The following is a 139,789-nucleotide window of genomic DNA, read 5'->3' on the forward strand; positions in this document are numbered from 1 at the left end:
ATGGCACTGGGTTTTAGGTAAAAACCTAGGAAGCAAATCAGGAACTTTGGTGTCTTTCACAGCCTATACTGATAAATGAATTATATATTCAAATCAATACCAGTATTCAAAAAACCCACCCAGAAATAAGTTTCTAAATTCTCTGAAAGTAGTGATTTTTTTCTTCTCCTGTCAAAACGAGAGCACTAAATGATTTAAAAAAAAAAAACACTGCCGTCAATTCCCGCTCATAGCGGCCCTACAGGACGGGGCAGAACAGCCCCGTAGGGATTCCAAGGCTATAATCTTTATGGGAGCCGGCTGCCACATATTTCTCCCACAGGGCAGCAGTTGGGTTCGAACCGCTGACTTTTCAGTTAGCAGCCGACTGCCTTAACCACTGCGCGGCCTGGGCTCCTTAATGATTTAAAAGCAAACCAAAAGTCTGAATGCCTAAAAGGCAAGGTACAGTTTTTATATGAGAAAGTAAGTTAGTTTTGTTGATAACAGTGGTTCTCAGTGGAGGGGGGTGCCCCCGCAGGGGACATTCAGCAAGGTCTAGAGACATTTGTGGTTGTCACAACTAGGGGAGCTGAGGGGAAGTGGGGGGGGTCGCTATTACTACTGGAATCAAGTGGGTGGAGGCCAGGGATGCTGCTCAGCCCCCTGCAGCGCACAGGACAGCCCCATCCCAGAGAAGAATTCAGCCCCCACGTCAGCAGTGCCCAGCAGTGCCGAGGGGGAGAGACCCTGGTCTACCTTCGGAACTCGAGCTGTAAACATCATACATTTAAAGAGGACACAATTTTGACCAGGAGACCTTGGGCAGTGCAGACGGTTAAGGGCTCAACTACCAGAGGAAAGGCTGGCAGTTCAAAACAACCCCGAGATGCCGTGGAAGAGAGTCCTGGCAACCTGCTTCTAAAAGGTCACAGCCTTGAACACCCTCTGGGGCAGTTCTACCGTGCACCCATGGGGTCGCCATGAGCCGGAACGGACTTGACGGCAACAATAACAAGCACGGTCTAATGGTTCCTTCTGAGGTGTAACATCAGAACAGTTCCTTACGGGGTATGCTCAGTTCAGAACAACCCGGCAGCCCTTTTTCAAGTAGGTACACTTGTTCCTTGACATCCCTTCAAATCAGAATCTCCTGAGGCCAGGGCCAGGGTATTCTTTTTTCCTCCCCCACCTCACTTTTAATAATACAGAAATTTTTTTTTTTCCAGATTGTTTTTTAAAGGTTCCAGGATGATTCTTAAGGTCCCCTGGTGGCACAGTTTGTGCTCGACTTCTAACCTAAAGGTTGGCAGTTTGAACCCACCCAGAGGCACTGAGGGAGAAGAGCCTGGCAATCTGCTTCTGTAAAGATAACACCCAAGAAAACCCTAGGAAGCAGTCTTACTCTGTCACAGGGGTCACTATGAGTCAAAACCAACTTGACGGCACCTAACAACAACAACGACCACATAGGGCAGGTCCCAGGTGGCGTAAACCGTTTGCTCTTGACCACTAAAGGAAAGGTGAGTGGTTTGAACCCACCCAGTGGAGACGCAGGAAAAAGAGCTGGTGATCTGCTTCTGTAAAGACAAAGGTCAAGAAAACCCTACCGGCAGGTCTACTGGGTAACAAACACATGGGGACATGGGGTTGCCACGCGTTGTAATCCACTCTATGGCAATGGGTTTGGTTTTTTTTTTTAGGGTGACTCTTATGTGCACCCCAAGGTTGCAAGGCTGGAGTCAAGTTCGAATTGCTTCCCTCCCTCCTGTCTGTGATAACCCAGTAATTCTGCCCACCACCTCCCTCGAAAAAACTTAATTTAGAACGTTATTATCAACGCTTCGCGTCTCCTCATGGTGTGCCAGGGATCATGCTATAGGGACACGCTTCACCTCATTTGACCCTCGCAGTTACCTCTGAAGTGCATGCTTTACAGAGGGTCAACCAAAGCTCCAAGAGACCACACCACAAGTAAGTAGCTAGAGCCAAGATGTGAACGCAAGCCCACCTGACCCCAGAGCCAACTACACAATCTCTACAAGACCTCACCATCCAAACAGAACCTCGGTGGCACCGTGTGCACTCGGCACTGGCTCCGCTGACAACTAGCAACAGTCTGTAAGGCTCTAGCTGGGATTCTCTCCTTCTGCTTATCATGCCTGTCTTCCAACGCCCACCCTGCAGCCCCGAGCAACCCCCGCTACCCAGGAAAAAGAAAGTGCCACCACCCACACCCCTCAAAGCCATCATCCCTAAAACTCCCACTTAAGTGCCTCAGTCCTGAGCCCAAAAATTCATGAAAAATTGTCACCAACAGGAGACTTTCTGCTTCCAAGACATTCTCCTTTGCACCCTCAAGCCTAGAAATAGACATCGCAAAGTATCTTGAACTTCCATTCCCTCCAGGCCACAGATGCCAAGGGGTTTCTGCCCCGTGCCCCCTTTTCTGCCAAACGTTGGCCCCTCAAAAGTAGGGGAGTAATGCCCCTCCAAAATTCTTATGACTAAATCCTACCTGAGACCCCCCACTTTCTCTTCCTTCCAAAACACCTGCCCCCAGGTCTTCCTAGCCCTCTGCCCTCCAATCCACCACCACTCAGCCCCCCACTTCCTTCTTTGGTCTCTCCACCCAAACTTCCTCCTCCCCCAGCCCCCATCTACTTCTAACTTGCAAATAACCCACTTCTCCCAACACCCCTTGACCCCTTCTGGGACAAGCCTGACCCTAACTCCTGGCTCACTCAATCACCTTCCTGGCCAACTTGACCCCCCAACTACATTCCTCAGCCCCCTCCCCAGGTAAAGCCCCCCCCAGCTTCTACATCCAGCACCCTCCCCGGCTAACCTGACCCCCAACTCCGTTTGCAGCCCCTGCCCAGCTAAACTCCATCCTCCACTCCATCTCTAGCTGTCTCCCTAGCTAACCTCAACCTCCATCAATGGCCCCCTCCTCAAATAGCCTCCACCTTCAACTCCATCACTAGCCCCCTCCTCAAATAACCTCCACCCTCAACTCCATCACCAGCCCCCTCCTCAAATAACATCGCCAGCCTCCTCCTAAAATAAGCTCCACCCTCAACTCAAGCCCAAGCCCTCTTCTCATCTAACCCCACCCCCAACTTCGTCTGCAGCCCCCTACCCAGATAATCCCAACCCCAAAATTCCATCTCCAGCCCCTCCCCATCTATCCTGACCCCCAGCTCAACCCCCAGTCCCCTCCACACATAACCCCGACCTCCCACTCGGTCTGCAGCCCTGTCGCCAATAATCCCGACCCCCAAATTGCATCCCCAGGCCCCGCCCTATCTACCCTGACCCCCCACTCTGCCCGCAGCTCATTTCCTAGATCACCCCACTCCGTTCACAGCCTCCTCCCCAAATCACCCCGATCCGCCACTTCGCCCGCAGCCCCCTCCCCATCTACCCCGGTCCCCCACTTCGCTCGCAGCCCCCTCCCTAAATGACCCCAATCCCCCACTTTGCCCGCAGCCCCTTCCCCAGATCACCCCGACCCCCCACTCCATCCGCAGCCCCCTCCCTAGATCACCCGGGTCCCCCGCTTCGCCTGCAGCCCCCTCCCATCCACCTCGACCCCCCCACTCTCCAGCAGCCCCCTCCCTAGATCACCCCGATCCCCCACTTCGCCCGCAGCCCCCTCCCTAGATCTCCTGGGTCCCCCACTTCACCTGCAGCCCCCTCCCCATCCACCTCGACCCCCCCACTCACCAGCACCCCCCTCCCTAGATCACCTGGGTCCCCCACTCCGTCCGCAGCCCCCTCCCTAGATCACCCGGGTCCCCCACTCCGTCCGCAGCCCCCTCCCCATCTATCCCGATCCCCCACTTCGCCCGCACCCCCCTCCTTAGATCACCCGGGTCCCCCACTTCGCCCGCAGCCCCCTCCCTAGATCACCCGGGTCCCCCACTCCGCCCACAAGCCCCGGCCCCGAGGCCGAATCAGGCCGCCGCGGGTTCCCTACCTGCGCTCGGGCCGCCCCGGCCGCCTCAGCCCGCACCGCGCAGCCCAACCCGACGCGGGGCCTTGAGCGAGGCTCCCCGGCGGAGGCGGGGCCTGCGCGGGGGGCGGGCACAGCAGCCTGGCGGGGCCAATCGCGAGCCCCGGTGGCTGGAGGCCCGAGCGGGGGGCGGGATGGGCGCAGGCAGCGGGGTAGGCTGCGCCCAAGCGGCCGGGGCGGGGCTCGGAGCGCCGGGGGGGCTAGAAGGCCGCACTCTGATTGGCCCCGAGGCCGGGTCCCCGGCGCGTGGGGGGCGGAGCTATCCTAATATGCAAATTAACACGCTGTTTCGGACTCCTCGGCCGGCCCGGGAACGGCCTGACTCCTTGACGTGGGGGCGGAGCGAGGAGGGGGGCTAGGCTCTGCCCGGGTTCGAATCCCGTCCCCTAGCTCTGAGCTCTCACTTGTGGGGGCAGAATGTCACCTCCTAATCGGTAGCTTGGCGTGCAAGACAATAATAATATCTGCACCATTTTCTGAACCCCTCACCAAGCCCTGTATTAGATGAGTATCTGGCTCATTACATTGAACCCTCTGCTGAAGGCTAGGAGGTGAAATTCCTACAATTCTCACTTTTACCTAGGAGTCAGAGTCTCCGAAAGGTTAAAACCAAGGTCGCTCAGCTGGGAAGAACCCAGGATGCTAAGCCTGGGTTATCATTTCCAGAGTTTCTCAGTTTCTTAAATCCTGGGGTTTTGATCTTAAAATGCAGATTTCAGGGCCCTGCCCAGATTTAAGAAACCAGAATCCTGCGGGGAATTGGACCCTGGAATTCACATTTTTGGCAAGCTGCCCCGGTGATGTTGGTAAACGTTTCTTATGTCCCAAAAGCATCAGAGAGGTTGTGGAGGGGAGGCTTTTTTATATATGGGAATGGAGGCTGTATTTGTTCCTTGAGGCTGCCATAAAAAATTACCACCAACTGGGTGGCTTAAGGAGCCTGGTGGCGCAATGATTAAGACCTCAGCTGCTAATCAAAAAGGTCGGCAGTTCAAACCCACCAGGCACTCTTTGGAAACTATATGGGGCAGTTCTACTCTGTCCTACAGGGTGGCTGTGAGTCAGAATCGACTGTATGGCAACGGGTTTCTCATGTGGGTGGCTTAAAGCAACAGATATTTATTCTGTCACAGTGCTGGAGGCCAGAAGTATAAAATCAAAGTGTCAGCAAGACCATACTCCCTCTGAAGGCTCCAGTGGAGGATGCTTCCTGGCCTCTTCCAGTTTCTGGTGTGGCTAGCAATCCTTGGCGTTCCTTGACTTGTGGACACATCGATCCCTGCCTCAGTCTTCACATGCAGTGGCGTCCTCTAGGGCTGGTGTCACCCCGTTCCGTAACTCATGGCATCACCTCTCCCATGGACCTCCTCCCGTACCAAAGCATACAGAATCTTTAGTAATGTTTTTTGTGCTAACATTACTTGTAAATCATAATTCCCGTATATCACTCCTTCTTTTCCTTAATTACTACTTAATTCTTTAAAAAGTTATTGATATAGGTTTACAGATACTAATGACCACAATATTGTAGCTAAAACACCAGAAAATTTGACAAAACCCTCAACTATAAAAACACCGCCAACAACGAAAACAACAGCGCGTGCTTGGAGCTCGTGGAGACGAAACTAGGAGATTCACAACGTCATTGGAATTGGGTAATAACAACAGCTCTGACCAGAGTGTATTAGAAGGTTCAAAAAGTAAATTAGCATAGAGTTTTAGCCTTGTAGGTATATTGATGCATGTAAGCTGGGCTTAGGAAAAATGTTTGTATTGTTATAACTAACAAAGGGATATTTTTATTAAAAAATAATAAATTTTGTTGAAATACTGCACAAAAATTTTACAGTAACTCTGGTGTCACCCCTTCTAACCAGGTGACTCAGTGTGGTCTACACCCCCGCACTGCCTAGTGATGCCACCGTTCACATGGACTTCTCCTGTGCCTCAGTGCCCATATTTCCCTCTTATAAGAATACTTGGAAACCCTGGTGGCATAGTGGGTAAGGGCTACAGCTGCTAACCAAAAGGTTGGCAGTTCAAATCCACCAGGGGCTCCTTGGAAACTTTATGGCCAGTTCTATTCTGTCATAGAGGGTTGCTATGAGTCAGAATCGACTCAACAGCAGTGGGTTTGGTGGGTTTGTATAAGAATACTTACAGTAGCTCCCCCCCAATCCACGGTTTCGCTTTCCAGTGTTTCAGTTACCTGTCGTCAACTGCCCTCCAAAAATGTTAAATGAGTAACCTGATGAAATCTCTTGCCATCCTGCCTGGTCCCACCCAGGGACCACATTCACATAACATTTATTACAGTATATTGTTACAATTGTTCTATTTTATTATTAGTTATTGCTGTTAATCTCTTACTGTACCTCATTTGTAATTAAACTTTATCATAGGTATGTATGTATAGGACAAAACAGTATATAAAGGGTTCGGTACATTTCACGCATCCACTGAGGGTCTTGGAATGTATCCCCTGCAGATGGAACCCTGGTGGCCTAGCGGTTAAGAGCTCGGCTGCTAACCAAAAGGTTAGCAGTTCGAATCCACCAGCCACTCCTTGGAAACCCTATGGGGCAGTTCTACTCTGCCCTCTGTAGGGTCGCTGTTAGTCCAAATTGACTCAACGGCAATGGGTTTGGGGTTACAGGGTGTACTACTGTTCTGCCTTCAGAAAGACAGTAGGGGCAGGAAAGCTGGGTGAATGGACGCGGGAAATCCAGGGAGGAAGGGGGGAGGGTGCTGACACATTCAGGGGTTTGCAACCAATGTCATGAAACAAGTGTATAAATTGTTGAATGGGAATCTAATTTGGTCTGTAAACTTTCACCTAAACAACAAGAAAATGTTCAAAAACAGAAGGAAAGAAATCCCTCCATCCTTTGTGTTCTGGAAGATGGCTGACTGCAAAGAACCACCTTTCCCAGCATTTAAAAAAAAATACTACCACTACCAGTTGCCTGTCAAGTTGATTCTGACTCTCCCGACGACCCCAAGCTTGTCAGAGTAGAACTGCGCTCCATAGGGTTTTCAAAGGCTGTGATCTCTCAGAAGTAGATTGCCAGGCCTTTATTCTGAGGTGCCTTTGGGTGGATTTGAACTGCCAACCTTCTGGTTAGTAGCCAAGCACTTAACCATTTGCACCACCCAGGGACCAACCAGGCATAAGAATACCAGGATTTAGGGTCCACCCTAATTCAGTATGACCTCGTCTTAATTTGATTACCTGAGCAAAGACCCTATTTTCAAATAAATTCACATCCACAGATAGAGGGGTTCGAACTTGAACATATCTTTTCAGGAGGCATAATTCAACCCACAACAGAACCTGTATTTTGTGACCTCAGGAGCTTTGTCCAACACTGGCATTCTAGAAGTTCAGTAATTACTTAATTTTGCAAGTATTTTTATTGTTATTTAGACACTAATGTGAATGTGAGAAGCCCTGGTGATTAAAGGTCAGCAATTCAAGCCCACCAGCCCCCCGGGGCGGGGGACGAAGATGTAGCAGTCTGCTTCCCTACAGATTACAGCTTTGGGAACCCCATGGGAGAGTTCTACTCTGTCCTGTAGGGTCACTACAGTCAGAGTGGACTCCCTGGCAACAGGATTCTTAATTTCTTCGGAATCAGATCACCAAGTCTTTGCTGAGTGGGTTCGAACTTCCAACCTTTTGTTAGCAGCTGAGCTCTTAACCATTGCACTACCAGGGGCCCTTCCAACCCTGATGTGCCTCCCCCACCGGGCCCTGTGATCTGCAGCCGCAGGTCTCCCAGCTCTGTGCCTCCAGGCTGTTTTTCATGCCTGAGGGAACCTCCCTGCTGCTCCCTGAGTTCCACCAGCTCCCCTGAGCGCCACCCCCGCAGCGAACAGACAGAACTAGGCTCCCGAGGGCGTTGGCGTCTCACTCCGCCTGCCTGTCCCACCTGGGCTGCCACTCCCGAGCCACATCCCCCAAGAGGAATCACTGTCGAAATGGAGGTCTCAAACTGGCGGCCCCTCAGGCAAAATGTGGTCCAAAAGTCCTTGAAATTGTTAAAAATTTTGTTGCCAACATTTTCAAATCAAGTAGGTTCCAGGTGCTCTGGAAGAATCAGGGCTGGAGACTCCTGCAGTAACTGGATGCGTCACTACTTGGATCCTATCAGGGCTGGGATTAGGGCCAAGCAGTGAGGCCTCCTCTCCAACTCCAAATTTAAAGGGGTATCAAAAACACTTGCAATCAAGATTTTTAATGCAACATTTCAAAAATGCAAAATTGACGTGGAAATAATCCACGATGACCAAAATACGAACATTTTAGATGAAGACAAGATCCGACCTGGCCTTTGTAGTACCCACCTAACCTGCCTCCCCCTATGCCGGACCCGGTCCAAGCCTATCTTTATTTAAAATTTTGGTTTTGTTTTTTTTTTTTTTGCTCATCAGGCATTCTTTTGCGTTAAATATAGCATGAGGCCCCCCTGTGACATTTCTTTGCACCATCCCATAAATTTAGAGTTATTTTAAAATAAAAAGTTTAAAAAAAATGTTGTGCTAAGATATTCTCTATCTTGATTACTGAGATTTGGGGTTTTTTTTGGGAAGCTTTTATTTTTGGATTTTATTTGATTATACGTTGTCGTTAGCTGCCATTGAGTCAGCCTGCGACGCATGGTGACCTCAAGCACAACTGAAAAGAATGCTGCCCAGTCTTGCTCCACCCCCATGACCAATTTCTAATCAGAACTTTGTGATGCATAGGGTTTTCATTGGCTGGTTTTTGGGCGTTAATCGCCAGGTCTTTCTTCCTAGTCTGTCGTAGTCTGGAAGCTCCGCTGAAACCTGTTCAGCACCCTAGCAACATGTAAGCCTCCGCTGATTGAAGGGTGGTGGCTGCGTGCGAGATGCATTGACTGGGAACCCAGTCTACTGAGTGGAAGGCAAGAATTCTGCCACTGAAACACCGCTGCCCCTGGTGCCTGAGGCAAGTGCCTCACTCGCTTCACCCTAATCCTGATCCTGCTAATAATTAACATACATTGTTAGCCCACCAGGTGCCTGTCCCCACAGAGCACCCGGCAGAAAGCCTGGCTGCCACACAGGAGGTGCCCTCATGAAAAGGTGTCCCAAAGGCCATTGGCACCCAGCTAAAGAAATGGTGTGATCCCAGCCAGGTGCCGTGCTGGGGGTTTTTCACGTGTGACTCCCTAGCTGGAGCTGGGATCCCACCATCTTTCCACCTGAGCTTGAGGACGTGCTCCTAGCCACTACCCTACCCTGCCTCCAGGGACCCTGGCATGTTAGACTCCAAATCATGCACTCACGGTTGTGCAGATATGGGTTCCTCTCCTTGTAAAATGGGCCTCTTAGTGCCCACCTGATCCCCTCAATTGGCCACAATAAGTACAGGGTCGAGCATCACCCCATGAGTTCTTCTGTGAGGGCCACAGGGCTTCTGGGAATATTTCCATGATGTTCCGTTACCCTCATTATTAAAGTCCAAATGCTTTGCACCATCCACCAGGCCCTGTTTGACCCCTGCTGACCTCTCTGATCCCATCGGTTACCATCTACCCCTCTCTCACTCAACTCCTGCAGCTCTGGCCTTAAATGGCACCTGCCCCAGGACCTTTGCACCTGCTGTTTCACCCTGCCTGGTGCTCCCATCCCAGACCATCTTGGGGCTGGCGCCCATGCCACTTCCTGGGTCAGATGGGTTTCCCTGGCTGCCTGGACTCTCACCCATGTCACTTCAAGGGGCACATGTCTGAAATGATGATTCAGTTCTTTGTGGAGGGATTATCTCCCCCAGTGAGATGTGTGAAAGCAAAGGCACTGGCCTTTGTGTCGGTCATCGCTGTGTCCCCAGCTTCCGGAGGGGCCAGATGCACACCTGGTGCCTATTACATGCTGGATGAATGAATAACAAATGAATGAACAAGTGAATAACCCAAACCCAAGAATAGATGGTGAAAAATGAGCTAGTGAACTAATGAACAAATGATAAGCGAATGAAGGAAAATTGAGTAAATAAATGAACAAATGAATGAAACTGAATAAATAAATGAACAAATGAATGGGTAAATGAAAAATGAATGAACTAATGAATGCATGAGAAATGAATGAGATTAATGAAAATGAATGAATGAATGTTGTTTTAGGTTTTCTTCCTCAGTCTGTCCCCCAATTAGGTCTTTAGGCCTTATCCCTAACTCTGAGACCTCTGCCCTGGCCCTCCTGGTCTGGGTGGGTGGGGTGGAGGCTGGGGTGGCAGATGAGACCCCCCCCCCAAGTACACTGGGTCAGGTACCCAGGGCACGGGAGGGGTGGAGACAAGGAGGAAGCTGCACCCCCTACACACACTCCCTCCTGGCCCCTCTGCTGGGCCCTGCAGGGAGACTGCCCAAGTTCACAATAAGTCCAGCTGGGAGGGCGCCCCCAAGTAACATGTGTGGAGTGAACAGGGACACTGAGGCTCAGAAGAGGAGCCTTGGCCAAAGCCATGGGAGCTAATGCCAAACAGAGACCAGTTTGAAGCCTCAGAGCCCAGACTGCTACAGTCTTACCTCAGGTCCCTGCTGCTCCCCTTCTCTTCTCTCCCTTCTCCTCCTCTTACCCTCTCATTCCTCACCTCCTCCTCTCTCACCTTTCCACCTCTCACTTCCCATCCTTCACCTCCTCCATCCTCACCCTCATCCCTCACTTCCTGCATCACCTCCTCCATCCTCACCCTCATCCCTCACTTCCTGCATCACCTCCTCCATCCTCACCCCCCTTCACTTCCTGCATCATCACCTCCTCCATCCTCACCCCATCCCTCACTTCCGGTATCATCAGCTCCTTCATCCTCACTTCCTGCACCCCTCACTTCCTCATCTCTCCTCTCCTCCTCACTCTCCCTCCGTCCCTCATCTCCCCCTCCTCCCACCCCTCATTCTTTGCAGGTGGCATTGTGGTCCCCATCCCCCACTCCAAAGAAAGGGCACTGGGCTGGCCAGGCTGCAGGATCCATTTCTTTATTGCAGGAAGACTACTTCTACAGCGAATGCTACACGGACCCCACGGCAGGGGCAGGGGCACCCACATGCGGGGGAAGAGGGTGGGGGCGGGGGCACAGCAAGCAGGCCTGGAGCAGACCCAGCACCAGGTGTGCCCAGGTGAAAGGGCTGCAGCTGGATGGGCCCTGCCCCTCCTGTTGTGAAACCCCCCCTCCCAGGGGCAGGCCAGGGCCTGGGACTGGAGAGACCTGGAGGCAGATGGGCCCCAGGGAGATTGTGCTATCAGGGTGTGTCCCTGAGAAAGGGCTGCAGACCCCTGCCCAGCCCCACCCTCTCCAGCACCTTCAAGGCCCAGGAACCTCTCTCAGGGTGGGGAGGGGGCAGCCCCAGCTGCTGGAGAGCTGTGGACCAGCCAAAGGTTAGGGGGCTCAGTTATGCACAGACAGGACGCTCCTGTTTCCTCAGTGGGCTCCGCCATGACTGGGCAGTCACACTCACACACGCACACACACTCCCTCTCTCTCTTACAGTAAACATCTGCTGAATCAACAGTCACACAAACACCGAGAAAAGGAAACATACCGTTCCCCAGACACACAGTTCCTCTTACGTATATATAGTGTCGGGGGTCACATGACTACACAGCCACGCGGTCACACACACCATCACAGTCCCCTGTGTGCGACCGAGCACACACACACAGCTTTCTCACATACGCTGTCACACCCAAGAAGATTACAACCTCATCCTGCTAGGAGACTCTGTCCCTTGCTGGCTTGGAAGAAGCCGGCTGCCATGTTATGAGCTGCCACATGGAGGGGGCTACATGGCAGGGAACTGAGGTCGGACTCCAGCCAACAGCCAGCGAGGAACTGGGGTCCTCAGACTTGCAACCGCAAGGAACTAAATGCCGCCAACAACCACTTGAGCTTGGAGGTGGATTCCACCCGAGTCAGCCCTTCAGATGAGAAGTCAGCTCGGCAAATATTTTGATTGTAGCTTTGTGAGGCCCCGTGTGGGTGACCCAGCTCAGCCATGCCCAGACTCCTGACCCACAAAAACTGTAAGATCTTGGCCCACGTGACTAAGTTGGCAGCAATTTGTTACACAGCAAGAGCTGACTGATACAGGTTTCCAGCCAAGAGCCACCACACCAGAGTCAGACGGCCACATTGTTCCTCAGGCACTCAGAACAAACAGATGCTCTCAAAAGAAGCATGTCATCCGCTCTCAAAAGCAAACACAGCCATGTACTGTCACTCACACAGGCACAAAGATTCACACCGACACATCACACACGTGCAGTCCCATGGACAATCACACACATGCACTCACACTACCCCCCACATATCTCTGACAGCCATTGTTACCTGCACAGACTGTCACCAATATGTACCACACCAAAGGCAGTCTCTCACACAGATACACAGACGGACACAAGTATACGGACAGACACACAGACATATACATAACAGACACACGTATGCACACAGAGATATGAGCACACACGCATACACAGACACACACATACGCTGCTCATGCTGACATGCATATACACACAGACACAGGTATGAAAACAGACACATGCATATACACAGATATCCACAGAGACACAAGTACACACACGCATAAACTACACACACGTACACAGACACACACACACACAAGGACACAATTCCACACATGTGCACACAGACATAAGCACACACACACAGGCACACACAGACACATACGTATGCTACATACACAGACACACAGGCACACACACAGACATATACAAGCACAGGGACACCAAACCCAAAAAAACCCAAACCCACTGCCGTCACATCGATCCAACTCAAAAGCGGCCCTATAGGACAGAGCAGAACTGCCCCACGGGGTTTCTAAAGCTGCAATCTTTACAGAAGCAGACTGCCACATCTTTCTTCTATGGAGCGGCTGGTGGATTCGAACCACCGACCTTTCAGTTAGCAGTCGAGTGCTTAACCACTGCGCCACCAGGGCTCCTTACAGAGACGCAAGTGCGTGCAGACACACGGACACACACATACGCACAGAGCTGCAAGTACACACACACACACTTAAATACAAGTCACCCGCCCCTGAACAGACCAAGTCACACAAATTCACTGTCCTATATTCACTCCCCCGAGGCCTTCAAGTAGTCAGCCACAGTACACACACACGTGTGTGGTTATCCAGACATTCTCACAGAAGCACCTAGAACCTCCGGTGGCAGAAACACCGCAGTTCTAGGACACACCACACTGGCTCCCCAAAGGCACCTCAGGATGGAAGCACCCAGGGTGGGGGGAGCAGGCCAGGCAGACTTCTTCCTGGAGCCCCTTGGATGCCGCAGGTGCTGGTCCATCACCTGCCCTGATGGGGGCTTGGCTGGTGTCTCAGGCAGGGCCGTGGGCACCCCCTCCCCAGCACCCTAGAACTCTCAAGTGGGGTCAGCGATAATGCCTTGTGCCAACATCTGTCTCAGCCCAAGAGGTGTTCAAGGAGAGGGTTGGGCCCCCAGGGCGGGTGGCGGTGTCAGGGAGCCCCCTCTTGCTCACATGCCTGGGTCCTCCCATGCCTCCCTGAGAGTCCTCGGAGTTGCGCCATGACTGTCCACCAGCCCAGGGCCCTCTGCCTCCTCCCCGGGCTGGTGGGGCCCTGCTGCCCGCCCTGTTGTTATTGCCTGGTGGCCTGCAGACCGCTCCCCAGCTGTGAGGACAGGAGCAAGAGGGCGGCCTGGGACCTGAGGCGGGGGGGCACAGGCCAGAGGTCACAAGGGACAGGGAACAGAGGTGGGGGGGTGTGAAACACCATATAGGAGAGAGAAAAAAATCTGAGGTTGCTGTGCCTTTCAGCTCCGCGACCCCCCAAAAGTCACAGTGATCAGATGTGGGGGCGGGGTACAGGTCTGGCTGGAGGGACACCAAAGGGGAGGAGACAGAGATGGCGAGCATGAGGCCTGCTCCGGTCCCTACAGGGCCACACTCCGAGTCACGTTCTGATTTGCTGGGTGCCGGCTGAGTCCATTCTTAGCTCACAACGCCATAGGGTTTCCTAGGCCGTGATCTTTAGGGAAGCAGATTGCCAGGTCTTTCTCCCTCAGAGCTGCTAGGTGGGTTCGAACCTGCAGACTTTTCGGTTGGCAGCCGAGTGCTTAACCACCACGCCAACCAGGGCTCCTCTGAGTCACATCCTGACTCCCCGTTTTCCCATCTGCAGAACAAGGGGGGGCCGCCTCCAGCACTTCGCTTTTGGGGGGTACAGACAGAACACAGGGAAAGGCAAGAGGGGGAGGAAGAAGGAGCCTCGGTTTCCCCGGCTGCCTGCAAAGCTGGCCGAGGCTGGGAGGAAGGGAAAGAGGGGTGAGAAGTGAGGGGCGCGTCGGGGCCGGCGGTGGGCAGGCGACGGCGGTCACATGAGGACGCATTTGCCCTTGATGCGATCTGTCCTCTTCTGCTTACTGGAACGCTTGCCGTCGATGCTGAGGCTCACGTTGCGCCGCGTCTCCAGGGTGAGCAGCTCCTGGAAGAGCTCCTTGACGTTGTAGTTCATCTTGGCAGAGGTCTCCATGAAGGCACACTTCCACTCCTGCGCCACGGCCTGTGCCTCCCGCGTCTCCACCTCCCGCTGCGTCTCATCACACTTGTTGCCCACCAGCATGACGGGGATGTCCTCCACGCTGCCCTTGATCTGCAGGATGAGCTTGTAGATGGGGCCCAGCTCCTCCAACGACTGCTTGCTGGTCACTGAGAACACCAGGATGAAGGCGTGGCCCTTGGAGATGGACAGGCGCTGCATGGCTGGGAACTGGTGGCTGCCCGTGGTGTCGGTGATCTGCAGGGTGCACACGCTCTTGTCACAGCTGATCACCTGCCGGTATGTGTCCTCGATGGTGGGGATGTAGGTGTCCCGGAAGGTGCCCTTCACGAAGCGCAGCACCAGTGAGCTCTTCCCCACGCCGCCCGCCCCAAACACCACCACACGGTAGTCGTTGCTTTGCTCCGGCATCTTCCACGGGTCCCAGGGGGCGCAGGGCTGGGGCCAGCTGCTAGAACCCCAGACCGACCCTGCACAGAGAGGAATGTCAGAGCAAAAGGCCACACAGCCAGGGGCGGGGACAGATAGGGGCCTAGGAGGTAGCAGGGAGGGCTTCTCGGAGGAGGTGGTATTTACAGGGAGGACGGAAAAGCCCTTTCAGCAGGCATTGCTGACTTGGCAAATCTGCCCTGCCCGGCATGCGGGTAGACTCAGAGCCAGCCCCTTTTCTTGCTCTCCCCTAAAAAGCTGGTGCCTTGGCTTGAATACTCCTGAAGGACTCGGGGCTGGAGGAGGCGTGAGAGATGCCAACAGAGCAAATAACCTCTTAACTTGCCTTAACTCCTTCCCCACCCAGGCTGTGCCCCCTCTTCCACCCTTTCTGAGGGCGGCTATAGGCTTCTGGGAGCCAGCGGGCCTGGCTCTGGTCCCCATCTGACTGGCTCTGTGACCTGGGCAAGCTGCCTGGCTGCCCGAGCCTAGGTTTCCTCGTCTGTACAATGGAATCCTGCACCCATCTTCCAAGGAGTGTCAGAAGGGTGGATGAAATGTAGTGAAGTCTCCAGCCACCCCCAGCTCCTTGCTCCTCCTGCAGCCAAAACCAAAACCAAACCCCATGTGAGAAAGTAGAACAGCTCCATAGGGTTTTCTTGGCTGTCATCTTACAGAGGCAGATAGCCAGGTATTTTCTGCGACCCCACTGGGTGGGTTCAAACTGCCAGCCTTTCAGTTAGAAGTCAAGTGCACGCTGCGCCACCGAGGGACCTGTCCTATGAGGTTGTTGTTAGGTGCCGTCAAGTCGATTCCGACTCATAGAGACCCCACGTGATAGAGTAAAATCTGCCCCATAGGATTGTCTTGGCTGTAATGTTTGCAACAATGTGCTCAAGCATAGAAAGGACTGTGAGGAGGGCAGGCCCAGGCAGTATTTCGTTCTGTTGTTCATAGGGTCTACATGAGTTGGAACGAACTCAACGGCACCTAACAACAACAAAAACGACAACCTCTATGGCAGCAGATCAGTAGGACCTTCTTCTGTGGCACTGGTGGTCGGGTTCGAACCACCGACTTTTTGGTTAGTAGCCAAGGGCAAACCGTTTGTGCTACTCAGAGACCTCAGCCAGAGGGTCTTAAGCCTTGCTATAGCAATGCAGAGGGGGCTCACTGAAAATGCAATTCCAGGGCCTCGGCCCCACGCAGAAGGGGGCAGGTGTCTTGCGGTGTTAGGTCTAGAAATTTGCATTTTAAAGTCACGCTGCCCTTCCTCCAAATATGACTCTGATGCTGGGGCCCAAGAAACACAATTTGGAGACATGTGATGCCTGGAATCAGGAAATTGCCACCCCTACCGAGGAGGAGAAAACAAAAATGAAAAATAAATAGAAATCCTGGTTCTCTAAGCTCTGCCCCAGTGCCTGGTCTGGCAAGTCCTGGGTCCCCTGCCCCCCTCTTCAGGTCTAGTGCACCTGTAGGAACAGAACTCCCTGGGGGCGGGGCCCTCCTCTTATCATCTCTCCTCTCTCCTGGGCTCAGAAAGGGCTAGTGGCCGAGGCAGGTCACACAGCACAGAGGTTCCTGAAAGGATGAACGCTGGGGAAGAGCTTTGGGCGGCAGGAGGGTTAAGACATGGTGGTCTCCAGAGGGAGACAGGAGACTCAAGTCTGTACCTGCCTTGGCCTCCACCTTTGTCTACACACCTTGGACAAGTTATTTCCCTCAGGCATGTGTGTGAACCTGAAGGTGGGGGGAAAGGGTTGCGCCGGAGTTGGCCAAAGCCCGATGGTGTGAACCTGGTGGCGTGAGCCAGAACAAGGAAAATTCGTGTCCCTAGGCCTCAGTTTTCTCATCCATGAATCGGGAGCAATGGTAGCACCTACTTCACAGGGTTGCTGGGACAAAGCCCTCAGGACAGTGCCCAGCACTCAGGAATTCCTTGGTGAAGACCAAACCCGTCGCCGTTGAGTCACCCCCAACCCACCGTGACCTCACGTGTGTCAGAGTAGAACTGTGCTCCAGAGGGTTTTCAATGGCGATTTTTCAGAAGTAGCTCCCCAGGCCTTTCTTCTGGAGGTGACTCTGGGCAGACTCGAACCTCCAACCTTCCAGTTAGCAGCTGAGCGCGTTTACCACGTGCACCACCCAAGGACTCCTCAGTAAAGATGGACAAAAAATTATCATCACAGTGACAAGGGCCCAGGGTGCCAAGCGCTGGGCTGGTACTTGGATGTGAAGGCACGGGTTTGAGCTGTCAAAGTTCCAGGTGTTCGGAAAAGAAATCTAACAAGGCCCCAGCCCGCATCTCCCCGCCTTCTGACATGCCTGGAGGAGTCCTCAGAGCTATTACAAACACTAACGCACTGAACTGGCTGTAAAGCAAGGCAGCTGCATGAAGAGCAATGGTTAGCATTGCAGGGAGGCTGGGGAGGAGTCCAGGGTCCTAGCTCTGCAGTCCTAGGCCTTCTCTGGGTGCCCAGCCAGACCCTGCCATGTCTGGACTGGGGACCTCCTGTGGCCTTGCCTAGCTCTGGCTGGTTCCTGTTGCCTACCCGACCCATGGCAGGGCTCTGGCCCCTGTCAGCACCGGTGTCCTCCTGGGGGTCCCCCGCTGGGGCCTGGGAGGCTGGGATCCCTGACTAGGAGCACCCCTCAGGAAACCCCAAATTGAAGGCAGGCCCCAATACTGAAACCCCAGCCCAACTTCATGAGAGGCCGGGTGGGGGAGGGGGTCCTGGGCACTGAGGGGGAGGGACTGGCTCAAGGTCAAGGAGTGGGAGGGGACAGAGCCTGCAGGATACGAACCTGGCTCTGGTGGCCTGGGGTCTTTTCCTGTGGCTGGCGCCCCACCCCCGCAGACTTCCAGGCCCCTCCCCTGGGTCACCAGAGTCCAGCCTCGGCTGGGCACAGGGATGTTGGAGCAAGCTCAGGTGCCAGACAGCTGGACAGCTCTGACCCGGGGAACAGCCTAGGGTTACTGACCTCCCTGCCTAACAACGAGAGAGGGGCAGGCATGGGAGGACTTAAGCCTGTGTGCAGAGGGGGGATGCCACCCAGAGCCCCCCGACTAGGGGGTTGCTGGTGGAAGGGGCCCTGACCCAGGGGACCAGCCCCGAGAAGGGCAGCTCACAGTGGACAGAAAGGCTGTCCAGGGTCCAACTCCCACTGAGGGGGGGGGGGTTTCAGATGGAGGGGGGCGGAGCAGGGGGTCCTGACGGAGGAGGGGGTGGTCAGGCCCAGGCCTGGCTTGGCAGAGGGGCGATACTAACTCCCATGGGGGGTGGGTAAGCGGGTGTGTGGAGGGGGGAGGCCGCTCAGGGCTCCCCGACTGGGGGGGGGGTTCCAGATGGAGGGGCCCTGAACCGGAGAGGGGTGGCTAGGGGGCCAGAGAGGGGCGGAACAGGAGTCCTGATGGAGGAGGGGGTGGTCTGGCCCAGGCCCTGGCTTGGCAGAGGGGGCCACGCTAACACGTGGGGGCGGTAGGGTGAAGTGGGCGTGCAGAGGGGGCCCACTCAGGGGGTCCCGATGGATGGGAGAAGGAGGACCCGGCCCCGGGGCCCGGCGAGGGTAGGACTGGGACAAAGGAAGGTCCGCGGAGACGAGGAAGGGGCGCTGCGGGCCTCGCCGGGTGGGTGGGGTGCCCGGGACCCCCCGCCCCCCAATCCCCGGCCTCGGCCCGCGTCCTACCTGGGCCGCGTCCCTGCGGCGCCGCCGCGGCTGCTGGTCTCCCGTCCGGTCCTCTGGGCGCCGCCGCCCCCCGCCTCCGTCGCCCGAGCCGAGACCGAGCCGCCGCAGTCGTGCCCGCGCCGTCCCCGCCCGCCGGGCGCCGCGCTCCGCCCCTCCCCGGGGACCCGCGCCCACGGGGCCAGACGCGCGCGGGGAGGGGGGACGCCGCGGCCAAGGTCACCCTCGGTCCCTCCCGCCCCCGGCCCGGACCCAGGCCCCGCCCCCGCCCCCCGCCCGGACCCCGCCCCGCGCCCCTCGCCCGTGTCCCGGCCCAGGCCCGGACCCGCGCCCCACCTAGCGCCACCACCCGGACCCTGCGGGGAGGGAAGGGGGTCGCAAGGCAAGAGGCCCCTCACGTGGCCGGGTGCGCGGCGCGCGTGGACCCCAGGGGGTGGCATGTGGGAGCCCTGCTTCCTGGGAGCCCAGAGTGGGTACTGACTTGTTCCAGGATCACCTTGCAAACCAGTCTGGAGTGGGTCACCCAGCGAACCAGGGCTGGCAAGAGAGGGGTTCGGCGACTAGGGGGAAGGGGTGGCTGGCAGAATTGCAGATTAAGGGATTGGGGGGGAAGGATAGGTTAGGGGGCTGGGGTGTGGTCCGGTGCAGGGTGGGCCCCAGAGGGGATCCATCAACCAACCAATCATTCAATCAATCAATGAGCCCGCGAAGGCAGAGGGTGCCTGGGGGGTTCAGGTCAGCGGAGTGTAACTGGAAGCCTACCCAGTGCAGGGTGCGGCCCTGTGCAGGGGGCCGGCGGACGAGGAGAGAGAACAGCAGAGATGAGGTCCCCAGGGTCGGCTGATGGCCCTAAGGGTCGGCCCATGGCGCGGCAGATGGCAGCTGGGTGCTTGGTGGGGGGGTTGTTTGAAGGTGAAGAGAGGACAGGGGCAGCGCAGCGGGGTGGGGTTTGCTTTCTGTTCAGAAAATATTTCTCTTCTCCCAGCTAAGGAGATTTCAGAATAAATGCTTGTCTTTAGGAAGTAGGAGCTCTGCTGGTTCAGGGGCTAAGGGTTCAGCTGCTAAATGAAAGGTCAGCAGTTCGAATCCACCAGGCGCTCCTAGGAAGCCGTATGGGGCAGTTCTACTCTGTCCTATACAGTGGCTATGAGTCAGAATCGAGTCAACAGCAACTGGACTTTAGGAAGTGTGTGCACGTATGTGCATTTGTGTGCGTGTGTGTGCCATCACCCTGTCCCTCCTGAAGTGGGGAGGTTGGTGGTACAACTTGACCCCATGGGGACAGAGCTCAGAGGACACTGGACTGGGGTCCGGTGACCAGATGGGCCATTTGAGATGGCTGTGAGACAGTCTCAGGTCCCCAGGCCTGTTAGGGGAAGGTGCCCTTGAGGGTGAGGGTGAAATGGGATACCACGAGGAGGAGGAACAGGTAAGGGCTCAATTGGGAGGGGGCGAACGCCCCATCAGGAGATTTCCACACACAGCCCAGGGGTCTCTGCTTCTCAGCTCCTTAGTTCTCAGGGCCCTTTCTGTTTCCTTGTGGGCCTGCCACTGGGACCACTGAGCTCCTCTGCTCTCCGCTGAGGCTGGGGTGCTGGGGTACGCCCTCCCACTCACCCCCAGTGAGTCCTGCTGGTGGAATATTCTCCCACATCCAGCTCCTCTGCCTTCACCTCCCCTGCCTGCACCATTCTCCCCTGTCCCCTCCAGGCCTCCTCTCCCGCCTGGACCGTTCTCCCCTGTCCCCTCCAGGCCTCCTCCCCCTCTGGCCTTCGAAGCCCTAACCCTGTCCCTCCTCTGCTCTAGTGCTGCCCATGGCTCCTTTCGGCTTCAGGGTTGAGGTATAGCTTCATTAGCCTGGCATTCAAGTGCCTCCGTGACCTGGCCCGAGCTCTCCTCCTTGGTCCCCACTGCCTGGAGCTGTCTCCGGACACACCTCCCTGTTTCCCTGTCCTCAGCCACCACCCCTCGTCTGAGTTACTGAGTTACTGCACCCTGGCGAGGCACCCCCTGAGCCTCAGTTTCCTTGTCTGTTAGTGAGGATGGCTGTGGTCTTAGCTTCCAGGGATGATAGGTCCGCTCCCTCCCATTCTGTCGGCCCTCACTGCAGGCCTGCATCTCCCTAGTGACTAGTGGCACCGTGTGGCCCTCTGGCCGCTCCTGGGCTCTCCGGGCACCAGCCCAGGCTGGCGGGCTGACTCATGCGTAGGCGCGTGGGCACAGCAGCAGCTTCGCTCTGAGGCTGCTATTTATAGCTCCCAGGCCAGCACTGGGCCTCTGAGCCAAGACGACAGGCCACAGTCCCCTCCCGCTCTCCCCCAGCCCCCCACCTGAGCACCCTAAACTAGGATGGCGGTCCCCCTTCCCCCATGGCTGGCAGAAGAGCAGTGGGGTGGTGAGCACCCTGCCTGGAGCTGGCACCATGGGAATCATCCACACTGCCCTCTTCTGCCCAAGTATCGGGATGCTGGGGGCCTGGGTCTCCTGGCCCACAAACCCTGCTGCCTTTCTGGAGGGTCCCTGGGCACCCACCCTGGCTAGCAAGGGGCGGCAGCCCCTGGGCAGGAAGAGTGGGACCCTCGGTTGCAACTGGCCCCTTGGTGATGGTGATGAGCTGTGTCCACGCTTGTCATAGTGAGCCCTGGCCAAGTGTCTGCAAGACAGCAGCAAATGCCAAGCACTGCCATTGTGGGTGCCTGAGGCCAAGGGCCTGCCATCGTGGGGAAACCAAAGCTAAGAGAAGGGGAACATGTGTCTTTTGAAGGGGCACAGCTGGCAAGAGAGCAGGCCTTGACTCAGGTCAACCGGGCTCTCAAGCCACCCTCCTGCAGCTCATCTCCTCTTCCTGGCCCGACCTGGCCTTCCACTCTTTCTGAGTCTTGTGGGTCTCCTCCCAACACAGCTTGAAGAGACAGCTGGACACCTGCCAATCCCTGCCCTTCCCCTGGCCATCCAGCCCCATAGGACTGCTCCCCACCCCACTGTTCTAGCCTGGGGTCACACCAGCCTCACATATGCCCCACCCAGCTGGACCAGCCCTGGGCCCAGTGCAGGCCAGCGCAGTGCCATGGGATAGGCAGGAGCTGGAAGGCAGGCAGCTCTGTACCTCTTCTGTACCCCCAGGGTTGATGGCTGCACACAAAGCTGCAAGCCTGGGGCCTGGGGTAGGGGGTCCAAATCACAAACACAGATCAGCCCACAGAGTTGTTTTGTTTTTTATTCTTTTTTAATGTCCAATTTTAAAAATAAGGAGATGGTTTGTCAAAACCCAGTTTGCCTTGAAGCATGGACAGGCTGGCTTCTCAGTGCTCACATTCTGCCTACTGATGCTCCCCTGGGCCCCACTGACGTGGACTCGCCTGCGGAGCCACCTGCTGGCTCTGGGGCTTCAGGGTGTCAGGCTGCTGTTATCACCGCCTCTGAGGAGGGGGCTTTCTGAGCCTTCCTTGTCAGCAGAACAAATCCAGGTAACACGGAGGTCTTCTTACCCAGAGCTGCTTTGGTCGGCAGGAAAAAATGCGAAGACGCAGAAAGGCCGCAGGACCTTTGCACGGGACCTTCCCACTTCCTCGCACTGCCCAGGTTCACCTCCTCAGAAAGTTTCCTCTGTCCACACCACTGAAAGTTTCCCTTCCTTGTCTTCCCTCCACCTTGCTGCGTTTTTCCTTCAGAGCGTTTATGGCCACCTGATACTGTACTGTGTTATATGTGGTTATAGGATTTGTCTCCCCTGCTAGAACGTGACCGTGACCTTTCTTATAGTCTAAGGCAGTGGGTCTCCACAGGGGGCATTTTGACCACCAGGAGACACTGGGCGATGTCTGGGGACATTTGTGGTTGTTACATCTCAGGTGTGCTGCTGGCATCGAGTGGGTGGAGGCCAGGGATGCTGCTCGGCACCCTACAGTGCACAGGATGGCCCCACCCCAGAGAAGGACCCAGCCCCCACGTCAGCAGCGCCGAGGGGGCTCCCTCGTCTGGTCTGAGCCTAACTTGGACCTGAACTAGCTCAGAGAGAGCCCGGCCAGTGCCCCTCTCACTGCCCAGGTGGACAGCATGGCAGCTGTTCCCAGGCTCCATGGGCACCCCCTCACCTGTATCTCCCACGTACCTGGAAGTTGAGCTGTGGGTGCTGCTGCCTAACCCCGTGACCCCTGCAAGGCCGGTGCACAGCCACCATTCCAGCCCCCAGTTAGAATGTCCTGGCCCACCGCCTGGCCAGCATTTCTTGGCTACATCCTACCCCAGGGCAGCAGGGATGGGGTCGGGGGCAGGACAGAGGGGACTATGTCGGGGGTGTCTTTTTGCTCCAGCCTAGCCCGGCATCACCACCCCCATTCTTCTCCGGAGGAGAGTTCTAGGGGGCCTCGCAATCTAACCCCCCACCTGCAGCAACCCTCACTCAAGGGGGAACCCCCCATCTGCCCTGGGAGTCAGCCCCCTCCCTGCCCCCACCTGCAGGCGGCTCTGGACAGGCAGGGACAGACACAGACGGTCAGGTGAAGCCAGGGGGTTTGTTGGTGACAGGCTGTCTTACCACTGCTTGCTTGAAGCTGACACCCAGCTCAGGGCCCGAACTGGTGAAGGAGGGTGCCCGGGGCAGGTGGGGACCCCTGAGGGTCCGGAGCTATGGCCAGTGGGCCTACAAGGCGCCACCCCCCTCACCTGCTTCCCCGGCCCCAGCAAGTCACAAGCAGGCCCAGACACCGGTGTCCCCATCCCGCCCTGCTGCTAATAACGTCTCTGCAGAAACACAAACAAGACAAAACAGAGGCCGACACGCTGTTATTACGCTGATTCCACCCAGAAGGCTCGGTGCCGCCTCACAATTCTCTCCTCCTTTGTCTCCAGGTTTGGGGTGGGCGGGGGGGTGGCGGGCAGGCGACTCCATCCGGGCGTGTGGGCTGTGAACTCCCGAACAGAGCAGTCTGTTGTAGGGGGGAAGCCGGTGGGGCCAGGGGCTTCCAAAGGCTGCGTTGCCATCTGCCCAGCCTGAGACACGGCCCCAAGTGCTAGAAGCCAAGTCCCAGGGGAACCCCCATCCCACCACACCCCCCCCGCCCCTCCCACCCCGTCCCAAGAGAAGAGCCGCCTGGGCCATACCCTCTGGAAGGCCCTGACCAGTCTGCAGGGAGCCCACAGCCCTGGCCTGCCTCAGCCCTGCCTGGCCACGGAGCCTGCCTGGCCACGGACGAGAGCAAAGCCAGGCCAGGTGTGGCCTTGAACCAGCCCGGCCCAGAGCATCCAAGGCACGTGGGTGTGGGTGGGAGTGCTCCTGGGCCTTTGGTGCTCTGGAATCTGTTTTTTAAGAACAAACGTCAGCTCCTTTTGTGCCATGTAGGAAAGCGTATGTGCAAACTACAGGGCTGTCTAGCCGTTGGGGTGCCCCTAACCGTCCGAGTGTCAGGAGTCTGTGTCTGTCTCTCTCTGGGTCACAGAATCTCCAAGGGAAACACGACCCACTACACGACCCGCCGTCACTCAGCCTGGGTCTTCCTATGAGTTAGTGCAGGGTCTACCCCTCAGCACTGCCGACGGGGACAGATCCTTCTCTGGGGTGGGGCGTCCTGTGCACTGTAGGGTGCTGAGCAGAATCCCTGGCCTCCACCCACTCGATGCCAGCAGCATCCCCCCCCCAGTTGTGACACCCACAAATGTCCCCAGACATTGCCCAGCATCCCCTGGGGGGCAGACTTGCCCAGGTGAGGACCCCTAGATTAGGGGATTCCACTGACCCCCAGGAGGCTCTGCATCCCATAATCATCTGACCTACTGACCTCCTAGGACGCTGCCCACGTTTAAATCCACACATTGAGTGGGGAGGAGAGAGGAGGGAAATCACAGGAGCTGGAGGGCCCCCTGGTTTACACCAGCTGACTCATCGGAATTTATTCTGCTGTACAGTGAGCAGGGACCAAGCCGACATGGGGGCTGAAGCCTTCTCTGGGGTGGGGTGTCCTGGGCACTGTAGGGTGTTGAGCAGCACCCCTGGCCTCCACCCACTCGATGCCAGTAGCACCCCCCCCAGTCGTGACAACCACAAATGTCCCCAGACAGTGCCCAGTGTACCCTGGGGGCAGAATCACCTGGGTGAGGACCCCTGAGTCAGGGAAAGCAGCCCCTGGAAAGAGAAACCCTGTTCGAAGCCCTGCAACGTCTCCGGGCCTCAGTGGACCGAAGTTTCCAGGCTGACTCAGGTCCACTCTGTGATGCCAGTGGTGCTGGTGACGTACAGTGTTGGGGCCGGCAGATTCAGGGCTCGAGGTGCACTCTGCTTCTCTGGAGGTCACCTGGATACAACGAGGATTCCGCTTCTTTTCATCCCACCACAGAGACGTTCCCATCTCAGCTACAGTGAGAAATGCCGACCAAGCAGCGAGAGTCCCCTGCGCCAAGCCTGGCCACCTCTGTGCTGTCCCTGGGTGGCTCTGAAGGCGGGATCTCGGGCTGACTCTGGACTTTCCACTTCCAACCTTGGCAGAAGAGGGGTGGGGGACGGAGGGCAGGTGAAGGCAGAGGGGGGCAGGCTGTCTCCCTGCTGCGACAGCCCATCTCCTCCCAAACCTTGCATGGCCCCAGGGTCCGTGGTAGAAGGGGTCTGGAGGCAGGTGTACGCGGCCTGTGGGACCCTGGGGAGGACAGCGGGGACACCTGAGGCCAGGTAGACCCTGGACATGGCAGTCTGGTGTCATGACAATCAGGAGTCATGACAGGGCTAGGGCTCGGCAGCAGGAACGCCAGGGTGTCTGAGGAGGCCCACACCGCCGAGCCAGAAAGGACACTGGGGACATGAGGATTGGGGTGGGGCACGGCTCAGAGACCCTGGCTGCAGAGTTCTCCACAGTCCACGGCTCCAGTTCAGCATGGTGGTGCCTTGGCTGGGCCGGCGGGCCTTGAAGCCGCCTCAGGGAAGGGCGGGGTTCCACCAGGACCTCTAGGCTGGCCTAGAGGCTCTGGCTCTGGTGTGACAGCCAGGCCATAGCGGGGTGGGCAGGCCTGCTAGTGATCCTGGGGAGCTGATAACCATCAGGAAAGTGGGGGCAGGGACCCCGCTGCAGCAATGGCTGGGAAGCCCTGGAACAGAGTGTGCTGGGCCCCGACGCCACGCCCTCTGCCCCACGTGGGGTTCTTGCCGGACAGGGAGAGGGACGGGAATGCTCCCCGGCCCTGCCCCAGGACCACACACCCCGCAGCTCAGTGCAGACTCCACACCGCCCAGGGTAGCAGCCCAGTAGCCCCACCGAGACCCGCTCACAGCCGGGGCAAAGGCCAGGCTGGTGGAAGCTGCTGGTACTTGGGCAGAGTGGAGGGGTGGCAGGGCGGAGGCATAAGCTTGGTGTTTGGGGTGCGAGTGGCATTCCCACACCCACAGGTCACTCTCAGGCACAGGGGTGGGGTTCAGAGGTGGGTTCCTTGACAAAGATTCAGATGTAAGTTTCCAGAAACCAGCCTGATCCTTCTCATGGTGACGGGGCTAGAGATATGGGGGCCCCTGGAAGTTTGGGTTTGAAGTCCAGTTTATTTACAACGGAGGCAGTGAAGGGAAGCAGTCGCGACCTCTCAGAAGGAACAACAAAGGAGGCCGCAAAGTTTCAAAGGTCTCTTCTTCTGGTGCCTAACAGGGCTGAGCGGGCGGAACAGGCAGGCCGAAAAGCACCCACCCAAGGAGCAGCAATTCCTAGCTGGCCCCGGAGCCACCAAAAGGGCCCTGGTAGCACCGTAGTTAAAGTACACAGCTGCTAACTGAAAGGTCGGCAGTTCAAACCCACCAGCCTCCCCACAGGAGAAAGACGTAGCAGTCGGCTTCCGTAAATATTACAGCCTTGGAAACCCTATGGGGCTGTTCTTCTGTGTCCTACAGGGTCACTATGAGTTGGAATCGACTCAGTGGCAACAGGAACCCTCAAGGAGTCCCCAGCTGACGCGAACGGTGAACACGCTCAGCTGCTAATCAAAAGGTTGAAAGTTTGAGTCCACTCAGCGGCGGAAGAAAGGCCTGGTGATCAACGTCCAAAAACCCAGCCACTGAAAACCCACAGAGCTCAAGTCTGCTGTGACACACGTGGGGTTGCGGTGAGCCAGGGTCTGGTCCTGGAACTCCCAACAGTGAGCCGGGAGGACGGGAACTACCAACAGCGACCCGGGAGGACGGGAGCCTCTGCTTGTTGAGAAGCATATGGGGTCCCACTTTGCTTGGCCCCGCTGGTGTGGGTAAGGTGTGTGGGGGCCAGGAGGGAACCCAGGATGCTAGAAAGGGGAGCAAGGGCCCTCCCACCCTCCAGCTGAGGAGGGTCGGTGAAGCAGGAGTGGTAGGCATGAGCAGGTCCTTGGGGCTGGGGAAACCTGCCCAGCCTGCTGCCCGCCCCCTTCCTGCTCCAGGGGTGGAGGGGGTGGCTCCGAGGCAGGCAGAGCAGGAGGTCTGAAGAGAAGCAGCTCCCCAGACACCAGGCAGGGTTACCTCGACACCAGCGGGGTTACCGCGACAACAGGCAGGTAATTAGAGTGGTTGCCATGAGGCAGCCAGAGCAGAGGGCCCCCAGTCTGGCCATCCCCTGCGTGGCTCCCACGATCTTGTACCTTTGGAGCAGGCGTCTGAGGTCTGTACTGGTTGGACAGTTGGTGGGGATCACACAGTGGGGCCCCGTCCCTCTGGGGTACCTGGGCGTGCAGAGCCTCAGAACCCACAGCTAAGCCTCTTCCAGCCTCACTCGGGCATCATCTAAGGGCCCGGGCCTCAATCTCTCGGGAAAAACCATGACACTAGACAGCCACTCCCAAGCCTAGTGGTCCTCGGGGACTGGCCGACCTCTGGCCCTGGTCCCACATCAAGAGAAGCTTCCCCGTTCCAGGGGGGCCCCACCAGAAGGGAGGAGGGGTGCTCCTGAGTAGCAGCAGGAGATAAGCAGGGGGAGAGGCCCTGGCCCTCCCCGCGCCCTGCAGGTACAGTCTGGGGTGGCAGGACGCATAAGGTCGGCCTATGGGATTGCAGAATGGACCTACAGGGTGGGTGAGGGGCTCCTTCTGGAAACCACCCAGAAGTCCCACAGCAGCTGACAGAAACTCAGATGAACCCCGCCACAGCACCCCAATGTTCTTTAGGACTGACAAGGCCTGGGGGTGAGCAGGGGGCAGAAAACAGGGACTCCCCCAGGCGGGGGGTCCAGCAGCTGACACAGCGCCACTCAGACTTGGGCACAGGCAGGATGGCTAGGGGTCCTTGTGCACAGGCAGGGGTGTGTGAGGATGAGGAGGGCAGTCCCCAGCGCTTACCTTGACTCCCACCCCAGCCCCCACCTCCCAGTACCCCCCACCCCTGTTAACGTGGTCACACAGGATGGGCTGACACTTTTGAGAGAAGTATTTTTAAACATAGTAGCAGTGCCCTGAGGCTCAGGATGAGGGGTCTGAGGAGCCCCCTGGTCCAGGGGGCCCCCCCGGGCGCAGGGGATGGCACCTGGGCCGAGTGTGCCCACCCCGTGGGAGGAGGGCAGCCTAGGGCCTAGGGTCCGACTGGGCGGCGGCGGCAGCAGTGGTGGCGACCGAGGACGCTCACCAGTTGAGGAAACCCATCACGGCCAGGACCGCATAGCCCAGCACCAGGAAGAGCACCTTGAGCAGCCGGTCGCTCTTCTCCTCCAGCTCCTTGGCCAAGATCTCGAAGAAGGTGACAAAAAGAAAAGTGCCGCCTGCCAGGCCCTGCAGCAGCACCGAGGCCACGCTGCTGGGCACGCCCTGAGCACTCTCGATGCCCAGGCCAGCGCCGATGCCCACCGGGATCATGGCGCTCACCGTGACTGCCAGCTTGGCGGCATCCCGCAGCGGCATGGCACTCCGGGCCATGCTGATGCCCAGGGCCACGGCCACCAGTGTCTCGTGGATGGCCACGCCCACGAAGAGGCTGACTACCTTCTCGCCTTCCTCCTGCAGGCCCAGCGCCAGGCCCTCGAAGATGGAGTGGGCCGAGAGTGCGAAGACCAGGCTGAGCAGGCGCAGTGGGCTGGACCGGGACAGCTCCTGGACGCTCAGGCCGTGGCTGTGGGCATGGGGGGCGGGCTCGGCGTACAGCGCGTGCCCCCGACCACTGCCCATGAAGGGGCTCTCGTACTCAGAGTCACTGCCTGCGTCTGAGCCGGCGTTGAAGGTCTCCAGGTCGATGAAAGATGGCTTCTCCTTGCGGAAGGTCAGGATGAGCTGCTCCAGGAAGACCGTCATGAAGAAGCCCAGCATCATGATGGTCTCGGCCAGTGGGTAGTTGGTGCTGATGTGGCCCAGGCTCAGAACCTTCTGGAGCTGGGGCAGGTGACACGTGGGAAAGAGGTTCAGAGGCAAAGACCACAATAGGATTTGTCAAACTTGAACGGTTCAGTTAGCAAAGCTCACAAGTACCCAGTTCACATCCATCCATCCATCCAACGGAATATTACCCAGCTTGGAGCCCTGGTGGCATAATGGTTAAGAGCTCGATGGCTAACCAAAAGGCTGGCAGTTCGAATCCACCAGCTGCTCCTTGGAAACCGTACGGGGCAGTTCTACTCTGTCCTACAGGGTTGCTATGAGTAGGAATAGACTCAACGGCAGCAGGTTTGGGATGCCCATATTCGTAGCAGCACTATTCACAATGGCCAAAAGATGGAAACGACACAAGAGTCCATCAGTGGACGACAGATAAGCACAACATGGTCCATCCGCACAAGGGAATACCACTCGGCTGTAAAGAGAAATGAAGTCCGGGTGCCTGCCATGACAGGGACAATCCCTGACAACATCAGGCTGGGCGAAGGAAGTCCGCCACAAAGGGACAAGCACTGTATGATCTCACTCATACACAACGAGCAAATACACAGAAACCGAAGATGATCAGTGGTTGCCGGGGCAAGAGGGAGGGGAAAGGTTCGGCTGAGGGGCGCAGAACTTATGCCCATGGCGGCGGAACAATCCGGAGAAGGACAGCGACAGTGGTCGTACAGCTTGAGGAATGGAATCAATGCCACTGACTTGTACATGCGGATATCGTGGGATTGGTAAAGGTTTCACTGTGCATATTTGTACCACAATAAAACAAAGAAAGAGAGAGAGAGAGAAATACTCAATTCACGTGAGAGGTTTGATGGATGACAAAAAAGCCAACGACGAAGGAGATCAGGAAGTCTCGTGTTACACGGACCACGTTAACCAAAGGAGTTTCCAATCCTGTCCTGGGCTGAACTGTGGCCTCCAAAACCTACGTCCGCCTGGAAGCTGGAATGTGGCCTTGGTCAGAATCGGGGTCTTTGCAGTGGTCAGGAAGTGAAGGTGCTCCTTCTGGATGGTTTTAAAAAACACCAAACCCGTTGCTGTCCAGTCAATTCCTACTTGTAGCGACCCTACAGGACAGAGTAGAACTGTCCCACAGGGTTTCCAAGGAGTGCTTGGTGGATTTGAACTGCCAACCTTTCGGTTCGGTTAGCAGCCAACCTCTTAACCACTGGGACCCCAGGGCTCCTGAATGATGGTGGGTCCTAAATCCAATGGTGAGTGTCCTTCTAAGAGACAGAACAGAAGACGAGACACAGAGACACAGGGGGCAGATGGCCACGTGAAGACAGAGGCAGAGATGGGGCCACCAGGAGCTGGAAGGGACGAGGAAGGATCCTCCCATACAGCCTTTGTGGGGAGTGCAGCCCTGCTGACACCTTGATCTCGAACTTATGGCCTCCAGAACCGTAAGAGAGTAAACTGATGTTGTTTGAAGGCACCTAGCTCATGGTACTCTCTTGTGGCAGCCCCGAGGGAACCAAAACAAAGACGAAGCTCAGGGGTTCTGAGTGTCAGGTGGTCCCAGACTGTCCAGGACAGTGGCTCCTGTGTGCGCAGCGCTGGGGTGGAAGTAGGGCCTGAAGGACAGTAGTGGGTGTCTCCCCTGTACCAACTGGAGAGCTTACAAACTGTGTGTGGTCTGGAGATAGTTCGTGGCTTCCAGGCCTAGAACTGGGGGCCGTACACCACGGCTCAGGTCTATGCCTCTGTTTCTGTCCCCTGTGTACCCAACACCCTTCCTGCTTATTCAGCCCTGTTGTCCCTGTGGGGAGTTCCTAGTTGGTGCAAAAGGTGGAAGCATTTCCATTTCCTGCTAACCGAAAGGTTGGAGGTTCGAGTCCACCCAGAGGTGCCTCGGAAGAAAGGCCTGGCAATCTACTTCTGAAAAATCAGCCACTGAAAACCCTGTGAAGCACAATTCTACTGACATATATGGGGTTGCCCTGAGTCAGGGTCAGCCTTATAGCAACTGGTTAATGGCTGTCTGGAGCTCCTCCCACTGCTCTGACCTCCTGGATGAACGGGTCCCACATTCGGCCACCCCCTCAGATCTCTTAGATCAGCGCCAACTAAGGGAACTTTCCGAATGACGACAACATGTTGTATCTCTGCCGACCGGTATGGAAACCATTAAGCCACCTGTGGCCAGTGAGCACTTGCAATGTGGCAATGCGGCTGAGGACGGGCTGCTTCACTTCATTTGGTTTGAATGGATTTGAACTTGAATAGCCCCACATGCACAGCGGCTACCGCAGTGGACGGCACAGCTCGGGCCGCTGTCCACGGGGTGGGAAGGTGGGCTCCTTCCTGGCCCGGGTCAATCTTCCCCCGCCTCGTGGACATGTCTGCACACACCAAGCTCGCTCCAGCCTCAGGGCCTGAGAACACACCGTCGGGAACGTTCCTTCTTCACTTTATCATGTATGGGTTACTCTCATCCTCCAGGTCTCGGCTTACACGTGATGTACAAAGACTCTGCCCAAACCAGGTGTCCCAGGGCTCACGGCACCCTCTTTCCCATCATCACAGCAGTCACTACAGCCTGCAAACACACACGGAGACAGACACACGGACAGACACAGACACAGCACACAGACACAGCACACAGAGACACACACAGACACAGCACACAGAGACACACACGGACAGACACAGCACACAGAGACACACACGGACAGACACACAGACACAGCACACAGAGACACACACGGACAGACACACAGACACAGCACACAGAGACAGACACACGGACAGACACACAGACACAGCACACAGAGACACACACGGACAGACACACAGACACAGCACACAGAGACAGACACACGGACAGACACACAGACACAGCACACAGAGACACACACGGACAGACACACAGACACAGCACACAGAGACAGACACACGGACAGACACACAGACACAGCACACAGAGACACACACGGACAGACACACAGACACAGCACACAGAGACAGACACACGGACAGACACACAGACACAGCACACAGAGACACACACGGACAGACACACAGACACAGCACACAGAGACAGACACACGGACAGACACACACACACAGCACACAGAGACACACACGGACAGACACAGAGACACAGCACAGAGACACAGCACACAGAGACACACACGGACAGACACAGAGACACAGCACACAGAGACAGCACACATACACACAGACAGTACACAGAGACATACACAGACACAGAGATACATGCACAGCACACAGAGACACAAAGACACAGAGACACTGCACAGAGACACACAGAGACAAAGATACAGAGGCACATACAGAACGACACAAACAGGCACACAGCAGCGCACACACACACACACAGACACAGGCACACAGAGACACATGCACAGATACACTGACACGCAGACACGCAGTTACGCTCACATAGACACACACAGACAGACACAGACACACACACGGTGGTTCTCAAGATGGAGGCCCCCTGCGCCCCGGGGCAGCCTCAAGGCTGTGGTTCTCAACGTGGCTGACCACCGAATCACCAGAGGAGCTTTGGGTCACTACTGACGCCTGGGTCCCATGCCCACGGATTCTGAGCTTATTCACCTGGGGCAGACTTCTCACCCGAGGTGAGGCGATTCTGCCCCCCAGGGGGCACCTGGCAATGACTGGGAACAGCTGTGGGTGTCACAACTGGGGGGTGCTATGGCATCGAGTGGGTAGAGGCCAGGGATGCTGCTCAGCACCTACAGGGCACAGGACGGCCCCTTCCTAGAGGAGGACCCACCTCGTGTCAGCAGACCCTAATGTGTGTGTGTGGTGTGGTATGGTGTGTGGTGTGTCTGTGTACACTTTATGGTTTCCTTCTCCCTCCCTCTAGACCTGCTGTCTACAACCTCTGTGGTTACTGGAGTCGCTACCCCAGGTGGCCATTCAAATTTAAATTAACTAAAGCGGAAGCAGAATTCCAGATTCGGATCTCCAGCCACACACACTCAACCACTTGGGACGAGGGGCTCTGTGGTGGACGACGCAGGCGCAGGCGTGCCCCTCTTCACAGGAAGGTCCCCTGGGAGGCACTGGTCTCGAACGTGTGCCGTGACCGCAGGTACCACGTTGGCTTTGATCACCACTGTACACCCAGCACTACACGGTATTGAGTGAGTGCTCAGCACCTATCTGTTCAGGAGCCCTGGGGGTGCAACAGTGAAGCGCTCGACTGCTAACTGAGAGGTCGGTGGTTGGAACCCGCCCAGCGGCTCCTCGGGAGAAAGACCTGGTGATCTGCTCCCGTAAATGTTACAGCCAAGAAAATCCCATGGGCCTGTTCCTCACTCTGTCACACGGGGTCGTCGCAAGTCCGAGCGGACCCAGCAGCACCCAACGACAACACGCATTTGCTGGAAGGATGCCTCACGAACTCTACTCCTGGAAATCACTGAAAAGAAGTGACAAGCCTCGTGCCCAAAGATGTCCCTGCTGTGCTATTTACAGTGGCCAAAGCAAAGAGCCACACACAATGAACAGGCCCCAAAATCCGGGATGTTTCAGTGACAACTGACGCATGGATTGGTGAAATATCACGGCTTTCGGGCGGCCACAAAAAGCCGTGCTTGTGAAGCCAAAGGAACGACATGGGGACGCGTTTCCGGTGTAACAGCGCACACCAAAGAGCAGCTCTGAAAACGGCCCCCACATTTAGACTGCCTCTGTGTTCAGAGACGGCTGCTCCCGCGTGGATGAGAAGGGGAGATGCGAGAGCAAATGCCACCAGTTAGGGACCGAGGTCGTGGGAGCACTCGTTTCTTCTTCAGTAACAGAAAGCCTGAAGTATCGGGAACTTGAGTTCCATCCCTGCTCACACCGTACACCGGAATAATTTCCTGCTGGGTCCGATGGTGTCAACCAGGGGGCCCCCCAGCTGCTGTGCCTTTCCCTCCTCTCTCCTCCCCACTCAGCATGTGGGTTGATGTGGGCAGCATCCTAGAACGCCGCTGTTGAGTCAGTCCTTGACTCATGGTGACCCCACACACAACGGAACAAAGTGCTGCCTGGTCCCACGCCATCCCCCTGGTCAGCTGTGAACTGGACCGGTGGAATCCGTAAGTTTTCAACGGCTGATTTTTAGAAGTCCCTCGCCAGGCCTTTCTTCCTAGTCCATCTTAGTCTGGAAGCACCGCTGAAGCCTGTTCAGCGTCAGAACAACGCACAAGCCTCCATGGACAGATGGGTGGTGGCTGCGCATGAGGCACACTGGCTGGGAATTGAACCCGGGTCTCTCGGGGCGAAGGTGAGAATTCCACCCCTGAACCACTGCTGCCTCCAGGACTTCAGTAGGTTGGCTAATTAATTATGAATCTTTTCTAAGCTCTCGCTCGTGGTCTATTCCCCAAGCAGCATTCAGACTGATTCCTGAAAACTCCATCATGTCACCGGGTGGCGAAATGGTTTGCACTCGGCTGTTAACTCAAGGGTTGGCAGTTCAAACCCACCCAGCGACGCTGTGGAAGAAAGGCCTGGCAATTGTTTCCATAACACTACAACCAGTGAAAACTCGGTGGAGCCCAGTTCTACTCTGACACACGTGGGGTCGCCAGGAGTCCGAGTCGACTCAATGGCAACAGGTTGTAGCCCCATCTGCTTGGGGAGATGGGTGGTAGCCTGTGCAGCCGCCGTCTCCCTGAGCTCACTCACCCTGGCCCCATGATGCTGCCTCTGGCCCTGGGGCCCTGCGTTATGTCAGTATGTTGGCTCAGTGGCCACTTCCACAGATCCCTGTGTCTTGTGCTCCCCAGACCTGCACTCTTGTCCTTCATGGCGCTGGTCATTACTGTGCGGTGTCTCCCGCCAGGCCGAGCACTCAAGAGACAGTGGGTGTCACATCGGCTCTTTCCCTGTGAAGCCCCCCCGTTACTCAGTAAACGGCAATGCCAGGAAATGACTCGTTTCCCCACGTCTGACATAATCACTACAGTACTGGGTTTCCCGACCTCAGCACTGTGGACACAGGGGCCGCATCCTTGCCTGGGGTAGGGCGTCCTGTGCACTGTAGGGTGCTGAGCAGCATCCTTGGCCTCCACCCACTCAATGCCAGTAGCACCCCCCTAGTTGTGACAACCACAAATGTCCCCTGGGGGCAGAATCACGCCTTGGTGAGTGCCCCTGGGTTAGGGGATTCTACTGACTCCCAGAAGACTCTGAGTCCCATAATCATCTGACCTACTGACGTCCCAGGGTGCTGCCCCCGTTTAAATCCACACAGTGTGGGGAGGAGAGCAGAGGGAAATTACAGGAGCTGGAGGGCCCCCTGGTTTACACCGTCTGACTCAGTGGGAGTTTATTCTGGTGGATGGTGTGAGCGGGGATCGAACTTAATTTTTTTTCCAAATAATTAACTCTTGGCCTTTGGGGCCAGGGAACAGGAAGCTTGAAAACATCATGCTGAGTGAAAGAAGCTGGGCATGAAAGGAGAAATACCGTGTGGCCCCACTTACATGAAATCACCTAGAACAGGCAAACGCACAGAGACAGGAAGTGGATTAGTGGTTACCAGGGGCTGGGGGAGGGGGATGGGCAGTTATACATAAAAAAAGAAAAAAACAACTTTGAGATAACAAATATGTGGTGTTTTTAGAATGACCTTGGAGGTCATACTCCCCAGACCTTCTGTTAGCCCAAGACAGGAACCATTCCTAAAGCCAACTCTTCAGGCAGGGATTGGACTGGACCATGGGATAGACAATGATACTGGTGAAAACTGAGCTTCTTGGATCAAGTAGACACAGGAGACTATGGTGGCAGCTCCTGTCTGAAGGGGAGATGAGAGGGTAGGGAGGGTCAGAAGCTGGCCGGATGGACTCGAACAGACATAGAGGAGGGAAGGAGGGGGCTGTCTCATTAGGCAGAGAGCAATTAGGAGTATATGGCGAGGTATTTATAAATTTTTGTATGAGAGTCTGACTTGATTTGTAAACTTTCACTTAAAGCACAATAAAAATTAAAAAAAGAATGTGGTGTTTTAAGATGCTTATTCTGATAGGACTTGTTACGCACTGACAGCTGACAACTACAGGCCTTGAAGGGAGGCCACTCCCGGCAGCCACCCAGGGACAAGTGTTTGTAGCCTAGGGTGGGGGTCTGGTCTGGACATCTATCAGGTAACAAGTGATGAGCCCACTAGCTGGGAACGCCAGGTCTGGTCTGAACCGCTTGCACCAGGTGTTACAGACTGAATTTGTTCCCCCAAAATATGTGTTGTAAATTCTAACCCCTCTACTGGCAGATGCAGTCACATCTGGGAACGGGGTTCCTTTGTTACCTTAATGAGACCATATCAGTGTAGGGTGTGTTTTAAACCCATCACCTTTGAGATATAAAAAGAGCAGACTAGGCCAGAGAAGGGAGCACAAATGGAGGAGGAAATACACCTGCCTGGAGATCACCAAGGAACCAAGGAACAGAAGCTGCAGAGAGACAAGAACCTCCCCCCTGAGCCCACAGAGAGGGAAAGCTTTCCTTAGAGCCAGTGACCTGAATTGGGACTTCTGTGAGAAAATAAGTTTCTATTCACTAAGTCACCCACTTAGGGTATTTCCGTCACAGGAGCGCTAGGAGACACCAGGTAAAGCCCAGAGAGGTGAGGTGACCGACTCAAGTCACAGCAAATTCGTTTCTACTGCTCAGCACCCTTCCATGCCAAGGCCCCCATGGAGCTCAGCGTGCCAACGCCTGCCGCCACGACCCACGACCCAGGGGCCCCTCACCTTTTCCCGCACGGCGGGCAGCAAAGCGTTGAAGCAGGTGGCCAGGAAGACCCCGCCTCCAAAGGTGTTACACAGCGACAGGACCTTCTTGGAGCGGTGGGCCTTCTCGAAGTCCGCCTCGATGATCCTCACAGGGAGCAGGGAGCCAAGCAGCATGAAGAAGAACACCCCCCCCATGCAGAGCACCTTGGCCACTAACAGCTTCATCATGGTGGCGGCCCAGGCTGCTCCGCTCACCGCGGTCGCCAACCATGGGTGGCAGCACACTCCAGGTCCGTGAGGCACTACCGGGTCCCGTCACGCCGCCTTGGGCTCATGCCTCAGTCCAGCAACTGTGAAGGCCGGGGGAAAGCACGTCAGCGGAGGCTGGGCTGGCCGCCCTAGTGACCGCATCTGTCACCCTGGGACGGTGACTGCTGCGTGTCACCTGGGCTCTGCCCAGCTGCCTGGTCAAACACTAGACCACATGCCACTGGGAAGCATGTCCATGTGATCGACATTTAGTCAGACGGCCTGAGGTAAAGCAGATCACCCTTCTGGGCGTGACTTAGGAGCAAAAACGGAGCTTTCCTGAGGGCCGACTCTGCCTTCTGACTGTAGGTATCTTGCCAGAATTCCTCTTTCCCCCACTGCTTGACCTACTGACCTGGGGGTACGAGACTGATGGCATTTCCAGCTCACGGCCTGACCTACAGATTTTAGACTTGCCAGCCCCCAAAATCGTGGGAGCCAATATCTCTAAATCAATCAATCTCTCTCTATATATACATATCCTTGATGAGGGGGATGTATAAGGAGCCCTTGTGGCACAGTGGTTAAGAGCTTGGCTGCTAACCAAAAGGTCGGCGGTTGGAACCTACCAGCTGCTCTTTGGAAACTCTATGTGGCAGTTCTACTCTGTCCTATAGGATCATTATGAGTTGGAATCAACTTGACAGCACCAGGCCTTGGCTATATACCTACATCACCGGCTATCACACACATACACACACACACACACGTACACATACAGAGAGAGAGAAAGAGTGGGAGGAGGCTACTAGAGGCGCCTAGAGGGAAGGCCTGGTGACTTGGCAGCCACTGGTTTTGGGTTCTGTATACATACACACATGCAAGTATACATATGTTTGGGTGCGGGTGTATACACGGATGTTACTGGTTCTGTTTCCCCAGAGAACCCTGAGACACATCCTCAGTACCTCACTCTGGTACTCCCAGGCTTGCTGCACATCACTGTCCACTACAGAACATTCTAAAGGGCTGCCCTGTCCACCAGCCACAGGGGTCTGTCTACTTTCATTAAAAGTAAATGACAAATTCAGAACCTTAGTCACATCAGCCACATTTCAAGTGTTTAGCAGCCACAGGAGGCTCGTGGCTGAGGAGCCTGGCGGCTGAGGAACGCGGTGGCTGAGGAGCGCGGTGGCTGAGGATCGTGGTGGCTGAGGAGCCTGGTGGCTGAGGAGCGCGGTGGCTGAGGAGCGCGGTGGCTGAGGAGCCTGGCGGCTGAGGAGCCTGGCGGCTGAGGAGCCTGGCGGCTGAGGAACGCGGCGGCTGAGGAGCACAGTGGCTGAGGAGCCTGGAGGCTGAGGAGCGCGGTGGCTGAGGAGCGTGGTGGCTGAGGAGCGTGGTGACTGAGGAGCGTGGTGGCTGAGGAGTGTGGTGACTGAGGAGTATGGTGGCTGAGGAGTGTGGTGGTTGAGGAGTGTGGTGGCTGAGGAACCTGGTGGCTGAGGAGACTGGTGGCTGAGGAACGTGATGGCTGAGGAGTGTGGTGGCTGAGGAAACTGGTGGCTGAGGAGCGTGGTGGCTGAGGAGACTGGTGGCTGAGGAGTGTGGTGGCTGAGGAGTGTGGTGGCTGAGGAACCTGGTGGCTGAGGAGACTGGTGGCTGAAGAGCGTGGTGGCTGAGGAACCTGGTGGCTGAGGAGACTGGTGGCTGAGGAACGTGATGGCTGAGGAGTGTGGTGGCTGAGGAACCTGGTGGCTGAAAAGCGTGGTGGCTGAGGAGCCTGGTGGCTGAGGAGCCCGGTGGCTGAGCAGCCCAGTGGCTGGTCAGCCTGGTGGCTGAGGAGTGTGGTGGCTGAGGAGCCTCGTGACCAAGGAGTGCAGTGGCTGCTGTATCAGGCAATGCAGGGAGGGCATTCCCACTGTTGCAGAACGTTCTATCAGACAGTGCCACTCCAGCGGCTTCCCACTGCCCTTAAATCAAGTCCAACCTCTAACCTGAGACTGTGTGATCCACTCCTGCTTCATTTCACCCCGCACCGGCTTCTCTGACCTGAGAGTGTACCCAGCTCCTTCCTGCCTTAGGGCCTTTGCACAAGCTGTTCTCTCTGCCTAGAACACTCCCTTCACAGGCATTTCCATGATGTCTCCTTGTCTTTCAGTTTCCTGCCTCTGGGGCCCCTCAGGAGGCCTCGTCTGGCCAACCTGGCTCTAAGCTGTATCCATTGCACCCACCCCAAGTTCTGACACAGAACAGATGTTCAGTAATGTCGGCTGAACAAACGAAGGAGCTGAAGTACATGGACCCTGCCTAGGGCCTCTTTAAAGGACTCAGTGGGCTCAAGTGGAGCAGGCTTTGTCCTGGACCCCTAAAAAGCCACCATTATTACTAGGGACCTCGGCTACTCCTCTGTCCTCCTCTCCCCCTGCCCCCAGGGCAGTCTTTCTCACGGCTTTTTCCATCACTTCATTCAGGTCTCAGTTCAGACATCGGGGCTCGGAGAGGGCTCCCCCACTCCCTTCCCTGGCATTGCTTTGCTGTGATTAGTTGCCTTTAAGTGGATTACGACTCACAGCGACCCCAGGTGAGAGAGGAGAGCTGCTCCATGGGGTTTTCAAAGCTGTCAACTTTGGGAAGGCGCCTCTGGGTGGGTTCGAAGCATTGATTTTTCGGGAGGGTTTAACCATCCGCGCCACCCAGGGACTTCTGCGCCACGGGGAACCACATGAAGTCGAAAGGCGTCACCCCTCCAGGCTGCGGGGCGCGCAGGGCAGGGAGTCTGTCCTGCTCAGGCCGATTCCCCAGCAGCGCCCAGCGCAGAGCCAGGTACACAGCAGGTGCCCACTACAGACCCGCCGGGTATGTGGCTCTGTAGGTGAGGGTGGTCAGGCCGCTCTCACGCGGGGGCTGAGCGGCTGGGCGCGGCGGGCACGGCCTCATTCATTCATTCCTTCAGCATTTATTGAGCGCCTGCTGTGTACCCGGCGCTGCACCGGGCGCCCCGCGGGGCACGGCCGGCCTGTTCCTGCCCCACAGCAGCCAGCTCCGCTCGGCCGAGCCGATGACATAAACCTCGCCAGCAAACGTCCACCCAGCGCGGGAGCCCGGGGCTCGGCTCGTGGCCGGGAGAGGCCGCCGGGCGCCCGGACCGCTCGACACCGCCCGGCCGCCCCGGCCCCCCGGCCGCCCCGGCCCCCCGGCCGCCCCGGCCCCCCGGCCGCCCCGGCCCCCCGGCCGCCCCGGCCCCCCGGCCGCCCCGGCCCCCGCCGCCACCTACCTCCGCGGCCCCCGCCCGCCAGCCAGCACCGCCCTCCGCTCAACCGCTGCGCGGACACGACCCTGCGGCTGAGACTCCCGGCCGAGCCCGCTCAGACAGCCGCTTCCGCCCGTCCCGCCCACGCCCTGCCGATTGACCGCCCCGAGCGCCGCGGGCTCAACGCCTTCACCCCATTGGTAGATGAAGCTGCCACTCATCCTGTCGGTGCACCTCCTTTGCCAGCACTGGAAAGTAGCTTCTGCCCTCTGAGCGGCGGGCGCGATAGCAAAGTGGCTCCGGCGGGAAACTGAGTCTCTAAAGGAACGGTTCCTGGAGGGTTGGCTTCCAGAGCTGTCCAAAGGATGCTGGTGCTGAATCCTGCTCGGATTGAGGTTTTCCCATCAGCTGGAAATGATTTCCTGGGGGGGCAGTGCTCCCCCGGGCGTCCTCGCTGCTGACGCCCTATGCGTCGGCTTAGGAAACAGATTAGTCGGTTCGACAAATCTCTGTTGAGTGCCTGTTATATCCCGGGACTTTTTCTGGGTGACCATCTGTGAACAAAGCAAAGATCCCTCTCCTTTTAGAAACCAATCAATAAAAAAAAAAAAATCAATAAAACATAATAAATAAGTGAATCATGTCCAAAGGTGACAAAAAGTGGGAAGGGGGATAAACATACCATTCACGACAGAACAAATACAAGGGGCCGATCACATACAGAAAGGTCTAGAGAGGATATAAGCCAAACTGGTTACAATGCCATTGGGGAGCAGGGTAAGGATTGACTTTTTATTGAATTTTAAATATTCTTCTAGTGCTTAAAGGTCTTCTAATGAGTATGTGTTATATTTCTCATTTAAAACCCAAGAAAACAGTATATGCTCTTGTAGAGTCACCCATGTTTTTTATTTTGGGGTTATCTATTCTCACTGCTGTGTAGTATTCAATTGTGTGAATATGTGACTGATTTTCCATTCTACAACTGACATTAATTTGGGTAGTGTCTTTGTCTCCACCGCAAAATGGGTGGCTTTAAAGAAGAGAAAGTAGTTGTCTCACACTTCTGGAGGCTAGAAGTCCAAATTCAGGGCATAGGCAGGGCTATGCTCTCTCTAGGGGAAGATCCTTCCTAGATTCTGTCAGTTACGGGTAGCTCTGGGTGTAGTTATGGGAGCCCTGGAAGTCCTCCAAGGGAATCACTGAACCTAGTGGTCTGTTATGGATTGATTGTGTTCCCAAAAAATGTGTGTGTCAACTTGGCTAGGCCATAATTCCCAGTATTGTGTGATTGTCCACCATTTTGTAATCTGATGCGATTATTCCCTGTGTTGTTGAGAGCTACAGCTGCTAACCAAAAGGTTGCCAGTTCAAATCCACCAGCACTCCTTGGAAACTCTATGGGGCAGTTCTACTCTGTCCTATAGGGTGGCTATGAGTCAGAATCGACTGGATGCTGATGGCTTTTTTTAATGATGTTGATGAGGCAGGATTAGTGGCAGTTATGTTAATGAGGCAGGACTCAATCTACGGGATTCAGTTGTAACTTGAGTCAATCTCTTTTGAAATATAAAAGAGAGAAGCAAGCACAGAGGGACCTCCTACCACCAAGAAAGCAGAGTCTGGAGTGGAGTGGGTACATTGGACCCAGAGTCCCTGCACTGAGACACTTGTAGACCAGGGAAAGGTTGATGACAAGGGCTTCCCCCAGAACCAACAAAGAAAGAAAGACTTCCTGTCATGGATTGAATGATATCCACCAAAATATGTGTGTATCAACTTGGTTAGCCCATGATTCCCAGTATTCTGTGGTTTTCCTTCATTTTGTGATTATAATTTCGTGATAAAGAGGATTAGGGTGGGATTGTAACACCCTTACCAGGTTACAACCCTGAGCCAATGTAAATGGAGTTTCCCTGGGGTGTGGCCCCAGGGAAAGGATAGAGATAAAAGGGAAGGGAGGCAAGCCGCAGGTTGAGGACCTCATACCACCAAGAAAGCAACGCCGGGAGCAGGGCGCATCCTTTGGACCTGGGGTCCCTGCGTAAAGAAGCTCCTAGTCTGGGGGAAGACTGATGAGAAGGCTGACAGAGAGAGAAACCCTTCCCCTGGAAATGGTGCCCTGAATTTGGACTTTTAGCCTACTTTACCATGAAAAAATAAATTTCTCTTTGTGAAAGCCATCTGCTTATAGTATTTCTGTTATACCAGCACTAGATGACGAAGACACTTCTCCTGAAGCTTGTGCCCTGAATTCAGACTTCTAGTCTCCTAAATTGTGAGAGAATAAGTTTCTCTTTGTTAAAGTCATACACTTGTGGTGTTTCTGTTAAGACATGTTCATCTTGGGGACTCCTGACACACCTTTGTATTGAAGAGAGCTTGTTTTTGTCTTTTTCATTTTTAGCCATTTTGGTGAATGTATACGAGATGGTTTTAATTTACGTTCGCCTGATGTCCAATGAAATTGAGCCCCTCTTCATTTACTTATTGGCTAATTGCAAATCCTGTTTTTTGAAACACCTTTTAATGTGTTTTGCCCATTTACAAAATTGGGTTACCAGTCTTTTCCTCATTGATTTGCAGGAGTACTTTACATATTATTTTGGTCGAGTATATATTGCAAACACTTTGGCCCACTAAATTGCTCACCTCTGCTCTTTCTTTTAATGGTGTTCTTATCTTAATACAGACCAATCTGTTGATTTTTAAAAACGTTTTGGTTAGGGCCTTTTGTATTCTGTTTAAGAAAATTTTGCCTACTCTAAGACATATTCATTCTACGTTTCCTTCTAAAAAAAAATTACGTTTTTTACCTTTCATTGATTTTATTTGTGTAAATTAAAAAAATGGGCAAACCCAATCCATGCCATTAAACGCCAGGATCGTGTTACCCTTTGGAGAGACAGTGAAGGAAGGGGGTACAAGGAGGAAATCGGGGGGCTAGTTGGGTGCTGGAGACATAGGTGTGTTCCCCTTGTAAAAATTCACTGGGTACACAGCTTGACAAAGGTAAACTATGTCACTAAAAAGAACACAAGAAAAAAGGACCTGTTGGTAATTGCTATGACATATATGATCTTGACCCAGAAACACTGATGGTGTAGTGGTTAAGAGCTACAGCTGCTAACCAAAACGTTGGCAGTTTGAATATACCAGGCACTCCTTGGCAACCATATGGGGCAGTTCTACCATGTCCTATAGGGTCGCTATGAGTTGGAATTGACTCCACGGCAATGGGTTTATATGATCTTGAAACAATACCAAAAACAAAGAAAAAATCTAAGTGTGGGTATATACACATTTATGTAGGCATATATGTGATTTTGTTGTTGATATTAGGTGCCATCAAGCTGATTCTGATTTATAGCAACCCTGTGTACAACAGAACAGAACACTGCCCAGTCCTGCGCCATCCTCCCAATCATTGCTATCTTTGAGCGCATTGTTGCAGCCGCTGTGTCAATCCATCTCATTGAGGGTCTTCCTCTTTTTCACTGATCCTCCACTTTACCAAGCATGATGTCCTTCTCCAGGGACTAGTCCCTCCTGATAACCTGTCCAAAGTACATGAGAGGAAGTCTCACCATCTTCTAAAGAGCATTCTAGTTGTACTTCTTCCAAGACAGACTTGTTCGTTTTTCTGGCACAAAATATAAGCCTATGGTATATTCAATATTCTTTGCCAACACCATAATTCAAAGGCATCAGTTCTTCTTGAGTCTTCCTTATGCATAGGTTTGTATATATGTATGTATATATAGGTGTACACATATGTATATGTATATGCATCTTTGTGACTGTGCACATACATTCATAGGTATAATAAAGCACACAAGGGGCACAGTTACGGATACTACTGAGATATAACCAAGCACCTCGTGGGACTGGATTTCTGGGTTTGAAGGATGAGGACTATAGTCTCATAGGGCAACTCAGTCAACTGGCATAATCTAATTCATAAAGTTATATTCTATATCCTAGCTTGGTGAGTAGTGTCTGGGTTCTGAAAAGCTTGTGAGTGGTGATCTAAGATAAAACTATTGGTCTCTACGTGTCTGGAGCAAAAGAGAAAGAAGGAAACCAAAGACTCAAGGAAAAACCTAATCTACAGGACAAATAGTCTACATGAACCACGGCCTCATCTACCCTGAGACAAGACGAACTAGATGGTGTCTGGCTACCACTACTGACCATTCTGATTAGGTTCACAATAGATGGACCCTGACAGAATGGGAGAGAGATGTGGAACAGAACCTCAAATTCCTAAAAAAAAAAGACCTACTGGACCGGCTGAGACTCAAGGACTCCCGAGACTATCACCCTGAGACACTCTTCAAACCTTGAACTGAAACCAACGCCTGAGGTCACCTTGTAGCTAAATAACAGATTGGCTCACAAAATAATACCACCCCTAAGAACTGTGCTCCTTTAAAAAATCACCTATATATAGGAGAGCAAACGGTTAACAATTACTTTAAAACAAAGATGAGAATGTGAGGAGGCAGGGAAACTAGATTAATGAAAACAGAACAATCAGAACAGAAATAATGAGAATGTTCACACACTGGGAAGAACATAACCAATGTCACTGAACAACTTGCGCAGAAATGGTTGAACAGGAACCTAAACTGCTGTGTAGAATTTTACCAAAAAAAAATAAATAAATAAAATATTATCTAAAAATAAATAACGTTTGTTATATGTCAAGAAAAAAAAATCACTGAGCCATCTGCTTATATTTTGTGCACTTTCATGTATGCATAGTTCACTTAAAAAGAGGTTTAAAAAGCACAATAATAAAAGAGAAAAAGGAAGAAATGGACACATTGAATCTACATGTGCTTACAAAGAAATCAAAACAGCTACAAGTTAATTAGAATTTGTGGATCTACTAGCACTTTGCATCCTCGAACCTCACCGCTGAAAACCTACATTGCCTTTGACTCTATAACCCATCTGGCTGGGTAAAGCCGCCTTAGTGGGTAAATCGGGGGTCTCGTGGGGTGCTGGAGACGTGGGTGTATTCCCCTTGAAAAAATCATTTAGTACACAGCTTGGCGAAGGTGAACTACGTCACTAAAAAGTACACAAGAATAAAGAACCTGTTGGTAACAGCTATAAACCCGTTGTGGTTGAGTCGATACCGACTCATACCGACCCTATAGGACAGAGTAGAACTGCCCCATAGGGCTTCCAAGGAGCAGCTGGTGGATTCGAACTGCCGACCTTTTGGTTAACAGCCCTAGCTCTTAACCACTATGCCACTGGGCATATATAAATTTGAAACAACCAAAAAATATATGTGCGGGGCATCCGATTAGGGCTTTTGCTCCTTAAAATTCACAAGAGAGCCAGTTCTAAAAGCACTACGCTCATCTCTGGACACACAGCAGACCCCAGGCTCCCCGTTAGAATCGTTCTGATTCCACCCCGGCGGCATCCTTTCCGGTCTTGATTCGGCACCGGAAATGGAGTTGGTCGCCATCAGGAAATGCCGCGGCTCTGGCGCACCACCTGGTGGCCCGACATGTAATCGCATCTGCTCCTCATCCAGCGGGGCGGAATCGAAGTCCTTGCTACTTCGCTCAACTTTTGAAATAAGAGAATTTTGCAGGACAGGACTGAGTTTTGAGTTTTCGAGTCACCCAGTTTGCGGTGCAACATTTTCTGCAAAGACACAGGGATATTCTGGGGCCAGTGAACAAATTATTTTTTGCTCTTGGCAAAATGATCTGGGATGTTCGTTTCTTTGTCACACTTATCGTGGCACTATTGTGTACTGGTAATACTGTTAGGAAGGGCTTCTCTGCCTCGACACTGTTGACATTTGGGGCGGTGGGGCCACTCATGTCTCCAGAGATCACCAAGTGTCCCCTGGGGGCAGAACCGCCCGCACTTGAGAACCACAGCTTCAGTGAAAAGAAACAGAAGTTATTTCCTCATGGTTGATTCCTGGGACTATATCTGGGTGGAGCTGGAATCTAACCCTGTAGGATCAGGCTGCCCAGGAAATATGTATCAGCTCCCACTCATGGCAGCCCCACGTGTGTCAGAGTAGAACTGGGCTCCACAGGGTTTTCAGTGGCAGATTTTTCTAAAGTAGATCGCGGGCCTTATTTGTGAGGTGTCTCTGTGTGGAATCTAACCCCCAACCTGTTGGTTAGCAGCTAAGTGCATTTGACGTTTGCACCATGCGGGGACTCCATGAAGAGAACAAAGCCCCGTAATTCCATCTGCCGTTGCAGCAGCTGCTTCAAGCTCCAAGGTTCGACCTCCCCTGGTAGCTTTTTCCAAGTCACGACTTATGCTAAATCCACGTTTAATTGCCAGTTTTTTGCTCAGTGCTTCTCTGACAGGAATGTTCAGAAATGCCCTATTTCTAACTCGTGTGGGATCGAGCAGTAATTATCTATGACACGCTTCTCCTACAAGTCACAGAGACAAGTCGCTGGCGTTAGGGATAAGATGTTGACAGCTACTTCTTTTTTTATGGCCCTCCTACCATCCCTGTGGTGGTTCTAAAACAAAGTTTCTGGTTCTCTCCTGAACGCTGAGGTTGGGTTTGGGGTAAATTTGGAGGAGATGGTGCAGTGCTTCCCAGGGATGGATGAGACAAGGTGGGAAGAAAGGAACCGAATATATTTCCCAGAGCTGCTGAAACGAAGTACCACAGTCTGGGTGATTTCAAATAACAGTTTATTCTCTCACAGTTCTGGAGTCCAAAAAAACAAACAAAAAGACCCAAACCCAGTGCCGTCAAGTCGATTCCGACTTATAGCGACAGGGTAGAACTGCCCCACAGAGTTTCCGAGGAGCACCTGCTGGATTTGAACTGCTGACCCTTTGGTTAGCAGCTGTAGCACTTAACCACTACGCCACCAGGGTTTCCTTCTAGAGGCCAGAAGGCTGAAATCAAGGTGATGGCAGGGCCGTGCTCCCTCTGAAGGCTGTACGGGAGGATCCTTCTTTGCTTCTCTCTTAGTTTCTGGGGGTCGTTGGCAATCCTTGGTGCTCCTTGGCTTATAGATGACATTACTCCAGTCACTGCCCCTGTTGTCACACGGCATTCTTCTCTGTGTCCAAAATGCCCTCTTGTAAGAAGACTGAAGAATTGACACCTTTGAATTGTGGTGTTGGAGAAGAATACTGAATAGACCACGGACTGCCAGAAGAATGAATGAATCTATCTTGAAAGAAGTACAGCCAGGACGCTCCCTAGAAGAGAGGATGGTGAGACTGCGTCTCTCATACTTCGGACACGTTATCAGGAGGGACTGGTCCCTGGAGGAGGATGTCATGCTTGCTAAAGTAGTTGTTGTTAGGAGTTGTCGAGTCAGTTCTGACTCACACCGACCCTGTGTACGACAGAATAATACACTACCTGGTCCTGCGCCACCCTCACAACTGTTGCTATGCTTGAGTCCATTGTTGCAACGACTGTGCCAATCCGTCTCGTTGAAGGTCTTTCTCTTTTTTGCTGACCTTCTACTTTAGCAAGCATGATGTCCTTCTCCAGGGACTGATCCCTCCTGATAATATGTCCAAAGTACGTGAGACATAGTCTTGCCATTTTTGCTTCTAAAGAGCATTGTGGCTCCACTTCTTCCAAGACAGACATGTTCGTTCTTTTGGCAGTCCACAGTATATTCAATATTCTTTGCCACACAATTTCAAAGGCACCAATTCTTCTTCGGTCTTCCTTATTCATTGTCCAGGTTTCACGTGCATGTGATGCGATTGAAAACACCATGGCTTGGGTCAGGGGCACCTTAGTCTTCAAGGTGACATCTTTGCTTTTCAGCAGTTTAAAGACATCTTTTGCAGCCCAGTGCAATGTGTCTTTTGATTTCTTGACTGCTGCTTCCGTGGCTGTTGATTGTGGATCCAAGTAAAATGAAATCCTTGACAACTTCAATCTTTTCTCCATTTATCATGATGTTGCTCATTGGTCCAGTTGTGAGGATTTTGTTTTCTTTATGTTGAGATGTAATCCATACTGAAGGCTGTGGTCTTCGATCTTCATTAGTAAGTGCTTCAAGTCCTCTTCACTTTCAGCAAGCAAGGTTGTGTCATCTGCATGATGCAGGTTGTTAACCAGTCTTCCTCCAATCCTGATGCCCCATTCTTCTTCACATAGTTCAGCTTCTCAGATTATTTGCTCAGCATACAGATTGAATAGGTATGGCGAAAGAATACAACCCTGACACACACCTTTCCTGACTTTAAACCAATCAGTATCTCCTTGTTCTGTTCGAAAGACTACCTCTTGATCCATGCAAAGGTTCCTCATGAGCACAATTAAGTGTTCTGGAATTCCCATTCTTCGCAATGTTATCCATAGTTTGTTATGATCCACACAGTCGAATGCCTTTGCATAGTCAATAAAACACAGGTAAACATCCTTGTGGTATTCTCTGCTTTCAGCCAGGATCCATCTGACATCAGCAGTGATATCTCTGGTTCCACGTCAGCTCAATATCATCAGTCAGAGCAAGGCGAGGGGCTGACTGCGGATCAGACCATCAATTGCTCATATGCAAGTTCAAGTTGAAAATGAGAGCAAGCCCACAAGAGCCAAAATACTACCTTGAGTATATTCCACCTGAATTTAGAGACCATCTCAAGAATAAATTTGATGCATTGAACACTGACTGAAGACCAGATGAGCTGTGGAATGACAAACATCAAGACCAGATGCGTTGTGGAATGACATCATATATGAAGAAAGCCAGAGGTCATTAGAAAGACAGGAGAGAAAGAAAAGACCTAAATGGATGTCAGAAGAGACTCTGGGACTTGCTTTTGAATGTTGATTAGTTAAAGCAAAAGGAAAAAATGATGACGTAAAAGAGCTGAACAAAAGACTTCAAAGGGTGGCTCAAGACAAAGTAAAGTATTATGATGAGATGTGCAAAGACCTGGAGATGGAAAACCAAAAAGGGGGAACACACTCAGCATTCCTCAAGCTGAAAGAACTGAAGAAAAAATTCAAGCCTCGAGTTGCAATACTGAAGGATTCTGTGGGGAAAATATTAAACGATGCAGGAAGCATCAAAAGAAGATGGAAGGAACACATAGAGTCATTATACCAAAAATAATTGGTTGATGTTCAACCATTTCAGGAGGTAGCATATGATCAGGAACCGATGGTACCGAAGGAAGAGGTCCAAGCTGCTCTGAAGGCATTGGCGAAAAACAAGGCTCCAGGAATTGATGGAATATCAACTGAGATGTTTCCACAAACAGATGCAGTGCTCACTCGTCTATGCCAAGAAATTTGGAAGACAGCTACCTGACCAACTGACCGGAAGAGATCCATATTTATGCCTATTCCCAAGAAAGGTGATCCAACCAAATGCGGAAATTACCAAACAACATCATTAAAGTCACACGCGAGCAAAATTTTGCCGAAGATCATTCAAAAGCGGCTGCAGCAGTATATCGACAGGGAACTGCTAAAGCAGAGGGTCAGCAGAATGGACGAAGTCCCTCAAGGAGATGGTTTGACACAGTGGCTGTAACAATGGGCTCAAGCATAACGATTGTGAGCACGGCACAAGACGGGGCAGTGTTTCTTTCTGTTGTACGTAAGGTCGCTATGAGTCAGAATCGACTCGACAGCACCTAGCAGCAACGAGGATCCCAGGGGGCAGATGTGGTTGGCTTAATGGTAGAATTCTCTCCTACCTTGTGGGAGACTCGGGTTTGATTTTCAGCCAGTGTACGTCATGTGCAGCCAGCACCCACCTGTCAATGGAGGCTTGTGTATTGCTGTGATGCTGAGCCCTGTGACGGAGCCCTGCGGTGCAATGGCTAAACGCTTGGCTGCTCAGCCACAGGTTGGCGGTTCAAACCCACCTAGTGGCTCTACAGGAGAAAGACCGGGAGATCTGATTCCATAAAGATTGCAACCTCGGAAACCCTACGGGGCAGTTCTGCTCTGTTGTCACACGGGGTCTTCGCTATGAGTCGGTGAGGACTTGACAGCACCCAACAACAGGATGCTGAACAGAGTTCAGCAGAGCCTGCAGACTAAGTAAGATGGGCTAGGGAGAAAGCCCTGGAGATCTGCTTTTCAGAAATCAACCAGTGAAAACCCTATGGATCACGACAGTCCAAACCCTATGTGCCTAGTGTCACCATGAGTCAGGCCAACTCGATGGCAGCCAATGACATAAGGACATCAGTCATGGGATTAGGGCCCACCCTACTCCAGTATGACCTCACGTTAACAAATTACATCTGCAACGAAACTATTTCCAAATAAAGCCTGGGGGTTAGGACTTCAGTGTCTAATTCAGAAGAAGAATTGACGCCTTTGAGTTAGAGTGTTGGCGAAGAATACCGAATATACCACGGACTGCCAAAAGAACGAACAAATCCGTCTGGAAGAAGTACGACCAGCATGCTCCTCCAGAAGCAGGGATGGCGAGACTGCATCTCACATACTTTGGACTTGTTATCAGGAGGGACCCGTCCCTGGAGGAGGACATCATGCTTGGTAGAGGGTCAGTGAAAAAGAGGAAGACCCTCAACGAGGTGGATTGACACAGTGGCTGCAACAATGGGCTCAAGCATAGCAGTGATTGTGAGGATGACGCGGGACCGGGCGGTATTTCATTCTGTTGTGCACATGGTCGCTATGAGTCAGAAATGGTTTGACAACACCTCACAACAATTTAACCTGTAACAGCCCCCTGTGGCCCCTGCCTCCTCCTGGTGTTCACACCTGTGTGATTCCCCTTCTCGAGTGTGGGTGGGGCTTGTGACTTGCTCTGATCAAGGGAATATGGCAAAATCATGGGATCTGACTGCCATGATTACCTTCCATCACATACGATTCTGTCCTGCTGGTCAACTCATTCCAGAGATTCTTTCTGGCTTTTCGTTGTTGTCAGCAGACAGACAGTAAAACCTGTGAAAGCCGGAAACCATGTAAGGCAGAAACCTGTCAAGAGAATGAAAACTCAAAAACTTCCTGCTAATAAAGGGTGATAAAAGAAGTGAGGACTGCACTCTGTCAAAGGCAGAAAACTTATGAGACCCAGAAAAACAAGGCAGTCCCAGCACGTTCAGGCTCTCACAGGTTTCACTGTATTTGCCAATTCAGCATTTCTTCGAGCGTACAATTTAGTGACATCGATTACGTGAATCATGTCGTGCAAACACTGCCCAGACTTGCTGACAGGTTTTCTCCTGCTGCTTTGATGTGGCCAGGCTGGGAGGTATGGTGGGTTCCATAACGGCCCCCACAATACACATGTCCTAATCTCTGGACCTTGTGGCTGTGACCTGCATGCAGAAAGGACTTTCAGGAAGCATCCTGAGATGGGAGGTGATCCTGGATTATCAGGTGGCCCCAAATGCACTTGTGTGTGTCTTTATAAACGGAAGCAGAGAGACTAGAGACAGGAGACGGCCAAAACGCAGAGATGGGAGCGATGCAGCCACAAGCCAAGGAATGGCAGCAGCCACCGGAAGCTGGAAGGGAAGGAAGGATCCTCCCTTGGAGCCTTCGGAGGGAGCACGGTCCTGCCGACACCTTGATTTTGGACCAGTGAGATGGATTCCAGACTCTTGGCCTCTAGAACTGTGAGAACTTCATGGTCATTGGTTACAGCTATGACAGAAAGCAATGCCCTCTCTTAGCCCTGCCCAAATCGTTCCTTCTGCTTGGGATGTCCTCAGACCAGGGTCTCTCCCCCTCGGCACTGCTGATATTTGGGGCTGGATCCTTCTCTGGGGTGGGGCGTCCTGTGCACTGTGGGGTGTTGAGCAGCATCCCTGCCTTCCACCCACTTGATGCCAGTATCACTTCCTCAGTCATGGTACTCACAAACGTACCCAGACATCACCCAGTGTCCCTTGGGGGCAGATTCACCCTGGGTGAGAACCCCTGGGTTAGGGGATTTTACTGACTCCCAAGAGACTCTCTGTCCTATTATCATCTGACCTACTGACATCCTAGGACGCTGCCCACCGAGTGGAGAGGAGAGAGGAGGGAAATCACAGCAGCTGCGGGGTCACCTGGCTTACACCGTCTGACTCATCAGGAATTTGTTCTGCTGTACAGTGTGAGCACGGGTGGAACTCAGTTTTTGTCCCAAATAATGAATGTAGGGTCTCCCCCATCAGCACTGCTGGCTCAGGGGCCAGGTCACTCTCTCAGGCCCTGTGCACTGAAGAGTGTTGAGCAGCCTCCCTGGCCTCAACCCACTTGATGCCAGCAGTACCCTCCTCCCCCATCATGACAACCACAAACATCCTGCCATTGCTGTGTCCCCTGGGACAGAATCGCCCAGGTGAGGCCTTCTGCCTTTAGACCTAGAGAACCCTCCCCTGTAAGCCAGCCCAGGCCCCGCCTCTAGACCCTCCCTACTTCCTCACTAGACTGAGTGCCCATGGGCAGCGTGGAGTGGTGGAGAAGGCAGGGCAATGGGGCAGACATGAGTGGGAAGCCGCTTCCTGCTCAGACCCCACAGTCAGGTGGCTGTGCTCAACTGGGCTTTGATGCTCAGTGGCTGAGAGACTAAGCCAGTGAAGCCTTGGTTCTTCTGCCTGTAAAATGGGGACAATGGAAGCCCCAGAAGCTTGTCATTAAGATGAAATGAGATAGTCCATGTACCACGTTTAGTAACATCTATCAGATGCCTTCTATGTCCGTTATGACACCCAATGTGGCACCCCAGGATTGGGCCAAGCTGAGTCCGCGAGGTTCTTGGACTCTCGCTTCATGGACCACATCTCTCACTCACAGTGTTTCCAGGCTGGAGGTTCAGCTCTTCCAGTTATAGAAGAGATAACTGTACAACCATTCGTTCACCATATTCTTTAACGCGTTAGCTAGCAAAGACGTCACTCTGCTGACGAAGGTGCACCTGACCCAAGCCATCGCATTTTCAGTCACCTCGCATGCATGAAAAAGTTGGAAAGTGAAAAACAAAGACTGAAGAAGAATTGAGGCATTCTAATTCCAGTGTTGGCAAAGAATTCTGAATCCACCGTGGACTGCCAGGAGAACGATCAGTCTCAGAACTACGACGATGCTAAGACTCTGGACCGCTTGCTTTGGACACATTATCAGGAAAGACCACTCCCTAGAAAAGGGTGTCATGTTTGGGAGAGTGCAGCGTCAGTGAAAACGACGGAGACCCTCCAGGAGATGGACTGACATAACGGCCACAACCACGGGCCCAACCTTACCGACGACCCCGAGGACCGGCCCAGGACCGGCCCAGGACCGGCAGTGTTCCGTTCTGTTGTGCGAGGTCGCTGTGAGTCGGAGCTGACGACAGCACCTAAGAAGCGCACACTGAGAGTAATCCTAGAAGTAACGCACAATCATCCCACCACCCGCCGCTGAACACCGGGGGATCCAGCTCCATCCTGGAGTAAGCTGTGACATGGGAGGTGACTGGGGACAGTTGGTGAGGGAAGGGATACGGAACGTGCTCAAACGCTCCATCACCTTCCCCATCACTGTTCTGCCACCCTGCTGCCCGCCGCCCACCCCAAGTGACCTCTGCCATGGAAGTGTTTGGGGCCGCGTCCTGTTTGAAGCACTGACATGACTGGTCCGTAACCTGTGTGTGCCTGGCTGACCCAGAGGCCCCGGGCTGGGGGTTCGTGGGATTCTGCAGTAAAAGGGGGTGTGGTGCCAGCGACAGGGCCACACGGAGACAGGTATCAAGGTCACAATGTCTATTTATTTCCACACGTCACGCTCCTCCCCAAGTCACTACTCAAGAGCTGAACACGTCCTTCCTGACGTGTGGACTACGGGGGCTGGCAGTGGCCTCCTTCCTACTTGTTGCCTAGAACACACACCTCGCGGACGGGCTCCCACCGAGCCTGCTGTTTCCAGCTGCTTTGTTCAGAGCAGGGCAGCATGACTTGCCCAAACTGTGGACGGCACAGTGGTCAGCAGCTCCCCCTCTGGTCCCCCACCACACGCAGAGGCCACTGGCACTGCTGAGCTGTCTGGGCGGCTGTTGTCAATCTCAGAGCTGAGGCGGGTGGCACCTGCCAGCCCTCCAAATAGACGGCGGAACTCACGGAGGTCCCTATGCGTTCAGACACAGGGTCCTAGGGCCCACTTGCTGCCTGTGGGCAGAAGAATGGTGAACCAGGACAGAGAGACACCAGGACACGCTTCCACTGCCCCAGAGCTAATGCAGAGCAGAGCCTGGGCTTGGGGCCATGACCCCGTCACCAGCAGTCTGTCGTGTGAACTGTAGAAAGAAGAGATCAAACGAGCATCTATCGAAATGCTCAGCTGGAAGAAAAGTCACAGAACGTGGTCCTGGGCACTCTGAGATGCTCGGGGGACAAATGCTGCCTCTCAAGCACTGACAACTAAAAAACGTCCTCGTTCATGCAAAAACGCAGTCCAGAGGCACGGGCAGAACGCCAGTGCCCGGACAGCGGCTGGCAGTGAGCTCTTCCCAACAGGGACTCGGGGCGGTTCGGAAGGCTGTTTCTAACCAAGGTGGGAAAGGTCTTAAAAAAAGACCGAGGGGGGCAGGGCGGTAGGAGGGCTACAAAAGACTCCTCGAAGCCACAGGTGTCCGTGATGTTTCGAACATAAAACTTGCCACTTGGTGGCCAGCGGCCGAGGACCAACCCCCCCAGCCCCACGATTCTAGAAAATACTTTAGCGACTAGGCTGTCTGGGGGCCGTGGGGGAGATGGTTGCTGGTTTGCGTGCACAGCTGGCTGGCTCTTTTCTTCCGAAAAGGATCTGGGGGCCGGGGGAGGGGGGTTACAAAAAGGAGGGGCGAGGAGGAACATAAAAATTCGCCGGAACATGCAAGTCCAATTTTTTTTTTCTCTCTCGGGCAGTCCAACTTGAGAAAATGGCAAAACACAAGGCGGCATCCAGTCTGTGGAGGGACAGACATGATTCTCGCTGGGGCGGCTGTAGACAGAAGACACAAACGCAGTTAGGACCGGGGCGGGGAGACACACTGGTAGGAAACAGAGGACAGATGTGAACCTTCCAGTAATGAATGAGAAGGAGCAAATGGTTAACACGCTCAGCTGCTAACCAAAAGGCTGGAGGTTTGAGTACATCCAAAGGTGCCTCGGAAGAAAGGCCTGGCCATCTATGTCCCAAAACTCACCTTTTGAAAACCCTACCGAGATGATAAGTAGGAGAAGGATGTGGAACGTGTGGCTACTAACTGCACCCATGAACAACTGTCTCCTTTACCATGAGGCCAGAGAACATGGACGATGCCCAGCTACCTTCACTGAACATTTTGATCAAAAATTCTATAGAAGAATCCTTATCAAAAGGGGGACAATGCAAAACAGAATTTCAAACCCTCATGGTCTCTAGACTTTCCGGAGCCATGGAGGCTAGATACATCCTGAAATCATCTTTTAACCAAATAATAGGTGAGCTTAACTAGTAAAGAATGTCTGCCTTCAGCATTATGCTCTTTTAGATCTATCCATGCGGGATCAGGAAACCCTGATGGCGTCGCGGCTAAGTGCTACAGCTGCTAACTAAGAGGTCAGCAGTTCAGATCCGCCAGGCACTCCTTGGAAACCCTATGGGGCAGTTCTACTCTGTCCTATAGGATCGCTATGAGTCGGAATCAACTCAATGGCAACGGATTGGGTTGGCTTTGGTTTTACATGGGATCAAACTGACAAGGGCAATGTGAAAGGTTAGACAGGAACACTTGGGGGCAGTGAGTTCATGTTAATGGGGGAGGAACAACTGGGAAAAGGAGGGTGAGAACGGTCACTGAATTGTACGTGCGGAAACCGCTGAATTGGCGTGTGTTCTGCTATGGATATTCTCAATGACAACAGAAAAGAGAAAAACCCCTCGGAGCACAGCCCTACTCTGACACCCGTGGGGGTGCTATGAGTCGGAGTCAACTCCACGCCAAGTGGCTTTTTTTTAGGCTGTCCGATCAGGGTGCTGGCAGCCTCATGTCCAGAGCGGCCTCAGTGCCTCAGTGCCACGGGCAGCGTTTCCGGTTCTCAGTGGCCACGCGTGGCTGTGCTGCTGATTGGATGGGGCAGACAGAGAACAGCTGCACCATTGCAGAACGTGCTGTCAGCAGCGCTGGTGCAGACGCTCAAACAGTGGTGAAGGTACTTGGGGTAGAAGGTCACAGGGGATACAAAACTGTTCTCAGGTGTGTGATGTTAAAACAGCTTAAAAACCAAAAAATGCTGCTCAAGGGAAAAATGAAAAATGCCCTAAGTGTTAACAGTAATTGCTCTGGTGGAAAGATTGAGGTTGATTTCGTCTTTTATGAATTTTCTGTACAAAGCAAAGGAAGTTAAAAAAGGGAGAGAGAAAGAGTGAGTGTGAGTGAGTGTGAGCGTGTGTGTGTGTGTGTGTGGAAGACGACAAAAGTAAAGACAGGAGACACCGGAGCAGAACGAACCACTGTTAGGGGAGGAAAGGCACCCCACCCCGAGACAGGGAGCTCACCCCCACAGAAGGAAAACACCGAGGTCGTGGAACCGCCAGGGAGACAGCTGATCACGTCAGCAGCCAGGGGCTGGACACCCCAGCATGTTGATAAGCTGCTGAGAACGTGAGGCCTGCTCACAGTCAAAACACCAAATTCAGGCCAAGGGGAGTCGTGAAAGGGAAGGTGGCTGGGCCCTGCCCCGGCCCAGGGGATGCTCTCCCACCCTCCTCGGTGGCTCCCCCCAGTTTTTTGCACGGCACTAGGGAGTGTTCTGCAACCCCCCTTCTGTGCGAATGTGGTTTCACCCCTGACTTATCCACAGCCCTGATTTGTACACAGCAGTGGCCCCGATCCGCCATGGGAACTGGGAGGTGGCTGGGGGGACAGGTACAGGTGACGCCTGGGGGGACACCAGGAAAGGTGTGTTCTGGCGGCCTGAGGCGCCATGGCCCGCTGGGTGGGTGATGTGGGGGGACCCCCCCAGCACACTGCCCTCCCCGCCACCCGCTCCCGGCCCTGCCACTCACTGGGCGGTCACTCCTGCTGGTCATCGTTGCTGGCACTGGGGGTCCGACTCCGGATCTGACTCCTGAGCTGCTCTATCAACTCTGGGTTCTGCTGCTGCATCTGCTGCGCAAACTGCTGGCCCCTGGAGCGTGCAGCGGGTCGGCACCAGGCGGCGGAGGGGGCTGCCTGCCTGCCGCTTGCTTCCTGCCTCCCTTCCCCCACTCAGCAAATGACCCCAAGCACACATTCTGTGCCCTGCACCTGACTCCCCAGCAGACAGCCCTGGCCCGCACCTGGCTCCCCAGCAGACAGCCCTGGCCCGCACCTGGCTCCCCAGCAGACAGCCCTGACCCCTCGCTGCAGGGCACTGGGTCAGAGACGGCCTCTGTGCACTGACCCAGGTTCTTCACCTCACAACAAGCCAAGGCTTATGAGCCTAAAAAGCCTGCGGCAGCAAACTCAAATTGTGCATGTCCAGTTGTTGTAAAAATCGCCCAGGTAAGCAGACTTTTAGCCACTCAGAGCCTACCTGCTCTGGACGCTCTGCAGAATCCATCCTCAGTAAAATACAGCCCTAAGTTACACGGACACTATGGTGCTGCTGGGAGCTTGGTGGCTCAACTACTAACTTGGCTCAGCTACTGACCCAGAGGTTCGCAGTCAGAACCCACCCAGCTGCTCCACAGAAGGACCTGACAATCTGCTTCCGTAAAGACTAAAGCCTGGAAGACCCTGTATACTCCGTCACATTGGGTCACGAAAACCAAAAATCAAACCCGCTGCCATCGAGTCAATTCCAACTCATAGTGACTCTATGGGACAGACCAGAGCTGCCCCATAGGGTTCCCAAGGGGTGCCTGGTAGATTTGAACTGCTGACCTTTTGGTTGGCAGCTGAGCTCTTAACCACTGTGCCACCAGGGCTCTGTGGGGTCACTAGGAGTTAGAATTGACTTGATGGCACACAACGATAACAAGGTGTTGTCTCTTTGGGGCTCTGGGACCCACAGCACCCCCCGACCACGCCGCAGGAGGAGCCCTCTAAAGTGACATAAGCACCCTCCCACTCTCCTCTTGCCCGGGGTTTCTGGGCCTCCTCCCCTTGCCTCTGGCAGACCTACTGCCACAGGGGACTACCCCCTACATGCAGCTGTCACTGTGGCCGCCCCCCAAAATAGCTGGTGCAACCCTGCTGTCTCCTAGTCATGTCTCTGTCCTCTAACAGCCCCAACTCCTGCGAACCCAGTACGGACGCACCTGGGAGGGGCTGTCTTGTCCACCATCCTTCCTCCCCTCCTCCCACAGGGCCTCCCCTCCTCCCTCCCGCACGGCCCTCCCCCACACCTGTCCGCCCCCCACAGGACAGGTCCACTCACGCCTGGATGAGGCTTGCCAGGTCGTTCTGAGAGGGGCTGGTGCCGGGGGTGCCTAGGGGGTTGTGGCCGCCTGAGATCATCCCGGACATGCTGTCAGGGAGGGAATCGCGTCAGGTCAGTAGGAGCCCCGTCACTGGGTGCTGGTTGGGGGGAATCGTGACAGGTCAGTGGGAGCCCCATCACTGGGTGCTGGTTGGGGGGAATTGCAACAGGTCAGTGGGAGCCCCATCACTGGGTGCTGGTTGGGGGGAATCGCGACAGGTCAGTGGGAGCCCCATCACTGGGTGCTGGTTGGGGGGAATCGTGACAGGTCAGTGGGGGCCCCATCACTGGGCGCTGTCTGGGGGCATCTGTGGGTGCCATGATTGGGGGGGTGCTACTGGCATCAAGTGGGTGGAGGCCAAGGGTGCTGCTCAACACCCCAAGTGCACAGGACGGCCCACCCCAGAGAACGATCTGGCCCCCGTGTCAGCAGTGCCGAGGGGGAGGAACCCTGAATTCGTTTTTTTGAGAGAAAATTGAGTTCAATCCCTACTCACACCATACATCAGAATTAACTCCCAATGGGTCAGACGGTGTAACCGAGGGGACCCCTCCAGCTCCTGTGATTCCCTCCTCTCTCCTCCCCACTCAGTGTGTGGATTTAAATGTGGGCAGTGTCCTAGGACGTCAGGAGGTCAGATGTTCATGGGACGCAGTCTCCTGGGGGTCAGTGGAATCCCCTAACACAGGGGTTCTCACTGGGGGTGATTCTGCCCCCAGGGGACACTGGGTGATGTCTGGGTACATTTGTGGGTGCCATGACTGGGGGGGTGCTATTGGCGAGGGGGTGAAGGCCAGGGATGCTGTTCAACGCCCCCGACCCAGTGCACAGGACGCCCCACCCCAGAGCAGTGCCGAGGGGGACAGACGCTGAGTAAAGAATGAATCCCGAGGGGAAGCAAAGGGGAAGAGACGGTCACTTACAGCTGTTGGACTTGGGGGTTGTTCATTAGGTTTGATGCCTGGGGGAAAGAAGTTTGTCAGAAAAAGAAAGCGTCCTGCCACACCACTTCTAACGGATAGTTTTTCATCTGAATCAACCCTGGGGTACTGCCGAGCACGTCACACGCCGACCCACAGCCACCTGGTCTGTCCTCTCACTGTCCTGCAGGCGATCTGTGGTCCTGGCATCTCGTTATGTTCAGTCCCATGTCTGACTTATATCTTAGGAAAGACTCCATGATGGCACACTGTGTTCTCACTGGCTGCCCAGGCTTCACCGTGTGTGCACGTTTTGGTTCTTTTTTTTAAGCCACGGTCTACTCTAGCATATTTAACGTTTCTCCAGTTTTGCCTCATCAGTAAGTACCACTGCGAGGAACATTTTGTATCAACTTTTCACATTGGAAATTATTTCTTTAGAATAGATTTCGACAAGTGGTAGAGTAAGGAACTTAGCCGGCATCTCCTACGCAGTTCTTTATAGAGGTTGGCAAATGCTTTTGGTCAAGGGCCAGGTGGTGACTATTTGCAGCTCTGTGAGGCAGAGAATCTCTGTCACGACTACTCAACTCTGCCTCCATAGAAAGTGGTCGTTGATAATGTGTACATGAGTAGGCACGGCTGTGTGCTAATAAAACTTATTTTCTCCAGCACAGAGCAGGCTGAGTAGTTTCCCCTCACTACACTCCAAGGCCACGTGTGTGTGTGGTACCCCTGAGGACACCTGACGTGAGAAATGAACATGCGTGTGCAGGGGAAGGCCCTCCAAGGTCACAACTAGGGGAACTGTGGCAGAAGGACATTCCTTTACAGAACAATCCACTCTCGTCATCAGAGGGGGACCTGCACTGGGCTACCCAGCACCTCGTGTTGTCCTGTTAGGGCCTCAGAACACAGGCGTGGCTGTTATCACGGTCTCCACGCCACAAGGCAGACACCGAGCTGGAGAAAGCAGGGTCTGTGCAGGGTTTTCCTAGGTTATTTCACCAGCATCCAATGGCTGGAGGCCAGGGATGTCGCTCAGCACCCTGGAGTGCACAGGACAGCTCCACCCCAGGGAGTGATTCAGCCCCAAATGTCAGCAGTGCCAAGGGGGAGAGAACGTGTGTTAATTATCTGGGGGAAAACTCAGTTCAATCCCGACCTTACACTATACACCAGAATAAACTCCCAGTGGGTCAGCTGGTGTAAACCAGGGTAACCCTCCAGCTTCTGTCACTTTCATCCTCTCTCCTCCCCACTCAGTGTGTGCATTTAAATGTGGGCAGTATCCTAGGACATTGGTGGGTTGGATGATCATGGGACACAGAGACTCTTGGGGGTCAGTGGAATCTCCTAACCCAGAGCCTTTCACCTGGGGTAATTCTGTACCAGGGAACACTTGGTGTTTCCCCAACAAGTTGAGACTTTTGTGGTTGTCACAACTGGAGAGCAAGGTGTTACGGCTTCAAGTGGCTGGAGGCCAAAGATGGTGCCCAACACCCTAAGTGCACAGGACGGCCCCGCCCCGGAGAAGGATCCAGCCCCAGATGTTAATGGTGCTGAGTAGCAGAGACAGTGCCAAGTGCCAGGCACAGCAGCCACATGACAGCACCGGCCTGCAGTGGTGGGCGTGGGTGGGAGTGGGGTCAGCGTGGGTGTGCGTGGCAGTGGGCGGTGGTGGGCAGCGGCCTTACCATGCTCATAAAGCTCGGGTTGTTCAGCAGGCCAGCAATGTCGAAGGTGCCGACGCCTCCTGTCTGTGAGGATCAGAAAGGCCAGCAGCACCATTAGTGGCACCCAGATGCTGGACCAGGCCCGTCCACCCTGAGCCATTCTAAAGGAACCAGACACTCTGTAAGCCCCCAGCAACTGGGCCCCATGGTGGTTCTCTAGGCATCAGGCCTCAGCGTAGGCTACTTTGAAAACACACGGACATTCAAAAAGTGAGGCTGAGCCTGGCCCCTGGCCTGTGTCCCATGAAAGTGCAGCCTGGCCCACCCTATGCTCCGGCGGGACTAAGATCCCTGGCAGCCAGACTCACTGGGCTTGGTGCCTCCCTCAACTTCAGCTCTGCGATCTTAAGGTTGGACTTGTAGGTCTCGTTGTCGGGGTCCAGCTCCAGGGCCTTCTTGTAGTAGGCCACGGCTTCTGAGTGTTTCTGCAGGCTGGAGAGCGCCAGGCTGGGGACCAGGGGTGGGCGTGCTAAGACACGGGCAGAGCCGGGGTGTCCCTCCCCACTGCCAGGGCCCCACCACGCCCTTTCTTTCCCTCTTGACAGAACCAGGCTGAAAAACAACCGTGAACGTTGGAAAACGACTGACAATCAGAAATCTCTGAGAGACGAGCTGGGAGTTGGGAACTGGCCATGGAGGAGCTAGGACTGGCACAGCCAGGTGGAGGGGTCAAGCGCCGCCCTGTGGACCGGTCCAGACCTGCTCTGCCACGCCCGAGGGCTCCACCTACAAGGGCCCTCCCCTCCCCTCACGCGCCAGTGGCTGGCTGCACACTCACCCCATGCGGCCATAGGCCTTGCTGTAGGATGGGTCTATGGCGATGGCGCGCTCGCAGTCCTGCACGGCCCCCGCGTAGTTGCCCAGCTTGCTGTAGGCAGCAGCCCTGGGGAAAAAGGCAATGGGGCTCCTCAGTGGGGCTCCATGCAGGGCAGGCTGCTCCCAGGGGAGCTGGGTTCCTTCCTAGCCACCTAGGAGGAGCTGCTGGGGGTGAGCCTCAGTTTCCCCATCTGTAAAATGGGGGGAGTTTGTTGTTCTGGGGTGGCTCGCGTATCGCTGTGACGCTGGAAGCTATGCCACTGGTATTTTGAATACCAGCAGAGTCTCCCACGGTGGACAGGCTTCAGTGGAGCTTCCAGACTAAGACTAGGAAGAAAGGCCTGGAGAGCTAATCTTGAAAAGTAGCCAACGAAAACGTTATGGAGCACAACAGAATGCTGTCTGCCTGGCTTGCTACGGACACGTCCTCGGGAAGGCTCAATCACTGGAGGACATGTGTCTGGTGAAGCAGAGCCAGTGAGGGAGACCTCTGGTGAGGCGACTGGCACAAGAGCTGCAAGGAGGGACTCAGACATGACGACCAGCGTGAAGATGACGCAGGACTGGGCAGCGTTTCGTCCCATTGTGTATAAGGTTGCTCTGAATTGAATCGACTCGACAGCGACTAACAACAACGAAGACGACAATGTGGGGCTGCCCAGAGGCCTGGGAGATGTGGTCAGGGTAGGTGGGTGCTGGCTTCAGCAATGGCTCCCACCGTTCCACCTTTGTCCTGGTGCTGCTGGGAGGATGCAATCAAATCCAGGCTGGAGGAGACGGAGGCAGGGGGCTGATGCTGCACAGCTGTGACCCCACCTAGTGCCAACGGACTCCGTGATGCAGGCTCACCACCTGACCGTGGCAAACAGTGTGGGCTGGAGGCGGCCAACTGCTCCAGGTTAAGAATCAAAGTGAAAGAACCCTAGGAATGCAGTCATAAAGCAAAGAGCAGAGCCCCAGACTCTGACGGGAATCTCGGCGAGTGTGGCTGGATAGACGCCAAGCCTGTGCCTCCCAAGTTAGGGTTCATGGGCTCCTCCTGTTTTGGGTCAGGCGCTGGCAAAGTACAGCCTGTGGGCCAATTCCAGCTCACTGCCTGTATCTGTAAATGAAGTTTTACTGGCACACAGCCACACCCATTCATTTACATTTGCCACATCTACGGATGTGTTGGTGCTATAATCCCACAAAGCTGGAAATATTGACTCTGGGGCCCTTTAGAGAAAAAGTCTGCTGAACCCTAAACTAGAGGGTCTTCAGGGTCTCTATGAAGTCTCTGAGGATTGTTGACTTCTACGTTTTAATTAAGAAGCCCTGGTGGCACAACAGTTAAATGCTCCACTGCTAACCGGAAGGCTGGTTGTTCAAACCCACCCAGCAGCTTCCTGGGAGGAAGACCTGGTGATCTGCTGCCATAAACATCACAGCCTGGGAAACCCTATGGGGTAGTTTTACTCTGTCACACGGGGTCACTAGGAGTCGGAAACGGACTTGACGGCACCCAGTAATGACAACTAAAAACTAGTCAATTTAGTCCCACGTTACTAGTTTTCAGAATAACTGATATTCTTAACTACTGAATTACTGCCTTAAAATAGTGCAAATACACTGCCAAAAAGCAAGCCCCGTGGAGTGCAGCTCTACTCTGACACACTGGGGTTGCCAGGACTCGGGTCGACCCGACAGCAACGTTACCATCACTCTTAACGAATTCATGAAATGTTATCCCAACTCTGGGTGATGTTCTCGGTCTGAAGGTCCATGTGGGGAGCTGGGCGGCGTTTTAACGTCCCTGCCCGCTCTGCTCATGGCTCCAGGTACCTGTCGGTCGGTCACTTGGAATCGCAGGAGTCATCGCTGAAGCAGTGTGACACGGTGCCCAACTCGGGTCCCGCGGAGCGCCCTGCGGTTCTGGTCTCACTCAGAGGAAATGAGACCACCATAGCCCAGCCATCCCACGCGCCCCGAGCCGCACCTGTTACAGAAATAGACGGCATTGGCTGGGTTGAGCTCGATGGCCTTTCCGTAGAAATGGACGGCTGCTTCAAAGTTCTCGACTTTCATCTGATCGTTTCCTATGAAGAAAGAAAAAAACTTTACGCCAGGCTGTTAACATCAGACCTAGCTAAGTGAACAGATGACCTCATTCGCAGACCCTCTAGGCTTATGTGTGCTTCTGTTTTACTCAAGTTATTCTAAGTACATATGGAACAGGCCCTGGGTAGCCTAAATGGTTAAGCACTCGGCTATGAGCTGAAAGGTTGGCAGTTCAAACCCACCCAGAGGCACCTCAGGAGACGAGCCCGGTGATCTGCCTCTGAAAGGTCCCAGCCTTAAAAACCCCATGGAGCAGTTCTGCTCTGCACATGTGGGGTCGCTGTGAGTCGGGAAAGACTCCACGGCAGCGAACGACAACGTACACGTGTTACTCGTTGTTTGCTTTTTAAACGTCCCTCACGCCTACAATCCAGCAACAGTCATTACGTCCACCTTGTGCGACCACATCACATCCGTTTCCAGATCATTCCGCCATCATTAACAAAAACTCAATATCCCTCCAATTAAAGAAGGAACAAAGGACGTAAACTGACACATCACCGAAGAAGACATTCAGGCAGCCAGCAGACACAGGAGGAAATTCTCACCATCGATCGCCATTTAAAAAAACCGCAAATCAAAACTATAGTGAAATACCGTCTCACCCTGACATTATCGGGACTAGTCAAAAAAACAGAAAACAACAAACGTTGGAGAGGCCGCGGGGAGACTGGAACCCTTATCCACTGCTGGTGGGAATGTAAAATGTACCACCACTATGGAAGACGGCGTGGTGCCTCTTTAAGAAGCTAGAAATAGAAATGCCATACGATCCAGCAATCCCACTCCTAGGAATATACCCTAAATAAGAACTGTCGCACGAGTAGACATATGCACACCCATGTTCACTGCAGCACTGTTCGCAAGAGCAAAAAGATGGAAACAACCTAGGAACCTAGTGGCCCAGCAGCAGACAAATGGATAAACAAATTATGGTACACACACACACAATGGAATACTATGTAAAAATAAAGACCAACAATGACTCTGGGAAACATCCCACAACATGGATGAATCTGGATGGTATCGTGCTGAGTGAAATAAGCCAATCACAAAAGGACGATGTTGTATGAGACCACTATTATAAAAACCCAAAATAAGGTTTACACTCAGAAAAAAACCATCTTTGATGGTTACGGGGGAGGGAAGGGTTAGGAGCGGAAGTCACTAACTAGATAGTAGACGAGTGGTAACTTTGGTGAACAGAAAGACGACATACAACACGGGAAGTCAGCGCAGCTTGACCAAGGCTGAGCCACAGTAGCTTCCTAGACACTCAAACACCTTGAGGGACCAAGTTACCGGGGCTGAGGGCTGGAGACCGTGGTTTCAGGGAACATATAGGTCAACTGGCATAACACAGTTCATGAAAAAATGTTCTACATCCTACTTTGGTGAGTACTGCCTGGAGTCTTAAAAGCTCTCGAGTGGTTACCTGAGATACCTCTATTGGTCCCATCCCATCTGGAGCAAAGGACAATGAAGAAAACCAGACACGAATAAAATATTAATCCAAAGGACTAATAGACCACATGAACCACAGCCTGAGCCCAGAAGAACTAGACGGTGCCTGGCTACCACCACTCCACCGCTCTGACAGGGATCACAACAGAAGGTCCCAGGCAGGGTGGGAGACAAATGGAGAACAAAATTCAAATTTGCAAAAAAAGACCAGACTTACTGGTCTGACACAGGCTGGAGGAACCCCCGAGACTATGGCCCCTGGACACCTCCTAACTCAGAACTGAAGCCACTCCAGAAGTCCACCTCTCAGCCAAAGATTAGACAGGTCTATAAAACAAACGATAACACACGTGCAGAAAGTGCTTCTTAGTTCAATCAAGTTTATGAGACCAAATGAGCAATATCTGCCCAAAAGCAAAGACAAGAAGGGACAGAAAACTGGACAAATGGACACGAGGAACCCAGAGTAGAAAGGGAAAGGGGGAGAGTGCTGGCACATTGCAGGGACTGCAATCAATGCCACAAAACAATTTGTGTATAAATTTTTCAATGAAAACTAATTTGCACTGTAAACATTTACCTAACACACAGTAAAATTAAAAAACAAAACAAAAGCAGGAACACCTCCGCATCCCCTAAGCCATGACCCACCGCCGCCTTCCCCCGCCCCTGGCAACCACTGATAAACTGGTCTCTGTATGCCTGCCTATCCCAGGCATCTCGTACAAGCGGAATCACACAATCAACGTTTTTCCTTTTGTGTCTGGTTTCTCTCACTGAGCACGGTACTTTCAAGGTTCACCCACGTTGTAGCATGGATCAGGACCTCACTTCTCTCTATGGTTGAACGATATTCCACTGTGTGCACGAACCACATTGTGTTTATCCACCAACTGTTGGTGGACACCTGAGCTGTTTTCACCTTCTGGCTACTGTGAACAGTGCTGCAATGAACAGTGACGCACACGTATCTGAGTCCCTGCTTTCAAGTCTCTTGGGTACATAGCTAGGAGTGGAGTCACTGGGTCTTATGACATTTCTGGGAGCCCTCGTGGTACAGACACTTAAGTGTTCGGCTACTAACTGAAAGGTCAGGGTTCAAACCCACCCAGTGGCTTCGCAGGAGAAAAGACCTGGCAATCTGCTCCCATAAAGATTACAGCCTAGAAAACCCTATGGGACAGTTCTACTCTGTCAAGGGGTGTCATTGTGAGTCCAATATTTCAACAACAAGATGGCACGTCTATGTTTAAAGTCTGAGGAACCACCACCCTGTTTCCCACAGCCCGCCCCCTCTCAGGGGCCCACTGGCAGCACACGAGAGTCCGAGCCCACTACATCCAAACATCTGTTTTCAAAGGCTCCCGGAGCCCCAATACTGAACTGCACTCAGGGACCAGCCTGTGTCCACTCTCCCTGCCACATAGAATGCCAGGCAAGGTGCGTTGGGTGGGGCACCCGAGAGAGGAAGGTGGTCTCTCGCTTACCTTCTGTCTTGAGGCGCTCTGCCTCTGCCAAGTCCTCCTCAGAGGGTGGGGTCCGCTCGGGGCTCCTCAGGTCCTGTGGCGTCTCCTGGCGCTGGAGGCAAAGGCAGGAGCTTTAAGGAGCAGTGGACGACCCCACCGTCCAAAGCCCCCAACCTGGTGGCTGTACAGCCACCCTTTCCCCCAAGGGATACTTCGAGTGGACAGCCCAGCTCTAAAAGGCTGGCGCCATGCCCAGCGGCTGGATTCCTGGGAGGGACCTGTGGTGGGTGAACCCGGTACCGCATCTGAATTTCCCATAGGCAAGGTGAGGCTGACAGCTCCTTTCCTGCTGCCGTGCGGCACACGACAATGAGCGAGGCGGGTGAAGCACTGACATGGTGCCTGGCGCGCAGCCTGGCACCCAACACATGTACCTACTGTTGGAGGAGGCTGGGGTGTGGGGCCCCAGAAGCTCACCTTGCCCACAGCGGCTGCTTCGAATATTTCTGGAAGAGTCTGAGGCAGCGCCAGGTCACGGTCTTCCACTGTCACTCCAAACGCAGTCTCCAGGCACTGGATCGCCACTGGAAAGGGAACAGGGTCACTGTCCCTGGAGGCACGGAGCCTGCCTTGGATGTGAGCCTGGCCCCACATCCTCAAGGGTCCCAGGCAGGGCTGCCACTTGTTCCGCTCAAGTTGACTCACAGAGGCGCTGGACACGTCATACACCAACACGTCCCTGAAGCTCCTGGTTCCAACTCCTCTCGTTCTCACCAGTGATGAACACCTGTGGCCTCGCTCCCTGACCCACCCACCCAGCAGACTCCACGGGGGTGGGGCTGCCCAGCCAAACAACATTCCTCCCACCCCAGCATTCCAGAAGCTTGGTTCTGCCCCACGCCGCCAGCCCCAGTCTCCTTCGAGCGTGGAGCCCTCTTGGTCCCGAGCACCCTGAGCCAGAGTCAGAAGTGAGAGTGCAGGGGGGCTGAGGCCGGGAGGACAGGGAGGCCGGTGGGGTGCACGCACCTTCCAGACTCTCCTGGGCGTCAGACGAGAGCCCGCCGTGCTGGAGCTGGTCATGCAGGAACTGGATGACAGCATAGGCCAGGCGCTTCTTATTGTCCATGGTGAGCAAGGACGGACAACGCCGGGGGTTCCAGGTCTGTGGGGCAGAGGCAAGAGCCTGAGTGTTGCTGTTGTTGGGTGCCGTTGAGTCGATTCTGACTCCCAGCGACCCCATGTGACGGAGTAGAACTGTACCATGGGGCTTCCTGGACTGTAATCTTCACAGAAGCAGATTGCCAGTCTTTCTCCCACAGAGCCTCTGGGTGGGTTTGAACTGCCAACCTTTCAGTTAGAGGTTGAGTATTTAACCGTTGTACCACCAGGACTCCTTAAGAACGTGAGGACCAGGGGACCAAGAAACACACACAGCACGAATGATGCTCACACGAGGCGTCCTTTCTGCTCGGTGCCCTGGGGCCCTCCTCGCGCCTGCTGCCCCTCCTTCTTTCACGTTGCAGATGCCCTGGACCGCCCGATCACCCCTCCTCAGTGGGAGCCGCTGCTCCCAGCGGTGCCCCACGAGGCCCGGCCCCTCCTCTGCGCCGCACTAGCCTGGCTCTGTGGGGAGGTCCTCTCGCCTCCTGTGGGCAGCACCTGTCACAGGCTCCCTGACAGGAAGGAGAGCCGCGCTGTGTGGGCAAGGTGAGCACAGAGCTTTGCAGCCCTGGCCCTCGTGTGGCCTCTCTGCATTTTGTTGTCATTTGTTAGCTGCCACCGAGTTGGCCCCGACTCATGGTGACCCCACGCACCTCCTAACAAACGCCGCCTGCTCCTGAGCCACCCCATGATTGGCTGGGGATCAGACCACTGGGATCCATGCACTTTTCACTGGCTGAGTTTTGGACATAGACTACCAGGCCTTTCTTCCTAGTCCCTCTTAGTCTGGAAGTTCCACTGAAACCCTCCACTGACAGCTGGGTGGCGGCTGCACGTGATGTGCACTTGCTGGGACCTGAACCTAGGTCTCCTGTAGGAAGGTGAGAATTCTACCCTGAGCCACCACTGCCTTTCTAAGTGTTAAAACCAGTTGCTGTTGACTCCAGCTCGTGGCAACCCCATATGAGTCACAGCAGAACTGTGCTCTGTAGGGTTTTCAATCCTGACTTTTTGAAAGCAGATCACCAGGCCTTTCTTCCGAGGCACCTCGGGGTGGACTTGACCCTCCAACATTTTGGTTGGCAGCTGAGCGTGTTCACCATTTGTGCCACCTGCCAAGGACTGCAGACTTAAACAGGGAGGGGTTTTATCCAATTGTTGCAAGGGGGGAAGGAACTGTGGCAGCAGGGAGTACACCTCAACCTTACGGCCCGCAAGTGTCTCGAGAACTAGGTGAGACGGGGTCTTCTCTCACAGAGGTGGGAGTAGGCAAGGCTAGAAGAACCCGGGGTGGGAAAGGGGGGCGAAAGGGTGGTGTCATCAGACAGCAAATTAGGCAGCATTTTACACCGAGGCCACCTTGTTCTCCAGAGGCTCCTAATGGAGGCGTTCTTTATCGGCTCAGGCTGAGGGTGGGCCAAAGCCCAGGGCTCTAGGGGGAGAGAGAAGCTTAAATAAAGTTTGCTTAACAGGCATTTTGTTTCTAATTAACGGGGACAAGCAGTTCGGTTAATTATTTGAATCCAAGAATGGGAATGGAGGGTCTCTGATGGGCCTTAAGGAGCCCTGGTAGTGCAGTGGTTAAAGTGATTGACTGCTAACTGAAAGGTCAGTGGTTCAAAACCACCAGCAGCTCCTTAGGAGGAAGATGAGGCAGTCTGCTTCCATATAAATTTACAGCCTTGGAGACCCAGTGGAGTAGTTCTACTCTGTCCCATGGGGGTCGCTATGAGTTGAAATTGACTGGATGGCAGTGGGTTTGGGTTTTTTGGTGATGGGCCTTAGGTCTCCAGGTGGTGCAAACAATTGCACTCGACTAGTAACCTAAAGGTTGGTGGTTTGAACCCACCGAGCAGCACCACAGAAGAAGGTCCCAGGACGCTGCCCAGATTTAAATCCATGCACTGAGTGGGGAGGAGAGAGGAGGGAAGCCACAGGAGCTGCAGAGTCCCCCTGGTTTACACGTCTGACCCACTGGGAGTTCATTCCGGTGTACAGCGTGTGCAGGGACCAAATTCAATCTTTCCCCTCAAATAATTAAAGCAGGGTTCCTTCCCCTCAGCAGTCTTGAAATTTGGGACCCGACCATTCTCTGGGGTGGGGAGCCTGTGGGCTGTAGGTGTTAAAAGCAGCATGCCTGGCCTCCACCCACCTGAAGCCAGTACCACCCACCGTCTGCAACAACCACAAATGTCCCCTGGCATCAGCAAGCCACCCCATGCTGAGAACCACTGACATTCACTAAATGAGAACAACGACGGTCCTCAGTCACCACCAGCACACCGGGCGCTGTGCAGTCGACTCTGACTCATGGCACCCCGACGTGTGTCAGATGGGAACTGTGCTCCACAGGGTTTTCCGAGACAGTTTTCGGAAGTAGACTGCCATGCCTTTCTCCCGAGGTGCCTCTGTGGACTCAAACCTCCAGCCTTTCTGTTAGCAGCTGAGCAGGTCAACCATTTGCATGTTAACATCAACATAAACCAGGTTATCTGGCCAAACAACTTCGCTGTGAACTTGCAAAAAATCACCTCATCTGTGTGGGGAGCATGTGGGATTTCAAAACTGCAGACAAGGGACTACGAAGACCCCATGTACCACAGAACAACATGCTGCCCAGTCCTGTGCTATCATCCCCATGATCGGCTGCAGCCTGGACCGCTGTGATCCATCGGGTTTTCACAGGCTTATTCTTGGAAGTAGATTGCCAGGCCTTTCTTCCTAGGCTGTCTTAGTCTGGAAGCTCTGCTGAAACCTGTTCAGCATCCCAGAAACATGCAAGCCCCCACAGACAGATGGGTGGTGGTTGTACCTGAGGTGCACTCATCAGGAATCGAACCCAGGTCTCCTGCACAGAAGGTGAGAATACTACCGCTGAACAGCCACAGCTCCCCAGTCAGCTGAGAAACCCAGCCCTCGGGTCAGTAAAGGACCCTGCATGGTCCTCGGGTGGCCTCTAAGCACCATGGCTTCTAAGCACAGAGAGCAGAGGAAAACAAAAACCAGCACACAAACCTTGTGACAACACAGAGCTTCTCAGGCGAACGTGTTTTCCACTCTCCAGCATGGTAACACGAGGCCAGCACTTCTCTGACCACCAGGCGCCTGCGTTTTCCCGACAATCACAACTTGTAGTGTGTTGGCTGCTGGGTAGAATTCTCAAAGGCCCATGCTTTCTCTCAACAGAGAGCGCTTTGAGAGCTGTCAGAAGCCACCCCCAGGCCCTGGCCTGAAGGGCAAAGGACCCAAAAGCCAGAGGCCTGGGAGGACCCTGGCCTGAGGGGCAGCTGGTCCTGGCCTGCTCCCCTTCTGCCTCTCTGGTGGTCTCCATGATCCTTTTCAGCCCTGGGTCTAAAACCATGTGTTCATCTTTTCATTTTACGATCTAAATAAACAAACAATCAGGTCCTATTCCTTCTCTCTTTCTTGGCCAGAACTGATTGCTGACATAAGAGCACGCGGTACAAAATGAGCGACCCACCTTCTCTGCCCCGACAGCTGCCGTGGAGTCGACTCCGACTCGTGGTGGTCCCATGTGCATCAGAGTAGAACTATCCACCACAGGGTTTTCAATAGCTTGTTTTTGGAAAGTAGATTGCCAGGCCTTTCTTCTGAGGTGCCTCTGGTAGACTTTTGGTTAGCAGCCCAGTGTGTTAAATGCTTACACCACCCGGGGACTCCCCGTCTCTGCTCACTCTCCTGTAAATGCCCTGCCCTGCCTCTGTCTTAAATGCACAACATGTGGATTTTTTTCATACAGAGCAAGTTAACAAAAGCTCGGTGCTCTGTAACCCTCTTCCATTTTAGGATAACATTGGGTATCCACCCCCCCACAACTGTCAGTCTGTCGTGCTGTGGTGGCTTGTGTGTTGCTGTGATGCTGGCAGATATGCCAGAAGTATTTCATATACCAGCAGGGTCACTCACAGCGGACAGGCTTCAGCAGAACTTCCAGACTAAGACAGGCCGGGAAGAAAGGCCTAGCAATTTACTTCTGAAAAACCAGCCAATAAAAACCCTGTGAGGCACAATGGTCACAACTGCAACCAACCGTGGGGACGGTGCAGGACAGGGCAGCGTTTCATCCATTGAGCGTGGGGTCGCCATGAGTCAGGGGCCAACTGCCCAGCAGCTAATGACGACCACGGACCTGTTTTCCCACCAGACTGTGAGTCTTTGGAAAGTTAGTTTTTCCTTTGAGTCTCCAGCATCCAGCAGCATCTGGTCCGTATGGACGCAAGAAAACGTTAGATCACGTCGAGCTCAGAGGTGCGCCATCAAGTTCCTCGGGGGAAGTCATTTCTCGCTGGGTTTTGGTTTCCTCGTCAGAAGACAAGATAACAAACCCTGCCTTGCCTAATTATGAACAAGCCCCTTTATTTCTTCAAATGTTTCCTGAGAATTTCCTAGCAGGGCCACTGTTGGATCTTGGAAAAAAAAAAACAGAACTGAGTAAGACGGCTGAGGACTCCCTGGGTAACACAACAGCTAAGAGCTTGGGGCTGCTGACCAAAATGCTGGAGTTTTGAGTCCATCCAGAGCTGCCTTAGAAGAAAGGCCTGGCAGTCTACTGTCAAAAAATCAGCACTGCAAACCCTATGGAGCTCGATTCTACTCTGACACAAGGGGGGGCACCATGAGTCGGGGTGACTTGGTGGCCGCTGGTTTAAGACCACCAGTCTTAGAGATCCTCTGATCCTGGGGCAGTGGCTAACGCGGCCGGAGTCGCTTATCCTTCTAAAAAAAAAACCTTCTAGGAAGGTTTAATTATAAACCGGCTAACATCCTTGGAGTGCCTAGGACCTTCTAGGTATCTTGCCAGACTCTTTACATGCGACAGCTTATTTCGGGGGTTAGTAAACATTTTCTGAAAAGGGTCAGAGAGTAAATACTTTCAATACTTTCAGCTTTGTGAGCCATAAATGAGGTCCCTGTTGCCACAACTCAACTTTGCCATTGTGGCGTGAAGGCAGCCACAGATAGCGTGCAAATGAACCGGGCTGGCCGTGGGTTTGGCCCTCGAGTCATACTTTGCTGAAGCCCTGCTTTGTTTCATCCTCACAAGCTAGAATGAACGCTATCAAAACCCCCCACTACACAGAAGAAAAAACTAAGGCTTAGAAAGACAGGGAGGGGGCAGGGGTGGTTTGGTGGTAGAACTCTTGCCTTCCATGTGGGGGACCCTAGTTCAATTCCCAGCCCACGCGCCTCAGGCTCAGCCACCACTCGTCTGTCAGTGGAGGCTTGCATGGTGCTGTGGTGCCAAACAGGATTCGGCGGAGCTTCCAGACTAAGACAGACTAGGAAGAAAGGCCTGGCGACCAACTTTTGGAAATCAGCCAGTGAAAACCCTATGGATCGCAATGGTCCAATCCCCCTGGTGCGTGGGGTCGCTATGGGTCAGAGGCCAGCTTGACAGCAACTAACAACAAAAGGTGGGGAGGGGGCCCCCAAAATCACCGAGCTAAGAAGTTACAAATCAAAGAGTTTTTAACCCAGGCAGTCTGACTCCAGAGACTAAACTCTAAAAGCATCTTCCCTTTCCCACAAAAATGGGGGCACACATGAAACTTTGCACATAATTTGGGGGGTCCACAGACCCCCCTGAGAAGGCCAGGCTGGTGAAGAATCACTGATCTGCTTAACTTTGATACTGCCGTCATTTGGGGCCAGGTCATTCTTGGGGGTGAGGCCGTCCTGGTCACTGTGGCGTTCTGAGTGGTGTCCCTGCCCTCCACCCACTCCATACCAGGAGCATCTCCCCCAAGCTGTGACAGCCACAAATGTCCCCTGACATGGCCTGGTGTCCCCTGGGGAGAAAGGCAAAATTACCCTGGTTGACAACCACTGTCTAGGGAAAGGAACAGCAGACAAAACAATCAGAGCCGGAAACAAACCAACAAAAAACCCAGGAAAATCATTCTGGTGCAGGGATGCAGACTGCACAAATATTACCAGATGGCACTCAATAACAAGAACAATCAATCTCTAATATGCTCTTACCAAGCGCCAAGCACCTGACTAGAGAGTATTTTATGAGTATTTAACCCACACAATGACCCTGTGGGACATCTACTTTTACAATCTCTATTTTAGAGAGAAAGATCCCGGGTAGTGGCGCAAATGGTTAAGTGCTCAACTACTAACTGAAAGGTTGGCAGTTCAAAACCACCAAGCAGCACTGTGGAAGAAAGGCCTGGCAATCCGCTTCTGTAAAGATTATTGCCAAGAAAACGCATGGAGCAGTTCCACTGTCACACAGGAGAGTGACACGAGTTGGAACTGAGTTTTTTTTAGAGAGGAGAGGAGGACTTGCCCAAGTTTACACAGCTAGCGAGCGGGTGATGCAGCTGGTTCTCAATGCCAGATTTTTCCTAACTCCAGCATAATACACAAAGACCCTAAATGTAAAATAAGACCTAACTCTCTGGACTAGCACTCCACCGTCACTCCTTCTATAAGGGCTTGAATGTTGCTGTGATGCTGGGAGCTATGCCCCTGGTATTTCAAATGCCAACAGAGTCACCCACGGTGGACAGGTTTCAGCAGAGCCTTCAGACTAAGATTAGGAAGAAAGGCCTGGCGATCTACTTCCAAAAATTGGTCAATGACAGCCTCATGGATCACAACAGAACACTGTCCGATGTAGTGCTGGAAGATGAGCCCTGTAGGATGGAAGGCACCTAAAATACACAGTGGCTGCAACCGTGGACTCCAGCAGCCCAACTACCATGAAGACGGTGCAAGACGGGGCAACCTTTCCTTCTGCTCTACGTGGGGTCACCACTGAGTCGGAGCCCACTCGAAGGCAGCAAACCACCACCACCCTTGGGAGCGCTCTCACTTGGTGCTGGCAGGTGGCTTTAACCCCCCCCCCAAGAATCCTCCCGAGACAGGGACTGTGACTATGCCCGTTTTACAGAGGGGAAAACTGAGACTCCAAGAGATCCAACGGCTTGCCCAGGTCTCCCAGAGAGGAAGCGGCAGCGGCGGGGCTTGAGCGCCCACCAAGGGGTTCCCGATTCAAACGAACCGCGTTTCAGGGCACGTAATGAGAACGATAACAGCAGCGAACACTTAGCCAGCGCCTACCACGCCCCTCGTCCTCGCCATGGGCCTGCGAACCAGCATTTCCAGCCCCGAGGACCGGGGCAGCGAGACGATGACAGGCAGGGCCGCCTCGAAGCCGCCCTGCCTCAGTTTCCCCTCTGCACCAACCACTCACAGACTCGCGTGCCGTGGCGACTCCGGCCCTAGATCGCTCGCTCGTTCCAGGCTCGGGAACCCCAGGAACCCCGAACCGAGGACTCCAACCCAGCCCGCTTCGTCGCGGACCCCCCCTCACCTCTCAGACAGTCGAGCCCCGACCCACCGACGGCTGCGCTTGCGCACCGCGGCGCCGCCCGGCCCCGCCCCTCGGCCGCGACGCCTGCGCAGAAGCAACCGGCTGTCGGCGGCATTCATCCTGCGCAGGCGCATTAATGATCGAGCAGGGCGTGGTCGGATGTGACGCGATTTTGGAGGCGGACTCAAGATGGTAGTTAGGGCAACTGACCTCTCTGACCGAATGGGGACGCATTTCAGGGCTTGCCCTTTAGAGCCGGGATAGAGCGGTGCATTGTGGGACGAAGGAGGACTCCAGCGAGACATCCTAGCCGACCACGTGCTCCAAGCCGGCCACGTGGTGCAGCTGCGTTTGGACACCTCGTACCCCAGAACTTCACAGGCGCTAGATGAATGGGAGGAGTGTTACTCGCTAAGTTTGTTAATTTATTTCTCCACCCATCCACGCACTCACCCTAAAATGCATTCTTTCATTCACTCAATTCGTAAGACATAAAGGAGTATAGAGATATACATGCAAATACAGATATTTGTATTCGCTCAATAAATGTTAACTGCGAACCAACTATAAAGACCAACAAAGTGTCTGCTCTAATTGTTATTACCCACTGCCCTCCAGACTCATAGCGACACCATAAGGTTTCCAAGGCTGTTAATTTCTACAGAAGCAGACTGCCACATCTTCCTCCCACTCCCACTTCCTCCCACTTCCACCTCTCATGAAACCACTGACCTTTCCATCAGATCAGCAATCGATCGCTTTAATCACTGCGCCACCAATTACTTTGTGTTGTTTTTTTTTTATTTTTTCAGAAGTAGATCATCAGGTCCTTCTACTAAGGCTCCTCTGGATGGACTCAAACTTCCAACCTTCTGGTTAGCAGCTGAGTTTGTTTACCCAGGGACTTCATAAACGCGTAAGATAGTTCATAAGTAAACTAAAATTTCACTTAGTGACAAGCACGATGAAGAAAAAACGGGGTGCTGTGATTGTGACTGAAAACCCTGGTGGTGTAGTGGTTAAGAGCTACAGGTGCTAACCAAAAGGTCAGCAGTTTGAATTCACCAGGCACTCCTTGGAAACGTTATGGGACAGTTCTACTCTGTCCTATAGGATCGCTATGAGATGGCAATGGGTGTTTTTTGGGTAATTGTGATTGGGGAGCTAAATGTACTGGGATGGTTAGGGAAGGTCTTTCCTTTGGATACGGATTTGAAGGATGACAAAAGGCAGAGGGAAAGTGCTCAGGCACAGGTGTTGTAGAGAAAAGAGTCTCTAACTCTGTTAAAGTCAAAGAGATTTATTGAAGCCAATGAATCATTTGATTGGGAATCATGCGAAACTCAGAGTCTGAAGCTCAAGGAATCCAAGGGAGGGGGTGCACACAGTTATAGTGCCGTGGGAGGAACTACAAAGCACAATATTCTGGTTGGTTTATGGCGTGTCATGGATTGAGTTGTGTCCCCCCAAAATATCTGTCAACTTAGCTAGGTCATGATTCCCAGTATTGTATGATTGTCCACCGTTTTGTCATCTGATGTGATTTCCCTGTGTTGTTGATCCTATCACTATTATGTTCATGAGATGGGTTAGCAGCAGTTATACTGATGAAATCTACAAGATTAGATAGTGTCTTAAGCCAATCTCTTTTGAGATATAAAAGAGAGAAGCAAGCAGAGAGACAGGAGACCTCATACCACCAAGACAGCAGCTCCAACATCAGAGCCCGTCCTTTGGACCCGGGGTTCCTGAGCTGAGAAGCTCCTAGGCCAGAGGAAGATTAATGATAAGGACCTTCCTTCGGAGCCCACAGGGAGAAAAACCCTTTTCCTAGACCTGATACCCTGAATTTGGACTTCTAGCCTACTAGACTGTGAGAGAATAAATTTCTCTTTGTTAAAGCCATCCCCTTATGGTATTTCTGTTATAGCAGCACTAGCTGACTAAGACACAGTGATTGAGGTCTGTCAAAGGCAGGACAAAACGAAGAATGATTTTTAACATTATTGGTTACGTTAATACAGCTGGAATACATTGATTGGCTAAAAGGCATAGTTACAAACAAGATAGGTGGTCTCAGATGGGGTCTCATGACTGTCACAAAACAATAGCATGACCACACTTCCAGGAACAGTTTGTTAAACACTACCTCTAACACAAAAGAGTTTTGATAAGGTTTGTTTATCCACATTCTTATACTGACCTCAAACAGAATCATTTCCTTAAAGATAGTGTTGGTTCCTAAGCAACGCAGGTGGATTCTGTGTTAGAGGTTACATTGAGTCTTAGGATTAGTTCAGCCATTTTATTTTAGGTCAGCTGCCTCTTGAACCCTGGTGGCATAGTGGTTAAGTGCTACGGCTGCTAACCAATGGGTTGGCAGTTCGAATCTGCCAGGCGCTTCTTGGAAACTCTATGGGGCAGTTCTACTCTGTCTTATAGAGCTGCTACGAGTCGGAATCTACTCAATGGCACTGTTTTTTTTTTTTTTATCACAGGGAAGTGGGGGGACAAAGAATGAGTTAGAATCAAGCTTCGTGTGCTCAAGATATAGGTCCCCGGATGGCGAGAATGGTTTCAGCTTGGCTACTAATCCAAAAGTTGGTGGTTTGAACTTACCCGGCGGAGCTGCAGAAAAAAAGGCCTAGCGATTTGCTTCCATAAAGAGTACAGCCAAGAAAACCCTATGGAGCAGTTCTACTCTGACTGTCTGGTAAGGGTTTGGTTTCTTTTTTGGCTCAAGTGATTAAAAAAAAAAAAAAAAAACTGTGGCTGGAGTTGAAAGAGTGAGAGGGTGGCATCTTTGTTATCCAGCGCTGATATAACAGAAATACCACAAGTGAGTGGCTTTAACAAACAGATTTATTTTCTCACAGTTTAGGAGGCTAGAAGTGTGAATTCAGGGTGTCGGCTATAGAAGGCTTTCTCTGTCAGCTTTGGGGGAAGCTCATTGTCTCATTATAGCTTCTGCCCCTCCATTCCTTGGTGATCTTCCTGTGGCCTGGTATCTATGGTCCCCCATCTCTGCTTGCTTGTTGCTTGCTTACTAATCTACTCTTTTATGTCTCAAAAGAGATTAATACACACCCTACACTACTACAAACCTTTGCCGTTGGGTTGATTCTGACTCATAGCGACCCTATAGAACAGAGCAAAACTGCCCTATAGAGTTTCCAAGGAGAAGCTGGTAGATTTGAACTGCCAACATTTTGGTTAACAGCCTGTGCTCTTAACCACTGTGCCATCAGGGATTTCCTACAGTAACACTGCCTCACTAACATGACAAGGAAAACCCATGGCCAAATGGGATTATAACTACAGGCATAGGGGTTAGGCTCTGCAACACGTATTTTTGAGGAACACGATTCAGTTCATTACAGTGAGTGACGGGAAATTCTCTGTGATGACTGACAACTGACCACCAGCATCCGGCTAAAGTTACCAGAGTGTTCTCTCAATTGGCTTCTATCCTATTTAAATCGTAGGTGTGATTAATACCCTCGATTACTTTCATTTCTTTTGCAGAATAAAAAGGGTAGGTTTTTTTTTTTTTTTGCCATTTAATTCTAGTAATTTTGCTTTTTCCGTGGTGCCTGGTGCAGCTCTACTCTGAAACAGGGGGTTGCCACAAGTAGGAATGGACTAGACAGCAACTTTTTCTTTTTTAGAAGCTGGGTAGGTTTCTGGCAGTGTAATAACATACAAAAACGTGAGGATCTTCCATGAGGGAGCAGACTTGTAAATCTACCTGAATACACAGTTATAAGTTAGAAAGGATCAGACCCATTGCTATCAAGTTGATTCTGACTCACAGTGACCCCGGAGGGTAGAGTAGATCTGCTCTATAGAGTTTTTAAAGCTATAATCTTCACAGAAGCACATTGCCACATCTTTCTCCCAAAGAGCAGCTGGTGGGTTTGAACTGGCGACTTTTCAGTTACCAGCCGAGTGCTTAACCATTGTGCCACCAGGGCATCTTAGAAAGGAGACAAGCACAAATTAATACTGAGTTTTAGGCTTTAAAAGAGCTATCAATATGGAGTCAAATTGACAACAGCAACTCAAAACAGTACGTAGGAACCTTAGGGGGGCAATGAGTTTATACTGATGGGGAAGGAACAATTTCCAAAAGGAGGGTGAGAATGGTTGCACAACTTGAAGAATGTAACCTACGTTACTGAATTGCATGTGTAGAAATTATTTAATTAGTATATGTTCTGCTATGTATATTCCCAACAACAACAAAAATCAAATAACTTATTTAAAAAAAGAAAAAAATACTGGCGCTGGAAGCGCACGTGAAGAGCTGCCGCCAAAAAAGCCTCATGGCCAGACGCTCAGAGGTTCCACCCCCACGTGCGGTTTCCATGGACACGGCCAGCGGCTCCGGGGGTGGAGCCCGAGGCTCCGCCCCTCCCGCCTCTGAGATCCAATGAGGAGCTGGCAGGGTCATGGCGTAAGCTAGGCGTGAGTCCGCGTGGGGCCTGCCGCCAGGACGTGTGGGCGGGGCTCAGGCGTGCGTCAGTGTCCCGCCTTCGGCGCGCACGCGCTCTTCCAGCATGCCTTGCGAACGGCGGACGGCGGGCACCTCAGTCTGGGAGCAGCGGCGGCGACCGAGTGAACTCAGGCGGCCGCTGCGGTGTCCGAGGCAGCTAGACGAGGACCAGGTGGAGCGAGGGAACCGCCGGCGCGGACCCGCCCGCCATGAAGCCGCCCGCAGGTATCGGCCGTCCCTCGGCAGCGCGGCTCCGGCTCCCCGTCCCCGGGCGACCCCTCGACCCTTGAGCCTCCTGGGGTCGCAACTGGGGCCTCGGATCGGAGCCCAGTGACCCTAGAGTGACCCTGGCCAGTGCAGGGCATGAGCCCGAGACCCCCGCCCCCTCGCTTGCCGAATGAGTGAGCCAGCTTTCCGTGCGCTTCATTCATTCCGCAAACGGTGCCAAGTACTGGCCAGGCCTGGGGTGGACTCCGGGGTCACCGTGGTGGAAGACCCGGTCCCCGTCCTTGCGGACCCCTGGATCGGAGGCAGATGGTAAACAAGGGACCGAGCGGGCGAGGGCTTCAGATTGTGGGAGCAAATGAAAACCAACGGGGCAACCTTGTGGAGACGGGCGGGCAGGTGGTGGTCGTGGAGGCTTCCCGGAGAAGGTGACGTGTGAGCCTAGGGTTGAATGGGGAGAAGGTACTGTCCTGCCAGGATCTGGGGGAGGGCGAGGGCAAAGGCCCGGAGGCGGGAACACGAGTGTCCTGTTCGGAGAACAAGAAGCCAGCTTGGCTGCAAGGTAGTAAGTTGGCAGAGCTTTTTATTTGAAGGGCTCAGGGGCGCTGAGGGAGGCTTTTCATTAGAGGAGTGACATGACCAGATTTATGGGGGAAAACCACCCAGGTTGTTGTGTAGTGCCTTCTTGTGACCTTTTGGAAGCAGATCGCCAGGCCTTTCTTCTGGGGCACCTCTGGGTGGGTTCCAACCGCCAGCATTTCAGCTAGAAGTTGAGCACTTAGGCGTTTGCTCCACCCGGGGACTCCAGCCTTCGTGATTGTTGCTGGGTACTGTGGAGTCAATTCTGACTCTTGGCAACTCCGTGTGACAGGGTACAACTGCCCCATGGGGTTTCACGGGGTGTCATCTTTACCGGAGCAGATCACTAGGGCTTTTTCCTGAGAAGTGCCGACCTTTTGACTAGTTGAGCGCTTAACCGTTTGCGCCGCTGAGGGACTTCCGCGTTTTTGCTGGTATCCTTGAATTTTTTTTTGCCTTCCCACACCCTCGTCCTACTCTCCACATCTTTCTCCAGCGGATTGCTAGGATGATGATGATAATTGCGGTTATTTAGGAAGGCAGGAATGTCGTCCACCTTGTTTGCTGCTGGTCTGCAGCTCAGGGTCCTGTGCATAGATGGCAATCCGTGAATAGTTATGGGATGAATGCATGTGCGCAGCTTCTTCTGACCCCTTCTCCTCTGGGAGCTTCTTGCCACGTCCAGCTCACAGGGATCTCCATTTACCACATTTCATATAGATCCACAGCCCCTTGTCTGCAGTTCTGAAACCCCAAATACTCTACATACAGAAGGGTATTCTCCTAAGTTTGCAGCACGTGGCCAGAAAAATCTCACCTGTATTGACCTGTTATTGTTAGGCGCTGTCCAGTCGATTCCGACTCCTGGCAACCCCATGTGACAGAGTAGAACTGCCCCGTAGGGTTTCCTAGGCTGTGATCTTTAGGGGAGCAGATTGCCAGTACTTTCTCCTGAGCGGCTGCGGAGTGGGCTCAAATCACCAACCTCAGTTAGCAGCCTAGCACCGCCCCCCCCTTTTTTTTTAACTTAGAAGTAACTTTTTTTGTGTGTGTGTGTGCTTTAGGTGAAAGTTTACAGAGTACAATGGTTTCCATTCCATAGTTTGTGGGTAAAATGTTTTGTGACCTTAGATTCATTGCCACAGTGTGTCAGCACTATACCCATTTCCGCCCTGATTTCCCCATTTTCTTTAGTCCTGATTTTCTACTCCTCCCTACTTTCTAATCTGTGCTTTTGGGCAGATAGTGCCCTTTGATCTTGTATGATTGATTGTTCTAAGGAGTACGTTCCTCTCAGTTATTGTTAACTCATTCATTACTTTCTAAAATTTTATTCTTTAAAATCTTCTAATACTTTTTTTTTTAATTTCGTGAACTTTATTTTTAACAAGTATTTGTATAAAGAGTAAATGGGGAAAACACCTAGGGTCAAAGTGACCTTAGCATTTACAAAGTGATTTCCTGGGAGCCTTCATAGCCGTTGTTACTTTAAGAGCAGTGCAGTTAGCCTGTCACTCGGGTTCCTAATCTTGTTTGAATAGTGTTGTCGAAATAGTCCAATACATTTGCTTTTGAAGCACAGGATCGGGGAACTGTTTGCGGTTATGGTTTTTTACATTCACTTGGCTTAGATTGTGATTCAACATTATTTGTGGAATTTGTATAGGGGTAGATAATTTTATAGAAATCTATCAAAAGGAGATAAAAAGTGGGTTGTTGAACATCTCTGAGAATGGTTCAGCTTTAGTATCTTCTTGGTTTCTTTTTACTAGTAAAAAAAGTCTGTTTTGTGAGCTTTTTTCATTTCTTTTGAAATTTTTTAGCTTCTGTAACTGGCTTTTCAATAATTGTTATCAGTTATTGATGATTTGTTTTTATCATTCACAAGATAAAGCTTGAGACCTTTGCTCAGAAAGACTGAGGTATTAACAGTTTTGTTATTTCAAGGTTGGGTTCTCTACTTATGTGAGTTTTCAGCTATTGATGGTAGCTGCAGCAATTCCTATATGTCTTTGCTGTTCATTTTAGTTGTCTTACTCGTGTTGTAAATTCTGTCATTTTTTCCCCCATAAGGCTAGTGGTATTAAAGTTTTGGCGTTCGGGAATTTCAGTGTTTCTGGCCTTGATCTAAGTGTGGGCCCCAGGGGGTTTTGGATAAAAGATTGTGGGCTGAGATAATAACAGCTGTGTCTTGAAAAACCAGTTGCCACCGAGTCAATTCTAACTCATTGCGACCCCACGTGCATCAAAGTAAATCTGTGTTCCGTGGGGTTTTCAATGGCTGAGTTTTTAGAGTCCCTGGATGGTGGGAACTGTACATGCACTTGGCTACTAACCGAAAGGTTAGAGATTTGAGTCTACCCAGAGGCACCTTGGAAGAAAGGCCTGGAGATATGCTTCCAAAAAAACCAGCCATGGAAAAGCCTATGGAGCACAGTTCTGTTGACGCATGTGGGCTCACCCTGAGTCGGAGTCAACTTGATGGTAGTTGGTCCCTGGTTACTGGAAACCTTGCGGTGTTCAAGGTGCCAGGTGTTCATCCCTGCGTTGGATTCCAACAGTTCTATGCCCTGTGTTGTGAACCATGCCCATTTTACAGATGGGAGTTTTCTTGCTGTGACTCCAGAGCTAGCAAGTGGCAGAGGCGGGGTCCAAACTTGGGCAGTCAGACTCTAGCTGCTGCTCTTAGCTAGCATGCTGTACTCACGCCGCCTTCCCCACCCACTGCCGGGGCTCTGCGGTGCACTGAGCTCAGACCCTTCATCGCTGTCCACACCAGGCCTGGCCGACTGTGGCCCACCTGGCTTTGCACAGCCCATGAGCTAAAAATGTTTTTAATAAGACAGGGCAGGGACTGACTGATGTGGCCTGCAAAGCCCGAAGTATCTGGTCCCTTACTGAACAGGAGTGCCAGTCCCGGGCCTATACTGCGCACACCTTCCCAGGTTCTGCCAGGTGGTTTTGTCAGCTCCTCTGGCTCAACCATGCTGGCTTTCCCCAGAAGTCTCACTTCCAGGCCTTCACACAGGTTGTTCCCTCAGCCTTGACCCTCACCCAGCCAGTCACCCTTTAACCGTCCATCCCTTCCTCAGGGGCCCTGGGGGGATGAGGCCCCTAATTACACTTCCAAAGCCCCTGGACATCTTGATGGCCACCTGATCCTGAACGACTTGTTGAGTTGGTGAGTGGGGGCTGTTGTGTCCTCTCAGCTGGGTGTAGGCAGTGAGCCAGGAGAAGGGGCTTCTCCTGGAAGCACCCCCGTGCCTTCCTCTTCTTCTCTGGCATGCAAGAGTTGAGCTGTGCCACACTGGCTCTGGAGCCTCCTGTTCTATAAACACCTGGGGGTCTTTGCGGGGTGCTGCTGCCTGGGACCTGTGTTTACCGTCTGTAGGGCAGGTTTTTTAACAGCTATGTGAACATTTATGGCTAGATTCTTTTCTGGGGTGGGGCCGTCCTGTGCACTGTAGGGTGTTGAGCAGCATCCCTGGCTTTTACCAACTCAATGCCAGCAACACCCACCCAGCGGTGACAACCACAGATACGTTGCGCAGTGTCCCCTGAGGACAGAATTGCTCCTGGTGAGAAGCCCTGGGTTAGGGGATTCCACTGACCCCCAAGAGACTCTGCATCCCATAATCACCTGACGTACTGTTGTCCTAAAACACCGCCCACATTTAAATCCACACACTGAATGGGGAGGAGAGGAGGGAAATCACAGGAGCTGGAGGGCCCCCTGGTTTACACTGGCTGGCCCAGCAGGAGTTTATCCTGGTGTGTGGTGTGAGCAGGGACTGAGCTCCGGTTTTTTACAGAAAAATAGTGCAGGGTCTCTCCCCTCTCGGCCCTGCTGATGTAGGGGCCAAATTCTTCCGTGGGCTGGGGCCGTGTGCACCGTAGGGTGTTGAGCAGCATCCCTGGTCTCTACCCCCTAGATGCCAGTAGCAGCCTCCAGTCAAGACAACCACAAATGTCCCCAGACATTGCTGAGTGTCACCTGGGGCAGAGTCACCACAGGTGACATGCCCAGCTCTAGAGGATCCGTCTGTCTGTGTACCGCCCGCAAAGCCCTGACCTTACTGATCCTGGTGGGGAAGTGGGCTATACTCCCCCCACTCCCCAGTCACTTTGGCCCTAATTCTGGCCTTGGAATGGACACAGTGAGGCTCTTCTTTGTCCCCTCCTGTCTAGCCTGCCCAGGCGAGGTCCTGGACGTGGTGTCTCCGTGCTCCGTGGTGAACTACCTGCGCTGGGACCTGAGCACCCAGCAGATCGAGGAGTTGACCAGGGAGCTCATGGAGAAGACCAAGCTGGTGTATGACCAGGTGGGCGCCCAGGAGTTTGAAGATGTGTCGTATGAGAGTACACTCAAGGCTCTGGCTGACGTGGAGGTGTCTTATACAGGTAAGTCCAAGTCGGGAGCCATGTGTGGCTCGATGGCACTGGCGGGGGGAGGGGGGGCGACATGGTTGAAGGGCTCAGCTGGAGCTGCGCGGGGTTGCACAGACACCCCTTCTCGTTGTTTCCAGCTGTTGTTAGCTGCCGTCACGTTGGCCCCAGCTCATGGTGACCCCAGGCACCACAGGACCAAAATGCTGCCTGGTCCTGTGCCATCCCCAGGGTTGGCTGTGCACTGGACTGTGGTGACCCAGAAGGTTTTCGCAGTCACGTGGCTTCTTGCTCTTTCTTGGCCTGACTGTGGGGGGACTCGGCTTCCCTGCCATCCCCAGGGTCGGCTGTGCACCAGACTGTGGTGACCCAGAGGGTTTTCGCAGTCACGTGGCTTCTAGCTCTTTCTCGGCCTGACTGTGGGGGGACTCGACTTCCTTGTCTGTATGAGTTGAAGGTGGTTGTGATGAGCAAACACAGTGACCCAGGTAGAGGCACCTGGCTGGTGCGGGTCACTGAGAGGCATCCAAGAAACGCTGGTGCTCTGCGTGCGTCCCACTCCCCGCCTCGGCACTGCCACTCGGCCGGGTCGGTTGTGACACTTGAGAGCCTTGAGCTGGAGAATCTGCCTAGACAGACACCTGCCTGCACGTCAGCTCAGGTTCCTGCCTGAAACCCAAGTCCTTTTTGGCCCCTTTCCTGCCCCTGGGGGTATTTGTTTTCTCCCAACTGCTGCACTTGGCTGCCTTCTGGTTGCTTCTCTCACCCCACCTGACGCCACGTGGTGACCTTGGTGCCACCTGTCTGAGGGTCACGGGGCTGCCGGGACAAGTGCCTGAAACTGGGAGCTTAACACACAGAAACGTACTCACCCCCGGCTCCGGTGGCCGGAAGTGTGAGAGCTGTCGGCAGTGTCGTGCTCCCTCAGAAGGCCCTAGGGGAGGACTCCCTGCCTCTTCCAGCCTCTGGGGCTTCCCTGCAATCCTTGGTTTGGTGTTCCCTGCCTAACAGACCATCACTCCAGTCTCTGTCTCTGTTTTCACATGGCCATCTTCCATCTCCATGTGTCTCTGTGTCCAAATTTCCCTCTACTATAAGGACACCCTGGTGGCACAGTGGTTAAAACCCATGGCTGCTAACCAAAGGGCCAGCTGTTCGAATCCATCAGGCACTCCTTGGAAGGTCTATGGGGCAGTTCTTTTCTCTCCTATAGGGTTGTTATGAGTTGGAATCAACTTGACAGCAGTGGGTCTAATGGGTATAAGGACACCGGGAGTCCTGGTGGCGCAGTGGTTAAAATGATTGACTGCTAACCGAAAGGTCGGTGGTTCAAAACCACAGTGGCCCCATGAGAGGAAGATGTGGCAGTCTGCTTCTATAGAGATTTGCAGCTTGGGAAACCCTGTGGGGTTGCTATGAGCCAGGATCAACTCGACGGCAGTGGGTTTGGGTGTTTTTGCTTTTTATGAGGACACTGGTCATTGGATTGGGGCCTGCCCTCCCCCTGTTGACCATATCTTAACTAATTAGATCCCCCAAAACCTGATTTCCAAACAACGCCACGTTCACAGGTTCTGGTGGACGTGAGCTTTGGGAACTTTGGGGGGACACTGTACACCTGCCAGCTGGCTCCTCCTCTTTCTGATCCTTCCCTTGGTGGTTTTGAGGGACCCTGTACACCCACCAGCTGGCTCCTTCTCTGTCTGACCCCCTTCTTCCCTTGGTGAGGAGGGAGATGGCTGTGAAATCAGAGATGGCAGCTGCTACCCAGAGCCCCTGTAGGGACTATAAGCTTATACGAGGCGCACAAGGCCGTGAGACCTCTGAGCAAGGAGAGCCCCTGCTCTTCCGATCCTCCAGCAAAACTGTGTTTTGGGAACCACCGTGATGCCTTGGATTCAAGCTGAGGGGTCCTCCTGTGTCCCTGAGACCTCCTGTGAGGGCGCGCTGACGCCAGGCTGCACCGTGCAGGCTGCCGGCTCTGCTCTCACGGCCGTGTGCGTGCAGGCCGGGGACAAGGCTACAGCTTGGGAGGCTGAGGCCTGGCTGTGTTTCCTGGGCACGCTGCCGCTCAGGCGGGGGCTATCCCAGCTGGACCTCAGTTTCCCCCCGCCTGTTTTTTTTTGTCATAGAGAGTGTCACAAGGACCGAGTGGGAGTAATTCCCAGTGTCCACCAGCAGACACTGTCCAGGCGTTACTTGGTCTCCCTCACCCCACCTCACCTTTCTACTTCCCTGCCATTTTTTTCTCCACGTAGTTGTTGTTATTGTTAGCTGATGTCAAGTCAGTTCCGACACACGGTGACGCCACGCACGACAGAATGACGCTCTGTCCAGCCCCCTGCCATCTGCCTGGGTCCATTGTTATCTTTTATCCTAGGGGCTCATCCTCCAGTGCTATACTGGATCCACAGGGTTTTCATTGGCTGATTTTTGGAAGTAGATTGCCAGGGCTTTCTCCCTAGTCTGTCTCAGTCTAGAGGCTCCATTTTGAAAGTAGATTGCCAAGGCTTTCTCCCTAGTCTGTCTTAGTCTAGAGGCTCCGCTGCAACTTATCCACCGTGGGTGATCCTACTGGTATTTGAAATACTGGTGGCGAAGCTTCCAACATAGCAACACCTTAGGCACCACAGTATGACAAACTGACAGATGGGCGGTGGTCCTACTTAGTAGCCAGAGTAATTTTAAAGATAAAGTTGACCATGTCACTTCCCTTGTACGATCCTTCAGTCCCTTTCCATGGCCCTCGGGATGAAGACAGTGTCCCCGGCATGGCCTACTGTGCCCTGGACCACCCGCCCTCCCCTCAGCACTGTCCTGGGCCTGTCTGTCAGCCATGCGGCCTCCCTGCAGTTCCCCCGAGTTGAACTGCTCCCCCACCTTCAGTAACAGCTGACGGAGTGGACGGCTCACCTCAGAGTCCTGACTGGGTGCTCCATTTTCAGCTGCACACACTGAGACTTGGCAATGTTTTCATTGGCCCCAAATCATGGAAGTGACTGAACTGCAAATTGAATTCAGGTCTCTCCACGCTTCCAAACCAAACCTGTTGCTGAGTTGATTCTGACTCCTAGTGACCCTATAGGACAGAGTAGAAGTGCCCCATAGGGTTTCCAAAGCTGTCATCTTTATGGAGGCAGACTGCTACGTCTTTCTCAGGAGCAGCTAGTGGGGTCAAATCACCGACCTTCTGGTGAGCAGCCAAGCGCTTAACCACTGTGCCACCAGCGCTCCTGTGGGGCTTCTAGAATGAAGTAAGTTAATATTTGTAAAATGCTTAATGCGAGGCCTGGCACATACTCAGTGTTACACGTTATTGTGTGCCGTTGAGTCAGTTCCGACTCATAACAACCCCAAAGGACAGAGTAGAACTGCCCTATTGGGTTTCCAAGGCTGTAACCTTCATGGAAGCAGGGTGCCACGTCTTTCTCCTGCAGAGTGGCTGGTGGGTTCAAACCTCTGACCTTTCAGCTAGCAGCTGAGTGCTTAACCACTGTGCCACGAGGGCTCCCCCGTTTTTCTTGTAGTAACAGCTTTACTGAGATATAGTTCGCATACCATACACTTTACTTGTTTAAACCGTACAAGTCACTGGGTGTTAGTATGTCCACAGAGGTGTGCGGCCATCACCCCAGTCAATCTGAGAGCGTTTCTGTCACCCCCAAAAGAAACACTGTGCCCATTAGCAGTCATTGCCTACTCTCCCTCCCAGCCCTAACCCACCCCTGATCTGCTCTCCTGCTTTCTCTCTTTTCCCGCTTTTTTCCTTTTTTGTGTGCTTTGTTTTTTCTGAACATTTCCTGTCGACAGAATCATACTGTACGTGGTCCTTTGTGTCTGGCTTCTCTCACTGAGAGTGATGTTCTCAGGGTTCATCCGCGTACCTGTAGCAGCTGCCTTTCTCTCTGGCTGAGCAGTCAGCCTCCCGTCATGTGGATGGACCACGCTGTGCTTACCCATCGTCTGTGGTCGGACACCTGGGTTGTCTCCACCTTTGGCCATTGTGACTAGCACTGCAGCACACACCGATGTATGAGCTTCTGTGTGGGCACACGTTTTTATGTCTTTTGGGTAGGTACCTAAGAGTGGAATTCCTAGGTTGTATGGTAGCTCTCAGGAGAGGTGTGCGTCAGGGTTGTATCCTTTCACCATACTTATTCAATCTGTATGCTGAGCAAATAATCCCAGAAGCTGGACCATATGAAGAAGAATGGGGCATCAGGGTTGGAGGAAGACTCATTAACAACCTGCGTTATGCAGATGACACAACCTTGCTTGCTGAAAGTGAAGAGGACTTGAAGCACTTACTGATGATCAAGGACCACAGCCTTCAGTATGGATTACGCCTCAAGATAAAGAAAACAAAAATCCTCACAACTGGACCAATGAGCACCATCATGATAAACGGAGAGAAGATTGAAGTTGTCAAGGATTACTTTTTACTTGGATCCACAATCAACAGCCGTGGAAGCAGCAGTCAAGAAATCAAAAGACACATTGTATTGGGCAAATCTGCTGCAAAGGACCTCTTTAAAGTGTTGAAGAGCAAAGATGTCACCCTGAAGACTTAAGGTGCACCTGACCCAAGCCATGGTACTTTCAATCGCATCATATGCATGTGAAAGCTGGACAATGAATAAAGAAGACCGAAGAAGAGTTGACGCCTTTGAATTGTGGTGTTGGCGAAGAATATTGAATATACCATGGTCTGCCAAAAGAACGAACAAATCTGTCTTGGAAGAAGTACAACCAGAATGCTCCTTAGAAGCGAGGATGGCGAGACTGCGTCTCACATACTTTGGACATGTTATCAGCAGGGATCAGTCCCTGGAGAAGGACATCATGCTTGGCAGAGTACAGGGTCAGCGGAAAAGAGGAAGACCCTCAACGAAATGGATTGACACAGTGACTGCAACAATGAGCTCAAGGATAACAATGATAGTAAGGATGGCGCAGGGCCGGGCAGTGTTTTGTTCTGTTGTGCACAGGGTCGCTATGAGTCGGAACTGACTCGACGGCACCTAAGAACAACAACAATATGGAAACTCTGGAGCCATGATAGTGCAGTGGTTAAGAGCTACGGCTGTTAACTAAAAGGTTGGCAGTTGGAATCCACCAGTCACTCCTTGGAAACCCAGTGGGGCAGTTCTGCTCTGTCCTATGGGGTTGCTATGAGTTGGAATGGACCGACGGCAGCAGGTGTGATTTTGGTTCTGGTCACTGATGATCCACTTCTGACAGCTCAGCTGCTGAGAACCCTGGGAGCGTGGTGCTGCCCTGACACGTGAAGCACCAGGAGTTGGAGTCAGCTTGACGGCAGTCATTTCGGTTTTTTTTTTTGTAATTTTTTTTTAATTGTGCTGTAAGTGAAAGTTTACAAATCAAATCCGTCTCTCATACAAAAATTTATACACAGCCTGTTATATACTCCTAATTGCTCTCCCCCTAAGGAGACAGCACACTCCTTCCCTCCACTCTCTCTCTTTGTGTCCCTTTGGCCAGCTTTTGACCCTCTCTGCCCTCTCATCTTACCTTCAGACAGGAGATGGCAACATGGTCTTATGTGTCTACTTGATCCACGAAGTTCATTCTTCACCAGTATCATTGTTTATCCCATAGTCCAGTAAAATCCATGTCTGAAGAGTTGGCTTTGGGAATGGTTCCTGTCTTGGGCCAACAGAAGGTCTGGGGACCATGACCTCCAGGGTCCTTCTAGTCTCAGTCTGGTCTTTTTAGAAGAATTTGAGGTCTGCATCCCACTGTTCTCCTGCTCCCTCAGGGATTCTCTGTTGTGTTTCCTGTCAGGGCAGTCATCAGTGGTAGCCGGCCACCATCTAGTTCTTCTGGTCTCAGGCTGATGTAGTCTCTGGTTCATGTGGCCCTTTCTGCCTCTTGGGCTCGTAATTACCTTGTGTCTTTGGTGTTCTTCATTCGTTTGTTCTTATGGTGGCTCTGTGTTAAAGCTTATGCTATCATAGCCACCCACGCTCTCTCCACCACACAGAAAGCATGAGAGTGCTCCGTAAAGTATAAAACGGCTCGTGACCGTACAGCACAGCCATCCTCAGCTGCGGCTCTCGTTCTAGAGCTGAGTTCCACTGGTCTCTCAGTGTTGTCAGGCCTGTCTGTGTGTCCCTTCCTGGCTGGAGCATCGTGGTGTCACTTGTTGTCACGACTGTCTCTGCGTGTCCCTTCCTGGCTGGAGCGTCGTGGTGTCACTTGTTGTCACGACTGTCTCTGCGTGTCCCTTCCTGGCTGGAGCGTCGTGGTGTCACTTGTTGTCACGACTGTCTCTGCGTGTCCCTTCCTGGCTGGAGCGTCGTGGTGTCACTTGTTGTCACGACTGTCTCTGCGTGTCCCTTCCTGGCTGGAGTGTCGTGGTGTCACTTGTTGTCACGACTGTCTCTGCGTGTCCCTTCCTGGCTGGAGCGTCGTGGTGTCACTTGTTGTCACGACTGTCTCTGCGTGTCCCTTCCTGGCTGGAGTGCTGTGGTGTCACTTGTTGTCACGACTGTCTCCGCGTGTCCCTTCCTGGCTGGAGTGTCGTGGTGTCACTTGTTGTCAGGACTGTCTCCGCGTGTCCCTTCCTGGCTGGAGTGTCGTGGTGTCACTTGTTGTCACGACTGTCTCCGCGTGTCCCTTCCTGGCTGGAGCGTCGTGGTGTCACTTGTTGTCACGACTGTCTCTGCGTGTCCCTTCCTGGCTGGAGCGTCGTGGTGTCACTTGTTGTCACGACTGTCTCTGCGTGTCCCTTCCTGGCTGGAGCGTCGTGGTGTCACTTGTTGTCACGACTGTCTCTGCGTGTCCCTTCCTGGCTGGAGTGCTGTGGTGTCACTTGTTGTCACGACTGTCTCCGCGTGTCCCTTCCTGGCTGGAGCGTCGTGGTGTCACTTGTTGTCACGACTGTCTCTGCGTGTCCCTTCCTGGCTGGAGTGCTGTGGTGTCACTTGTTGTCACGACTGTCTCCGCGTGTCCCTTCCTGGCTGGAGTGTCGTGGTGTCACTTGTTGTCACGACTGTCTCCGCGTGTCCCTTCCTGGCTGGAGTGTCGTGGTGTCACTTGTTGTCACGACTGTCTCTGCGTGTCCCTTCCTGGCTGGAGCGTCGTGGTGTCACTTGTTGTCACGACTGTCTCTGCGTGTCCCTTCCTGGCTGGAGCGTCGTGGTGTCACTTGTTGTCACGACTGTCTCTGCGTGTCCCTTCCTGGCTGGAGCGTCGTGGTGTCACTTGTTGTCACGACTGTCTCTGCGTGTCCCTTCCTGGCTGGAGTGCTGTGGTGTCACTTGTTGTCACGACTGTCTCTGCGTGTCCCTTCCTGGCTGGAGCGTCGTGGTGTCACTTGTTGTCACGACTGTCTCTGCGTGTCCCTTCCTGGCTGGAGCGTCGTGGTGTCACTTGTTGTCACGACTGTCTCCGCGTGTCCCTTCCTGGCTGGAGTGTCGTGGTGTCACTTGTTGTCACGACTGTCTCCGCGTGTCCCTTCCTGGCTGGAGCGTCGTGGTGTCACTTGTTGTCACGACTGTCTCTGCGTGTCCCTTCCTGGCTGGAGCGTCGTGGTGTCACTTGTCACGACTGTCTCTGCGTGTCCCTTCCTGGCTGGAGTGTCGTGGTGTCACTTGTTGTCACGACTGTCTCTGCGTGTCCCTTCCTGGCTGGAGTGTCGTGGTGTCACTTGTTGTCACGACTGTCTCTGCGTGTCCCTTCCTGGCTGGAGCGTCGTGGTGTCACTTGTTGTCACGACTGTCTCCGCGTGTCCCTTCCTGGCTGGAGTGTCGTGGTGTCACTTGTTGTCACGACTGTCTCTGCGTGTCCCTTCCTGGCTGGAGCGTCGTGGTGTCACTTGTTGTCACGACTGTCTCTGCGTGTCCCTTCCTGGCTGGAGCGTCGTGGTGTCACTTGTTGTCACGACTGTCTCTGCGTGTCCCTTCCTGGCTGGAGCGTCGTGGTGTCACTTGTTGTCACGACTGTCTCTGCGTGTCCCTTCCTGGCTGGAGTGTCGTGGTGTCACTTGTTGTCACGACTGTCTCTGCGTGTCCCTTCCTGGCTGGAGTGCTGTGGTGTCACTTGTTGTCACGACTGTCTCTGCGTGTCCCTTCCTGGCTGGAGCGTCGTGGTGTCACTTGTTGTCACGACTGTCTCTGCGTGTCCCTTCCTGGCTGGAGTGCTGTGGTGTCACTTGTTGTCACGACTGTCTCCGCGTGTCCCTTCCTGGCTGGAGTGTCGTGGTGTCACTTGTTGTCACGACTGTCTCTGCGTGTCCCTTCCTGGCTGGAGTGTCGTGGTGTCACTTGTTGTCACGACTGTCTCCGCGTGTCCCTTCCTGGCTGGAGTGTCGTGGTGTCACTTGTTGTCACGACTGTCTCCGCGTGTCCCTTCCTGGCTGGAGTGTCGTGGTGTCACTTGTTGTCACGACTGTCTCTGCGTGTCCCTTCCTGGCTGGAGCGTCGTGGTGTCACTTGTTGTCACGACTGTCTCTGCGTGTCCCTTCCTGGCTGGAGTGCTGTGGTGTCACTTGTTGTCACGACTGTCTCCGCGTGTCCCTTCCTGGCTGGAGTGTCGTGGTGTCACTTGTTGTCACGACTGTCTCCGCGTGTCCCTTCCTGGCTGGAGCGTCGTGGTGTCACTTGTTGTCACGACTGTCTCTGCGTGTCCCTTCCTGGCTGGAGCGTCGTGGTGTCACTTGTTGTCACGACTGTCTCTGCGTGTCCCTTCCTGGCTGGAGCGTCGTGGTGTCACTTGTTGTCACGACTGTCTCTGCGTGTCCCTTCCTGGCTGGAGTGTCGTGGTGTCACTTGTTGTCACGACTGTCTCTGCGTGTCCCTTCCTGGCTGGAGCGTCGTGGTGTCACTTGTTGTCACGACTGTCTCTGCGTGTCCCTTCCTGGCTGGAGTGCTGTGGTGTCACTTGTTGTCACGACTGTCTCCGCGTGTCCCTTCCTGGCTGGAGTGTCGTGGTGTCACTTGTTGTCACGACTGTCTCTGCGTGTCCCTTCCTGGCTGGAGTGTCGTGGTGTCACTTGTTGTCACGACTGTCTCCGCGTGTCCCTTCCTGGCTGGAGTGTCGTGGTGTCACTTGTTGTCACGACTGTCTCTGCGTGTCCCTTCCTGGCTGGAGTGTCGTGGTGTCACTTGTTGTCACGACTGTCTCCGCGTGTCCCTTCCTGGCTGGAGTGTCGTGGTGTCACTTGTTGTCACGACTGTCTCTGCGTGTCCCTTCCTGGCTGGAGCGTCGTGGTGTCACTTGTTGTCACGACTGTCTCCGCGTGTCCCTTCCTGGCTGGAGCGTCGTGGTGTCACTTGTTGTCACGACTGTCTCTGCGTGTCCCTTCCTGGCTGGAGCGTCGTGGTGTCACTTGTTGTCACGACTGTCTCCGCGTGTCCCTTCCTGGCTGGAGCGTCGTGGTGTCACTTGTTGTCACGACTGTCTCTGCGTGTCCCTTCCTGGCTGGAGCGTCGTGGTGTCACTTGTTGTCACGACTGTCTCCGCGTGTCCCTTCCTGGCTGGAGTGTCGTGGTGTCACTTGTTGTCACGACTGTCTCTGCGTGTCCCTTCCTGGCTGGAGTGTCGTGGTGTCACTTGTTGTCACGACTGTCTCCGCGTGTCCCTTCCTGGCTGGAGTGTCGTGGTGTCACTTGTTGTCACGACTGTCTCCGCGTGTCCCTTCCTGGCTGGAGTGTCGTGGTGTCACTTGTTGTCACGACTGTCTCCGCGTGTCCCTTCCTGGCTGGAGTGTCGTGGTGTCACTTGTTGTCACGACTGTCTCCGCGTGTCCCTTCCTGGCTGGAGTGTCGTGGTGTCACTTGTTGTCACGACTGTCTCTGCGTGTCCCTTCCTGGCTGGAGTGCTGTGGTGTCACTTGTTGTCACGACTGTCTCTGCGTGTCCCTTCCTGGCTGGAGTGTCGTGGTGTCACTTGTTGTCACGACTGTCTCCGCGTGTCCCTTCCTGGCTGGAGTGTCGTGGTGTCACTTGTTGTCACGACTGTCTCCGCGTGTCCCTTCCTGGCTGGAGTGTCGTGGTGTCACTTGTTGTCACGACTGTCTCTGCGTGTCCCTTCCTGGCTGGAGTGTCGTGGTGTCACTTGTTGTCACGACTGTCTCCGCGTGTCCCTTCCTGGCTGGAGTGTCATGGTGTCACTTGTTGTCACGACTGTCTCCGCGTGTCCCTTCCTGGCTGGAGTGCTGTGGTGTCACTTGTTGTCACGACTGTCTCTGCGTGTCCCTTCCTGGCTGGAGTGTCATGGTGTCACTTGTTGTCACGACTGTCTCCGCGTGTCCCTTCCTGGCTGGAGTGTCGTGGTGTCACTTGTTGTCACGACTGTCTCCGCGTGTCCCTTCCTGGCTGGAGTGTCGTGGTGTCACTTGTTGTCACGACTGTCTCCGCGTGTCCCTTCCTGGCTGGAGTGCTGTGGTGTCACTTGTTGTCACGACTGTCTCTGCGTGTCCCTTCCTGGCTGGAGCGTCGTGGTGTCACTTGTTGTCACGACTGTCTCTGCGTGTCCCTTCCTGGCTGGAGTGTCGTGGTGTCACTTGTTGTCACGACTGTCTCCGCGTGTCCCTTCCTGGCTGGAGTGTCGTGGTGTCACTTGTTGTCACGACTGTCTCCGCGTGTCCCTTCCTGGCTGGAGTGTCGTGGTGTCACTTGTTGTCACGACTGTCTCCGCGTGTCCCTTCCTGGCTGGAGTGTCGTGGTGTCACTTGTTGTCACGACTGTCTCCGCGTGTCCCTTCCTGGCTGGAGTGCTGTGGTGTCACTTGTTGTCACGACTGTCTCCGCGTGTCCCTTCCTGGCTGGAGTGCTGTGGTGTCACTTGTTGTCACGACTGTCTCTGCGTGTCCCTTCCTGGCTGGAGTGTCGTGGTGTCACTTGTTGTCACGACTGTCTCTGCGTGTCCCTTCCTGGCTGGAGCGTCGTGGTGTCACTTGTTGTCACGACTGTCTCTGCGTGTCCCTTCCTGGCTGGAGCGTCGTGGTGTCACTTGTTGTCACGACTGTCTCTGCGTGTCCCTTCCTGGCTGGAGTGCTGTGGTGTCACTTGTTGTCACGACTGTCTCCGCGTGTCCCTTCCTGGCTGGAGTGTCGTGGTGTCACTTGTTGTCACGACTGTCTCCGCGTGTCCCTTCCTGGCTGGAGTGCTGTGGTGTCACTTGTTGTCACGACTGTCTCCGCGTGTCCCTTCCTGGCTGGAGTGCTGTGGTGTCACTTGTTGTCACGACTGTCTCCGCGTGTCCCTTCCTGGCTGGAGTGCTGTGGTGTCACTTGTTGTCACGACTGTCTCCGCGTGTCCCTTCCTGGCTGGAGTGCTGTGGTGTCACTTGTTGTCACGACTGTCTCCGCGTGTCCCTTCCTGGCTGGAGTGCTGTGGTGTCACTTGTTGTCACGACTGTCTCCGCGTGTCCCTTCCTGGCTGGAGTGCTGTGGTGTCACTTGTTGTCACGACTGTCTCTGCGTGTCCCTTCCTGGCTGGAGTGCTGTGGTGTCACTTGTTGTCACGACTGTCTCCGCGTGTCCCTTCCTGGCTGGAGTGCTGTGGTGTCACTTGTTGTCACGACTGTCTCCGCGTGTCCCTTCCTGGCTGGAGTGCTGTGGTGTCACTTGTTGTCACGACTGTCTCCGCGTGTCCCTTCCTGGCTGGAGTGCTGTGGTGTCACTTGTTGTCACGACTGTCTCTGCGTGTCCCTTCCTGGCTGGAGTGTCGTGGTGTCACTTGTTGTCACGACTGTCTCTGCGTGTCCCTTCCTGGCTGGAGTGCTGTGGTGTCACTTGTTGTCACGACTGTCTCCGCGTGTCCCTTCCTGGCTGGAGTGCTGTGGTGTCACTTGTTGTCACGACTGTCTCCGCGTGTCCCTTCCTGGCTGGAGTGCTGTGGTGTCACTTGTTGTCACGACTGTCTCTGCGTGTCCCTTCCTGGCTGGAGTGTCATGGTGTCACTTGTTGTCACGACTGTCTCCGCGTGTCCCTTCCTGGCTGGAGTGTCGTGGTGTCACTTGTTGTCACGACTGTCTCCGCGTGTCCCTTCCTGGCTGGAGTGTCGTGGTGTCACTTGTTGTCACGACTGTCTCCGCGTGTCCCTTCCTGGCTGGAGTGCTGTGGTGTCACTTGTTGTCACGACTGTCTCTGCGTGTCCCTTCCTGGCTGGAGCGTCGTGGTGTCACTTGTTGTCACGACTGTCTCTGCGTGTCCCTTCCTGGCTGGAGTGTCGTGGTGTCACTTGTTGTCACGACTGTCTCCGCGTGTCCCTTCCTGGCTGGAGTGTCGTGGTGTCACTTGTTGTCACGACTGTCTCCGCGTGTCCCTTCCTGGCTGGAGTGTCGTGGTGTCACTTGTTGTCACGACTGTCTCCGCGTGTCCCTTCCTGGCTGGAGTGTCGTGGTGTCACTTGTTGTCACGACTGTCTCCGCGTGTCCCTTCCTGGCTGGAGTGCTGTGGTGTCACTTGTTGTCACGACTGTCTCCGCGTGTCCCTTCCTGGCTGGAGTGCTGTGGTGTCACTTGTTGTCACGACTGTCTCTGCGTGTCCCTTCCTGGCTGGAGTGTCGTGGTGTCACTTGTTGTCACGACTGTCTCTGCGTGTCCCTTCCTGGCTGGAGCGTCGTGGTGTCACTTGTTGTCACGACTGTCTCTGCGTGTCCCTTCCTGGCTGGAGCGTCGTGGTGTCACTTGTTGTCACGACTGTCTCTGCGTGTCCCTTCCTGGCTGGAGTGCTGTGGTGTCACTTGTTGTCACGACTGTCTCCGCGTGTCCCTTCCTGGCTGGAGTGTCGTGGTGTCACTTGTTGTCACGACTGTCTCTGCGTGTCCCTTCCTGGCTGGAGTGCTGTGGTGTCACTTGTTGTCACGACTGTCTCCGCGTGTCCCTTCCTGGCTGGAGTGCTGTGGTGTCACTTGTTGTCACGACTGTCTCCGCGTGTCCCTTCCTGGCTGGAGTGCTGTGGTGTCACTTGTTGTCACGACTGTCTCCGCGTGTCCCTTCCTGGCTGGAGTGCTGTGGTGTCACTTGTTGTCACGACTGTCTCCGCGTGTCCCTTCCTGGCTGGAGTGCTGTGGTGTCACTTGTTGTCACGACTGTCTCCGCGTGTCCCTTCCTGGCTGGAGTGCTGTGGTGTCACTTGTTGTCACGACTGTCTCCGCGTGTCCCTTCCTGGCTGGAGTGCTGTGGTGTCACTTGTTGTCACGACTGTCTCCGCGTGTCCCTTCCTGGCTGGAGTGCTGTGGTGTCACTTGTTGTCACGACTGTCTCCGCGTGTCCCTTCCTGGCTGGAGTGCTGTGGTGTCACTTGTTGTCACGACTGTCTCTGCGTGTCCCTTCCTGGCTGGAGTGTCGTGGTGTCACTTGTTGTCACGACTGTCTCCGCGTGTCCCTTCCTGGCTGGAGTGCTGTGGTGTCACTTGTTGTCACGACTGTCTCCGCGTGTCCCTTCCTGGCTGGAGTGCTGTGGTGTCACTTGTTGTCACGACTGTCTCCGCGTGTCCCTTCCTGGCTGGAGTGCTGTGGTGTCACTTGTTGTCACGACTGTCTCCGCGTGTCCCTTCCTGGCTGGAGTGCTGTGGTGTCACTTGTTGTCACGACTGTCTCTGCGTGTCCCTTCCTGGCTGGAGTGTCGTGGTGTCACTTGTTGTCACGACTGTCTCCGCGTGTCCCTTCCTGGCTGGAGTGCTGTGGTGTCACTTGTTGTCACGACTGTCTCCGCGTGTCCCTTCCTGGCTGGAGTGCTGTGGTGTCACTTGTTGTCACGACTGTCTCCGCGTGTCCCTTCCTGGCTGGAGTGTCGTGGTGTCACTTGTTGTCACGACTGTCTCTGCGTGTCCCTTCCTGGCTGGAGTGTCGTGGTGTCACTTGTTGTCACGACTGTCTCTGCGTGTCCCTTCCTGGCTGGAGTGCTGTGGTGTCACTTGTTGTCACGACTGTCTCCGCGTGTCCCTTCCTGGCTGGAGTGCTGTGGTGTCACTTGTTGTCACGACTGTCTCTGCGTGTCCCTTCCTGGCTGGAGTGTCGTGGTGTCACTTGTTGTCACGACTGTCTCCGCGTGTCCCTTCCTGGCTGGAGTGTCGTGGTGTCACTTGTTGTCACGACTGTCTCTGCGTGTCCCTTCCTGGCTGGAGTGCTGTGGTGTCACTTGTTGTCACGACTGTCTCCGCGTGTCCCTTCCTGGCTGGAGTGCTGTGGTGTCACTTGTTGTCACGACTGTCTCTGCGTGTCCCTTCCTGGCTGGAGTGTCGTGGTGTCACTTGTTGTCACGACTGTCTCCGCGTGTCCCTTCCTGGCTGGAGTGTCGTGGTGTCACTTGTTGTCACGACTGTCTCTGCGTGTCCCTTCCTGGCTGGAGTGCTGTGGTGTCACTTGTTGTCACGACTGTCTCCGCGTGTCCCTTCCTGGCTGGAGTGCTGTGGTGTCACTTGTTGTCACGACTGTCTCTGCGTGTCCCTTCCTGGCTGGAGTGTCGTGGTGTCACTTGTTGTCACGACTGTCTCTGCGTGTCCCTTCCTGGCTGGAGTGCTGTGGTGTCACTTGTTGTCACGACTGTCTCCGCGTGTCCCTTCCTGGCTGGAGTGCTGTGGTGTCACTTGTTGTCACGACTGTCTCCGCGTGTCCCTTCCTGGCTGGAGTGTCGTGGTGTCACTTGTTGTCACGACTGTCTCTGCGTTTCCCTTCCTGGCTGGAGTGCTGTGGTGTCACTTGTTGTCACGACTGTCTCCGCGTGTCCCTTCCTGGCTGGAGTGTCGTGGTGTCACTTGTTGTCACGACTGTCTCTGCGTGTCCCTTCCTGGCTGGAGTGCTGTGGTGTCACTTGTTGTCACGACTGTCTCCGCGTGTCCCTTCCTGGCTGGAGTGTCGTGGTGTCACTTGTTGTCACGACTGTCTCCGCGTGTCCCTTCCTGGCTGGAGTGTCGTGGTGCCACTTGTTGTCACGACTGTCTCCGCGTGTCCCTTCCTGGCTGGAGTGTCGTGGTGTCACTTGTTGTCACGACTGTCTCCGCGTGTCCCTTCCTGGCTGGAGTGTCGTGGTGTCACTTGTTGTCACGACTGTCTCCGCGTGTCCCTTCCTGGCTGGAGTGTCGTGGTGTCACTTGTTGTCACGACTGTCTCCGCGTGTCCCTTCCTGGCTGGAGTGTCGTGGTGTCACTTGTTGTCACGACTGTCTCCGCGTGTCCCTTCCTGGCTGGAGTGTCGTGGTGTCACTTGTTGTCACGACTGTCTCCGCGTGTCCCTTCCTGGCTGGAGCGTCGTGGTGTCACTTGTCACGACTGTCTCCGCGTGTCCCTTCCTGGCTGGAGTGTCGTGGTGTCACTTGTTGTCACGACTGTCTCTGCGTGTCCCTTCCTGGCTGGAGTGCTGTGGTGTCACTTGTTGTCACGACTGTCTCCGCGTGTCCCTTCCTGGCTGGAGTGTCGTGGTGTCACTTGTTGTCACGACTGTCTCTGCGTGTCCCTTCCTGGCTGGAGTGCTGTGGTGTCACTTGTTGTCACGACTGTCTCCGCGTGTCCCTTCCTGGCTGGAGCATCGTGGTGTCACTTGTTGTCACGACTGTCTCTGCGTGTCCCTTCCTGGCTGGAGTGCTGTGGTGTCACTTGTTGTCACGACTGTCTCTGCATGTCCCTTCCTGGCTGGAGTGCTGTGGTGTCACTTGTTGTCACGACTGTCTCTGCGTGTCCCTTCCTGGCTGGAGCGTCGTGGTGTCACTTGTTGTCACGACTGTCTCTGCGTGTCCCTTCCTGGCTGGAGTGTCGTGGTGTCACTTGTTGTCACGACTGTCTCTGCGTGTCCCTTCCTGGCTGGAGTGTCGTGGTGTCACTTGTTGTCACGACTGTCTCTGCGTGTCCCTTCCTGGCTGGAGTGTCGTGGTGTCACTTGTTGTCACGACTGTCTCTGCGTGTCCCTTCCTGGCTGGAGTGCTGTGGTGTCACTTGTTGTCACGACTGTCTCTGCGTGTCCCTTCCTGGCTGGAGCGTCGTGGTGTCACTTGTTGTCACGACTGTCTCTGCGTGTCCCTTCCTGGCTGGAGTGTCGTGGTGTCACTTGTTGTCACGACTGTCTCTGCGTGTCCCTTCCTGGCTGGAGTGTCGTGGTGTCACTTGTTGTCACGACTGTCTCTGCGTGTCCCTTCCTGGCTGGAGTGTCGTGGTGTCACTTGTTGTCACGACTGTCTCTGCGTGTCCCTTCCTGGCTGGAGTGCTGTGGTGTCACTTGTTGTCACGACTGTCTCTGCGTGTCCCTTCCTGGCTGGAGCGTCGTGGTGTCACTTGTTGTCACGACTGTCTCTGCGTGTCCCTTCCTGGCTGGAGTGTCGTGGTGTCACTTGTTGTCACGACTGTCTCCGCGTGTCCCTTCCTGGCTGGAGTGTCGTGGTGTCACTTGTTGTCACGACTGTCTCTGCGTGTCCCTTCCTGGCTGGAGTGCTGTGGTGTCACTTGTTGTCACGACTGTCTCCGCGTGTCCCTTCCTGGCTGGAGTGTCGTGGTGTCACTTGTTGTCACGACTGTCTCCGCGTGTCCCTTCCTGGCTGGAGTGTCGTGGTGTCACTTGTTGTCACGACTGTCTCCGCGTGTCCCTTCCTGGCTGGAGTGCTGTGGTGTCACTTGTTGTCACGACTGTCTCCGCGTGTCCCTTCCTGGCTGGAGTGTCGTGGTGTCACTTGTTGTCACGACTGTCTCTGCGTGTCCCTTCCTGGCTGGAGTGTCGTGGTGTCACTTGTTGTCACGACTGTCTCTGCGTGTCCCTTCCTGGCTGGAGTGTCGTGGTGTCACTTGTTGTCACGACTGTCTCTGCGTGTCCCTTCCTGGCTGGAGTGCTGTGGTGTCACTTGTTGTCACGACTGTCTCTGCGTGTCCCTTCCTGGCTGGAGTGTCGTGGTGTCACTTGTTGTCACGACTGTCTCTGCGTGTCCCTTCCTGGCTGGAGTGTCGTGGTGTCACTTGTTGTCACGACTGTCTCTGCGTGTCCCTTCCTGGCTGGAGTGTCGTGGTGTCACTTGTTGTCACGACTGTCTCTGCGTGTCCCTTCCTGGCTGGAGTGCTGTGGTGTCACTTGTTGTCACGACTGTCTCTGCGTGTCCCTTCCTGGCTGGAGTGTCGTGGTGTCACTTGTTGTCACGACTGTCTCTGCGTGTCCCTTCCTGGCTGGAGTGTCGTGGTGTCACTTGTTGTCACGACTGTCTCTGCGTGTCCCTTCCTGGCTGGAGTGTCGTGGTGTCACTTGTTGTCACGACTGTCTCTGCGTGTCCCTTCCTGGCTGGAGTGCTGTGGTGTCACTTGTTGTCACGACTGTCTCTGCGTGTCCCTTCCTGGCTGGAGTGTCGTGGTGTCACTTGTTGTCACGACTGTCTCTGCGTGTCCCTTCCTGGCTGGAGCGTCGTGGTGTCACTTGTTGTCACGACTGTCTCCGCGTGTCCCTTCCTGGCTGGAGCGTCGTGGTGTCACTTGTTGTCACGACTGTCTCCGCGTGTCCCTTCCTGGCTGGAGTGTCGTGGTGTCACTTGTTGTCACGACTGTCTCCGCGTGTCCCTTCCTGGCTGGAGTGTCGTGGTGTCACTTGTTGTCACGACTGTCTCCGCGTGTCCCTTCCTGGCTGGAGCGTCGTGGTGTCACTTGTTGTCACGACTGTCTCCGCGTGTCCCTTCCTGGCTGGAGTGTCGTGGTGTCACTTGTTGTCACGACTGTCTCCGCGTGTCCCTTCCTGGCTGGAGCGTCGTGGTGTCACTTGTTGTCACGACTGTCTCCGCGTGTCCCTTCCTGGCTGGAGCGTCGTGGTGTCACTTGTTGTCACGACTGTCTCCGCGTGTCCCTTCCTGGCTGGAGTGCTGTGGTGTCACTTGTTGTCACGACTGTCTCTGCGTGTCCCTTCCTGGCTGGAGTGTCGTGGTGTCACTTGTTGTCACGACTGTCTCTGCGTGTCCCTTCCTGGCTGGAGTGTCGTGGTGTCACTTGTTGTCACGACTGTCTCCGCGTGTCCCTTCCTGGCTGGAGTGTCGTGGTGTCACTTGTTGTCACGACTGTCTCTGCGTGTCCCTTCCTGGCTGGAGTGCTGTGGTGTCACTTGTTGTCACGACTGTCTCTGCGTGTCCCTTCCTGGCTGGAGCGTCGTGGTGTCACTTGTTGTCACGACTGTCTCTGCGTGTCCCTTCCTGGCTGGAGTGCTGTGGTGTCACTTGTTGTCACGACTGTCTCCGCGTGTCCCTTCCTGGCTGGAGTGCTGTGGTGTCACTTGTTTTCACGACTGTCTCCGCGTGTCCCTTCCTGGCTGGAGCGTCGTGGTGTCACTTGTTGTCACGACTGTCTCCGCGTGTCCCTTCCTGGCTGGAGTGCTGTGGTGTCACTTGTTGTCACGACTGTCTCTGCGTGTCCCTTCCTGGCTGGAGTGTCGTGGTGTCACTTGTTGTCACGACTGTCTCTGCGTGTCCCTTCCTGGCTGGAGTGTCGTGGTGTCACTTGTTGTCACGACTGTCTCCGCGTGTCCCTTCCTGGCTGGAGTGTCGTGGTGTCACTTGTTGTCACGACTGTCTCTGCGTGTCCCTTCCTGGCTGGAGTGCTGTGGTGTCACTTGTTGTCACGACTGTCTCTGCGTGTCCCTTCCTGGCTGGAGCGTCGTGGTGTCACTTGTTGTCACGACTGTCTCTGCGTGTCCCTTCCTGGCTGGAGTGCTGTGGTGTCACTTGTTGTCACGACTGTCTCCGCGTGTCCCTTCCTGGCTGGAGTGCTGTGGTGTCACTTGTTTTCACGACTGTCTCCGCGTGTCCCTTCCTGGCTGGAGCGTCGTGGTGTCACTTGTTGTCACGACTGTCTCCGCGTGTCCCTTCCTGGCTGGAGCGTCGTGGTGTCACTTGTTGTCACGACTGTCTCTGCGTGTCCCTTCCTGGCTGGAGTGCTGTGGTGTCACTTGTTGTCACGACTGTCTCTGCGTGTCCCTTCCTGGCTGGAGCGTCGTGGTGTCACTTGTTGTCACGACTGTCTCTGCGTGTCCCTTCCTGGCTGGAGTGCTGTGGTGTCACTTGTTGTCACGACTGTCTCTGCGTGTCCCTTCCTGGCTGGAGTGCTGTGGTGTCACTTGTTTTCACGACTGTCTCCGCGTGTCCCTTCCTGGCTGGAGCGTCGTGGTGTCACTTGTTGTCACGACTGTCTCCGCGTGTCCCTTCCTGGCTGGAGTGTCGTGGTGTCACTTGTTGTCACGACTGTCTCTGCGTGTCCCTTCCTGGCTGGAGTGCTGTGGTGTCACTTGTTGTCACGACTGTCTCCGCGTGTCCCTTCCTGGCTGGAGTGTCGTGGTGTCACTTGTTGTCACGACTGTCTCCGCGTGTCCCTTCCTGGCTGGAGTGTCGTGGTGTCACTTGTTGTCACGACTGTCTCCGCGTGTCCCTTCCTGGCTGGAGTGTCGTGGTGTCACTTGTTGTCACGACTGTCTCTGCGTGTCCCTTCCTGGCTGGAGTGCTGTGGTGTCACTTGTTGTCACGACTGTCTCCGCGTGTCCCTTCCTGGCTGGAGTGTCGTGGTGTCACTTGTTGTCACGACTGTCTCTGCGTGTCCCTTCCTGGCTGGAGTGTCGTGGTGTCACTTGTTGTCACGACTGTCTCTGCGTGTCCCTTCCTGGCTGGAGTGTCGTGGTGTCACTTGTTGTCACGACTGTCTCTGCGTGTCCCTTCCTGGCTGGAGTGTCGTGGTGTCACTTGTTGTCACGACTGTCTCTGCGTGTCCCTTCCTGGCTGGAGCGTCGTGGTGTCACTTGTTGTCACGACTGTCTCTGCGTGTCCCTTCCTGGCTGGAGTGCTGTGGTGTCACTTGTTGTCACGACTGTCTCCGCGTGTCCCTTCCTGGCTGGAGTGTCGTGGTGTCACTTGTTGTCACGACTGTCTCCGCGTGTCCCTTCCTGGCTGGAGTGTCGTGGTGTCACTTGTTGTCACGACTGTCTCTGCGTGTCCCTTCCTGGCTGGAGCGTCGTGGTGTCACTTGTTGTCACGACTGTCTCCGCGTGTCCCTTCCTGGCTGGAGTGTCGTGGTGTCACTTGTTGTCACGACTGTCTCTGCGTGTCCCTTCCTGGCTGGAGTGTCGTGGTGTCACTTGTTGTCACGACTGTCTCCGCGTGTCCCTTCCTGGCTGGAGTGTCGTGGTGTCACTTGTTGTCACGACTGTCTCCGCGTGTCCCTTCCTGGCTGGAGTGTCGTGGTGTCACTTGTTGTCACGACTGTCTCCGCGTGTCCCTTCCTGGCTGGAGCGTCGTGGTGTCACTTGTTGTCACGACTGTCTCTGCGTGTCCCTTCCTGGCTGGAGTGCTGTGGTGTCACTTGTTGTCACGACTGTCTCCGCGTGTCCCTTCCTGGCTGGAGTGTCGTGGTGTCACTTGTTGTCACGACTGTCTCTGCGTGTCCCTTCCTGGCTGGAGTGTCGTGGTGTCACTTGTTGTCACGACTGTCTCTGCGTGTCCCTTCCTGGCTGGAGCGTCGTGGTGTCACTTGTTGTCACGACTGTCTCCGCGTGTCCCTTCCTGGCTGGAGTGTCGTGGTGTCACTTGTTGTCACGACTGTCTCTGCGTGTCCCTTCCTGGCTGGAGTGCTGTGGTGTCACTTGTTGTCACGACTGTCTCCGCGTGTCCCTTCCTGGCTGGAGTGTCGTGGTGTCACTTGTTGTCACGACTGTCTCCGCGTGTCCCTTCCTGGCTGGAGTGTCGTGGTGTCACTTGTTGTCACGACTGTCTCTGCGTGTCCCTTCCTGGCTGGAGTGCTGTGGTGTCACTTGTTGTCACGACTGTCTCCGCGTGTCCCTTCCTGGCTGGAGTGTCGTGGTGTCACTTGTTGTCACGACTGTCTCTGCGTGTCCCTTCCTGGCTGGAGTGCTGTGGTGTCACTTGTTGTCACGACTGTCTCTGCGTGTCCCTTCCTGGCTGGAGTGTCGTGGTGTCACTTGTTGTCACGACTGTCTCCGCGTGTCCCTTCCTGGCTGGAGCGTCGTGGTGTCACTTGTTGTCACGACTGTCTCCGCGTGTCCCTTCCTGGCTGGAGTGTCGTGGTGTCACTTGTTGTCACGACTGTCTCCGCGTGTCCCTTCCTGGCTGGAGCGTCGTGGTGTCACTTACGCTTCCATTTGGACTGTGAGGTGTGGAGGGTGTGGGGTGCAGCTCTTCAAGCCTGCACCCTGCTGCCCGAGAACATTCAGGGAATGGATAAGCCGATCATCGGGGGCTTGGTGGGCGCTGGCCAGTCTCCATCCAGGGCCCGTTTTCATGCCTGTCTCATTGTCTTGCCTGTTTCAGTTCAGAGGAATATCCTTGATTTCCCCCAGCACGTCTCCCCATCCAAAGAGATCCGGACGGCCAGCACAGAGGCGGACAGAATGCTGTCGGAGTTTGACGTGGAGATGAGCATGCGGCAGGACGTGTACCAGAGGATCGTCTGGCTGCAGGTGAGCCCGCACGCACAGGGCAGGAGACCCGGCCGGGAGGCCAGCAGACCCGGGCCGAGAGGCCAGCCTCTAAGCCCGTCGACGTGACCTCTTCAGAACCGGATAATTCTGCACTCGAGATTTTAAAAAGCACCACGCGCCTACAGCTCAGCTTCTCAAGGCTTTCACACATCCGCTGCTTCATGTCATACCCCTCCTGTGTGTTACCTAGAGAGGGTGCCTAAATTCCATGGGCGAATAGAGGCTCAGTGACGCGCTCAAGGTGACAGGGCACATCTGGGGCTTCCCCTCTCATCAGCACCCCTCCCACATACCCACGGTGACTGTCCTGTCACCTGCATCGCCAGAGCACAAACACCACATGTGGTGGGCGTTAGAGAACAGGCATTTATTTATTCTCTCACAGTTCTGAAGGCTGGAAGTGCAGATCAGGGTCTCAGCCACGTGGATTCCCTTCGTGGCTTCTCCTTGTGTTTGGTGTCTGCTGGCAATCCTTGGCGTTCTTCACTTGTAGATGAACCCCACTTGGTGTCTGATTGTCCCCTGGGTGTGTGTCTCTGTGACATGGTGTCTGACTGCCCCCTGGGTGTGTGTCTCTGTGACGTGGTATCTGTCTGCCCCTGGGTGTGTGTCTCTGTGACATGGTGTCTGTCTGCCCCCTGGGTGTGTGTCTCTGTGACGTGGTGTCTGTCTGCTCCCCCCCGGGTGTGTGTCCCTGTGACGTGGTGTCTGTCTGCCCCCTGGGTGTGTGTCTCTGGGATGTGGTGTCTGTCTGCCCCCTGGGTGTGTGTCTCTGTGATGTGGTGTCTGTCTGCCCCCTGGGTGTGTGTCTCTGTGACGTGGTGTCTGTCTGCTCCCCTCCGGGTGTGTGTCTCTGGGATGTGGTGTCTGTCTGCCCCCTGGGTGTGTGTCTCTGGGATGTGGTGTCTGTCTGCCCCCTGGGTGTGTGTCTTGTGACAGGGTGTCTGTCTGCCCCTTGGGTGTGTCTCTTTGTCTAATATGCTCTTTTTAGAACTCAGAAGTGGTAGGTATATGAGCCACCCTACTCTGGTGTGGCTGTATTAATATAACAAAAGAAAAGCCCTATTTCTAAACAGGGTCCCAGCCACAGGGACAGGGGCCGGGAGTTCAGCATGCATTGTTGGGGACACGATTCAGTCCGTGACAGTGACCTCTGCTGCTGCTATCAGCACGAGAAGCAGAAGAGACCCGAGAGATGTCTCATGTACCTGTGATTCATGCCCTTGGGCGCGGGTGCCTGTAGCTTGCAGATGCCTCTTTCAGGCCCAGGAAAATGCAACCACTTTGCTGTGGTGCAGGTATAGGTGGGGGGGTGGGGGTGGCCCATGAAACCATACACAGAATTTCTTTTTTATGTTGAAGTTGTTGAGACAATTGTAGACTGGTAAGCAGGTGTGAAAAGTAACACAAGGAGAGGTCCCGTGTACGCTGGGCCCGGTTTCCCCCCGTGAGAACACTTGGCCAAACTGGAGTCAGTGTCACCGCCTGGATGCCGACACTGATGCGGCCCACCGAGCCTGTTCCTGTTGAGCCGCTCACCTGCTGGAGGAGGCCTGGCTGATTCCAGGTTTCGGCTATGCCGAATAAAGCTGCTGTGAACATTCGTGTGCAGTTTCGGCTGAACACACGGAGTCTCGGGACTGGCGCCCAGGAGCACGCTGCTAAGTCCTGCAGCAGTTGCAGGCTTTGTTTTTTTAAAAAACCGCCAAACCGCTTCCCAGGGCAGCTGCACCATTTTACACTCCCACCAGTTGCACGTGAGCGATCTCATTTCTCTGTAGCCTCTCCTGCGTTTGCTGTTGTTGCTGTTTTTCATGTGAAGTTTTTTGATTTTCTCGTTCTAGGAAAAAGTTGAGAAGGACACGCTGAGGCCTGAGGCCATGCGGTACCTGGAGAGGCTGATCAGGCTTGGCCGGAGGAATGGGCTGCATCTCCCTGAGGAGACCCAAGAAGTGAGTGTTGGGCTGTCACTCGTGGTGGGGGCTCCGCACATCCAGGCACACCTCTCTTCCCCTGGACCCCCTCCCTGGGAAGGCCAAGCCCCTGGCCAGGTGCCGTCTTTACACTGCCCGAGGACCCGAACTCTGGGCAGGGTGGTCTATTCAAAACAGCCTCTGTCTGCCTCCTTTCCTCCCTTGGCCCTCCGGGGCCAGGGGGCCCCCTGAAAGAGTGAGGGGTCCCAGGCCATACATACACCGTCCCATTTAGTCCTCACTGTTACCTCTGTACATGGCACCTCCTGCTTTCTGGCTGGGAACCGAAACTGGGGAGGGCAGTGGCTTGTCCAAGGTTCTGAGGTTAGTAGGTGACAGTGTCTGTGCTCAGACTCCCCTCCCCTCTTCTCTTGCCTGTGCTGGACAGCCCTGAAAGTTTCCGCTAGTATGCCCTACCGCTTCAGGTCCTCTTGAAACTCGACCAGTGGGTCCATGCCCAGCATGCAAGAAGCCAAACTCTCAGACACTGGTTTTGAGAGGAATAAAGTTTATTTTGCAGGTATCAAGTGAGAACTCAGAGGTATCGACCTCAGATCAAGTTCCTTGATTTGAGAAGGCATTCACATTTTATAATTAAACACATTTGTGTAGGAGTGGAGGAAGGCAGTGGGCAGGATCAGGAAGCTGTAACTATTCATAGTTTCTGTTGATTATTCATTATGAGGCGGAGCTAAGACTGGGCATGGAAGTGGCCAACGGACGCTTTGCCTTTGAAATGGGCTTGGCTTCTGCAGATGATGTATGTCCGGTAATTTTGGTTTCTTGATGTGAGTCTTTTCATACCTTGACGTGAGTTCTTTTGTGTTATTGAGCATGTGTGGTGACCCGGGGTCATCTCTTGGTCATCTTTGTTCTGTGCATGTCTGACCACTCTGAATCGGTTAGACGCGGACCTGTCCAGGCTCTCCAGAGGGTCTGCAAAACAACTTAGAGGAAGTGAGTGATGTGGTAGGGAGGTGACTGGGAGTGGCCTGATAACTGGAGGAGTACTAATTAATCAGGTGTCTTCAGCCTCTAGGATCCCCTAACACTCCCATGCCTTTTGAAAGGCCACGCTTAGCAGTTTTTGTCTTACTGAGGTAATGGCTGCCTCTCTTTGGCCACCTGCCTGGTCCTATCTGTGTGGCATTCTGCCCTTCTTTCCTGAAGCCAGAAACCCTGGTGGCGCAGTGAGTAAGAGCTATGGCTGCTAACCAGAAGGTCGGCAGTTTGAATCCACCAGGTATTCCTTAGAAACCCTACAGGGTAGTTCTACTCGGTCCTCTAGGGTCACTGTGAGTCGGAATTGACTCAAGGCAATGGGTTTGGTTTTATTTTTGGTTTTCCTGAAGCCTGACAGGCCATGGCCCTGAGGAGGCCAGCATTTAGGGAGGCTTGGCACATGTTGGCTGGTTCTCAATCGGGATCTTGCTTGGTGAACCCACATGGTCTTTGAAAAGTTGTCAAGCGCACTTTGGGACCCTCAGCCTGCTCCCCATCCTTCAGACTGGCACTTTCTGCTCCAGCCTTGGAGCAGCTGTCCTCATCAAGCTGAGGCAGGGCCAGGGCACGTGGCGAAAGGGCCGGTGCCAGACCTGCCTCCTGAGTGAGGGGCCATGCGTTGGCAGGGAACCCCCTTTCTCACCACCATTTCCTTCCCTCCAGAAAATCAAGAACATCAAGAAGAAGCTCAGTCTCCTGTGTATCGACTTCAACAAGAACCTCAATGAGGACACCACCTTCCTGCCTTTCACGCGGGAGGAGCTTGGTACGCACAGGGGCAGGAGGGATTGGAGGACGGGGTGGGTGGACGAGGGATAGAAGGGTCGTGGGACGAGGGGAGGGGTGTGAGGGGGGTTGGGGGCAGGAGCGAGGGGTTGGAGGACGGGGTGGGTGGGCGAGGGATAGAAGGGTCATGGGATGGGGGTGGGGTGTGGGGGGCCGCCACTACTCGTCTGGAGCTGGAGGAAGCGGAGCAGTGTTGGCAGCGGGGGATCTGGGCGCAGACTCACATCAGCCTTGGGAGACCCTCCGGGGGCTGCTGCATCCTTCAGGGGCATGAAGTCAGGGATGGGGTTTGTTTCTGTCTGAGCACCCTGGGGCATGGTAGGGGCTCCTGAAGTCAGGGATGGGATTTTCTGTCTGAGCACCCTGGGATGCAAGGGCTCCTGAAGTCAGGGGTGGAAGTTTCTCTGTCTGAGACCATGCAGTGCAGTGGGGGCTCCTGAAGTCAGGGTAGGGGCTTGTCTCTGTCTGAGCACCCTGGGGAGCAGCGTTTCCTCACTCGGACCCCTTACAGCACTCTAGAGCCTAAGGTTCTAGAGCCTTCCTTAGGGAGGGCCTGGGTCTCTCCAACCAAGATTCTGCCTCTGCCTCTGATAGAGGACAGCCCAGGGCTAGACTGGGGCTGTGGGGCCTGTGTCAGCCTTGCCTCCAAAATAGCCGGAATTTTCCCTCGAAGTCCAGCCCCTCTGCCCCGCCCCCCCCCTTTTTTTTAATCTTACAAAATGAAGGCGATAGACTGAATCCATAGTTTTCAAATCTGCACAGTGGAATTTTGAAGGGTTGGGGTCACCATGAGTTGGGGGCTGACTTGATGGCACTTGGCAACAGTAACAGCCTGTTGTAGAATATGGAGGTGACTTCCAAGTTTTTAACGTTCTAAAGTAGGGTCACTGTGAGTCGGAATTGACTCAAGGCAATGGGTTTGGTTTTATTTTTGGTTTTCCTGAAGCCTGACAGGCCATGGCCCTGAGGAGGCCAGCATTTAGGGAGGCTTGGCACATGTTGGCTGGTTCTCAATCGGGATCTTGCTTGATGAACCCACATGATCTTTGAAAAGTTGTCAAGCGCACTTTGGGACCCTCAGCCTGCTCCCCATCCTTCAGAACTATCTCTGAACTATCTCCTTTTTTCCTTTAAAAAAAAGTTTTTGCATCAACCAAGTTCTTTCAGGATTTCTTATGAACATGATGGAAATATACTTCTATTCAGCGGGACAGATGATACATTTTTTTTTAACTTCTTGTTTTAACGTAATTTCAAACTTAGAGTTTGCAAAAATAGTGCAAAGAACTTGTGTAGCCAGGCACACCCACTGTTTACATTCTGCTACGTGTGTTTTGTGCTTTTCTCTGTTTGCATATGTGTACATATGTGTTGTTGCTGTGTGCTGTTGGTTCTGACTCACGGTGACCTTATAGGACAGAGTAGAGCTGCCCCATAGGGTTTCCTAGGCCATCATCTTTACGGAGCAGATAGCCAGGTCTTTCTCCCAAGGAGCTGCTGGTGGGTTCAAACTTTTGTGCCACCAGGGCTCCTTTGTATGTGTGTGTCTATGTACAGTGTATACATATGTATGTATACGTGTGCGTGTATGTGAGTGCGTATACACGTATATACGTACGTGTGTGTGTTTCCTCTCTGGTGGAATGCCTGTGTGGTGCTCAGCCAGTAGCTGAAAGGTTGGTGGTTCTAATCCACCCAGCGGTGTCTTGGATGAAAGGCCTGGCACTGTGCCTCCGAAAACCCCGTGTAGCACTTCTGCTCCGCACACGTGGGGTCAGCTGGGCAGCGAGTGGTACTGATTTTGCTCCCCGCCAGGAGGGCTCCCTGAGGACTTTCTGAACTCCCTGGAAAAGACTGAGGACGACAAGTTGAAGGTCACCCTCAAGTACCCACACTATTTCCCCCTTCTGAAGAAGTGCTACGTGCCTGAGACCAGGAGGAAGGTGGAGGAGGCCTTCAACTGCCGGTGCAAGGAGGTGAGCAGGTGCCACCCTGGGCGCTGCAGGGAGATGTCCCTTCCCGGGAGTGTTCTCACCTGTGCTGCAGGGATTGCCCTGGCCTTTCCCACAGCCGTGTGGTCACAGTCAGTGAGCAGCCCAGGCCAGCCCTTCAGACTCTCTGTGCTATGTGTGACTCTGCCTTAAGGCCCACAGAGCAAGGTGTGACCCCCTGCTGGCCCCATCCTGCAGCTCCTTAGCTGCTCTTGAGCGTCACTGAGTTGATGCTGACTCGACGACCCCATGTGACAGAGTAGAACCGCCCCATGGGGTTTCCTAGGCTGTCGTCTTTACAGGAGCAGATCTCTAGGTCTTTCCCCTGCAGAGCTGCTGGTGGGTTCGAACCACTGACCTTTTGATGAGCAGCTGAGTACTTAACTGTTCGCACACGTGGGGGTCAGAGCCCCTCACTGCCCGCTCCAGAAGACCAGTCCTTTAATTCGTCAGTGATACTTGCTCTGTTGTTGTTTGGGAAAATATTATTCTTTCCCAAAATATTTGTTTTTGTGGTACTTTTTACTTTGTGATCGTTTTATATTGGTTTGCAGTTGTGAGAAAAAAACAGAGAGCCCAGGAACCCTTTATCCAGTTTCCCCCAGTGATTGTGTTGTTGGGTGACGTCAAGGTGATTCTGACTCATGGCAGCTGCATGTGACAGCAGAACAGCCCCACGGGTTTTTCTAGGCTTTGATCTTTGTGGGAGCAGATCGCTAGGCCTTTCTCCTGCGGAGTCGCTGTGTGGGTTCGAACTGCTCAACTTTCCGTTAGCGGCCCAGTGCTTAACCGCCATGCGAACAGGGCTCCTTCTAGCTGCTTAGATAGGAGCACTGTTTCCATGTATGTCCAGATCTCTGCTTTGTCAGCGGCTCCTCCGTGCCTTAAACGCTCTTTCTGTCATGTTGTGCTATGGGAGCAGGGCTTGGCTATGCACCCACCCCAGCTCCTTCCTTTCCAGCCCCAGCAGACCCTGGGCTCCTCCTGGGCCAGGACAGGGAGCCCCTGTGATCCTGACCATGGAGAACGGGGTGGGCGGGGGGGAGGAGAAAATGGGGGCCCTTTGGCCAACAGGTGGCTCTTTGTGGTCCAGGAGAACTGTGCCATCCTCAAGGAGCTGGTGGCCCTGCGGGCTCAGAAGTCCAGCCTGCTGGGGTTCAGCACACATGCCGACTATGTCCTGGAGATGAACATGGCCAAGACCAGCCAGGTGGTGGCCACCTTCCTAGGTAACCCATCTCACCTCCCACCCTGTGGGCCACGTGGCCAGGGTGAGGCCCCCCACCCGCCGCCAGAGCGCTCACTGGCCGTGACGTAGTCTTGCTCACAGAGCCTCGTTCTGTTTGGTTTTTATGGTAAAATAAATGCAGCGTGAGCCTGTCGGCCTAGTGGAGAGCCTTCTCTTACTCACAGTCAAACGGAAGGTATCGCTCCCCTGACTGTGCTGCTCACCCTCCAGGGCCTCAGTGCCACGCCCAAGTACTGGGGCTATGGCGTCAGGCCTGGAGAATGGCCCCCCTCCTGAGGGTGCTGTGAGGTATGAGTGCAGAGAGTGAAGTGCTTCATTCAGGTCCAGCCCAGTGCCAGTCCTCCTGTTATAGGCCAGGGCCCTGAGGCCCAGATGCATGTGGCCTGGTCAGTCCACGGCATTGCAGCCCACTGGGGCAGAGCCCATGGCCCCCTCACTGAGCCCCCAGTGTCCCAGCCCACCGGGGTAGAGCCAGTGGCCCCACGGCCCCTGGGGCAGAGCTCAAGCTGATGGTGAGCCCAGGGCTATGTCTTGAGGCTTCACGGAGGGTGAGCCTGAGCCGTGTGGCCACGCCTGTGCAGGAGGTAGCCTCTCCTCTCCTGCCTTTCAGACGAGCTGGCCCAGAAGCTGAAGCCCCTTGGGGAGCAGGAGCGCGCCGTGATCCTGGAGCTGAAGAAGGCCGAGTGTGAGCGGCGGGGGCTGCCGTTCGACGCGCGGATCAATGCCTGGGACATGCGCTACTACATGAACCAGGTGGAGGAGACGCGCTACAGCGTGGACCAGAACCTGCTGAAGGAGTACTTCCCCATGCAGGTGGTCACCCAGGGGCTGCTCAGCATCTACCAGGAGCTACTGGGGCTCACCTTCGACCGCGAGGAGGGCGCCGCCGTGTGGCACGAGGATGTGACACTGTACACTGTGCGCGACTCGGCCTCCGGGCAGGTGATCGGCAAGTTCTACCTGGACCTGTACCCTCGGTGCGTGTGAGCGGGGCGGCGAGGGTTGGGGGGCACAGCCTGGACTGGCCGCATTCTCCCTCTCCAGCCTCAGCTTGCCCATCTGCAACGGGAGGGGCGTTGCCTGCTCCGTGTGGCGGAGGCGAGGGGCCTGTACACGTAGGTGCTCGGTGGACAGTGCTTGTCATGGGCTCACTGTGCTGCCTGGCTACCAAGCACCTGTTGAGGCTGGGCACAGCCTTTTGGGGTGCCTGGCCCCGCGATGTTCAATCTGTTTTCTGGGGAGGAGCGAACAGGACCACAGCTGTGCTCAGTCGCCTTCCAGAGCGCCAAGGCTCTGTTCAGTCTGTCTCAGTCAGCAGACGAGGACATGGCACTCAGAGAGAGGGTGGTGTGCCCATGACGTGGAGAACCCCCCTCATGTGGCAGCATCGGGGCGGTCCTTCCTTCCGCATCCTGGCGTCCCTGTGGGCCATCGGGCGGGCCCTGGAGAAGCCTGGCTGACTCAGTCTCCCCCCAGGGAAGGGAAGTACGGGCACGCTGCCTGCTTCGGCCTCCAGCCGGGCTGCCTGCGGCCTGACGGGAGCCGCCAGATCTCCATCGCGGCCATGGTGGCCAACTTCACCAAGCCCACGCCAGACGCCCCGGCTCTGCTGCAGCACGATGAGGTGGAGACCTACTTCCACGAGTTCGGGCACGTCATGCACCAGCTCTGCTCCCAGGTGGGTGCCGCGCGGGTAGGCGGGTCAGCCATCACTCGGGACCCGCCTCTGTCCCCACTGCTTGGCCATGGGTGTGGCTTGGGGGCTGCCTGAGCCTGCAGGTGGAGTTAAGGAGCTGTGGGCCCTCCCCTGCACAGGCGGAGTTCGCCATGTTCAGCGGCACGCACGTGGAGCGGGACTTCGTGGAGGCACCCTCACAGATGCTGGAGAACTGGGTGTGGGAGCGCGAGCCGCTGCTGCGCATGTCCCGCCACTACCGCACGGGGGACGCCGCACCCCTGGAGCTGCTCGACAGGCTTATCCAGTCCCGGCAGGCCAACACAGGTGCGCCCTGGAACCCCCATGGTGGAGGGTGGTGGGGTCAGCCGTCCATGAGGCCGGCCAGCCCAGGACCCCCAGGAGGGAGGGTGGTGGGGTCAGCCGTCCGTGAGGCCGGCCAGCCCAGGACCCCCCGGAGGGAACATGGTGGGGTCAGCTGTCCGTGAGGCCAGCCAGCCCAGGACCCCCAGGAGGGAACATGGTGGGGTCAGCCGTCCACAGGGCTGGCCAGTCCAGGACCCCCAGGAGGGAACGTGGTGGGGTCAGCCGTCCACAGGGCTGGCCAGTCTAGGACTCGCAGGAGGGAAGGTGGTGGGGTCAGCCATCCACAGGGCCAGCCAGCCTAGGACTCCTGGGAAGGAGGGTGGTGGGGCAGCTGTCCATGGGGCTGGCCAACCAGGACCGCCTGCTCAGCCCCATGCTGTGATGAGGACCTGAGGCCGTGATTGGGCAGCACCGGGGCCCCATGCTCCAGCCCAGCCTCCCACCACAAGGTGTGGGGTTGCAGGGTTCAGGGCGAGCAGGAAAAGCGCTACTGGCACAGGGTAGGACTGTGGGCGGCGTTAGGCAGCCTCTCCCTTTTCCCACACAGGTCTCTTTAACCTGCGTCAGATTGTCCTGGCTAAGGTGGACCAGGCCCTGCACACGCAGACAGGCGCCGACCCAGCTGAGGAGTACGCCCGGCTCTGCCAAGAGATCCTGGGGGTTCCAGCCACGCCAGGTAGCCCCTTGGGGCCGGGCTCACCTTAGAACGCAGGGTCAGAAGGACAGAGGGACCTGTGGAGAGGGGCAGGGTGTCTTTTAGAGTTCCCAGAGCGGAGAGCTCAAGAGGAGGGCTGGCCTGCCCAGTTGCCACCTCTCTAGTTGACCCCTGTGGGTGGGGCCATGGCTCCGGAGCCTATGGCCTCATTCCTGGGTGTGCCCGTCCCCTCCCCTTGTGGGAAGTGACAGGTCTGTCTTAGCTGCCAGCCGTTGAGTCTTCCATAATGGACAGGCTGCGCGCTCGCCTCCACGTCCCGGCCCCACGGCTCAGCCCTGAGTACTGACGGTGGGCTTCAGGCCACACTTGCTGTAGGAAGTCACCCTCCAGTCCAGGGGCTCTCACCTGGGGACCCTTCTGCCCTCAGGGGCCACTGGGTGATGTCTGGGGACATTTGTGGCTGTCCCGACTGGGAGGTTCTGCTAGCGTGGAGTGGGTGGTCTGGACGAGGATTCTGCAGAGAAACTGGCGGGTCTGTCCTCACAGCCTGTGCCCCACACGGGGCCCCACGCATGTCGGCTTTGCCCGGTTTGCCTTTGAGCACAGGAGTCCCAGCTAGTGGAGCCGGGGGTCACACGGGCTGCTCAGCAGGGTCCCTTCCGCTGACAAGCTCTGCCTGCATCCTGTCAGGGTCACGGGGCCCCCCAGCCCTTTGCTTGTCGATCAACAAGTGGATCTAGTGTTTCCCCTGATTCCGAAAGTAATCCATGCTTCGTGAGAAACCTGCAAGATACCGAGTCGTTGGGCAGCCTGGAGATGAGGGTCACTAGCATCTCAGTGTGCATCCTTTGAGTTTCCGTGTGGGGTGTGTGTGTGTGCACATACGCACGTGTGTTTGTGCAGACACTCGGGCAGATGCATACGTACACGTGTGGAGATAACGGAGGTTATCGTGTGGTGCTGTGCCGGGCTATTGTCTTCACGAGCATTAGGGAAATCCTTCAGAAATGATTTAAATGATACGTCCCGCTGTGTGGGCGGCACCGCGTGAGCAGCCCCTGAGGGTTATGGCAGCAGAGATTATTGCTCAGACTGCTTCGGGGCAAACCCTCGTCTTAAACAGGTACTGGGCGAAGTCTGTTTCCTTTGGTGAACTGCCCGCCCGCCTTGTAGGTTGTTCTCGTGCCAGCTCCTGCTCTCATGGGCCGAGCCCGCGTCCCCTCACCATCAGCCTAGAACCTTCTTCCCTCTCCCGGGTTGGGGTCTCTCCCGGGTGAGGGGCGTGAGGCAGGGGCAGAGCTGGCAGCAGTGTGGGCCTCTCCGTGTGTTCCCCCCCAGGCACCAACATGCCAGCAACCTTTGGCCACCTGGCAGGAGGCTACGACGCCCAGTACTACGGCTACCTGTGGAGCGAGGTCTACTCCATGGACATGTTCCACACGCGCTTCAAGCAGGAGGGCGTCCTCAACGGCAAGGTGAGGCACCATTCTCCGTCCCCCCTCACCCCACTGCAGGACGGGCCTCATGGAATGGTCCTCCCTGCTGGCCATGACCGAGAGCAGCCCATCCACAGCCTCTGGGCCAAGCACAGCCACTGTGTGCGGGGCTGTGCTGAGGCTGTGCAGAGGCCCTCCGTGAGGTCCCTTGTCCAGACTCAGCGGCTGCTTAGCAGACAGGCGGGACCTCTTACAGGCAGAGCTGAGTTGGCCCCTCTCCTCTCCTCTGAGACTCGGCAGCTTCCGGGTCTGGGCTCGGCCCGGGGTCTCAGACATCCGTACAGGCTGCGCCAGTGAGGAGCTTCTAATGGGCGTTGGTCTGTACACACACCCGGCACACATAAACACACACACAGACGTGCACGTATGTCCACGCACGTGTAGCACACAAGTATAGCACACGTATGCATGCTGTTCCTCTTCCCCACCCCTCTTCCTCCTCTGGGACCCTGACCCAAGACCTTCCAGCCTCAGTTTGCTGAGCGGGCTCACTCAGGCAGGGGCGGGTTGTGGCTCTGGCAGCCGCCTGGACGTGTGGGCATTCGTTGGGTTGCCTGCCGGCCACAGCTCCCCTTCCCCACAGGTGGGCATGGACTACCGGAGCTGCATCCTGAGACCTGGCGGGTCCCAGGACGCCAGTGTCATGTTGAAGTGCTTTCTGGGCCGCGACCCCAGGCAGGATGCCTTTCTCCTGAGCAAAGGGCTGCTGGTGGAGGGCGGTGAGTCGCCGGCCTGCTGACGGTGCCGCCTGCTCTGAGCTCTCAGCGACGGTTGAGGACCGCGCCTGCCTTGCCCTGTACCTGAGCTCCCAGATTGGCCTTGGCTGTACAGCACCCGGCGGGGATGGAGGAGGGGCTGTTTTCTCTGCAGTGGTCATATCCGGGCTCCACAGTCCCCTTCCCCATGGCCAACTTGGGTCAAAAGATTTTGCTCTTAAGACGTCCAGAGAGCTCAAGGCCTCCTCTCTTGCACTAACCCCTCCCTCCGAGAGAAACTCCTCATTAAACAGGAAGGAGATGAGGAGGCCCCCGTGCCTCTGCTTTTTCTATGGCTGACCTTTTACGGTGGTTGTTATGGTACTGGAATCACGCTCTGGTCTATCTATTAAACCCTTAATTTTGTTGGAGATCACACCTGAGTTTCCACCTGCCTGCAGCCAGGTACCTGGCCACCACGTGCTCCAAGTTCTGGCCTGTTGGCTCACGGGAGACACACTTTCCACATGAGGAGCCCAGGACAGCCAGGAGCACGTCCCAAGACCTTTCCTTTCCCTGCGTGTCTTAACTGGCACAGTTCCAGAAAAATCCTCCTCCACCCTGTTCAACTTTGGCCAACTGGGGGCCAGGCTCAGCCCCTCAGAGACTCCAGAAAGCCGGGGTGCCCCTTGGAGTCCCTGTGGCTGAAGGAGTGGGTGCAGTCACCCTGTCGCCTACCCAGGCATGAGTGTCCATCGCCCCGGCCTCCAGGAGGGAAGTCCCCCCTTGTCCTGCTTTTAGGGCTGGAGTCTGGGGATTTAGATCCCACCTGCCAGTGCTGCTGGTAGATGTGTGGTTCCAGGCCTTTCTTGCTTGTGTGTCCTCAGAGCCCCGGGAGGCCTTGTCTGCCCTGAGGGTGGCAGCCTCCTGGCTCCTCTGGTCACTCTTCACAGCTGCCTTGGTGACATGTCTTTGTTGGAGTAGAAATTGTTTTGAGGTGCCACGGAGTCAGTTCCGATTCACAGAGACCCGATGTACAACAGAACCAAACACTGCCCATCCTGCGCCATCCTCACAATCGTTACGCTTGAGCCCCTTGTTGCAGCCACTGTGTCAGTCCATCTCGTTGAGGGTCTTCCTCTTTTTTGCTGACCCTCTACTTTACCAAGAATGACGTCCTTCTCCAGGGACTGGTCCCTCCTGACAACATATCCGAGATATGTGGGATGAAGTCTTGCCGTCTTTGCTTCTAAGGAGCATTCTGGTTGTACTTCCTCCGAGACAGATTTGTTCCTTCTGGCAGTCCGTGGTATATTCAGTATTATTCACCAACACTAATTCAAAGGCGTCAATTCTTAGTCTTCCTTAGTCATCGTCAAGCTTTCGCATGCATATGAGGTGACTGAAAACCCCGTGGCTAGGGTCAGGTGCACCTTGGTCCTAAGGTGTGGCTAGGGTCAGGTGCACCTTGGTCCTAAGGTGACATCTGTGCTTTTGAGGCTGTATTTGCCCTTGTTGCATTGGCCTGAACGGTCCGATGCTGACGTTTTCTCCCTGGCTCTGAGCGCCCCGGGGGCTCGTCTCCTGCCTCAGTCCCTTCCCGTGGTCAGCAGAACCAGTTGTCGGGGCCCAGGCAGGCCACATGCCCGTTTCAGGACAAGGGCTTCTGGGACCGTGCTGTCTCCCCCACCAGCCTTGTGCTGACCAGCCCCAAGCTGCAGAGCTGCTGTGTCTTAACACCTGGGGACAAGGGGATGAACCTTACCTCCGGCCCTGGTCTGAGAGGTTAGGGGAGGAGGTGGGAATAGACCTCAGAATACTGCAGGGAGGCTCAGCAGGGCAGGGGGTGGCTCCGCCCAGGCAGATGAGTCACAGCTGGGGTGTGGGCTGCAGGGCCCTAGTGTCCAGGCTGAGGCTGGGAGGACGTGGGCTCTTTCAGGGCCTCCCTCCCCGCCACCCTCCTTTCCTTGGTCCCAGACTGACCACTGTCCCCCTCATTGCCCTCACGTGACTCACAGGGTTTGACGCTTGGCCCCCCCGGGAACCGTTTGCCAGGATGCCTCCCCACCCATGCCCAGCCCCTATCTCCTGCTTCTGTGGTGGGAGGGTCAGGGTCAAGGGCCCTGTGCCCATGGAGGTGGTCAGCTCTCAGGGCCCCAGGAAGGCAGGAGAGGCGCAGCTGAGGTCAGCAGTGGTCCAGGCCATGGCACTGCTATGACTGCCGGCGCCACATTGCCATTCCTCTTCCCTGTGTCAGCCTGAGTCCCACCACTGGGGAGTGTCCATCCCTGAAACCAAGCTGATGGCTGAGATCCCAGGGACGCGGCGCACACTACAGGCAGGAAGGGGACAGAGTACAGCTGAACCTGCTTCTAAAGCTGTGACGCTGCCATTGCCCGGGGGCAAATGGAGAATGGGTGTCAGGGCTGGGAAAGCCTGGGGAGCTTCTGTTAGACCCTGTGCCCCACCCTCTCCAGGGTCTAACTGTAGGACCCCCACTGTCCTGGTCATCATTTTCCCACCCTACCTCCGGAAATAGAAAATAAAAGGAAAAATGGAGCTTGCTGAAGTCTTTGTAACATTTCTGTAGAAACTTGCTCATTGGTTTTCACTTTTTTAAAATGTTTATTGTGAAATACATATAACAAGGCATTTGCCGTTTGAGCCGTTTTTACACGTTTGGTTCAGTAGCGTTTGCTGTCTCAGTCATGTTTACACGTACAATTCAGTGACGCTGGTTACGTTCGCTACGTTGCGCAACCCTCACCGCTGTTTCCAAAGCGTTCACCACCCTAAGCAGAAACCAAGGGAGCCTGGTGGCACAATGGTTAAGTGCTCAGCTGCCAACCAGAAGGTTGGTGGTTCGAACCCACCCAGCGGCGCTGTGGGAAAAAGACCGGGCAGTCTGCTTCCATAAAGATCACAGCCTAGGAAACCGTGGAGGGCAGTTCTACTCTGTCATGTGGGGTCAATAGGAGCTGTGAGTCGGGACCGACTGGACAGCACCCAACAACAAAAAAGCGTGCCCCTGAGCAGCACCTCCTTGCCCTCTCACCCTGGTGACCAGTAATAGACCCACCTCCATGAACTTGACTGTTCGGGATGTTGCATATCAGTGGGACCAGACACTGGTCTTTTGGGTCTGGCTTCTCACTGAGCATCAGGTTCACCCGTCAACGAGGCGTTTCTCCAGCTGTTGGATTTGGGCCGTGGGCAGTGTCCCTGACCGACTCCAGCCAGGCGGCCCTGCGAACGGGGAAGGGGCTGTGAGGGGAACTGCCAGGAGGGCCCAAAGCTGGTGTGTCGACGACAGGTGTTCCGGGGGCCGTGCATTTTGTGTACAGTTTCATTCTTACGTGCTCTGTGGGGTTGGTGTTTATTGTCCGGGTTGCAGGTGGGGGCTCTCGGGGTCACAGCCAGCGTGCCCCCCCGGAGGCTGCTCACTCAGCAACACTGGGTGATCCATGTGGGGCCTCAGCACTGAAGAAGGGGTCTCTAGCGTTGCTTCGTGCAACTTAGTTTCCACTCAGAGCTCCTGGGTGGTGCAATGGTGCACACCTCAGCCGCTGACTCAAAGGCTGGAGGGTAGGAAAAAAGGCCTGGTAATCTACTTCCGAAAGCTCAGCCTCTGAAAACTCTGCAGAGCACAGTTCTGCTTTGACATGTGGGGTCGCCATGAGTCAGAGGTGACAGCAACTGCTACTGGTAGGTCCGATGCAGGCTCTGGTAGGCAGCGTGGGGAGTGGGTTGAGCCCTGGGCTGGGAGGCAGGAGGGCCAGGTTCCAGTCTTAGAGAGGCCCGGCAAGGCAAGGCTGCAGCATGGGTCAGGGCCTGGGTCGGGGGGGGGAGCCACAGTGTGTCTTCTGCAACCCCAAGGGTTGTGTCCTTGAGCACGTCCCAGCTGATCCCACCTGAGAACCAGGAGCTGATGCCACGTCTGTCCCAACAGACTGCCCTCCTGGAGGTGCCCAGGGCTGGCTACAGCTACTCCTGAGGGACTGCCCGTCCCAATTGGGGTTGCCAAGGTAATCGGGGCTGTACGAGGGGCCAGAGGGGGGTGGAGGCCTTACTGGTCATCCGCTCCCAGGGCCTGGGTGCCAGATCAGGGCAAGGGAAGGACTTGTCCGCCTAGAACTGGGCTCCTGGGCCCCGACCTGGGAAGACTTGTCCAAGAGTCTCAGAACAGTGGACAGGGCAATGAATAAATCTTCAGTCAGATCCACAATTATGGGCAGTGTTTCTTTGCGACGTGTGTGGGGTTGCCGAGTCCAGGGCCTGCTGGGCGCAGCGAGCTACATCATCTGTTGTCATCAAGGTAAAGTCAACAAAATACCCAAAAACCAAAGGAAACCCAGTGCCAAAGAGCCGATTCCGACTCATAGCGACCCTACAGGACAGAGTAGAACTGCCCATGGAGTTTCCAAGGAGTGCCTGGTGGATTCGAACTGCCTACCCTTTGGTTAGCAGCTGTAGCACTTAACCACTACGCCACCAGGGTTTCCAGTCAACAAAACAAGCCACACATATTTATACGATTTGATAAGTTTAGCATACGTCTGTACACGGGAAGCGGCCACCACAGTCAGCCTAGTGAACTTCATCTCTGCCAAGGTCTCCTTGGCCTCTGTAACCCTCCCCTCCCCACCATCCCCGCCCCTCCCCTCTTTAACCCTCCCCTCCCACCATCCCCGCCCCCTCCCCTCTTTAACCCTCCCCTCCCACCATCCCCGCCCCCTCCCCTCTTTAACCCTCCCCTCCCACCATCCCCGCCCCCTCCCCTCTTTAACCCTCCCCTCCCACCATCCCCGCCCCCCTCCCCTCTTTAACCCTCCCCTCCCACCATCCCCGCCCCCTCCCCTCTTTAACCCTCCCCTCCCACCATCCCCGCCCCCTCCCCTCTTTAACCCTCCCCTCCCACCATCCCCGCCCCTCCCCTCTTTAACCCTCCCCTCCCACCATCCCCGCCCCCTCCCCTCTTTAACCCTCCCCTCCCACCATCCCCGCCCCCTCCCCTCTTTAACCCTCCCCTCCCACCATCCCCGCCCCTCCCCTCTTTAACCCTCCCCTCCCACCATCCCCGCCCCCTCCCCTCTTTAACCCTCCCCTCCCACCATCCCCGCCCCTCCCCTCTTTAACCCTCCCCTCCCACCATCCCTGCCCCCTCCCCTCTTTAACCCTCCCCTCCCACCATCCCTGCCCCCTCCCCTCTGTAACCTTCCCCTCCCACCATCCCCACCCCTCTTCCCAGGTAACAGCGCCCTGCTTTCTGTCACTATAGACTGATTTACATTTTCTGAAGTTTCTCCTGAGCAGAATCGCACCACTGAAGGTGTTACATACTCACCTGTGCGCTTACCCGTTTTCTGTGCTCAGCCTCCCTGCCCTATACCATGGCCTATGAGACCACCACCACCCTTGCCGACGAGTGGGTTCTGACTCATAGTGACCCCGTGTTGCAGAGTACAACTGCTCCATAGGGTTTTCAAGGCTGTGACCTTTCGGAAACAGATCCTAGGACTTCGTCTTGCGGTGCCTCTGGGTGGATTTAAACCACGAACCTTTTGGTTAGTAGTCGAGAGCTACTCCACCCCAGGACTGCTTTGGCCTATGAGAGCTCGATCTTAAACCCAAAACCAGGCTCGTTGCTGTTGAGTCGATTCCAGCTCAAAGCGACCCCACGGGACAGAGGAGAACTGCCCTATAGCGTTTCCAAGACTGTAATCTTTACAGAGGCAGATTGGCACATCTTTTTCCTGCAGAGTGGCTGGTAGGTTTGAACCGCCGACCTTTCAGTTAGCAACCAAGCGCTTTAACTGCACCACCAGGGCTCCTCCAGCTCAGTTCTGGTTGATTTAATTCACCATCCTCCGCGCTGAGTCCATTGCCAACCCGTAAGAGCTATCCCAGGAATATTTGCAGATTAACTGGGGCAGACTGCAATACTACCTACGGGCAGCAGGTGGCAGGAGCTCACCACATCTAGGCCTTCCAAGGCTGGCTCCTAAGGGAAGTTCCAGGTGAGATACCTGGATGGAAGCCCTTCTAAGATGGAGGAAGGTAGCCTAGTCCCGTAAACAGGCACTACCCAACAAAAACGTAATGTGCGCCACAGATGTCCTTTTAGATTTTCCAGTAGCCATGAAGCCAAGTAAAAGCAAACAGGCAAAATTAATTTGAATATTCTATTAAATCCAACACATCCAAAATATTATAATTTCATCAATATAAATTATCCATTTTATCAATATAAAAACTATTAGTGACCGCACTCGGGTTTTTGTGAGACAAATTCCTGTCCTTTAAAGTCAGCAGAAAAGAGGAAGACCCTCAACGAGATGGAACGATACAGTGGCTGCAACACCAGGCTCAGGTATCACGATCCCGAGGGTGGCTCAGGACTGGGCTGTGTGTCCTTCTGAGGCATCTCGATCCCGAGGGTGGCTCAGGACTGGGCTGTGTGTCCTGTTCTACATAAGATCACTGCCTTAGTCACCTAGTTCTGCTGTAACAGAGATGCTGCATGTGGACGGCTTTAACAAAGAGAAATTTATTTTTCCACAGTCTAATAGGCTGGAAGTCCAAATGCAGGGCATCAGCTCCAGGGGAAGGCTTTCTCTGTATGCTCTGGAGAAAGGTTCTCATCATCAGTCTTCCCGGAACCCCGGGTCCAAAGGGCACGCTCTGCTCCCAAGCCTGCTTTCTTGGTGGGATGAGGTCTCCAGCTCTCTGCTTGCCTCTCTTTCCTTTTATCTCTTTTAAGATAAAAGGTGGTGCAGGCCAGACCCCAGGGAAACTCCCTTTATGTTGGATCAGGGATGTGACCTTAGTGAGGGTGTTACAACCCCACCCTAATCCTCTTAACATAAAGCTACAATCACAAAATAGAGGACAACCACAGAACACTGGGAATCATGGCCCAGCCAAATTGATACACACAGTTTTGGGGGGACATAATTCAGCCCATGGCAGTCACTATGAGTCGGAATTGACTCAACACCAAACAACGACCACAGAATTGAGAACTGACTTAATGGCGGCTAACAACAAAAGGCACCCAGTTTGTAGTATTTTATTATGGCAATCCTAAGAAGCGAAGACTCAGGGGAAAAACACACTGAAGTATAAAGATGAAGTGTCAGCTTAAGCAGGTAAATCTTGGGTTAGTGAGCTGGACTGCTAACTGAAAGCTGGAGGTTTCAGTTCACCCAGATGTGCCGTGGAAGAAAGGCCTGGCAATCTTCTTCTGAAAATTCAGACATTGCAAACCCTGTGGAGCATGGTTCTTCTCTGACATGGGGTGGCTGTGAGTCAGAGTCGATGCAACGGCAACTGGTCTTTATGGTAAGTTAAAACACTGCAGAATTGTTGCTAGAAAGGCTGGGTTCTGTGTCTGTTGTGTAATCCAGCCCCGAGTCTGCGTCTGTTGTGTAAATCCAGCCCCGAGTCTGCGTCTGTTGTGTAAATCCAGCCCCCAGTCTGCGTCTGTTGTGTAAATCCAGCCCCGAGTCTGTGTCTGCCCTCTTTGAACTCATGGCCCAAGCTGCCTCACTTCGTGGGGTGTAAAATCTTAGCCCCGTGGAGCTTGTAGTCTCCATGCTGAGTCTATTCCCTCTTTTTTCTCAAATATTCCTCTCTGCCTCTACTGGACCACCCCAAAGGCACTCCTTTTGGCTCTGAAACGGCCCCCAACCCTACATACTCTGGGACCCGCAGCTCCTTCCTCTCTGGACCCCGTACCCAGGAGCTTCAGAGCTGTGTTACCAATATTCCCCCTGGTTCTCTCTCCTAGCTTCTTCCTCACACCACTCACACAAGCCAATACCAGATGAGTTGAATCATTAAAAGATAAGATCTGGAAACATATTAAGAAAGCCCTAGCAGAATATCGTTAAAATTGTAGGGTGTGAAAACCAGTCGCCACGGAGTTGACTCTGACTTATGGCCACCCTATGTGTGTCACAGTAGAACTGTGCTCTATAGAGGTTTTTTTTTTAAATAATTTTTATTGTGCTTTAAGTGAAAGTTTACAAATCAAGTCAGTCTCTTACACAAAAACCCATATACACCTTGCTACACACTCCCAATTACTCTCCCCCTAATGAGACAGCCCGCTCTCTCCCTCCACTCTCCATAGACGTTTTAACCGCTGGCTTTTTGATCACCAGGCATTTCTTCTGAGGCACCTCTGGGTGCAATACCAACCTTCTATTCAGCAGCCAGGAGCTCCACCATCCGCACCCAGGGACTCCTTTACTTCTTCAGACACTGAAAATTGGGACAACTCAAAATCATTGCCCACATGCTCAGGTAGCATGGCCAGTTCGGAAAGGCCGTCAGGAGCCTGGGCCTCACGTGGCCCACGGGAAACCCACCGGGCGAGAAGCCCCACAGCTGCGAGGAGTGTGGGAAAGGCTTCCGTCACCTCTCCTTGGAGGAGTGTGGGAAAGGCTTCCGTCACCTCTCCTCCCTGAGGAGGCACGCGCGCACCCACACTGGCGAGAGCCCCTTTGCGTGCCACCAGTGCGGAAGCGCCTTCTGTCACCAGTCCTCCCTCAAGACCCACGTGCGGACTCACACTGGCGAGAAGCCGTTCACCTGCGGCCAGTGCGGGCAGCGCTTCAGCACGCGCTCCTACCTGACGGTGCACGTGCGCATCCACACCGGGGAGAAGCGCTACGCGTGCGCCGACTGCCCCAAGGCCTTCAGCAGGAGCTCCTACCTGCGTGTGCACCAGCGGACCCACACAGGCGAGAAGCGCTACCCGTGCGGGGACTGCGGCAGAGCCTTCGGCCACCCGTCCAACCTCCGGCGGCACGTGCGCACCCACACGGGCGAGAAGCGGTACAGGTGCGGCCGCTGCGGCAAAGCCTTCGTGCAGAGCTCCTCCCTGGTCGTGCACAGCCGGACGCACACCGGCGAGAAGCCCTACCCGTGTCTGAAGTGCGGGAAGGCCTTCATCGACACCTCCTCCTTCCGGAAGCACGTGCGGACCCACGCCAGGGAGAAGCCGCACGGGTGCGTGCAGTGCGGCCAGGCCTTCAGCCACAGCGCGCCCCTGGCGGTGCACAAGCGGGTCCACGCGGACGGAGACCTCGGGAGCGGGCTGGACGCGAAGCTGCCTTTATCCTCCGCGTCCCTGCCGTAGCTCCCTGGGTGGTGCGAGCTTTATGGGCTGGACTACTAACCCGAAGGTTGGCGGTTCAGACCCACCCAGGGACGCTGTGGAAGAAAGGCCTGGCGATTTGCTTCTATGAAGGTTAAAAAAAAAAAAAAGCAAAGCCAGTGCCATCCAGTCTATTCCGACTCATAGCGACCCTATAGGACAGAGTAGAACTCCCCCATAGAGTTTCCAAGGACCGCCTGGTGGATTTGAACTGCCGACCCTTTGGTTAGCAGCCGTAGCACTTAGGCCACCACCAGGGTTTCCTCTATGAAGGTTGCAACCAAGAAAACCCTATGGAGCAGTTCCACTGCGTAACACATGGGGTCGCCATGAGTCAGAGTTGATCAGGCAGCCTGTGTTTTCCTTAGGCTAGGCCATGAGCCTGTTAATTTTCAGGCTTTGGTTCAGAACACAAGCCTTTAAGGACAATTAAGTGGCTTTATGGAGCCCCTAAGTGGTGCAAATGGTTCAGTGCCCAGCTGCTAACAAAGGTTGGTGGTTCATACCCACCCAGCGGTGCCTCAGAAGAACGGCCTGGCGATCTACCTCTGCAAAGTCAGCCATTGAGAGCGCTGTGGAGCACAGTTCTATCCCGATGTACGAGGGATCCCTGCGGGTCAGAATCAGCTTGCTGGTAACTGGTGTTTGGGTTTTCAGTGGTCCTTGTCACACGAGAGCTGGCGTGCAGTGGGAAGTTTTGATACTTAGCATTTTTATCACAATCTCATTTTAAACATTGCCAACTATCTATTGTGACTTTTTTGACTCAGGTTATTTGAAAAAAGAAAATATTCTAAACGGGAAATTGATTTCTCAGTGGATGGCGTGGTCACGGTACGTGGTGTTTATAACGTGAATTCTTTGGCGTTTGTTGAGACAGTACTCGGCTCAGTTGCGGGGGCCGCTTGCAGTCAGTCTAGTGGTCTCTCCCTCTTCACTTACTAATTGTCATTGTTTGGTGCTGCTGAGTTGGTTCTGACTCACGGCGACCCTAAGTGACAGTAGAACGGCCCCGTAGGGTTTTTTAGGCTGCAGTCTTTACTGAAGGAGCCCAGGTGTTGCAATGGTTAAGCACTTGGCTACTAACCAAAAAGTAGGTGGGTGGAACCCCCCGGTGGCTCCACAGGAGAAAGACCTGGCAATCTAGTCCCGTAAAGAATACAGCCTGCGAGCCCGGGGGCAGGTCTGCTGTGTCACACAGAGTCGCCAGGAGTTGGAATCTATTCGGCAGCACCTGACAACAACAACACCCTTTATGGGAGCAGAGCAGTAGGTCTTTCTCCTGCAGAGCCACTGGGTGGGTTTGAACTGCCAACCTTTTGGTTAGCAGCCAAGCACTTAGCCACTGTGCCACCAGGGCTCCTTGCTTGCAAAGAGATCCCTGGTTTTGTTCAGGGCTGCAGTGTTCTCCGTTAAAAACAAACCAAACAATGAATAAACAATGCTGCCTCCTAGCCTTCCTCACAACCAAGGGTTGCCACGTCCCACGTTCCTGGCCCACAAGCCGTGAAGAAAAGTCACCAAGGACAGAAATGACCATCTTCTCCTCCTCTCCTGCCCTTTGCTCTCCCTCCTCCTCCCTTTTTTTTTTATTCTGCCTGGTATCCAGGCCCCATACCTTGTGCAGGTGGCACCGTCTTGTAGCCACAAAGGTGGTGCCACAGGTGGAGATGGGCGGGGGGGGGGGCACCCAGGATTCTGAGCCCATGGCACCAGAGCAGGACCTGGGGCACCCATCCTGCCTTTAATCATTGTGATTGTTCAGGTTGTGAGTCAACTTGGCTGGACCATGATTCTCAATGGTTTGGCAGTTATGTAATGAAGCAATCACCTCCATTATGAGATCTGATATAATGTAATCACTTCCATGATGGTATCTGCTGTGAGCAGCCAGTCAACTGAAAAGAAGTTTCCTTGGGGGTACGGCCTACGTCGGAAACCCTGGTGGTGTAGTGGTTAAGTGCTATGGCTGCTAACCAAAGGGTCGGCAGTTAGAATCTGCCAGGCATTCCTTGGAAACTCTACGGGGCAGTTCTACTCTGTCCTATAGTGTCACTATGAGTCCAAATCAACACGACGGCACTGGGTTTGGCTTTTTTCTGGATTTATGGTACTATACAGACTTCCTGGCAAAGCTCATACTGGCTTTTTGCTCTGCTCTGGATCCTACATTTGGATTGTCATCATCTGAAGTCTGGTTCTTGGGACTTGAGCCAGTAGCCTGTCATCCTACCTGTTGATCTTGGATTCATCAGCCTTTGTAGCCTGTGAGCCAGCAGCTGCTGTCTGACCTGTTGATCTTGTATTCATCAGTCCCTGCAGCTATGTGAGTCAGGAGAAGCCTCCAGGTGATGCCTGACCCACAGACTTGGAACTTTCCAGCCTCTACAACTGTGTGAGTCATTTCCTTGATATAAATCTCTCTCTCTATATATGTTTTCATGTATATATGAATATATGCATGTGTGTGTAGATAGATAGTTGCTGTTGTTGTTGTCAGGTGCCATCCTGTTGGTTCCAACTCATAGTGACTCTGTGCACAACAGAATGAAACACTGTCCGGTCCTGCGCCATTCTTAGAACGGTTGTTATGCTTGAGCTCATTGTTGGAGCCACTGTGTCAATCCACCTTGTTGAGGGTCTTCCTCTCTTCCGCTGACCCTGTACTCTGCCAAGCATGACGTCCTTCACCATGGACTGATCCCTCCTGACAACACGTCTGAAATATGTAAGACGCGGCCTCACTCGCCATCCTTGCTTCTAAGGAGCATTCTGGTTGTATTTCTTCCAAGACAGATTTGTTCATTCTTTTGTCAGTCCATGGTTGGTAAATATATATATATATATGTATGTGTGTGTGTATGTATATATGTATATATTTCATTGGTCTTGCTTCTCTAGAGAACCCAGCCTAAGGTGTTTGGTACTGAGAGTGGTTCTAGAGAAACAAAATTGTAACGGCGAGTTTTCTAAATTGGTTCTCATATCTGGTTAGTCTTAAAGATGTTGATGGCTCTGCTCCCAGTAGTAAAGAGGGCACCACTAATCCATGGTGTGAGGTGGGAATTCAAATATGCGAAATATCACCACCAATAGATCAGGTATTGGTGAGAGGTAAGGCTCTGAGTGATTGCATGTTTGATACTTTACTACAATTTTGTCAGAATGAGAAGTATAGGGAAGCTGGTTGGTTGGTCCTACTTTCACTAGACAAAGTGGAGAAAGAAAGAGATGAGCTCAGGGCTTCAGAGTCAGGGCTCAAGTGCCACATAAATGACCTCAAAGGTTCCATTTGTTCCTTGAAAAAAAGGCTTATTTCTTGTAGTGACAAAGTTGACCTTGTGGAAAACTAAACCCAGAGTCTTAACGTAAGAGTGGCTGAGTTACAATGCCAGTTGAATTCCAACCTTGAATGGTGTTTGAAGTTAAAGTGAGGGCATTTATTGGGAAGAAATGGGATCCTGAAACTTGGAATGGGGACATAAGGGCAGATTATCAGAAAGCTGGGGACACTGAGCCCTAAATTCCATTGAGTCACTCCTGCCAGCTGAACTAGCCGTCTCACTCCTATCTGAAGAGATTACTCCATCTTTGTCTGCTAAGTCACCCTCCCCAGTAAAACTATTAGCCCCTCTGTTAAGATTAACCCAGCTGTGGGACACAGGGGTGGAAATGGAAGTGGCACCACTCAACATCACCCCTAGCGATCCACTTACAAGATTTTTACTTCCTGTCCCCACGACCTTATGCTCTGTGTGTCTACAGGTCTTATTTCCAAAGGGACGAATGTTCTCATCTGGAGACACAACACTGATTCCATGGAACTGGAAGTTCAAAATGCCACCTTGGCACTTTGGGCTCCTCATGCCTCTGGATCAACAGGCAAAGAAGGGAGTTACTGTATTCACTGGTGTGATTGATCCTGATTACCAAGAGGAAATCAGATTGATATTACATAAAAAATGAGGTAAAAAAAGAGTATTCTGGAATGCAGGAGATCCCTTAGGACGTCTGTTAGTACTACCATACCCTATGATTAAAGTCGATGGAAAACTACAGCAACCCAATTCTGACATGACTACTAATGGTCCAGACCCTTCAGAATGAAGGTTTGGGTCACCTTGCCAGGCAAAGAACCAGAACCAGCTGAGGTGCCTGCTGAGGGTAAAGGGCATCTGGACTGGGTGGTGCCAGAAGGGAGCTCTAAATACCAGCTATGACTACATGACCAGTTGTAGAAACAAGGACTGTAGTTGTTATGAGCATTTCTTTCTTGTATGTGTGCCTCAAATACTTTTTTCTTTACTCATAAAATATAAGATGTAAGTTGGGCTAGTGTATTTTCCGTTGTACGTGTGTTAGTTGTATCAAGTTAGGTGCATGAATGACCTTGTAATCGTCTTTATTTAGAGATGTGTATGGGTGCCAAGCTGGCAAGGGGTGGACTGTAATGGTTAAGGTTGTCCGTCAACTTGGTTTGGCCATGATTCTCAGTGGTTTGGCAGTTGTGATGTAGTTTGGCAACTGTGTAATGATGTAATCACCTGATATAATGTAATCACCTCCATGATGAGATCTGCTATAAGCAACTAATGAGTTGAAAGAAAATTCCTTGGCGGTGTGGCCTGCATCCAATATAGGTGGACTTTCTGGCAAAGCTCACTGGCTTTTGCTTGCTATGGATCCTGCAGCTGGCTCCTGTTCATCTGACCCCCAGTTCTTGGGACTCGAGCTATAAGCTTACCTGCTGATAGTGGGATTCATTAGACTCCGGAGCCTGTGAGTCAGCGGTCTGCTGTCTTGCCTCCCAGTCATGGGATTCATCAGCCTCTGCAGCCTGTGAGCCAGAGGTCTGCTCTCTGACCTGTCGATCTTGGGATCAGTAGCCCTTGGAGCTACGTAAGTGAGGAGAAGCCTTCGGTCTGAACCACCGACTTGGGTCTTTACAGCCTCTACAACCATGTGAGCAGTTTCCTTGATATAAATATCTCTATATATTTGTATGCTTCACTGGTTTTGTTTCCCTAGAGAACCCAGCCTAATACAGATGGATACAACCCATTAAATGTTTTCATGATAATACTGCTAATTTTCTAATATCTTTAGTATACATCAAGTTATGCTCAACTCCTTACAGGAAACTGGGAAGTAGAGGTGAGCTTCCTTGATGATTACATTTCAAAAGATGATGGTTCCCAGACAAGGATGCCTTTTATCACCACTCTTATTCAACATTGTGCTGGAAGTCCTAGCCAGAGCAATTAGGCTAGATAAAGAAATAAAGGGTATCCAGATTGGCAAGGAAGAAGTAAAAGTATCCCTATTTGCAGATGACATGATCTTATACACAGAAAACCCTAAGGAATCCTCCAGGAAACTACTGAAACTAATAGAAGAGTTCAGCAGAGTATCGGCATACAAGAAAAACATACAAAAATCGGTTGGATTCCTCTACACCAACAAAAAGAACATTGAAGAGGAAATCACCAAATCAATACCATTTACAGTAGCCTCCAAGAAGATAAAATACTTAGGAATAAATCTTACCAGAGAGGTAAAAGACCTATACAAAGAAAACTACAAGACACCACTGCAAGAAACCAAAAGAGATGCACATAAGTGGAAAAACATACCTTGCTCATGGATAGGAAGACTTAGCATTGTAAAAATGTCTATTCTACCAAAAGCGATCTATAGATACAATGCAATTCTGATCCAAATTCCAATGACATTTTTTAATGAGATGGAGAGACAAATCACCAACTTCACATGCAAGGGAAAGAGGCCCCGGATAAGTAAAGCATTACTGAAAAAGAACAAAGTGGGAGGCCTCACTCTACCTGATTTTAGAACCTATTATACCACCACAGTAGTCAAAACAGCCTGGTACTGGTACAACAACAGGTACATAGACCAATGGAACAGAATTGAGAATCCAGACATAAATCCATCTACATACGAGCAGCTGATGTTTGACAAAGGCCCAAAGTCAGTTAATTGGGGAAACGACAGTCTTTTTAACAAATGGTGCTGGCATAACTGGATATCCATCTGCGAAAGAATGAAACAAGACCTATACCTCACACCATGCACAAAAACCAACTCAAAATGGATCTGACACCTAAATCTAAAATCTAAAATGATGAAGATCATGGAAGAAAAAATGGGGACAATGCTAGGAGCCCTACCACGTGGCGTAAACAGTACACAAAACATTACTAAAAACGCAGAAGAGAAACCAGATAACTGGAGCTCCTAACCATCTAACACCTATGCTCATCCAAAGACTTCACCAAAAGAGTAAAAAGATTACCTACAGACTGGGAAAAAGTTTTTAACTATGATATTTCCGACCAGCACCTGATCTCTAAAATCTACATGATACTGCAAAAACTCAACTACAAAAAGACAAATAACCCAATTAAAAAACGGGCAAAAGATATGAACAGGTACTTCACTAAAGAAGACTTTCGGGTGGCTAACAGATACATGAGGAAATGCTCACCATCATTAGCCATTAGAGAAATGCAAATCAAAACCACAATGAGATTCCATCTTACTCCAGGAAGGCTGGCATCAATCCAAAAAACACAAAATAATAAATGTTGGAGAGGTTGTGGAGAGACTGGAACACTTATACACTGCTGGTGGGAATGTAAAAATGGCACAACTACTTTGGAAATCGATTTGGCGCTTTCTTAAAAAACTAGAACTACCTTATGATCCAGCAATCCGCTTCTCGGAATATATCCTAGAGAAATAAGGTGCCCATCAATGGATGAATGGATAAATAAATTATGGTATATTCACGCAGTGGAATATTACACATCGATGAAGAACAATGATGAATCCATGAAACATTTCATAACATGGAGGAATCTGGAAGACATTGTGCTGAGTGAAATTAGTTAGTTGCAAAATACTGTATGAGACCACTATCATAAAAACTCAAGAAATAGTTTAAACAGAGAAGAAAATATTCTTTGATGTTTATGAGAGGCGGGAGGGAGGAAGGGAGGGAGAGAGGCTTTCACTAATTATGTAGTAGATAAGTTTTATTTTAGGTGAAGGGAAAGACAACACACAATACAGGAGAGGTCAACACAACTGGACTAAACCAAAAGCAGTTTCCTGAATAAACTGAATGCTTCGAAGGCCAGCATAGCAGGGGTGGGAGTTTGGGGACCATGGTTTCAGGGGACATCTAAGCCAATTGGCATAATACCCAGTGCCGTTGAGTTAATTCCAACTCATAGCGACACCATAGGACAGAGTAGAACTGCCCCATTGAGTTTCCAAGGAGCAGCTGGCGGATTCGAACTGCCGACCCTTTGGTTAGCAGCCGTAACACTTAACCACTACTCCACCAGGGTTTCCAATTGGCATAATAAAGTCTATTAAGAAACCATTCTGCATCCCACTTTGGAGAGTGGCGTCTGGGGTCTTAAATGCTAGCAAGCAGACATCTAAGATGCATCAAGTGGTCTCAACCCACCGGGAGCAAGGAAGAATGAAGAACACCAAAGACACAAGGTAATTATGAGCCCAAGAGATAGAAAGGGCCACATAAACCAGAGGCTACATGAGCCTGAGACCAGAAGAACTAGATGGTGCCTGGCTACAACCAATTACTGCCCTGACAGGGAACACAACAGAGAACCCCTGATAGAACAGGAGAGCCGTGGGATGCAGACCTCAAATTCCCATAAAAAGAGCAGGCTTAATGGTCTGACTGAGACTAGAAGGACCCCAGAGGTCATGGGGTCCAGACCTTCTGTTAGCCCAAGATAGAAACCATTCCCAAAGCCAACTTTTCAGACAGGGATTCGTCTGCAGTATGGGATGGAAAATGATACTGGTGAAGAACGAGCTTCTTGGATCAAGTAGACACATGAGTCTGTTGACATCTCCTGTCTGGGGGGGGAGATAACAGGGCAGGGGGGCCAGAAGCTGGCCAAAGGGACACGAGGAGAGAGAGTGGAGGAAAGGAGTGTGCTGTCTCATTAGAGAGAGAGCAATTGGGAGTGTGTAGCAGGGTGTATATAAATTTTTGTATGAGAGACTGACATGATTTGTAAACTTTCACTTACTCAGCACAATTAAAATTAATTAATAATTAAAAAAATAAAAGAGGATGGTTCCCAAGCACTTGAGGAAACAAACTTGATTTACATACTTTTCAAAGAGAGACAAAGAATTTACCTTTGCACGTTATCTTACGTGGAGTCTGAAAGAACTGGGAAGGAGGGGAGCCTTTTCTCTTTTCAAGAGGGAAAATTAGAACCTCTTATTATGGATTTGGGTTTGTCTTAGTTGATGTTGTGTGCTATGGGTGGACTCAGACTCGTATGGACCCTACAGGATAGAGTAGGAGCCCTGGTGATGAGTGCTCCCCTGTGGTTGAGTGCTCAGCCGCTCATTGAAATGTGGGTGGTTTGAAATGACTTAGGAGTTAAAACTGAAGCCATTATTCCCTGTCCTTCAGTCTAAAGAATGTGACCCAACTGGAATGACAAGGACTCATAAGGACACATCAACTGGGCCCTGAGAGATAAAAAAAAAAAAAAAAAAAAAAGGACAATCTGGGAAAACATCTCGTAGGAAACTTTTCATATAAGCAAATCCTTAGATACAGCACAAGACTCACATATTTTCCACTCTTATCTTTTTCTATTAGCATTTAGTAAATAGTAAGATTTGTTGGCCAGTGAAGACCCTCCTGAGTGTCTTTACTGAGACTCGTCAGTAATAATAAAGTGATTATTAATAAAGACGATTTAAAATGTAGAATCTTGGTGGTTTAAGTTTTTAGCCAAGCTGTGAAAAGGTGAAGCTTTTAACGATTTTACACATTTCTACTGTCAGTACACACTGATGATTCTGTAACATTCCCAGACTCGGGCAGACTTAGGTCTGGCAACATTCTTGTCAGTTTCCTACTTTTGCCTCTTGGAACATATGCTGAATAAAATCTTTCTTCTCGCTTTACTATAACTTTGTGGTAATTTCACCCTAGGACAGAAACCACCAGCCACTCTACCAGAGAAAGATGTTGCAGTCTGCTTCTGGAAAGACTGGAGCCTTGGAAACCCTATGGGGCAGTCCTACTCTGTCCTGTGGGTTCGCTATGAGTCAAAATAGACTCGATGGCTAGAGCTCGGTTTCGCTCTTAGTGTTACTGTGTGGAAACCCCAGGTTCTGCTCAGTGTGACTTGTCTCAGTCGATAAACTAGAGACCAAGGTGGGAGAGTGGAAAGGCGCTTTTATTTTGTTGTGCAAGGAAAGGAGGTAGTCGGGACTGCTGTTGTCAAGACTGCTCAGCAAGGGTGAGGGGAAAGGTTACTTTTAAGGGGTTTAGAAGTACAAAGTTCATACAAGTTACGTCAGCAACATTCTTAATCATACTACGCAGAAGCAGTAGGGTTTACATATAACTTCACGTATCCCTAGGATTTTAATACAAAGCTACGGGGCGTGCTAAGCAAGGTGTTTGAAGCAGCGTAATTTTCCACAGCCTGGGGACCTCTGTCTCATTAGAATGGAGTCAAACTGCCCCAGAGGGTTTCCAGGTTGTAATTTTTACGTGAGCAGATTGCCAGGTCCTTTCTCCTGTGGAGTGGCTGGTGGGTTCTAACCAGCCACCTTTCTGTTAGCAGCTGAACACTCAACCATTGCCCACGAGTGCTCCTTGTATTTGTCCTTGGTGTTGTTACTGTTAGGTGCCGTTCAGTCAGTTCCATCTCATAGTGGCCCTGTGTAAAACTGAAAGAAACACTGCCTGGTCCTGTGCCATCGCCACAATTGTTGTTATGCTTGAGCCCGTTGCTGCAGCCACTGTCAGTCCAGCTCATTTAAGAGTCTTGCTCTTTTTCACTGACCCTCTAACTTGACCAAGCATGATGTCCTTCTCCAGGGACTGATCCCACTTGATAACATGTTCAAAGTATGTGAGACATAGTCTCGACATCCTTGCTTCTAAGGAGCATTCTGGTTGTAGTTCTTCTGAGACAGATTTGTTTGTTCTTCTGGCAGTCCATGGTATATTCAATGTTCTTCACCAATACCATAATAAAAAGGTGTCAATTCTTTTTTGGTTTTCCTTATTCATTGTCCAGCTTTCACATGTAATATGAGGCAATTGAAAACACCATGGCTTGGGTCAGGCACACCTTAGTCTTCAAGGCGACATCTTTGCTTTTTAACACTTTAAAGAGGTCTTTTGCAGCAGACTGGCCGAATGCAATGCGTCTTTTGATTTCTTGACTGCTGCTTCCATGGGTGTTGATTGTGGATCCAAGTAAGACGAAATCCTTGACAACTTCAGTTTTTTCTGTGTTTATCTCAAGATGTTGCTTTCTGGTCTCGTTGTGAGGATTTTTGTTTTATGTTGAGGTGTAATCCATGCTGAAGGCCGTGGTCTTTGATCTTCATGAGTAAGTGCTTCCAGTCTTCTTCACTTTCAGCAAGCAAGGTTGTGTCATCTGCATATTGCAGGTTGTTAATAAGTCTTCCCCCAATCCTGATGCCCCGTTCTTCGTCATATAGTACATCTTCTCGGATTATTTGCTCAGCATACAGATTGAATAAATATGGTGAAAAGATACAACCCTGACACACACCTTTTGTGACTTTAAACCATGAAGTATCCTCTTGTTTTGTCTGAACAACTGCCTTTTGATCTATCTATGTACAGGTTCCTCATGAGCTCAGTTAAACTCCCCCACCCAAACAAAAACCAAAATCGTTGTTGAGTTGATTCCAACTCATAGTGACCTTATAGGACAGAGTAGAACTGCCCCATAGAGTTTCCAAGGAGCGCCTGGTGCATTTGAACTGCCGACCTTTGGTTAGCAGCTGTAGCTCTTGACCACTGTACCACCAAGGTGTTCCAGGACACAATTAAGTGTTCTGGAATTCCCATTCTTCACAATGTTATCCAGAATTTGTTATGATCCACCCAATTAAATGCCTTTGCATAGTCAATAAAACACAGGTAAACATCTTTCTGGTATTCTCTGCTTTCAGCTGGGATCCGTTTGACCTCAGCAGTGATATCCCTCATTCCATGTCCTCTTCTGAATCTGGCTTGAGTTTCTGGCAGTTCCCGGTTGATGTACTGCTGCAACTGCTTTTGAATGATCTTCAGCAAAGTTTTACTTGTGTGGGATATTAACGATATTGTTTGATAATTTCCACATTTGGTTAGATCATCTTTCTCGGAAATAGGCATAAATATGGCCAGATAGTTGTCTTCCAATTTTCTTGGCATAGATGAGTGCGCCCTTCCAGCGCTGCATCCATTTGTTGAAACATCTCGGTTGGTATTCTGTCAATTCCCGGAGCCTTGTTTTTTTGCTAATTCCTCCAGTGCAGATTGGACTTCTGCAGTACCATCACTTCCCGATCATATGTGACCTCCTGAAATGGTTGAACACCGACCAATTCTTTTTGGTACAGTGACTCTGTGTATTCCTTGCATCTTTTTTTTTTTTTTTTAAATAATTTTTATTTTGCTTTAGGTGAAAGTTTACAAATCAAGTCAGTCTCTCACACAAAAACCCATATACGCCTTGCTAACACTCCCAATTACTCTCCGCCTAATGAGACAGCCTGCTCTCTCCCTCCACTCTCTCTTTTCGTGTCCTTTTCACCAGCTTCTAACCCCCTCCACCCTCTCATCTCCCCTCCAGGCAGGAGATGCCAACACAGTCTCAAGTGTCCACCTGATCCAAGAAGCTCACTCCTCACCAGCATCCCTCTCCAACCCATTGTCCAGTCTAATCCATGTCTGAAGAGTTGGCTTCGGGAATGGTTCCTGTCCTGGGGCAATAGAAGGTCTGGGGGCCATGACCACCAGGGTCCTTCCAGTCTCAGTCAGACCATTAAGTCTGGTCTTATGAGAATTTGGGGTCTGCATGCCACTGCTCTCCTGCTCCCTCAGGGGTTCTCTGTTGTGTTCCCTGTCAGGGCAGTCATTGGTTGTAGCCGGGCACCATCTAGTTCTTCTGGTCTCAGGATGATGTAGTCATGGTTCATGTGGCCCTTTCTGTCTC

General features: G+C 53.6%; 6 protein-coding genes across 9 annotated transcripts in view; 2 read left to right on the forward strand and 4 right to left on the reverse strand.

The window, feature by feature from the left end:
• GNG7 (G protein subunit gamma 7) overlaps window positions 1-4,030 on the reverse strand; it is a 193,859-nt gene extending 189,829 nt beyond the window's left edge. The window contains exon 1 of one of the 2 annotated variants that reach the window (XM_064280212.1): window positions 3,962-4,030. The gene's annotated coding sequence lies outside the window, so the exon portion shown is untranslated. The remainder of the gene's footprint in view (window positions 1-3,961) is intronic. The other variant, XM_064280211.1, reaches the window with a different exon arrangement.
• Window positions 4,031-10,985: 6,955 nt separating this feature from the next.
• DIRAS1 (DIRAS family GTPase 1) lies at window positions 10,986-15,378 on the reverse strand. The gene has a single exon (XM_064280213.1). It carries the CDS (start codon window positions 14,995-14,997, stop codon window positions 14,401-14,403), a length of 597 nt encoding a protein of 198 aa, XP_064136283.1. The 5' UTR covers window positions 14,998-15,378; the 3' UTR covers window positions 10,986-14,400.
• A 10,823-nt stretch (window positions 15,379-26,201) lies between these two features.
• On the reverse strand, window positions 26,202-40,354 carry SLC39A3 (solute carrier family 39 member 3). Its single transcript, XM_064280214.1, has 3 exons — window positions 40,249-40,354; window positions 36,744-37,075; window positions 26,202-28,992 (listed from the first exon to the last, which is right to left on the reverse strand). The coding sequence occupies exons 2-3, from the start codon at window positions 36,951-36,953 to the stop codon at window positions 28,252-28,254; spliced, it is 951 nt and encodes a 316-aa protein (XP_064136284.1). The 5' UTR covers window positions 36,954-37,075; window positions 40,249-40,354; the 3' UTR covers window positions 26,202-28,251.
• A 13,559-nt stretch (window positions 40,355-53,913) lies between these two features.
• Window positions 53,914-75,670, reverse strand: SGTA (small glutamine rich tetratricopeptide repeat co-chaperone alpha). Of its 2 annotated transcripts, none has more exons than XM_010601428.3 (12): window positions 75,597-75,670; window positions 68,117-68,252; window positions 67,568-67,674; window positions 67,112-67,202; window positions 64,039-64,138; window positions 62,026-62,130; window positions 61,556-61,694; window positions 61,209-61,271; window positions 59,515-59,552; window positions 58,549-58,638; window positions 57,194-57,315; window positions 53,914-55,144 (listed from the first exon to the last, which is right to left on the reverse strand). In XM_010601428.3, exons 2-11 carry the CDS (start codon window positions 68,214-68,216, stop codon window positions 57,201-57,203), a joined length of 948 nt encoding a protein of 315 aa, XP_010599730.1. In that variant the 5' UTR covers window positions 68,217-68,252; window positions 75,597-75,670; the 3' UTR covers window positions 53,914-55,144; window positions 57,194-57,200. The 2 variants fall into 2 exon arrangements, with proteins under 2 accessions (XP_010599730.1, XP_010599731.1); XM_010601429.3 differs by lacking the exon at window positions 75,597-75,670 and adding an exon at window positions 75,477-75,574.
• Window positions 75,671-80,183: 4,513 nt separating this feature from the next.
• THOP1 (thimet oligopeptidase 1) lies at window positions 80,184-119,004 on the forward strand. Of its 2 annotated transcripts, XM_064280215.1 has the most exons (13): window positions 80,184-80,316; window positions 85,084-85,296; window positions 106,516-106,664; window positions 108,530-108,637; window positions 110,324-110,426; window positions 112,262-112,422; window positions 113,531-113,666; window positions 114,297-114,663; window positions 115,163-115,364; window positions 115,502-115,688; window positions 116,275-116,403; window positions 117,721-117,857; window positions 118,462-119,004. In XM_064280215.1, the coding sequence occupies exons 1-13, from the start codon at window positions 80,301-80,303 to the stop codon at window positions 118,615-118,617; spliced, it is 2,064 nt and encodes a 687-aa protein (XP_064136285.1). In that variant the 5' UTR covers window positions 80,184-80,300; the 3' UTR covers window positions 118,618-119,004. The 2 variants fall into 2 exon arrangements, with proteins under 2 accessions (XP_064136285.1, XP_064136286.1); XM_064280216.1 differs by lacking the exon at window positions 80,184-80,316 and having other exon boundaries at window positions 85,187-85,296; window positions 106,545-106,664.
• A 4,959-nt stretch (window positions 119,005-123,963) lies between these two features.
• LOC135230905 (zinc finger protein 239-like) lies at window positions 123,964-127,718 on the forward strand. Its single transcript, XM_064283188.1, has 2 exons — window positions 123,964-124,002; window positions 126,885-127,718. Exons 1-2 carry the CDS (start codon window positions 123,964-123,966, stop codon window positions 127,716-127,718), a joined length of 873 nt encoding a protein of 290 aa, XP_064139258.1.
• Window positions 127,719-139,789: the final 12,071 nt, after the last annotated feature.

Source organism: Loxodonta africana, chromosome 3 (genome assembly GCF_030014295.1).
Source record: "Loxodonta africana isolate mLoxAfr1 chromosome 3, mLoxAfr1.hap2, whole genome shotgun sequence".
NCBI lineage: Eukaryota > Metazoa > Chordata > Mammalia > Proboscidea > Elephantidae > Loxodonta > Loxodonta africana.

What these genes read in the sequence shown, in the direction of transcription:
- SGTA (XM_010601428.3), bottom strand. Translation starts at nt 68,216, where the DNA reads ATGGACAATAAGAAGCGCCTGGCCTATGCTGTCATCCAGTTCCTGCAT. An exon ending in CGCCCAGGAGAGTCTGGAAG is followed by an intron (nt 67,675 to 68,116) that starts GTGCGTGCACCC and finishes TTCCCTTTCCAG; the next exon opens with TGGCGATCCAGTGCCTGGAG. An exon ending in AAGGCCTATGGCCGCATGGG is followed by an intron (nt 61,695 to 62,025) that starts GTGAGTGTGCAG and finishes CCTGGTCCCCAG; the next exon opens with CCTGGCGCTCTCCAGCCTGC.
- THOP1 (XM_064280215.1), top strand. An exon ending in TGCACCAGCTCTGCTCCCAG is followed by an intron (nt 115,365 to 115,501) that starts GTGGGTGCCGCG and finishes TCCCCTGCACAG; the next exon opens with GCGGAGTTCGCCATGTTCAG. An exon ending in GGGGGTTCCAGCCACGCCAG is followed by an intron (nt 116,404 to 117,720) that starts GTAGCCCCTTGG and finishes GTTCCCCCCCAG; the next exon opens with GCACCAACATGCCAGCAACC.
- DIRAS1 (XM_064280213.1), bottom strand. Translation starts at nt 14,997, where the DNA reads ATGCCGGAGCAAAGCAACGACTACCGTGTGGTGGTGTTTGGGGCGGGC.
- LOC135230905 (XM_064283188.1), top strand. Translation starts at nt 123,964, where the DNA reads ATGGCCTATGAGACCACCACCACCCTTGCCGACGAGTGG. An exon ending in CCACCCTTGCCGACGAGTGG is followed by an intron (nt 124,003 to 126,884) that starts GTTCTGACTCAT and finishes ATGCTCAGGTAG; the next exon opens with CATGGCCAGTTCGGAAAGGC.
- SLC39A3 (XM_064280214.1), bottom strand. Translation starts at nt 36,953, where the DNA reads ATGATGAAGCTGTTAGTGGCCAAGGTGCTCTGCATGGGGGGGGTGTTC. An exon ending in TGCCCGCCGTGCGGGAAAAG is followed by an intron (nt 28,993 to 36,743) that starts GTGAGGGGCCCC and finishes CACCTGCCCCAG; the next exon opens with CTCCAGAAGGTTCTGAGCCT.